Below are 114,284 nucleotides of genomic sequence, written 5' to 3'. Positions count from 1 at the left end.
GTTCAAAAATATAAAGATGCAACATTTTGTAAAAATTTGATGCCTATATTTAGAAGACCTGTGGTCAGAATGTGCAAAAAACATCAATGTAATGTCCGGGGCCACACAGGAACTCGCTCACAAATTTATAATGAAATCGCTGATGGTAAGGTGCAAAACAGCCGATTTTTGTTCGATTTGACGTGGAATGCCCCACCAGGAAGGTGTTGTCCTGCCTGACTAGGCGGCTTACTTTGTCTTTGGATAGCTTCTTCGATGCTCGAAGTGGTCCAAAACCACCTGACGTCGACCCACCACCCTCCGCCATGATGATGTCTGGGGTCCTAGGATCTCCGGAACTGCTTTATGGGCACCCACGGTCCTGCGCCAGAAATGTCGAGATGAAACGCTGCACTGCTCACTGGCCTCCCTCTGCGCCGACTGCCGACGGCATCGATGCCAGCCGCTCGTCCGTCGCTGAACTATCTGTACAGCTATCGGAGTCGGACGGCTGTGCTTTGGCGCGATAAGATAGAACCGAATACCGATAGGCACGACAGAAGCTTTTGGTGGGCTGATAGCTTTACGAAGGTGGTTTTTGGTCACCTTTTGTTACATACGGGCATTTGATATTTGTTTCGCTTGGTATTTACTTAGATAATCTTTATTTTGTAGGTGCTCCCAATTGCGATTGGTGTTTGATGACATTAATTTATTCGATGTTTGTACTTGTCGTTGGTGCCGAGTTATTGACCCGGCCCTACCCTAACGTAGCTATATTTGGCAATGACATGTTTGCATTTGACTGTAAGAGACATTGAAAGACAGCAGATCCATCAAAAATATTTATTAAGATAAACATCGTGATGTATATTGTGTTTCATATTTTTACAGGCATAATGCACATGCGGTAAATATCTTTGTTACAAAAAAAGTCTTGAATGTTAACATGCGACGCACAAATCACAAATAAACAAATAAACCATGCCGCGAACATATTTCAACTGTCACATATCAGGTGTAGGATGTCACGACACAACTGCTGTGGGAAAGGGCATAAGAACAGCGTGGCAACAAGTTACTACGTCCTCAGATCAAAGTGCTTTATCAATTAAGACTCACAGCATCGAAAACCGATACAGAAGCTACACACTCGGACGATCTCTAAACACTGGCGCCAACCAAATCACCCAGTGGACGTCACATGGCGGCCTCATTCCCGCCAATTAATTCAACTGATATTATTTTCGGGTACGTGAGTACTCCCTTGGGTCCTTGAAAGTAGAGTTGTAAAGTTTTCCCAATGGGCTGCTACCGGCACCGCCCCGCCCCACAAAAATTTTCTGGGATACCGGCATGCTACCACGCCCCAAGCAAAAAAAACCGCCAAATTACCGGCATACCAAAAAACCTGAATTCTTGATTATGCCACATTTTGGCAATTTCAGTAACCGCTCCACCCAGCAGCCACCCATTGTCCAACCAAAACTACCAGCAGCCTGATGTTGGCTGAGTTGGCCCCACAAATACCACAATCTTGAAACTCAATTCCAGTCTACAGCTGTTAAAATATCACCTGTAATCAAAAGGTATTGCCTACAACAAGCATTAACACATTCATCAAAAAGCAAGGACAAAAAGAACTTGAATTACTAAAAGGTGTTCACAGTGAGCAGCAATCACATTTACCACAAGCGTTCTTAATACGAATCATGTAAAAATATGTGTTAATAACTCACTTGTCCTGCGAAGTCACCAAATAATATGTATAAAAACGATACAATAGTCCTCCCCCATCTCAAAAGCGGGAACAAACACAAGGTGATAAAGGATTTCGAAACAGATGCGCCATAACACAGTTTTTAACCAGCTGATTAAAACACTGCAAATAAGGTTTTAGGACTGCAAACTTCTGCCTCGTCAATGATTTTATTGATGAAAATCATCCAACACGATATTGAATTCCAATAAAATAAACACTGTGAGTGTTATTCACTACAAGAAAATTGATTTCTCTTGAGTGATTCAACCAAAACGGCATATGAATAAATATTACGTCATCAGCTTACATCCTTTCTTTAGGGGACAGAGGACCTTAAAAGTCAATCCTTGGTTGCCTTTGCGCCACATTGCGCCACATTGTATTCATTTCGTCTGCATGTTGTGGTTTCTTGTAAAGATAAGACAAAATGCCAGTTTAATTCATTTTCATTTCATTTTGGGACCAAAGTTAGGCTCAGGGCTACCGAACACCTGCCTTTTCAGCTGGATTTTCAGTGTCAAATTCTTTGTAGAGTATCTCAGACCACATCTCAGGACTCAAGGCCAGTTTCCAAACAATGTGTTTTGTTTTGTTTTGATTCTGCCTTTTGCCTAGGGAATGTTGCCATGAACATTTATTTATTTTAGTTATTGTGTTATGCCTATTACCTACCATTAGACTTACTAATTGGTTGTGCTTTTGCAACATGAATGAGTATTCTTTGTCTTTCTTTGATAGACCACAGTAGATTCTTGACAATTCTAATTAGAGCCAAACCTGTGAAATGCTGAGGTTCATGTGTTACCCCTACCCTTAGCAATGGAACTTCTACCACAAAATGTATTTTGCAGTGGCTAAGATTGCTGTTATTACAATTAAATAGCCTCTTAGTGTCCAAAGTTTGAATCATATGCTGATAATTTTTTGTGCAAAATCAAAAATACCGGCATGCTACCGGCAAGACATGCCAGATACCACGAGAAAACCTGCGGTAGTGAAAAATTACCGGCATGCCGGTAGTGCGGTAGGGAAATTTTGCAACTCTACTTGAAAGTGATGGAAATGCGGCACCAATGTGTGCCGTGGCTTCACGTCCTTCGTCCCGAGCACTCGGGAGAAGAGAGCGTTTCGGAGCTCCTTTCTGAGATATCGGTATAGCGTCCATGTTTGTTTTTCTCTGCAGTCGCTGCAGCAGTACCGAGCTCTCAGAACACACTTGACCTCATGTGTGGAGGCGAAAGCGATGGCGCACGTAGCGTCCCATGTGACGCTTCTGCTGGAGCTCGGGAATCGTCACACAGTTCCACGGAACACGCTTGGCCTCAGCCTCCACGAGTCCGGCATCACGTTCCTCAGGCGGTTGTGTTCGGTTCGAACCGCAGGATCTTCACAGAACTGACGGAAGAGGTGCATGTAGCACTGGTGCCTTCGCTGTGCCAGCTCACTATCCACGCCTAACTGGGTGTGAAAGCGGTCACTGGTGTTGTAAAACGAGTCCTGGGCGTCTTGTTTCATCGATTCCCGGCAATCTTCGAATGACCACCGGAAGCGATCAGAGGCCGGTACCATTATTTTCTCCCACTCCTCCATTTCCTGGCGATAGTCAGGCACACTTGCTTCGAGAACCGACACCAGCAGAGGGGTGTTGAGCAGCAGGTCACAGAGGTCACGTGGTGTCCTCAGGTCAGCGGGCAGACCGGCCGGCCGCTCTGTCTCGGGCTGGTCCTTGAGCCAGGCCCGAACAGCGGCAGGGTCTTTCAGCAGATGTTTCAGGTCGTCTTCAGTGAGCAGTGCCAGCAGTGGGGCGGCGTCCCACTCGAAGATGCCGCTCTCGCTCTCCGTCAGTCGCACCTGTTCGACTACTTCCTCAGGTGCGATCATCAGCGCATGGAGGAGGAATTTATTCATATGCCATTCGGAGGTCTGCTCGCGAAACATGCGACACACCTCCATTGGCTTTGAAGACACTGCTGTGAACTTCATGTACGCATCAACCCTATGCGCCTTCACAAAGCAGAAGTAAAGTCGTTGGTTCAGGGACATCCCGTAAATGACCATGCAGCGTATGACAGCAATACGAGCTTCTTGCTCTGGAAGTCTAGGCTGGGGCTGCTGCAGCAGGAACACTGACAAAGGCAAGTCGCTCTGGATCAACAGAGTCTTCATATTATTCCGGATGTATTTCACTGTCTTCAGGGAGGCCCTTCTCTCTGCCCTATTCATCAGCTCCATGATGTTGATGTCCTTCCAGTAGAAGCACTTGAGCTCCTTAGTCTGGTAGGCTTTCTCCAGGTAGTCGAGGACTTGAAGGATGCCTTGAGAGACACTGCTCCAGCGCGGATGGCCTGCCTCTGCCTGACATAGCCAAAAGACAGCTGTCTTTATGTGATAAGACTTGAGGAGCTTACCCGGTAGGTTCGCATACTTTTTGCATGCCTTCATGGTCTTGATCACACTCCTGGGTATCTGGTCGAGGTACAGTACAGTGATCACTTCAGCCCGGGAGAAGGACCAGCGCCATTCGAGGTGTTCCGTCGCGCTGCCCGGGGCACCTACTGGTACAAGGTGCAGGCCGAACTCTCTTATGTCACTCAGAGCGGCCTCTGGCAGCCACCCCGACTCACGACATCTCGTGAAGAATTCGTTGGAGGGCCAGCAGATCACGTGCAGGCAGAGTAAACGGTCCACGAACGCTACTCCGTACTTTGAATGTGGGCTTGCCAAATGAGGCTCGTCGAATATCTGTGGCTTGACGTAAGAGATGGCCGGTCCATGAATGCTCAACTTTGCTCGCGGCTGCATAGCCAGCTCAAACTCACTGCAGTACTGCCGGACGTCTTGGGCCGAGAACATCAGAGGCTCTGTGTGCGTACACTCGGGCCGAGGCTGCTGCAGCACCCTGACGAAGCCCAGGTGGCTGGTGGGAGCGAGCATCAGCCGGGGTATGTCCGAGCCGTCGGCAGTTTCTGCCTGACCTCCGGATTCTTTTTTGGTTCCAGCGGCCTCAGAGTCTGCTGAAACCCACTGCACTGGGCCGAGAGTGTGCATCAAATCTTCGTCTGAATAGCTTCCATAAGCTAGATCCGCATCGTCGATGGTGAGCTGCTCGGCCTGGCTTCCAGAGATGGAGCCGCTCTGTATAAAAAGGCGTCCGAACGGCGAGCACCTCTCACAGTTGGCCCTCTCCAGTTGTAGTGCCTGCTGCCAGGGCCGGGCCCAGAGGCTTGTCTCGGTGTACATAAGCTGCTCGTTGCCCTGCTGAATGAGAAAATTTAACGGCGCGTAGAACGGGTCTTTTGCAGTAATCCAACAGTCAATCGCTGGCAGCAGGAAGGTGTTGTACTGCCTGACTAGGCGGCTTACTTTGTCTTTGGATAGCTTCTTCGATGCTCGAAGTGGGCCAAAGCCACCTGACGTCGACCCACCACCCTCCGCCATGATGATGTCTGGATTCCTAGGACCCCCGAAATTGCTTCATTGGCACCCACAGTCCTGCGCCAGAAATGTCTAGATGAAAGGCTGCACTGCTCACTGGCCTCCCTCTGCGCCGACTGCCGACGGCACCGTTGCCAGCCCCACATCCATCGCTGAACTATCTGTAGGAACGGCTATCGGTGTTTGACGCCATTTTGCATTGCTTCGGCGCGATAAGATAGAACCGAATACCGATAGGTTGGTGGGCTGATCGCTTTACAAAGGTGAATTTCGATCACATTCAGGACTCAGTTTGTTGTTACGTTTGGTACTTTGATTGTCTTCATTTTTTAGGTCCCACCGTCTCCCCCATGGCGACAAGGGTTCACTTCATATGAGAATATATGTATTATGTATAATATAACATACATAACACTCACAAGTACATCACATCCCACACAACATATGCCCTCATCTCCAGGCATCCGCCTTCAGTAGTACGATAATTTTTTGCCCTTTTTCGGCTTCCGGTCGATCGCTGGTCATTCGCTAATCTTGGTCTCGCATCAATACCTACAACATGCCTTCTTAAATGAACAGTGAATATGTGAACGATGCTCGCCTGGCCAGCAGAGGGCAAATCAAGCTCCATTAGTCCGTATTCACGCCGAACCGCATGATGAACTCTGACAAACATTCCATTGTGTCTAACGTCACTATCAAGCACGGTTTTGATAATCGTATTTCCGCTCTACGTCAGTCGCCTAAAGAATAAAAGTTATCTACTTGCTAGACAGCTCAATGTCATTAATCCGTTTGATGTACTTGTCGCTTGTAATTGACGCAAAGACTGACCTCGCGCTTGCTCGTAACATTTGTGGTGTATGCGCCTCTCTGTTACCGAGGTCACGACATGGTCAGTGGTCACATTTATCCCAGGCTACAGGCCAGACTGTTGTGCTTAGCGCGGTGAAATTTGCACAACTTTAAGACCAAGGATGCGCGACGTGCCTTTGAGGGTTCTGAGCTCGATCGGGTCGATATTCAGCTGCGTGCCCAAAGACTGCATATTTCCGTCATAAGCATAGCAAGTAAAGAAGATGCAAAATCAGGCGAAGACGGCTAAATTTGGGCGGCACGTGTCAGACCCCTGTGTGATATCTCGGTAACCGGGTGTCCGATCGGCATAGGAAAAACAGCATCGTGTAGACAATTGAACGAATTGTCGAATATTGCGCGATTCAGAAGGTAGCACCCTCTTCGTACACCAGTGATGATACTTTCATGAGATAAAATTGCCATTTTTTTTTAATCAATGTCGTTTTCAGGGTAAGTGTGACGTAACGAGTGAAACAATGCCTTTCGGCAAGATTACCGTCTCACATGGAAAAAGAAGCCATTTGATTGAGATTAACTTGCTGCAAATTGCTAGAGAAGATAGCATTTTTTGTTTGACTATAAAAAGTTTACCGTTTTAAAGCTCATATAATTTTGTGTGTGATCCACATAATATTTTTGGATTACATACCTGCGATCATGTTCTTTAAAGTTTGCATTTTCCAACTATTAGATGATCATTTTTAGCGAAATTCATCGATGGGTTTTAACCATATCTTTCAATAACTTGCCATCAGTTTTTTATATCCCTTCCATAGTCCATAGAGTGCAAGTTAATCCGACACGGGCACCGCGTTGCGATTGATTTTTTTCATGTTAAAATGGCATTTTAACATGCCAATTTAGTTAAAGTAGCATTAACATTAACATGCATTTTAAAAAATGCATGGCCGTCGAAAAGGAATCGAACGAAACCGGTACTAAGCCACTCGACACAGCACCAACCCAACACCTGTGTGTCGAAAATATCCCTTCTTGTCGTTGCAGCCCCAGTACCACACTATTTCTCCAGGGCCTGGTGGTTTGAGTAAATAATCGCCCGCTGCCGGCCATAAACATGGCCCCGGGTACGTGATGTTTACATGAGCCAGCTGGCGTGCCGCGGCGGAGCATTGCACAAAGGCGGCGGTGGTTCTGTCTGCACTGTGCACTGTGCACATGGTCAGTGGCGGATCCAGGGGGGGGGGCAAAATGGGCATTTGCCCCCCCCCCCAAACGGCATGATTTTAACATTACGCCTATGGACGATGCATGGAAAGAATCGATAAATTGTTATGGTTTGCCCCCCTTAAAACTCTGAGCTGGATCCGCCTCTGCACATGGTTGAGTGACGGGTTAGCGGCTGGCAGCGGTGGCCGTCGGCTAGTCGGCGCAGAGGGTGACCAGTGAGCAGTGCGGCGTTTCACTCCGACACTCACGGCGGAGGGACTGTGGGTGCCGATGATCCAGTGCGGGCTCCTAGAACCCAAACGACATGGCTGAAGGCCATGTAACACCGTTACGTGATCTCGGCCCACTTCCAGGGATGAAGCACATATCCAAAGACAAGATAAGCCGCCTAGTCAGGCAGTACAACACCTTCCTGCTGCCAGCGATTGACTGTTGGATCACCGCAAAAGACCCGTTCTACGCGCCGTTCAATTTTCTCATTCAACAGTGCAATGAGCAGAGAGTTCACACCTTTGCACGCCTCTGGACACGGCCCTGGCAGCAGGCCCTACAACTGGAGAGGGCTAACTGTGAGAGGTGCTCGCCGTTCGGACGCCTTTTCATACAGAGCGGCTCCATCTCTGGAAGTCAGGCCGAACAGCTCACCATTGACGATGTGGATCTAGCTTATGGAAGCTATTCAGACGAGGACTTGATGTACACTCTCGGCCCCGTGCAGTGGGTTTCACCCGACACCGAGGCCGTTGGAACTGAGAAGGTACCTGGAGGTCATGCCGAGACTGCCGACGGCTCGGACATACCCCGGCTGATGCTCGCTCCCACCAGCCACCTGGGCTTCGTCAGGGTGCTGCAGCAGCCCCGGCCCGAGTGTACGCACACAGAGCCCCTGCCGTTCTCGGCCCAAGACGTCCGACAGTACTGCAGTGAGCTGGAGCTGGCTGTGCAGCCGCGAGCAGAGTTGAGCATCCACGGACCGGCCATCTCTTACGTCAAGCCACAGATACACGACGAGCCTCATTTGGCAAGCCCACATTCGAAGTGCGGAGTAGCGCTCGTGGACCGTATACTCTGCCTGCACGTGATCTACTGGCCCTCCGATGAATTCTTCACGAGATGTCGTGAGTCGGGGTGGCTGCCAGAGGCCGCTCTGAGTGACATAAGAGAGTTCGGCCTGCACCTTGTGCCAGTAGGTGCCCCGGGCAGCGCGACGGAACACCTCGAATGGCGCTGGTCCTTCTCCCGGGCTGAAGTGATCACTGTGCTGTACCTCGACCAGATACCAAGGAGTGTGATCAAGACCATGAAGGCATGCAAAAAGTGTGCGAACCTGCCGGGTAAGATGCTCAAGTCTTATCACTTAAAGACAGCTGTCTTTTGGCTATGTCAGGCAGAGGCAGGCCATCCGCGCTGGAGCAGTGTCTCTCAAGGCATCCTTCAAGTCCTCGACTACCTGGAGAAAGCCTACCAGACTAAGGAGCTCAAGTGCTTCTACTGGAAGGACATCAACATCATGGAGCTGATGAACAGGGCCGAAAGAAAGGCATCCCTGAAGACGGTCAGACACATCCGGGATCATATGAAGACTCTGTTGATCCAGAGCAACTGGGATTTATCACAGTTGCTGCTGCAGCAGCCCCAGCCTAGACTTCAAGAGCAAGAAGCTCGTATAGTTCTCATGCGCCGCATGATCACTCACGGTGTGTTTCTGAACACAGCTTTTTGCTTCTGTTTTGCGAAGGCTGGTGGGCTTGATGCACAAATCAAGTTCGCTGCAGTGTCATCACTCCCAGCAGAAGTGTGTTGTATGTTCCGAAGGTACACCTTCGGGTGGCACATGAGAAAATTCCTCCTCCATGCGCTGATGATCGCACCGGAAGAGGTAGTCGAACAGGTGCGACTGACAGAGAACGAGAGCGGTATTTTCGAGTGGGACGCCGCGCCACTGCTGGCACTACTCACTGAAGACGACCTGAAACATCTGCTCTGGGACCCTGCCGCAGTGCGGGCCTGGCTCAAGGACCAGCCCGAGACACAGCCCGAGGTCAGCCTGCTGACCTGAGGTCACCACGTGACCGCTGTGACCTGCTGCTCAACACCCCTCTGCTGGTGTCGGTCCTCAAAGCAAGTGTGCCCAACTATCGTCAGCACATGGATGCGTTGGAGGAAATGGGGGTTTCGCATTCGGAGATTTTTCGTCAGTCATTTGAAGATGCGAAGAAGAAGCATCAACAAGACGCCCTGGACTCGTTCTTCAACACCAGCGACCGTTTTCACACCCAGTTAGGTGTGGATAGTGAGCTGGCACAGCGAAGGCACCAGTGCTACATGCACCTCTTCAGTCAGCTCTGTGAAGATCCTGCGGTTCGCACCGAACACAACCGCCTGAGGAACGTGATGCCGGACTCGTGGAGGCTGAGGCCAAGCGTGTTCCGTGGAACTGTGTGACTGGGGAGGTTCCCAGGCGGCGGCCGTCTGCCTGCCATTCAGGCCCGCCCATTGTTAGGCCGGTCTATTCTTAGTGCAGATAGTCAGCTGAGTGTTATTGTTATGGAGTGCTGATTTTGCCGTTCTCTCGTCCGTGCTGCCCCACTTGACCCCCTAGACTGTTTTGAGAGGTCTGGTTTCGACCAATGGGGTTTTGACGCAGCGCAGTGCGATCATAGGCTCTGGATATCTGCTGCTGATAGGCTGGCGCTACTGTGTCAGTGGGGGGGGGGGGGCGAGGGCAATATTGAACAATATTGGACATGTGGCGTGGCTGGGCTACTTTTTTGATTATGTAGAATTTCGACTAGTTCAGTCCGTGTCGGTGTTGTCTTAGTTGGAACATGGTCGGGCCTCGCCATCTATGTACAGTGTACAGTGTACTTATTGATCATGTCATCTCCCATCACATGAGCCATTTATGCAAATGGACGTTGCTGAAATGTTAGCAATAAATACATGAAGTTATGGTTTATCAGAAAGATGAGTACGAGCAGCGGGATAGCTAGTTTTTTTCCCATATGGTAAAAGGTATTTTGATTTGAGCGTGAGGGGGGCCATGGTCTAGCTTTGAATGGCTTACATCAAAAGCCGTTAAACGGTTTATTAGTGGTCTTCTCTCTCTGCTCGCCCCATCTCTTCTAAAGTTATTTCCCGCGCCCTCGTTATGCAACTGGCGACGATCACGGCACGAGCCACGTGCCAAATAAGGGTCGTCTAAGTTGTCCCGCTTACAAATCCGCTTATAAATCCGCAATGGCTGGGCGGCATGGTGATGGGTGAGAGCACTTCTCTTTAGTTCAAATGAGCCCTATATTTGCGACAGGGAGGTCAAACACCGCTAAGCAATTGACATTTGTATTTGCCTATGATAGATTGGTACTTACTGCCTTACTTACAGGGTGGGGCACAAAAATTTACCTGTTTGTTTTCAGGCCATAAATCAAAAAGTTTTGGAAATATTTTAGTAAAATTGTGCATGGGGCTCCCCATCTGGCTCGTGTATAATTGTCATGGATCGCTTTTATTTTCGTCATTGTTGTTGATGAGCTATGGTGGAGATTACAAAAAGAGCCCAAATTGCGGCGCCGATGCAGGCTGGCCACAGCTTCCAAAGCGTTCCCAAACAGCTCGGTGTAGCCATAAAAACTGTTAACAATATAATGAAATGCCTTAAAGAGACAGGTACAGTGTCGAAGAAGTCCATATCAGACAGAACAAGGCATGTCCGCACCAAAAAGCTGGATAACATCGTGCACACTGCACAAGACGGTGTCTTGAAATCCTTGGCGAAGCATGCGCAAACTGGCAAAGGACCTCGATTTTTCGCCCAGAACGATCAGGAGGATCATAAACGGTAGATGGTACATCCAGTTTGATCCTGTTATCCGGACCAGTTTTGGTCGCCACAACCCTGCTGGTTTCATGGTTCGAGCTGCCGTCGCATCCGAGGGCTCAAAAGAACCCTTGATCTTCATCGAGGCGGGTGTGAAAGTCAACTTACACGTTTATGTCCATCTGCTAGAGGAACATGCTCTGCCTTGGATCGCTCAGTCGTTCCGAGACGGATACGTCGTCGTCCAGGACATTGCGTCGTCTCAGACGGCGAACTTCATTCAACAGTGCATGGTGGAAGACCCACATGCCTGGGTTCTGGGACAAGGACATGTGGCCACCGTCAAGTCCGGGCCTGAGCCCGATGGACTTCACCTTCTGGGCCATCCTGGAGAGGGAGATGTGTGCAACACCACACAGCAGCATGGCCGCTCTGAAGCTGGCCCTCGAGACGGCATGGTCGAATTTCGACGAGGACACCGTGCGGCGCCCGCGCCTCTCCGCAGGGAGAGGTTTCGGGACAGGGGTGAAGACCAAAGGTGGCCATATTGGTTCATAGTCCCGTTGCTGAGATGTGACATGCTACTGAATACGTGTACCAAAAATAAATTGAATATCTTTGTTCGGGACCGAAATATTTTTTTTTTTAAATCAAGAGGTAAATCTTTCTGCCACACCCTGTATACATAAGTTGTGAATACTTATGAAAAAATGCATTAGTTTATTGTGTTTTGTTTTAGGTGATAGGTATGTGTTTGCCGGACGCTCCCCCCCCCCCCCCCCCGTCATATATCCCCAATGTCCGGAATGTATGGGGACGTGACTGCCATATCTTTACAGGTGGAATATGTTGCAGACATTCCTCCCCTATCTATTGCCAGGTATGATATATCCCTGATGTGCCTTGTGTATTCCCAGGTCACACATGACCTGACGAGATCACCTGACGAGTCCCTTCATGTATTCCCAGGTGGGAGATAATACCCTCTGACGTGTCTCTCATAATTCGCAGATCGAATCCTGACGTGTTCTGTATGTGTGTATTTCCAGGTCAGACATGTACCTCCACGTGGCGGACGGCCGGCAGCAGATTGTACCCACTGGCGAGGTGCTGCGAGCGTTCGACCTCCACTACGACTACATTCAGAGGGAGCATGGCGCGCTCAACGTACAGAAAGTGCAGGTGAGAAGTGGGAGGAGAGAGGAAGGAGGAATAGAGGGGAAGGCAGGGAGGGGAGGGAGGGAGATAGACACATAAAGAGGTACACACAGATGGGACTCATGAAAGGATTGAGACTTGAAGCGGGTTTTTACGACGGCAGCTGGCATTGAACTTCGTAAGCCAGAGAGGAATATGCGGTAATTGTGGGATGTAGGGTAACTTAACTACGTTTGATGATGTCCAATACATTACTGGTTATCTTATTGTTCTGTCTGAATCTCCGTTGATGTCCGTTTCCCTGGGGTCGATTGCTTTAGCCTGCTTAACCCAGAATTAGGGACAAGTAAAGCCCAGTCGATTACCTTAACCTGCTAAGCCGAGAATAGTGACAAGTAAAGTCCAGTTGAACCCCTCTGACGCGCGCACGTCTCTCTCGTCAGGCGGCTGACGCGGCGCCCACCTCTCACGAGACGAATCAGACGCTGGTGACGCTGGTGGCACTACTGCTGGTGCTGGTGATCGGCCTGGTGACATTCTGCGCCGTCTGCTGCTGTCTAAAAACCGTGCCGGTCGCCGTGCCCTCCTACAAGGAGCAGGTGAGGTGGTGGTGGCGTCTGGTAAATTTGGAGGTCAAATGTCGAGTTTGTTGGTGAGAACAAGATCAAGTTTGTGAAGATTTGGGCCTGTTCTTGTTATGCTGACTAATATTTGAGCAACGTAATGCGATATTTGATTGCAACTGAGCACCAAATTATCGTTTTATTTTAATGATTATCGGGTCCATAGAGGTGATGCGTATTAGATATGCAGATCCGTCAAGACAATATTTATCTTGTTATTCATCGTATTCAGTCTGATATCATCATCCGCGCTCCTCTACCTCTGTTCTACTGTGCCCCTGACCTCGCCTGCCGTCTGTCGCCAGGTGAAGCAGCCGCCGCAGCCGCCCACTCCGCGGGCCTCTGTGGATCAGCCCGAAACACCGCCTGGCACCGAGAACCCTCTCTGGATCGGAAACAAACTCAAAGTAACGGAGCTCAGGACTGTGATTATTTGTACCGTTTGATTTACAGTATGAAGATAGCTAGGCCTCGAAGAGAGTAGGATCAAGACTGTCTGGTGGATGAATAATTATGCTTACAGAAATATATTCAGCGACCGTGATTCACACGAATGAGTGTTATGCAATTTTACAATATTCACGTGTGATAATTACTCAGGTGAATAATTATAAATGGTTAATGTTTGATTGCGGTAGTATTAAATATTATCAGTCACAGGTGAGGCACAACTAGCGTAAGTCATCTGAGCAATTTGTGGCCTTCATGTCACAAATCTGTGCCGACACATGTCTTCTAACCTCTTCCTTTGGCCCGTGTCTCCGTCTCCTTCAGATGTACGAGGAGCAGGAGCTGAGCATGCAAGTGTCCGGTGATCCTGAGGCGGCCGGAGGAGTGGAGGACAGTCCCTCTCCTCAGGAGGAGGGTCAGAATACCTACGCCACCATCCAGCGGCCCGGCGAGCCGGCCGAACATAGTCCCAACGGAGATACAGGTAAGGGAATATTGTCCCAACGGAGATACAGTTAGCGGAATATAGTCCCAACGGAGATACAGGTAACAGCGCATAGTCCCAACGTAGATACAGGTAACAGCGTATAGTCCCAACGGAGATACAGGTAACAGCGCATAGTCCCAAAGGAGATATAGGTAATGGAACATAGTCCGACGGAGATACAGGTAACGGAATATAGTCCCGAACGTAAACATAGTCCCAACGGAGATACAGGTAACAGCGTATAGTCCCAACGGAGATACAGGTAACAGCGCATAGTCCCAACGGAGATACAGGTAACAGCGCATAGTCCCAACGGAGATACAGGTAACGGAACATAGTCCCAACGGAGATACCGGTAACAGCGCATAGTCCCAACGGAGATACAGGTAACAGCGCATAGTCCCAACGGAGATACAGGTAACGGAATATAGTCCCGAACAGATACTGTAAACATAGTCCCAACGGAGATACAGGTAACAGCGTATAGTCCCAACGGAGATACAGGTAACAGCGCATAGTCCCAACGGAGATACAGGTAACGGAACATAGTCCCAACGGAGATACCGGTAACAGCGCATAGTCCCAACGGAGATACAGGTAACAGCCATAGTCCCAACGGAGATACAGGTAACAGCGCATAGTCCCAACGGAGATACAGGTAACAGCGCATAGTCCCAACGGAGACACAGGTAACACGTATATTTATTTATTTATTTATTTATTTATTTCACATTACAGACATGTCCGTGGAAACACGGCTATTCTATGTCCAAGTCGTTGTGCATATACAAATCGAATGGGATATGACAACAGTCACCGCAATCATTCACACATTCACCCTCATCACGTGTGCTAACTAGGACAGCTAAGTGGCTCGCTCGCGGTCAAACAAATGCTCCCTCAGTGCCGGCTTGAATCGAGCCTGACTAAGAGCGCGCAGGTCCGCCGGCAGCTCGTTGTACCCTGACACCGCAGAGTACAGAAAACGGCGACGTCCGGACTCTGACCTGACCGTGGGGGTCACAAGCATGTCATTGTACCAGGTATCCCGCCCGTGTTACAGGTATAGTTACAGGTACACACAGGTACAGCGTATAGTCCCGAACAGATACTGTAAACATAGTCCCAACGAAGATACAGGTAACAGCGCATAGTCCCAACAGACACGGGAAACATAGTCCCAACGGAGAGGCAGGTAAAGGACCATAGTCCCAACGGAGACACAGGTAACGAAGCATGGCCCTAACAGAGTGCAGATAACATATTCCCAACAGACTCTGGAAATATAGTCCCAACGGAGAGGCAGGCAACATAGTCATAACGGAGACACAGGTAACGGGAGGGCTGTTGAACGTATGAACCTGCTTTCAAGAGCTTTAGCGACAATATGGTGAGGTGTTCAAAGTTACATGGAACTCGTTTTTAAAAGAAGCAGGTTATTTGTTTTGTTGCTGTAGCAGTTTGTGAAGTGTTAGAGCAGCAGACTTTTGGTAGCTATGTGCCAGCATGGTTACCGTGGATGATGTCTGCTTACAGAACTTGTGAGACACCAGTCCTAATTGACAAGCCGTACGAAACTCAAACTCAATGCAAATCGCTCCCGCTGTCACTGCTCTCTCTCTCTCTCTCTCTCTCTCTCTCTCTCTCTCTCTCTCTCTCTCTCTCTCTCTCCTCTCTCTCTCTCTCTCTCTCCTCTCTCTCTCTCTCTCTCTCTCTCTCTCTCTCTCTCTCTCCCTCTCCCTCTCCCTCTCCCTCTCCCTCTCCCTCTCCCTCTCCCTCTCCCTCTCCCTCTCCCTCTCCCTCTCCCTCTCCCTCTCCCTCTCCCTCTCCCTCTCCCTCTCCCTCTCCCTCTCCCTCTCCCTCTCCCTCTCCCTCTCCCTCTCCCTCTCCCTCTCCCTCTCCCTCTCCCTCTCCCTCTCCCTCTCCCTCTCTCTCACTCACTCACTCACTCCCGTCTAACTCGGACCTGTCTGCCCGTTTCAGCCGATTACGCGACCCTGGGACGGTACTCCTCTCCGACTCTGCCTCTCGGACCTACAATCCCTGGTGTGGTACCGGCACGAGAGCGACTACCGGGGGTACCTCCGCCGCCGCCGACGGCCGCCCAGCAGTCCGGCGCAGATAGTCGCCATCGACGGCTGAGTGTCGGTAGAGACGGCCGGCCTGAGCTGGTGTCCGAGCTGCAGTGAATACCGGCGGGAGGAGGGTCTGCAGCGAATCCTGGCCAGAGCTGGTGTGTGAGCAGCTGTAGTGAATACCGGCGGGAGGAGGGTCTGCAGTGAATCCTGGCCAGAGGTGGTGTCCGAGCTGCAGTGAATACCGGCAGGAAGCAGGGTCTGCAGTGAATCCGAGCCAGAGGTGGTGTCAGAACTATACTGAATTCCGGTCGGAGGCAAGCTTGCAGAGAATACCGGCGCGGCGGGCGGCCTGCAGTGAATACCGGCATGAGAAGGGATGCAGTGAATCCCGGCTATAGTGACCCCGTTGTGATTGGAGACTGGAAGTGTATCGGCATTGCAATGAATGCCTGCCGTACCAAGTACTTTGGGAGTACTGCCGTTTGGAGGGCATGCAATGAATACCAATCGTTGAGCATGCACTGAATACCCGGTGCGAGCGACTTTAGCGAGTGTCATTTGAGCGAACGTCATTCGAGCGAACCATTTTCAGCGACTGGCAACTTAGCGAATATCAAACTGAGCGATTATCAAATATAGCGATTATCAATTTAAGCGAAAGCTATGTTTCAGCGACATCTTTTTCGTCGACTACAGTTTGAGCGACTGTCATTTCAGCGAAACACTTCATCGTCCCGTAACGGTGTATTTTTTTTTCTTTTGTGAGCGTTCGTACAACGAATGTTTCCGGAACTTTTCATGGTTATTCGGAACTGGATGCCGGATGTCACGTTCAAAGTTCAGACATTAAGCTCCAATTTGATGCCACATTTCTAAAAAATTACAGCGGCTCGATTTCCCCCCCCCCCCCCCCCACACACACACACACACCTGCTGTTTGCCAATAATGATGACCAAACATTTGTTCAGAGATTCATATTGCTTGTGCTGTTTTTCGCGAAATTCCCCCGCTTGAATTTGGATCAGTTCCCCATGTTGTAAAATTTGTTCTTGCCCCAAGCACCGTACGAATTTCCAGATATTTGGGTGAGGGCCCTGAAACAAAGACTGGATCCCCCTGTGCCATCCCTCGAGTTTATTATTGGTCCTTGGCATTCCTTCCATCGTCCTATCTCTCACGTTCCACATTTCCAGATCAAAGTTGCAGAATGAGGCCAGATATTGTTGTGGTTTCCAAGCTTAGAAGAAAAGGCCGCGCGCAGCTTGAAGCATGACGCATACCAAGCGGGTATTCCAAGGGCAAGAATTCCCGCAAAGTAGCAAATGATTGACTTCCGTCGCGTTCGGTTTCGCTGTAACTGTGTTCGCTCAATTGGTCCCCATTGACCTCCATATATTCGCTCAATCTGGTTTCGCTGATTCTGGTCCTCGCTTATCTTGATAATCGCTGTGATTGAATTCGCCGACTTGACAATCGCTGAAAAAGTCAATCGCTTAAATTGATAATCGCTGAAAAGGCTTCGCTCAAATGTCATTCGCTGAAACGACGCTCGCTCAGGTGTCGCAGAACCCTGAATACCACCTATGTAGATTTAAGATTGCGATGAATTCCGGTAAGAGATGCGGCTGCAGTGAATGAAGGGCGACTTATAAATTTAAAGATGTGCAGAAATTAATAGAGAACGAGAGGTGCAGAAAGCAAATGTGTGCGTCTAGCTTTTGATGATGAATTATCTGCATTACATCAATTATTAGCCCAGTAATTACCGCAACAACTTAATAAGCGATGAGGCAGAAGAATGAAGGAGTTATTGCCTTTCGACATATTTTCTGTTCATAATTGTCCTTTCTCTGTCTTGCATCCTGGATTTGCTCGTATGTAATCTATTCGTTTGCTCGCTTTTCGCTGTGATGGCTGTATCAACGAGTTCTTTAAACGCCTCGATGTTTTACGCTCCATTATGCGCTATTTATTTTCTAGAACATTGACTTCTCCAAATGTGAACCATGTACAATGTTCGGTGACTTGCTCGACGAAGCCATATTTGGGCAGTTATTTAGGACCAGAGACTTGTCTAGAACATTAAGAAGCTAGAATATTGCGGTGTTTGTGGATAAAATGTCAGGCTGGTGTACTGAAACCGGCCGTAGTGCTCGTCTTTAGCATTTTGAGACAACGAATGAATTTGAATTGATATCCGTCCTATTATCTTGGTTGGATTAGCGATGAGACTGATGTCGGGTCGACTTTAGAAGCAATGCTCTGTATTGTAATGATCTTATGTATTTTTCCATGTCGCTTAGGTTGGTAGTATGAGGTTGTGGGGCTGTTGTTTTTTTATAGATATTTATCAAAACTGTCCACTGCTCTGTATCATCATTATTTGTATAATTTTGTAAGAAATGAAAAGAAAACTTTATAAGTGCCCTATCATATTGTCCGCTCAGTGTGTATTGTCTCACTTTTTCCGATGTCTCTTCAATCCTTTGCACTGTTGTGTAACCGCTACGTAAGCGTAAGGTCGCTCCCTGCGTGCGGGGCCAGTCTTCCCTGTAGTCGTTTCCTCAATCCGTGGCACCCTCCCCCTCCCTGTCCTGTTCCTCCCCTCCCCTTAGCTTCCCCACCCCTTTCCGGTCTCCACTCGCTCCCAGACGGCCCAGATCGGCGGCTGTCACCGCCCGCGGCCATCAGAGGTCATCGCCGGGGTCAATCGGCTCGGCGGGCCGGTCTAGCTGCCAGGGGCCGACTGCCGCCGGCGCCGCCCCGTCCGCCACCCGGCGGGGCAGCACTGACCTTGTCTGACCTTGCCCGAGGCGCCCCCCCCCCCCCGACTTCGAGAATGTTCAGTCTATGCAGCGACACCCCCTCCCCCTTGCTAGAGAAACCATTTGATATTTGTGTTTGTTGACTACTGTCTCAATAAACGCGTGAAGTTCTAATGCCTCTTTTAGAGATGGATCGGAGGGAGGTGGGCTGCGTGTCGCGTGAGAATTACCTTCGACAAAGAGCAAGGAGAATACGAGACTGATACGAGACGAAAAGCTGCTCAGGGACAGTGATCAGTTTTCAAACGACCAATGAAACGCGACTTTATTCCCGGCGATGCGTCCCTACGTCACCAAAGAAGGCGTGGGGATGGGGAAGAAGTGGGTGGAGCCAAATTGGCCCTAAAACTGAGATCGTTATAATGCGCTCACAGGTACCCCAACGGGTTTGCCCTGGTGGCCGAGTGGTTAGCGTGACGTCAGCATGCATTTTAGACTTTCGGAGGTTTTGGGTTCGAGACCCGGAAACACCCATACTTACGATAAATTTTTCCGTCATAAACGGGTCTCGAACCCCAAACCTTCAAAAGTCTAAAATGCATGCTGACGTCACGCTATCCACTCGGCCACCAGGGTAAACCCGTTGGGGGCCTGGAAGTGCCTTATACCGATCTCAGTTTGAGGGCTATTTAGGCTCCGCCCACTTTCAAGCGCATTACAATTAGACCGTATTATAGCGGCATCGATACATGGTTTGGTGCGGCTTATGGACGAAGCTCTGGGTTTCTGGAGCGTGTTTTCAGCCGTTTAGCCTTCTGTGCTGCCATCTAGTCTGGTCCTGCGAGTCCCAGAGACCTCTATTCTTCGACTAACTGCCATCTTTATATCGCTGTTTTCAGTGTTCCCCGGCATTTCTACCTCGGCGGAAGGCCCAATTCAGCAAACTCCATCGAGACATTTGGCTCATGTGCGTTTTATTGGCCATTATATTCGCTAAAAACTTTCATACCAGCATCCAGGGCACTGTTTCCAACAACAGAGAGCGACAAAATGGCGACAAATGATGAGATGACACCGAGCACGACGGTTTCTATATGACAGCGACAGGTGATGAGATGAGACAGACGACTTCGATGCCTGCGCTACGAGTATCTAGTTGCGGTCAGCGCTCACTGAATCTGTTCTCGGGAACTGACTGGACATATCAGCGCGTGCCCCGAAACCATATTCATGCCACATTCACACAACCAACATAACAACACGCTTAGAGTACGGACTGATAACAAACTCGGCAGATAGCAATATCGAACATGCCCTTATCGCGTAGCACATGATGCATCGCGTCATATGCTCGAAATGCACTGCCAGTGACACAAACTGGGATCAAATAAGCGAACAACTGCGCTGCGCATCCTTCGATGCCTATGAATTCACTTTACAGTATATATGAGGCCCTTGCCTCATGTCATACCCACCATTTCAACTCAATATCCTCTCCCTCGAGCTAAAAGGGAATAGTGAACGACAATACAATATCGCTTGAGATCGGCACAGCATCATCAAGTATCGCCAATCATCTTCACGACATCAGATTTGTGACAAAAACGGCGATCACGTCAAAGCTCCGAGTTCTTATTAATCCTCGGAACTGACAGACAGTAGTACTGGGTACTGAGCTGGTAGAGAAGTGAGTCGGGCAGTATGCTGGTAAGTAGCACGCTCGTGATGCTCACTACACTATATTATATAGTTCACATTTCACAAGGACCGCCACGCCCGTCGAGGTCTTCTAGCGATGGTGCTGCCATCTATGTTACCGGTGGGCTCCGCCGAGGGCACTAATAACTTATGATAGATGGGCGTGAATGTGATAGACAGTGCAGGCCGGGCGGTTCAGCGGCTCGAGAAACACCGACGCCGGTGACCAGTCGACGGTGCTGCCATCTGTGCCAGCGGTGAGCTCCACCGAGGGCGGCGCCAGCTGCTTGAGGTCGCTCGCCAGCCCCGGTGGCGCCATCTGCAGCGGCGAGCGCTCCGCCTCGTTCTGTAGGTTGCTCTATGGGAAAAACAGAGGAAGTGGGAGTCGTCAAGCATTGCTCGTTTCCTGCACAGCAGGCTGCACGCAATGCATTCAGCTGAGGCGGTGACTCTCCATAGATACTGATAGGTGCAAAGTATCCCAATGACCTGTCAACAGACGCGTTTACATAGGGTTTGTTGCAAGCTTATATCTTAGTCCGTGATGTTGCAAAAGATGCCAATGGTGCTAACAATTTACAAAATGATCCCCTCTAAATAGTTGAAGACTGCTACATCGAAATTATTGCCAAATAAACGAGCTAGAGCCCCTCGTCAAAAATGCTATGCAAACGCGACTAACGACACCGACAGTGTAGCGGGCAGTGTTGAAGCCGGAATGAGATGACCCTGGCCTCGTCATCCTAGAATCTGGGGCTGCCAGTGTCGGATTTAATTAAGGGACTTCTGGCCGCCATATGAGAAATTAGAAGGCAATAATGGTAAAACGATAAGATAGCAATTAAAAGGGAATAGTGCGCATAAGCGAATGGTCGTTTTTCCCCTAAGAATAGATCCTAATCTGAAACCGTTTGTACGGCACTATGTACACATAACGAAATTAGTGGCCTTACGAGTTACGGCATGAAACTGAAAGCACGAGCTTCAACATAGCAGAGACAGCCATCAGCTTTAGGAAAGTTTGAATAAGGCTCGACGGATTATACCTAAAGAACAGCAGTTTAAGTGGTTACCTATCTTCTATGTCGGTATACCCACTAGACAGCCAAACCTGTGAGCTGCCGCTCTGCCCATGTAGCCAGCCTTGCTAGCTCAGTTTGACGCAGAAGCCTGCGGAACACCGGATAAACTGTCGGTTTTGCGTTGGTGTCTTCCTCGAGGAACCACAGCGTAGAACCAGCCGGCAGCCGGACCGCGGACGAGGTTGATACGACCGGACCTGAAACACAGCGGAACGCAAATATTTAGCACATTACTTGCTGCATTATGTTTTCGGTTTAGGGAAGGGCCACTGAGCAGCACCGATTCGATCAAGAATATTTCGCGCTAAGCTGAATTATCATCGTTGTATGGTACGTGTAATGTAATTAATGATTTGTGATTATAGGGCGACCGGACTTCAGAGTTCATCGGTGCCCATAAAATGTGTAAGGTAATGTGCATTGTAATTTGTAATGCATAGGTAACAAATGCCACGCTATTCTTCAAAATGATTATTTCGTCTCCGGTAATGTTTTCATAGTGTAACAATGTGATTATATGTTGAAATCGCACGGATATGTCGAGAATAAGGTTCGCCGACATAAACAACCGAAAGCATATTTGTCCGGTTTGCAGATAGAGGGTATCGTAATAATGTATTTTGTGATTCCATAACAATTGCAGGATTAGCATTCCACACAGCACCCAAAAGGCATCAGTATCACCTGTAGAAGAAGTAGATGCTGTTGATTGCGAGATCATTTTGACGCATATGCACCGTTTTAGAGATCTGCAATAGGTACGGGCAGATAAAGCTGGGGCAGTAAACTTCTCTGTCGGTGGGGATAGAGGGTAGCAGGGAGAAGTACCCATTTCGCGTGCATGTATAGTCGACTACAGAATGATGTTCCACTCCTCAGAAGCTATCAGTTGACCGGAGCGCTAAGTTGTGCCGTTTATCACGCAATTGAGCGTGTCGATTGTGAGCATTGGGGCAAAGCTATAATTTGTGAACTCAGCCCGGGTGATGCGATGCGGCACAGCCTATCACTCCAGGCACATAATTGCCTGTGAAAAGTGGAACATCATTCTGTAGTCGACTATACATTTCGCGCGTGCATGTACCTACATTCGCGCGAGCATGAACATGTACATACGCGAGCGCGAGCATTTGCCATATTACAACGATTAATTATTCAGCAATCACCAGAAGCATTGCAGTCCAACATTATTATACCGACTTGTTTCACATCCCGAGTAGGCATCATTTTCGTCTTCTACCGATCAGTTCAATCAAGTCAATCAGAAAAACCAAGTGAATAGTACAAAGATCCCTAATAACGTGGACTTAATTGCGATACATTCATCAGCGCGATTGCTATATTGATTAGCGAGATTGATGCATTTATCAGCGAGACTGATAAATTCAAACATTCACCAGCCTGCATCGTACATTGATAATGTGTAGGATACGGTAGAATCCCTAAACCTACGGTTTTTAGCTTAAGCGAGTTCGGCAGGGCGCGGTTCATTTGAAATTCACGACTGGCGGCAGCTTGAGGGCAGTGCTCGACTCCAAGAAGTGTTTCTAGGCGACTTTCCATCAGGCTTTCCATCAGAGTCCATTTCGGAAGCAGTATCTTCTGTCGGTCTGCTTTCAGAGGACTCTTCTTCCTGTTCCCTCTCTGCCGGCTCTCTTTCCTGGTCAAGCTTTGGTGGATCTTCCGGTTCCCCCGAAGCCTTTTGTTTATCCTTTGTTGTCCACTTTTGGCGATCTTCTTGTGGACTGTTTGTTGTATTATGGTCGTCCGTACGGGCACAGGGTGGAGAGCGGTGGCTTCCTCCATCCCGGTGTGACATACCGTTGCAGTCCATCGTCTCTTCGATTTGAGGATCGGCCGCGGCGCAGAAAAGAAAGGACACCGGCGGTGCTCTTGTGGGCTCCGTGAGATCAGGGACGCACCGCGACTCGCTGCCTCGATGAGACACCCAGCCTTGCTGCCTCAGTGAGACACTCCGCCTCACTGCCTCGGTAAGACAACTCTTCGCACACAATTGCCGAAATCCCGCCCCACCGCACTGTGTGACCGGTGAAGACTGAAATCGTGCACCCGGAGTGACACTAGCTCCCAGACTTACCCATTTAACAAGCCTAGTGGACCCGGTATCTGTAAACCACGATGTGATAACAATTCATGCCCATTTTATCATATCGGATCAAGACGTTATGGGTTATTTCCTGTACTGTGATGCGTCATGTGATCAGCTAGCAAGGGACAAGGGTCAAAGTGCGAGGCAACTCGGGCATTATCTGCCATGGAGTACATACTATGGCACCATGGGTGCAGCGTGCAGGTGACGCACCCAGCCGTAACTTTGCAATACATCACGCACCTGACCGTAACTTTGCGCTTTCAAGATGAGCCCCGTGGTATGCCGGCGTGAATGGGGACGGTAAACTGCCCGTACGGGCCAAGTTTCTCCCTGACGAAAATGTTAAATGTGCGTTGCAGTTATGGAAAAGAAATGCTGTGCCTACTGTGTGGACCTATTACTGAATAATTCATTTATAATTATGGATCACTGTTTGAACCTCGAAAGTATGTGCTATGATGCTGAAGCAACGAACTTCTTTACTATTTAACGGTAGAGAATAGCAGACTTTTCTCAGACCAGCTTCCAATGCCAGTTGCTTCGTACAAAACTAACACAATGGAATGCGTTAACTAACTAGGAAAATATTCCAGCCACTTCATGAACCAATTGTCTTTCCAGACGTATTTGCCCAAATGCCCAGTGAAGCGAAATCGATATTTTGGAATGCAAAGGAGCTTATGCCCAAATTCGCTGTTATATACAGTCGTTTTAGCGTCAAGTAAACAAAGCTACCCTACGCCCCCCCCCCCCCCCCATTGATCACAACTTTGTCAAATCGGACAGTCCCATAGAGAAAATACGATACTCGTAACACATACGTTAGGCGGCACGGGCGGACATCGATAGCAGCGCCTCTATCGGTCACTAGGGAAAGCTGGGCTGTAGGCGACGATATACCGGCTGAGTTGTCACACGTTGAATAGGTTTATACTTTATAGCCATCCGTCTTGTGAAAAAGTTGAACTTTTGCCTTTAACCCTATTCCTGGCGGGGGGGGGGGGGGCCTCAGGAGCCCCCCCCCCCTGAGGTTTTTTGGTTATTTCTCCCAAACGCGTTGAGCTAGGAAGCTCAAATTTTCTGACTTTTCCTATAAGGCTTCTACGCAACATGTCTGAAAATTTTGAGTTGATCTGACCTCAGGTCAGGTTACCAGAGGCGGTTTGGTGACCCTACCTCAGAAAAGTTTGCAATCACGCCAGAGCTAGAGTTTTTGACCGATCAATTTCTTCTCTTCAGGCTTTAGTTAGGGTACCAGTATGTGCAATTTGTATATCTCGGAATTTTGATATCGGTGACCTAAGGTCAGGTCAATTTCGCGACCTCCCCATTATAAGTCAATGGGGGAAAAATCAACTCCCTGTTTTTACCACTAAAACGGGTCGGAATGGCCCCATATACCATACATGACTTCATATACGATCAACCTTCACTACCTTGAGGTCTGTTTTGCTGTTGGGCAGCTGTGAGGTCATGTGACGTCATCAAAGGTCACCAAAGGTTTTTGGCCAATAACTCCGTACAGGAACAAGATACAGACGCGTGGATGGTCTCATTGTGTTCAGCTCGTCAAGACGCATCGAATGATATACATGATGACCTCGAGGTCACGTGACCTGAGGTCAACCTTTGACCTTGACCTTTCGAGGTCAACATATATATCATTCGATGCGGATTGACGAGAGGATCACGATGATGCCCTTAGTCTGTTGCTATCTTGACTAATTCGAAAGTTATTTGAGAAAAACTCTCTCCATATCTAGCGCCGCCATTTTGACTTTTTCGACCCCTGTGACGTCATCTTTGACCTGACCTGAAAATGACCTTAGTAAAAATTGTAGACCTTGTCCATGCGTATCCGATGCCGTTTACCGCTTGTCGCTATCTTGCTTCGTTCTCGAGATCTCAGGGGGGGGGGCCGAATCGGCCCCCCTCCCGCCAGTTTCTTGTCCCGGCGGAGCCCGCCAGGAATAGGGTTAATATTTCTACAGGCAATTTTAGAAGTGTCTTCACATGGATTACGAAACCGTTTAGATTATTGTATTCACTTCAAGCCTTCCTTATTGTTCTTGACGATGCGGGAACTATTTCTAAATAGTGTTTCTAGCTTAGTAAAAGAACATACCTACTGTGCAAACGATGAAAAAAGCATAAATGGAAGATTTTAAATGCAATTTTCTCTAACAATCAATGGTAAATTCTCTACATATCAAGGAAAAGGTGCATGCTATTTGATAATTTAAAGTTCTTGGGGCCAGTTGTTTTCTTCTTTTCTTACGTCGCCCCAATGGCCGCGAATACACTTGTGATAACGCCTATCGATCTGGCAAAGGAGTGAGATCCCATATCCATTCACTCTAATGACATATCCCGCGCCCCGCTGGGGGGGGAAGGTTAGAATCTGCCCCCCCCCCTCCCGTTTTTCGCCATTAACTTCTAAACGCGTTACGCCAGCGACGTCAAACTTTCAGTACCTTACCATACATCAATTTGACACGTTCCCTGAAAAATTGAGCGAAGTCCGTCGGATTTTTTTTTTTTTTAGAAAATGACGTTTTAGTGAGGTCATGTTCGCCATTTTCGCCTCAAAAACGGCAAAATTTCAAACGTCGCTAACATCTTCATTTTTTAAAGGAATCAAGACGTAACAAAAAAAGGTTATACGTGATTCTACTTTGTCTATCAAATCACAAATGGGTATCTCGTTTTTTGAAAATTTTGGATTTTGGCCCATTTTTTCTTTAAAAAAACTAACTTTTTTGGGAAAATAATTATGAAATCCAAAATTTTGAGTGCATCGAAAAACCGGAATATATGTCGGAGAAGTGGTCTACATACCAGTTTTCAGACGAATTGTTTCAAAAATGTGGGAGTTATTCAAAATTTTATGACGTCACAACAATTTTTTTTTTCAATGATTTTATTGAAAGTTCTAGACCTTGTACGGAAATAAAATAGCACTATTCGATTCGCCGTGAAAAACTACACCAGATAGACACCTTTTTAGACCTTAACAACCAACTTCAAAATTTGAACTCACTCGACCTGACCTGACCTGACCTCGACCTGAAATTCATCCAGAGGTGGTCCATATCACTTATTGAGTGTGCCAATTGAATTCTATGAATAAAATGACCCATAGAACATGTGTCGCACATGCCCTTTTCTATATTTTGATTTTAGTGACCTGACCTGACCTGGCCTGACCTTGACCTTGGCCTTTGAATGATATTGTATGCAACGAATATTGTCTTGGTAGCCTAAGAACACGTTTTGGGCAATCAGTCTCAGTCCATGACTCCATTCTTCGGCAACTACGGTGCAAGGCCGATACTGTAGAAACTTGCATTTTGTACCCTTGACCTGACCTTGACCTGACCTCTGACCTACTTAAGCAAAAAGAGTTGGGCCTTGTTGTTGCCGCCTTGTTGAGAGCTTTCGATTGCCGTTTTCCCCGTCTTTCTACGACCATATCGGTTCGGAAGTTAGACAGGTGGGGCAGAATCTGCCCCCCCCCCCCCAGCAGGGCGCGTATGGCTGAATAGCCCAGCGGGGCACTGGATATCTTTCCGCCGAAAGAGTTGAATCAATTTGAAATATATAATTTGACCGTTACCGACACTGGTAGACATGTAAGAAAGCGCACCCAGTCACATACCTTAACAAGAAAACGGACTCCCTGCCTCCCCTCCTCAAATTCAATGGCGCAATCCCCACGCATCCTGGTCGCCTACACGCGCAATTTTTGCCTTATCATGCTCAGTCGGTACTTTCGAGGCGTCACCGCTCACACGGCCGCCTCGTCATCGCGCGCTGGCGCATGACGACGCAGCAGCGGCGGCTGCGGCGGCGGCGGCGGCGGCGGCGGCGGCGGTATGCCAACCGCCCCGGGCACCGCCGCCGCCGCCGCCGCCGAGGGTCGGTCTCCACCGCAGTCGTTCTCTCACATGGGTAGTGTGTGCTCATCTCGCTCGTCAGCTCCGGTCGAAGCCAGGTGAGCTGGGCGGGTGAGAGAGGTGGTGGTGAGAAGGCGGGATGTGGTGAGAGACCGAGAGATAGAGGAGAGGGAGGGGGTTAAAAATATGGGTCGGAAACATGGGAGATTGTTTTTAACGTCGTTAAACAGGTAAAGATGTTCGATAAAATTAGTATGTTGAATGGCGACTTCACTTTTAGTTGAGGCTCATTTTTAACCCACGAGCCGCTGGGGGGGGGCATAAAGTTGCCCCCCCTTTACGTTTTGTGAAATATCTCAGAAACCTGATGAGCTACGAACGTGAAACTTGGAATAGCTTCAAATGAATACCTAGGCAATGTTTGAGGAAAGTTTGGTGGTTGTAGCACCTAAGATGACGTCACAGTGACGTCATAAAGTTTTGTCGTTTTCCGATATGGACCGTTTCTGATGACGCTGAGCATGAAACTCGACTGTAAATGAACTAGACAGCACCTGCTGTCATCCTAAAACATCTTACTACACTTCCATCTAGTTTCTGACCAATAATCGGCCCTTTATATTCGGTCCCATATATGTGATGTATCGTGAGGAATATGAGAGTCGCAAATCTATAATTTCACTTATGACGTCACTGTGACGTCATTTCAAATGGGATCGACACCAAATTTGGACACAACCTCGGCTAGGTATTCAGGAAGATGTGTGCAAAGTTTCGCTTCTCTATCTCTTCGCGTTGCGACGATATCGTCGCAGAAGTAAAGGGGGGGCAACTTTATGCCCCCCCCCCAGCGGCCGGCGGGTGGCGCGGAGGCCCAGCGGCCGCCGGGTTAATCAGAGGCTGTCTTTGCGGGACCCCTACTCAGTAGAAATTAGCTATTAATAAGCCTCAAAATCAATTAAAATTTACTTTACTCATTGTGCGTAAGTATTTTAGAAAGCAACAAGCCCGTCAGCATCTGCATCTCATCTGGTAAATAAATGGATGTACAAATCAGCAATAGTTTCGGGTGACTGAGTTTGTAAACATAAACGAAAACAAAACTGATAAGTTGGCAGAAACACATTCATATAAAACAGTGAAAAGGTTATGTGCAATACTACCTTTTGTACGGTAGCATTGCACCGTATACGGATTCAAATCAGAATCGTGTCACCACTGGAAAAGCTCGTAATCAATGAAGCCGTACGCCAGTGAACGCGCTACACACTCTGACCGAACAAACCAACAACCATTTTCTCATATCTTCTCAGGTGATCGCTCCTTTCAGTCTCATATTTGGTCCCGGCTTGTTGCTAGCGCCTCTGCTACGCCTTGCAAACATGAGCCACTTGAGAAAACTCCGAGTTAATATTCATCGCCGGTGAACTGGGGTCGGGTTGACCTCTCCGCATGGGTTGACTGACCTCGGGGCGGGTTAAAGGGAGAGACGGGCGAATTCCTCTTCATTGTCACACGCGTGATGGATCATTGGGGGGAGGGGGGTCCGACCAGCATCCTCCCTTTCCCCCACGGTGTTTGCCTCTGAGGTATTACGTTAGTCGTTAGCATGAAATCGTCGAAACTGAGCAGGTTTACAGAAAGACAACGTATCTCTGCAGGGAAGAAGGGAAGGCATGTGATTTTTAAATTTCTAGACATTTTTCTAGGTTGCGGAAACGAATGGAATGAATAAAAATGAGGAAATCAACAAAGAATGCGAAAAAAAACAATGAAAAAGAAAGAAAACATTATATCAATCGATATTAATATTAATATAATAAGCTTCACACATTTGTCCCAGCAATGCTGCACTCGACGTCGCTGTAGATTTCCACCTATTGAGCCGTTGCCATGGTAATTAAGTCCTATACTTATCACAGCTGGTGCAGGCGGCCTAATGTGCTAAATATGTTGAAGAACACGCCGTTGCCATGACAACTGCAGAGAAAACCATCGGCAGTATTGAACGTGGAAATGAGAGTCGAGGAAAACGAACACGAACACAGCCTTTCGTCGCTTCTCCATGTTTTAGCCCTTAGCCAGTAGCCACATAACTTCCTTTGCTCTATTCAGACTCATCTCAATGGGGGGGGGGGGGTAAACATACCTGTATACTGGATTTCCTTCTCTTCAGATGCGTAAGATTTTAAAGATTGCGTAGTGCGTACCTTTGAAATAAGAAAACTGACAGTAAAAATAATATTCAGCTCAAAGCCCACATCAATGCCCACATAATGGCTAGTGAATTTACCAACTCATTTAGACACAACGGTAGGTAAGCATTGATCACCATTTTTGTACCGTATCAAAAACAAAATATTTTATTTTTGTTTTCATTTTCAGAAAAAAAAGAGTCTTACCCATGTCTCTAACCATCACTCACCAATCAGAGGCGCTGTCGGTCGGACGGAAACGTACCGGTTTCGTTTCACACTTGTTAGTCCTTTCAGCGACAGTTGTGGGGAGCAGACCGCGACAAAAACCACCAACGGTCTGTCCTGAGTCCTGACCATCTGCAAAAACAGACCGACGCGGACAGATTTCGTCTGGGGCGAGAGTTTTTTGTCATAGAGCGAAGCAGCGCAGAACGTAGTGCCGACTTACTAGTCACTGTTACTTAACCGCTACTGTATACGTTACTTTACTGTTACTTATGTAGTTTGTCCTTTGATGGTTTTAGAAGGAGAATAAACTTTAGTAAAAGACCAAACTTGCCCAAATGTTCACTTGCAGAAGTTGCAGCGCATCGGAATTCATGGTGACTGTCAGCCCTGTGACCCGGAAAAAGTCATCTTTAATCTATCGTCAAAACCAGTACCGAGAAGAATCAAGTTCCTCCTCGCCTTCGGCCTGGAGTTCAAACTACCAGTGTGGAAGTTGAACTTCTATAACTATTTTTTACATTTCGAAAAGCTAGTTCTGTCCGTATCCAAGCTACCGCTTCCACAACGTTTCACCTTCCAAGATGTCAAGACCAAGATACGAAATATTTGTCATAAACACTTTCATGGCTTCAAGTCTTCCAAAGTCTTCTCTTCAATTTTCTCGAAAGAAGATGTCGCCTCACTTCGAGAGTGGGCTACCGATCCGTCTATTGTTGTCACCAAGCCGGACAAAGGTAGGGGTGTCGTGATTCTCGATAGGAGTGAGTACGTTGAAAAGATGTCCACTGTTTTAGCTGATGACTCGAAATTTTGCTTGATAAGCGACTCTGTTGATAAGCCATCGCTTCAGTCAGGTTCCATACACAAAATCATGTTACAAGTTGAAGATAAAGTTAATAGGTTGTTGGGTAAAATGAAGAAATTGGGTATGATCTCGAAGGAACTGTACAGCGACTTATTCGCGTCCGGCTCCGTCCCAGGAGTTCTCTACGGGCTCCCTAAGGTACATAAGATGCTTGTTCCATTGCGACCCATTTTTTCAGCATGTGGGACGCCTACGTTTAAACTTGCCAAATATTTGGTTTCGATTTTGGCTCCCCTCACCGTGAACGCGTATACTGTGCAAAATAGTTACCAATTCGTAAATGACATTCAGCAACTTGAGGTTAAAGAGGGCATGTTTATGGCTAGTTTCGACGTTGAAAGTTTATTCACGAACATACCAGTTACAGAAACCATAGATATCTGCACAGAGTCATTATTTCGGAACTGCTCAACGGTAGCAGGGATAGCTAAGAACTGTTTTAGGTCTTTGCTTGAGATTTCAGTACTAAATTCGTACTTTATCTTTGACCAGAAGTTATACAAACAGGTTGATGGGGTGGGAATGGGTCTACCGTTAGGCCCTACGTTTGCTAACGCATTCTTGTGTCATCATGAGAAGAACTGGCTTGATAACTGTCCTCGAGAATACCGTCCCGTCTACTTTAGAAGATATGTCGATGATTGTTTTATGATTTTCGAGCATCATTCACATGTTGACAAGTTTCTCAACTACTTAAATATTCAGCACCCAAGAATGAAATTTACGAAAGAAACGGAGACTAACAGCATGATCTCTTTTCTTGATGTATATGTAAAACGAACAGCTAGTGGCTTTGAAACCTCAGTTTACAGAAAGAAAACTTTCACTGGCCTTGGAACTAGCTTCTTTAGCTCTATTCCAATGCTCATAAAGAGGGCAATTGTGAAATCAGCCATATTTCGTGCCTTTCGGATCAGTTCAACCTACAGATTGTTCGATTTAGAAGTGAAGTTTTTAACGTCATTCTTTTGCAATAATGGGTTCCCAAAGCGACTTGTAGATTTTTCAGTTCGGAACTTCCTACAGAAGCAGTTCAGTCCAGCCCCAACCGTAGCTACAGTTAAAAGGCTGGAAAAATACTTTGTATTACCTTTCTATGGTGATCAATCGCTTAAGATGCATCGTGAAGTCGTGTCCCTATTAACGAAATATTATCCATATCTGAACCCTAAAGTAGTTTTGCGTAACCAGTTCACGATTGGAACATTGTTCCGTTACAAGGACAAACTGCCCAAGCCGAGTCGCTCTGGTGTCATTTACAAATTTAGTTGCGCCTCATGCCAGGCGTCATACGTTGGTTCCACGTATCAACGTTTATTCACCAGAGTGGCTCAACACCAAGGCAGATCTCCTCGTACCGGACTGATGTCATCAACCCCAGCAGTTTCGTCCATTAGAGATCATGCGTTATCATGTGACGCTCCGTTTACGATTGATAATTTTGAAATTCTGGGTACGAACAGCTCGTTCCCTGATTTAAGAATTTTAGAATCACTATACATCTTTCGGTTGCGACCAAAAATAAACGACATTTCATCGGCATATCCTCTCAATGTCACCGCTTAGCTCTATGATGTGTGTACCCAATGGTGTGCAACTGCTCTCATGTGCACTGTGCATTTGTATCACCGTCGCGCGTCGTCATCATTAAGTAGAACAATTCTCCACCTGGAAGAAGTGTACTTACTGAGTTTTGCATGTGTGCATATGTGTGTGCAAATAATTTCGATATTGTGTCAGGGTAATCATCCCATCAAAACATGTAACTTACATATCTGTTTATATTGTCACTGAAGATGTTCTCACTGTGGAACGAAACCGGTCTGACTTGAATAATGATCACAACCTCATGAACGCGGTTTTATGTCTTTTACTACTGTTACTTAACGTTGCTTTATTGTTTCTTTAGTCAGCTACTGTTACTTGTCACTGTTACTAGTTACTAGTTACTGGGAGAGCAAATGCCGTGCTATGAACTTGGAAATATTAGCGAGCATAATCAAGCTATGTTATAATATAGTTCAAAGGGTAATTACTTGATGTCTCTAAAAAGATATGTTTCTTAAACATTAAGCTCATTCGATGAAAAATCAAATAGCATGTGTGCTTTACATACGTTCCAGTTAGGGTGCCTCGTGTGAAATTGATTGCTTAATTTTAATTTCATTTTGTGTACGCAGTACCATGCTCAACTCGGGGCTATAAAGTGCGAACATAATTATTATTCAGGCCGTTTCCCACAGACGATTAGCTTGCACAAAGCCCCCACGGAGCACGATGTTTGTTTTTGGCCATACCCGCTCAAGTTGGTAAACATTAGTGCACTGTCTGTCTTTACCGTCTTTGCTTCCCTTTAGACTGTCTTTCATTCCAATGGCCACCGTTTCGGCTCTATCACCATGTCAAAGCGTCCAGTTGAGCCCTAGCCTCGTCATGAGCATATGCAAACAACACTCAATCTCCCGTTGGCTGGGGCTTGTTTGCAGAGCTGTCGACCAGTTTCGATCTAGCTCCCTCTCATCCCCATCTGCTACCCCCTCCCCTCCCTGCCCCCTGCCTCCCCACCCCTCCCCACCACTGAGTTATCAGCCAGGTCCGCTGCCGGGCACACATGTGATTTCCCAATCACATGTGTAATGGGTACACTCGAATGGCAGCATGTGTGGCGGCACAAATACAACCGATAAAAGATAAACACTGAGCTCTGACCTGCCTATCGGCACACGCAGTCATTCCGGCGGCTTGATAGCAGTTACAGGTCGTGTTATCACTCCATTTACGGTGTAGTTCAGATAGTGTGCGCGTGCCTGTAAGTACTAACTACCACTGTTGTCTGTTCCTAGTATGTGTGTTGTACCCGCATGTGTGTTACATGGTCTGGTAATCTTGTAAACAAGTCCTGATTTCAGTCGCGCCGATTCAATTTTACCAATGTCAAGTGGCTAACTTAACGAGTTTCATTAATGTAATTTGGAGCAGTGTTTAACCAGAAGTAATAATTACTTTCAGTATAGTGTATCAATATTCAGGAATGAATTCAACACTTCACAAAATATTCCCAGCTTTTTAGATCCAATGATAACTCGCTATCTTGCATCAATCTTCACCCACTTCAACGTAATGAACCGTTCGTTTTCTTTCCTTTCAGGGCTCATGTGTTTCGTCAACCATCTGACTGTTGAAGTATGACATTTTCTTTTTGTTCTCCAGTCCAACCACCAAGATGCCGTCTCTGAAGCTGGTGTATTTTGACGGCAAGGGCCGTGGGGAGCCCATCCGTTGGATCCTGGCTGCCGGAGGACAGGCCTTCGAGCAGGAAAAGTTCGGCTTTGAAGAGTGGCCGGCGAAGAAGCCCAGTGAGTATTTTTATTCTTGAGTTGGGAATGTGTATATTATAACCTGTCATCTGTATGGGGTTCTGTAAAGCCGTGTTATCGGTTAACATCTTATCACCCTTTTTGCACGATTTTTTTTTTTTTAAAGAGCCTTATTACGGGCGAACGTCATTTGCGCTTAATGTTTGATTTATAGATATCGGTAATAAACTGACCTGATTTTAAGCGTCATCATTCAAAACCCTTTGTATGATGTCTTATTACATTTACACCACACAACCGTTTCACATTTCGACACCTCCTTCAAACGTTTCCATCCCTTCCCCCACCTTCAGCATATCATCATCCGTTCAATCGCCCACCCCCCAGAAGGAACCTGTAATTTCATCCCTTGTCAAATCATCGGCTGCTTTGTTCACCATTTAGTGCTAAGTAGCTCCTTTCCCCACTGTCCGCCTGCCAAGCGGGACGAAACTGTCCCGTCCTGTCCTGGCCCGCGGCGGGCGGCGTGCGACCCTGGGACGCGGTCGGGAGCGGGGAGGGGGAGGGAGGGGAAGACAGGAGACCAATGACCTCTTGGCGCAGACCGCCGGCCGGCGGGCGGCGCTGGCATGTGTTTTCTATGCCCCCGGGGAGGGATCATATAGGCCGACATCCGGTGTACAGATGCGGACACCAGCGTTTGGGACCGGCAGTTTGGTTTAATACACCACGCATTTAGGGATGTAAATGTGGAATGTCGGTACCCAGAGGACGGGTATTTGGAGTGGTTTGATCTAAAAATGATCGTGAATGATAGAGGAAATTGGCCGTTTCACTAATACAAGGCCTTGACCTGACTGGCAGCCGCGTTTTATCCAAGAATTAGTGTAAACATCATAAGATCAGGCGCGAATAAAATAACATAAGACTATATAAATAAAATGACAACTTTGGATAAAGATCGACAAGAAAACGTATCAGGAAGCTAAAAGCTCCTAGCAGGTATTTCACGTAACCTTGTGCTCCAACGTTAAAATGTTGCTTCTGGCTCAGCTCATCGATAAAATTAATTAAATCACATGAGCCGTTAATTTTGGGTAGTTAGGTAATTAAGCTGTCTCGATAACTGGCCCTAATTAAACCATCCAGTCATCCAGGCTTTGAACAGGGGATTTTCCAGCTATCTACTCGATCCAACCGCTCATTTACCTAACAGTTAATTGGAACATTGTTAAACAAGCATACTGCCATCCGTAAGAACCTAGCCGCCACTCAATCTAGAGTGACGTCGTCAATGTCCATTCCATTCGTCACTGTCCAATACAGTTGGCTGTGTTTAGCTCAGTCGTCCATGTCCATTTCCCATTCCATCCCATTCCAGTCCGTTCCAGTCCATTCCAGCCCAGTCCACTCCAGTCATCTATGTCCATTGTCCAGTCCATTCCAGCATCCAGCTCCCATCATTTCCACCCCACAGGTGTTTGAGCGCCTCTCCACAATGACTCAGCATTTCCATCCCCCGACCGCCGTGTGACCTCGTCTGACCTTGAGCGCGGAGAGAGCGGGGGAGGGCCAGACAGAGCAGGGGAGGGAGGCCTTGGACGCCGCCGCTCACGCAGTATACCATCCATCACGAAACTCGGTGTTTGTGAGCGTCACGGAATGACGAGGCAGAGATTCGTCACGCTGACATAGCTGCTCGTGTGATGATACATCTTACAGGCTTCATGATGACCCCGCGGTTCTGTAGGGGTCTACCATCGGGAGTTTTATTTGCATCGGTTGCAAGTGAGTGAGTTGGGTAAATAGTTACTCAGAAGAAACGCCACCAGACTTTACGATCACTGATAAGGGACATACCCCTCAATTGTCCACTTCAAGGAGGTCTGGTTGTCCCCCCAGAAAAAAACGATGTTTTGATTACTGAGTGTCACGAACTTTGGCAATTCGTTATTCTTCCTAGTCAACAGCAACTTTCCACCAACTTACCGATTGCCCCCCCCCCTTCAAGAGCGATTTCTAAGAGACATCATAATTATACAGCCGGAAAATAACTTTCAGTCATTGAGCCCCCGCCCCCCCCCCCCCCCTCAATCACGTTTGGATCCGATGGTGCTGTGCGGCACGTATTCAAACATTCAGCGTAAGAATTAGTAATACTTAAAGGTAGTGTGCCACCTTTGAAAGATTTCCCATTTTATTTTTCCTAGGATAAGAAGCTTCTGTTTTTACCTAATATCGCAAAAAAATCAAAAATGGGCCTGGAATAGTGCCTTTTTCGCCTAAAAGTTTTTCGGTTTTCAGATATGTATAACAACTGTAGTGGGCTCACCTGCAAACAGGCGTCGGGCAACAATCGCGAATGCGGCGCACTTGTGACAATAAGCAAAGGTCATTATAGTGTTACGACCATACGACGTACGGGAATGAGTTATCAGCTGTATAATCGTAGACAACACAATGTCGAGCCTTAAACTGTAAGCTGTAAGTATTGTAAACTGTAAGTATTGGTATTGTTTCTTTTATTTGGCTGTCGAACATTATTTATGGTTTGAAATATGATTTTATGTAAAATAATTGATATGAAAAAGCCGTCTTATAAGTTATGACCCCATTTCACCACACGCAAGTGGCAGAAATGACAATGATCAGCTGACGCATTTTTCTTGGCCGAAGTCAGAGCGCGCGGCCCGACGCACCACGCGTATTTGGAAATTCCGACCTCGACGAGCATCAGAAGCCACCTAACAGGCGTGTTCGAAACCGCAGGAGATGATGATGAACGGGTTTATCGAAACTTGATTGGATGAGCATTTCGGTAATAGCGATTTCAGTGTGTGCATTTATTGTTCATAGTGGTGTGAAATGTGGTTGGGGTACGACCGACAACCCGTCGGGGCGAATTTCGCACTGGGGTACTCAAAATTTGAAGAATTTAAGACGTTTCCATGAGTTTTGAAGGTATGGATAAGTTCTAAAAATCCGGTTCTCCTTATCTGGGCCATTAACTCCATACGGTCCAAGAAAGCTGGCACACTACCTTTAATCTCTACACTGTAAAAAATATTGACTAGCCCCTCGTCAAATGATTCTCAACGCTAAATGTCGGGGGTACAGACTAGTTTTGCATCCTACTTTTGACACACGCTGCGAGCCCCTGGCTTGTTTTGTGTTTGTCAGATGACAGTTACCAGGTGTCGGTTAGTTTTTACCACGTCCCAAAAATATCTGGAGCGTTTCTGCCTTGTTTTGGAAGCAGGTCCTCGTTAATGCTGTGTATGATAACAAAGTACCTAGTTACAATAATAACGAAAAACAATGTCAAAACGAGGGCGGCTTGTTTAGTGACGATGGTCAAAAGAAGCATCGTCTTGTTCCTACTTAACGAATGAAGCTCAAACTAGGTCAAAACTAGGGGCCCAACTAGGCCCTAATCAACCCATAGTCAGTTGACCAGCAGATCCTACGCCGCCCAATCCAGTCATCGAATTTGCCAGCAAATTCGTTTGACGACCATCATAATATTAAATATCGGTGGTCTTCAAACGAAATCCCTTACCAGTTTGATGACGAATTCATCCGGCCCATTCCAAAAACGCTCAAGATAAAATGAAAGTGTATTTCTGAAATAATGTGCTTTCTTGCAATGCACCTTTCGTATATCAAGCGAACCTTTCACTTCCAGCGCCCGTTTACAGTTATCAATCGAATCAGAAGCATGCACATACCTATCGATAGATATGAACCTAAGAACACAGAAGACATTTTGTAGAGTACCTGTCTGAGCCTATGCAATGGAGCCCGTGAGCCACCCAACCGCAGCTGCCTCATGAACTTGATGATAGGTCTGAACCTCAGATTGGCCAGAGCTTGGCCGTCAATAACCAGCTTATTTATATCCACAGTTGTAGTGAATTAGGGTTTGGAATTTGCCAAACCTAAGTTTTGATTACCAAGAGAAGTTTTGTACTTCTTGCACTTGCCTTTTCTTCATAACTTAGGCGGAAATCGTCGTAGTGAAACTTCAGTGTTCCGTTAGCTGTCGGTTCTTGAGAGAGTTGGCCAGGCCGGACACCGGGGGCGGCTCCACAACTTTCGAAAAATTAACCCGCGCCCAGCTGGGGGTCCTGGATTTCCACGCCCTGCTGGGGGGGGTGTTTGAACACCCCCCCTTGTAACTCGGCTCCTGGGCCACGTAGCGATACGCGGAAGGCGGCGTTCGAAAGAGCGTAAAAAATAATGACGAAATCACTTCGGTCAATTTTTTGCTCAGGTCAAAGGTCAGGTCACCAGAGGTCATTGAAGGCAAAATTTCGCCGATTTCCAGGTCGAATGTCGAAAATTTCCAAGAAGCCAACGCATAACTCGGGAACCAATAGAGCTACAGCGCCGCGGAAAAGCGCATTCGATAGCCCTATTAACGCCCTTTCTGAGTAATTCTCTCAGATTTGACCTACCGTCAACGGTTTTGCCTGCAGGGGGCAAAAACTGCAAAAATAGCCGATTTTTTCGCAAACAGTTTTTCTGCAATAACTTTTGACCCAAGCATTGTACGAGCTTACTTTTACCAGCATTGTGTTCCTCTCGTCAAGACGCATCGAATGAACTATAACTTGACCTTGAAAGGTCAATTTGAAAATTTGACCTCAGGTCAAGGTCATGACCTGACCGGAAAGGGTCATGTTGCATATCAGTCGATCCGTATCGTCTAGCTGAACACATCTAAGGCGTTTTCATCGCTTTAGCATGCCTCTATCAAAAGTTATTTGCGAAAAACTGTTAGATACCATTCGTGACCTAAGATGACCCCAGGGCATAAACAAGGGTCACGGACACCATTTTCATGTTCAGTGTGTCTAAACCACTTGTAATTCGGTGTTTGGGAGTGTTTATAATGTCTTTCGTCCAAAAGAGGCGCATTTCAATTTTCTCCCATTGACTTATAATGGGGAGGTCGCAAAATTGACCTGACCTTAGGTCATCGATATCAAAATTCTGAGATATACATTTTGTACATGCTATTGCTCTTAGCAATCGCTGAAAGTTTCAAAGCGATCGGTCACTCGGTGTAGCTATGACAGACATTGAAACTTTTTATGAGGTGAGGTCACTTCAAGTGACCTGGTGACCTGACCTTGAATGACCTTGGTCTGAAATTTTCACAACATGTGTAGAATTGATGTATGATAAGGTGTACCAAAAACGGCGGCGCGGAGCGCCGCCGTTTTTGAGATATTCGCGAAAAACCACAAGGGGGGGTGTTCAAACACCCCCCCCCAGCAGGGCGCGGGTTAAACCTAAGTCCTATTGCACTGCATGGAGAGCAATTCATTTAAAATCGCTCTTGTCCCCCCCCCCCCTCGACAACTTTGCAAACGTCTCTGCGCGATTTGGTTGAGAATAATGGCTTATGGCAAGTTATTGAATCAGAACGTCGATCACTGCAGGTCATATATCGGCAAGCAATTCTTCATAACTAGACACTGCACAAATGGAAACGATACAGGTTTGCCCAGTCGGATATATTATAAAAGAGAAGTTGTCGGTCTGTCTGTAACAACCAAAAAGCGTCATCCACATCTGGGTGTCTTGCGCCGGAACGGCGCCATGTAGGAGCGTGCAATTTGGCAGGCACCAAGCGTGGTCAAATCGAACAATCGTATTAAAATCTGGGTGCGATCCGACCAGGGGTGCGTCTCTGGCAGGGTCGCGAGCACGAGGCACGCTCGCCATTGGTTTAACACGGGGCGCGAAAAATGGCGATATTGGCCGAAATCGGTGCGACGCCTGCTCCTTTCCGGGCTTATATCTTGACGACCGGTTGTCACAGCGACACGCGGTTGCCACCGATCGATAGAGGAGAGCTAAAGCTAGCGTATCGTTATGATTTTATAACGTTGGTCGCGTCACGTGCAAATCAGGAACCATTGTTGTGAAAAAAATGACCGATTTCGTGCCTCGTGGAGGAAAAATCGGTGCCGTTTGAAAACGGTTTGACCGAATGAAATCGGTGTGGTACCATTTTTTAGGTAATTACACGTGTGATACAATGAATGAAAAGAAAAAGTGATTGTTGCTACCACTTCCTTAATAATGAGAAATTTATTTGAAAATTTGATGCGCGGAGAGTGCGCTGTCCTTTACAACACGATAACGTATTGAAAACGTTGAAAATTGACCATGAAACACACATATTCGGATAGCGCATTCTTTTCTGATCAATATCCACCCAAAATATTATCAAAAAGTCAATAAACTTCCGTAAAAATGACTCAGGCATACCACCGTGTTTTGTTAACGTTAGACATATTTTCCGATGAAATCCGATCGATGGCTTATAGCCGGCATGTCATTAAACTTTTGCCAATCAGTCAGCACGGCATAGGCTACAAGGCACCGCCGGCTTAAGGATATCGCCAAACCCTTGAAAATTGTACTTGCATATAACTCAGTCGTTTCTGGGCCGATTGCGCTGAAACTTGGACTTTCGGCAGGCAGGGCACTCACCAAGCGATGTAGGGTCATGTGTCACAAGTGGGGTGGACTCATGCATGTGCGCACGTGAGGGGGTCTGCTTCTACATCTGATGAGCCCCTGGGTCTATTTCAATCAAATTTTGTACACTGTTAGGGACAATTTAGACAGGTGGCTGACATAAGTCATCTGGAGTCTCAGTAAGCGCGTGCGTCAATACACTTTTGTGAAAATGACTCGAAACATGCGACCGTGTTTTGTTAACGTTACCGGTATTTTTCGACAAAATCCGATCGATGGCTTCTGGCTGGCAGGTCATACAACTTTTCACAATAGCTATCAAAGAATGGGCTGCAATGCACCACCCGTAAAGGGGAATTCCAAACACTGAAAATAAGCGCCTACCAGTAAACAGCACATTATTGTACTAGGAATAACTCAGCTACTACTGGGCCGATTGCGCTGAAACTTGGACTGTGGGTGGAGGGGGCACTAACCTAGGGATGCATGGTCGTGTGTCACAGGTAGGGTGGATCGATTGCACGTGCGCACGTGAGGGGTCCATTTATACATCTCAAGAACGGCTGGGCCGATTTCGCTCAAATTTTGTACACTGATAGCGACAATTTAGAAAGGTGGCTGGCACAAGTCATCTGGAGTCTCAGCTAGCGCGTGCGCACGTGCAATGGGCCAGTTTTATATCTCAAGAACGGCTGGGCCGATTGCGCTCAAAGTTGGTGCTTGGTACGTTACTTTAATCGAGTATGAGAAGGGTACCTATGTGTAGGTTATTAGTAAGATAGGGTATGGGTAGGTTAGGGTAGGGTAGGGTGGGTTTGAGTTCGATAAAGGCAAACCATGAGAAAGGCTCTAACAACCCGCAACCAGCACCGGCATAAGATGCCGTTCAAAAAAATATCCAACTCTGACAAAATAAGACAAATAAAAATCCTAAGTTCCCACACCCAAACTAATGCCCCATCAAACGCATCTATCAAAAGGCACAGTTACCTATAGCGCAAAACATGCCATCTAGTCGGATATATTATAAAAGAGAAGTTGTCGGTCTGTACGTACGTGTGTCACAAACGAAAAGTGTCATCCACATCTGGGTGTCTTGCGCCGGAACGGCGCCATGTAGGAGCGTGAAATTTGGCAGGCACCAAGCGTGGTCAAATCGAACGATCGTATCAAAATCTGGGTGCGATCCGACCAGGGATGTGTCTCTGGTAGGGTCAAGAGCACGAGGCACGCTCGCCATTGGTTTAACACGGGGCGCGAAAAACGGCGCCGTCGGCCGAAATCGGTCCGACGCGTGCTCCTTTCCGGGCTTATATCTTGACGACCGGTTGTCACAGCGACACGCGGTTGCCACCGATCGATAGAGGAGAGCTAAAGCTAGCGTATTGATGTGGTTTTATAACGTTGGGCGCGTCACGTGCACATCAGGACCAATTGTTGTGAAAAAATGACCGATTTCGTGCCTCGTAGAGGAAAAATCGGTGCCCTTTGAAAACGGTTTGGCCGAATGAAATCGGTGCGGTACCATTTTTTAGGTAATTGCACGTGTGATACAATAGATGAAAAGAAAAAGTGATTGCAACTACCACTTCCTTAATAATGAAAAATTTATTTGAAAGTTTGATGCGCGCCGAGTGCGCTGTCGTTTATAACACGATAACGTATCGAAAACGTTGAAATTTGACCATAAAACACACATATTCGGATAGCGCATTCTTTTGTGACCAATATCCACACAAAACATTATCAAAAAGTCAATAAACTTCCGTGAAAATGACTCAGGCATTCCATCGTGTTTTGTTAACGTTAGACATATTTTCCGATGAAATCCGATCGATGGCTTATAGCCGGCATGTCATTGCACTTTTGCCAATCAGTCAGCACGGCATAGGCTAGAAGGCACCGCCCGCTTAGGGATATTGCAAACCCTTGAAAATTGTATTTGCATATAACTCGGCCGTTTCTGGGCCGATTGCGCTGAAACTTGGACTGTCGGCAGGCAGGGCACTCACCAAGCGATGTAGGTCCATGTGTCACAGGTGGGGTGGACTCACGCACGTGCGCACGTGAGGGGGTCTGCTTCTACATCTGATGAGCCCCTGGGTCTATTTCAATCAAATTTTGTACACTGTTAGGGACAATTTAGACAGGTGGCTCACATAAGTCATCTGGAGTCTCAGTAAGCGCGGGCGCACGTGCGGGGGCTTATTTATACATATCTCAAGAACAGGTAGGACGATAGGATTCACATTTTGTAAAACCCCTCGGTCAAGTATAAGTAGGGCATGAGTATGACGGGTATAGGTAGGGTGCGGTATGAGAAGGGTAGGGTATGGGTAGGGTAGGCTTTGGATAGGGTAGGGTAGGGTAGGGTAGGGTACGTATGGGTAGGGTAGGGTAGGGTATTTTATGGGTAGGGTAGTGTAAAGGATGGAGGTAGTGTTGGGTATGGGTAGGGTAGGGTAAAGTATAGGTATGGTAAGGTATAGGGTAGAGGTGGGTTTGCCGTTTGGGTAGGGTAGGGTAGTTGGGTATGGTAAAGTAAAGTTGGGTATGGTATGGTATAAGGTAAACGTATGGTAGGGTATGGGTAGGGTATGGTTAGGACTAGGGTATGGGTTGGGTATGTATATTGGTAGGGTACGGTAGGGCCTCTTACGTCTTTTCCGATTGGCGGCGGATGGGCGTGCGATGCGGGCGGTTTCCTTTGTTGCGGCGTTTGCGGCGTTTTGCGGTTGGCGGCGGGCAGGCGTTCGATGCGGGCGGTTTTGCGGCGGTGTTTGCGTTTTTGCGGTGTTTGCGTTTATCGGCGGGCGGCCGTTTTTTTGCGGCGTTTTGCGGTTGGCGGCGGGCAGGCGTGCGATGCGGGCGTTTTTTTGCGGCGTTGTTTGCGTTTTTGCGGTGTTTGTTTTCGGCGGTGGGCGGGCGGGTGGTGCGGGCGGTTTTGATTTTTTGTGGCGTTTTTGCGTTTTTTTTGCGGTTTGCGGCGGGCGGGCGATTTTTTATTTGTTTTAATTTATTGCGACGTTTGCGTTGGCGTTTCGGGCGTGCGTTTTGCGCGTTTTGCGTTTGGGGTCGGGCGGGCGCTTTTTGTTTCCTTTTTACGGTGTTTGCGTTCGGGCGAGTGGACGCCTTTTTTGCGGTGTTTGCGTTTGGTGGCGGGCGGGCGATTTTTAGGCGTTTTCGGTTGGCGGTTAGCGTGCGTGCGATGCGAACGGTTTTATTTTTGCGGCGTTTTTGCGTTTTTTTTTTGCGTCGGGCGGGCGATTCCTTATTTTTTTTACGACGTTTGCGTCGGCATTTCGGGCGTGCCTTTGGCGCATTTTGCGGTGTTTGCGTTTTGCGGCGGACGGGCGGCGTTTCACAATTCAAAGTCCCAACATTCGGATCTCCATTGCTCCTCGAAAAGCCATACACACCTACTATACAGTTTAATGAAGAAACTACCAAACTCTACTTATTAAACCTAGAAGTTTTGACAACCAAACTGATAATCCCCTTAATATATCTCGAACCTATACAGTTATCGCGTAAACCTGTATTCTAGTCGGATATATTATAAAAGAGAAGTTGTCGGTCTGTAACAGACGAAAAGTGTCATCGACATCTGGGTGTCTTGCGCCGGAACGGCGCCATGTAGGGGCGTGAAATTTGGCAGGCACCAAGCGTGGTCAAATCGAACGATCGTATCAAAATCTGGGTGCGATCCGACCAGGGGTGCGTCTCTGACAGGGTCGCGAGCACGAGGCACGCTCGCCATTGGTTTAGCACGGGGCGCGAAAAATGGCGATATTGGCCGAAATCGGTCCGACGCGTGTCCCTTTCCGGGCTTCGGATATATTATAAAAGAGAAGTTGTCGGTCTGTAACAGACGAAAAGTGTCATCGACATCTGGGTGTCTTGCGCCGGAACGGCGCCATGTAGGGGCGTGAAATTTGGCAGGCACCAAGCGTGGTCAAATCGAACGATCGTATCAAAATCTGGGTGCGATCCGACCAGGGGTGCGTCTCTGACAGGGTCGCGAGCACGAGGCACGCTCGCCATTGGTTTAGCACGGGGCGCGAAAAATGGCGATATTGGCCGAAATCGGTCCGACGCGTGTCCCTTTCCGGGCTTATATCTTGACGACCGGTTGTCACAGCGACACGCGGTTGCCACCGATCGATAGAGGAGAGATAAAGCTAGCGTATTGATGTGGTTTTATAACGTTGGGCGCGTCACGTGCACATCAGGACCCATTGTTGTGAAAAAATGGCCGATTTCGTGCCTCGTGGAGGAAAAATCGGTGCCGTTTGAAAACGGTTTGGCCGAATGAAATCGGTGTGGTACCATTTTTTAGGTAAATATATGAGAAAATGGATGATGGTAAACAAAAAGTGATTATGTCTACCATTTCCTTAATAATGTAAAATTCATTTGAAAGTTTGATGCGCGCCGAGTGCGCTGTCCTTTACAACATCATAACGTATCGAAAACGTTGAAAATTGACCATGAAACACACATATTCGGATAGCGCATTCTTTTCTGATCAATATCCACCCAAAACATTATCAAAAAGTCAATAAACTTCCGTGAAAATGACTCAGGCATACCACCGTGTTTCGTTAACGTTAGACATATTTTCCGATGAAATCCGATCGATGGCTTATAGCCGGCATGTCGGGCATGTCATTAAACTTTTGCCAATCAGTCAGCACGGCATAGGCTACAAGGCACCGCCCGCTTAGGGATATTGCAAACCCTTGAAAATTGTACTTACATATAACTCAGTCGTTTCTGGGCCGATTGCGCTGAAACTTGGACTTTCGGCAGGCAGGGCACTCACCAAGCGATGTAGGGTCATGTGTCACAGGTGGGGTGGACTCATGCACGTGCGCACGTGAGGGGGTCTGCTTCTACATCTGATGAATCCCTGGGTCGATTTCAATCAAATTTTGTACACTGTTAGGGACAATTTAGACAGGTGGCTTACATAAGTCATCTGGAGTCTCAGTAAGCGCGTGCGCACGTGCAGGGGCCCATTTATATATCTCAAGAACCGGTAGGACGACAGCACTCAAATGTTGTGAAACTCTTTGGTCAAGTATGAGTAGGGCATGAGTATGCCGGGTATAGGTAGGGTACGGTCTGGGAAGGGTAGGGTATGGGTAGGGTAGGGTAGGGTAGGGTAGGGTAGGGTAGGGTAGGGTAGGGTAGGGTATTGTATGGGTAGGGTATTGTATAGGATAGAGGTAGTTTTGGGTATGGGTAGGATAGGGTAGAGGTAGGTTTGCCGTTTGGGTAGGGTAGGGTAAAGTTGGGTATGATAGGGTAAAGTTCGGTATGGTAGGGTATAAGGTAATCGTAGGGTAGGGTATGGGTAGGGTATGGGTAGGACTAGGGTATGGGTAGGGTATGTATATTGGTAGGGTAGGGTAGGGCCTTTTGCGGCTTTTCCTATTGGCGGCGGTTAGGCGTACGATGTGGGCGGTTTCCTTTGTTGCGGCGTTTGCGGCGTTTTGCGGTTGGCGGCGGGGAGGCGTGCGATTCGGGCGGGCGGTTTTTTGCGGCGGCGTTTGCGCTTTTGCGGTGTTTGCGTTTATCGGCACGCGGTCGTTTTTTGCGGCGTTTTGCGGTTGGCGGCGGGCAGGCGTGCGATGCGGGCGGTTTTTTGCGGCGGTGTTTGTTTGGTGGCGGTCGGGCGGGCGATGCGGGCGGTTTTGATTTGTTTTCGGCGTTTTTGCGTTTTTTTTTGCGGTTGACGGCGGGCGGGCGATTTTTTATTTGTTTTTATTTATTGCGACGTTTGCGTTGGCGCTTCGGGCGTGCGTTTTGCGTTTGGGGCGGGCGGGCGCTTTTTTGGTTCCTTTTTTCGGTGTTTGCGTTTGAAGCGAGCGGGCGCTTTTTTGCGGTGTTTGCGTTTGGTGGCGGGCGGGCGATTTTTAGGCGTTTTCGGTTGGCGGTTAGCGTGCGTTCGATGCGAACGGTTTTATTTTTGCGGCGTTTTTGCGTTTTTTTTTGCGTCGGGCGGGCGATTCTTTATTTTTTGCGACGTTTGCGTCGGCATTTCGGGCGTGCCTTTGGCGCATTTTGCGGTGTTTGCGTTTTGCGGCGGACGGGCGGCGTTTCACAATTCAAAGTCCCAACATTAGGATCTCCATTGCTCCTCGAAAAGCCATACACACCTACTATACAGTTTAATGAAGAAACTACCAAACTCTACTTATTAAACCTAGAAGTTTTGACAACCAAACTGATAATCCCCTTAATATATCTCGAACCTATACAGTTATCGCGTAAACCTGTATTCTAGTCTATATTATGATTTATAAGTCGTCCGTCCAATCTCCATCCGTGTGTCATGACTTATGTGTCTTATTGCGCCTGAAAGGCGCCGCGTATCGACGTGAAATTTGGCATGTCGAATCTGTGGGCGTGGGCGGCCTTTGTATTAAAATTTGGGCGTGATCGGACCAGGGGTGCGCCGTCAGCACGCGCTCGCGTGCGCCATAGGGTTAACACGGGAAACGGTCAAATCGACGATCGGGCGAAAACCGGCCTGCGGCGCCCACTTCCCGGGCCCAAAACTCGGCGACAGATTGCCGTAGCGAGGTCGGGTTGCCACCACTGGATAGAGGAGAGATGGAACTAGGGTATTGATATGGTTTCATAGTATAGCACGCGCCACGTGCAAGACAGCACCCCCGGTTGTGAAAAAATGACCGATTTCGTGCATTGTGACGGGAAAATCGATGCCGCTGGAAAACGGCTTGACGGAATGAAATTGGTGTGGTGCCATTTTACAGACAAATGGATGTGTAATCAGGGAATAGCAAACAAAAAGTGATGATCCGTACCATTTCCTTAATAATGAAAAATTAATTTGAAAATTTATTTCGCGCGGAGCGCTATTTCCTTTACAACATCAAAACGTATTGAAAACGATGATCAATCGTTATGAAACCTACATATTCGGAAAGAGCATTCTTTTCTGACCAATATCCACCCAAAATATTATCGAAAAGTCAATAAACTTTTGTGAAAATGACTCAAGCATGCGACCGTGTTTTGATAACGTTACGCGTATTTTCCGACGAAATCGGATCGGCGGCTTTGGCAGGCAGGCCCAGGCAGGCCATTGAACCTTTGACAACAAACGGTAGCGGAAGGCACCTCTCGCCAGGGGAATTCGCCAGTAAATAAAATAAATTTATTCTTGCAATAACTCAGCCGCTACCGGGCCGATTGTGCTGAATTTTGGGACTGTCAACGGGCACATATCGAACGACACATTACCATATGTAGGGTGCTAAATGCTAATGCACGTGCACACCTGGAAAGGAGCAGTTTCCTATCTCAAGAACGGCTGGGCCAATTTCTCTCAAACTTGGTACACACTACAGAAACCGTAAAATCAATTAAATACCATACAGTTATCGCGCAAACATGGCCATCTAGTCTATATTATGATTTATAAGTCGTCCGTCCAATCTCCATCCATCCATCCATCCGTGTGTCAGGACTTATGTGTCTTATTGCGCCGAAACGGCGCCGCGTAGCGACGTGAAATTTGGCATGCCGAATTTGTGGGCGTGGGCGGCCATTGTATTAAAATTTGGGCGTGATCGGACCAGGGGTGCGCCGTCAGCGCGTGAATCTCTCCCGCATGACGGGCCGCGGCTGGCGCCGAGCGGAGAGCACGTGCTCTTGGCTCATTTTCTTCGCTGCCAAAACTGAACGAAAAGCAGCAGAGCCGGCAGGTCATTGAACTTTGACAACGAACACCGGCGCAGGGCACCGCTCGGCAAGGGGATTCGCCAGTAAATAAAGTAAATTTATTCTTGCAACAACTCAGCCACTACTGGGCCGATTGTGCTGAAAATTGAACTGTGGGTGGGCAGGGCACTCACCAGGCGATGCATGGTCATGTGATACAGGTGCGGTGGACCGACTGAACGTGCGCACGTGAGGGGTCGGTCCTATATCTAAGGAACGGCTGGGCCATTGCGCTCAAATTTGGTACACAGCTTCAATCGAGTATGAGTAGGGTAGGGTAGAGTATGTGGAGGGTATGAGCAGTGTATGGGCAGAGTAGGGTATGGGCAGGGTAGGGTATGGGCAGGGTGGGGTATGGGCAGGGTAGGGTATGGGTAGGGACCCAAATAATACAAATAAACGATTTTTAACCCAGCATAATGCATCCGTAAAACCAATTTAATCAAAACGTACAGTTATAGCGCAAAACATGCCGTCTAGTCTATATTATGATTTATAAGTCGTCCGTCCAATCTCCATCCATCCGTGTGTCATGTCTTATGTGTCTTATTGCGCCTGAAAGGCGCCGCGTATCGGCGTGAAATTTGGCATGCCGAATCTGTGGGCGTGGGCGGCCTTTGTATTAAAATTTGGGCGTGATCGGGCCAGGGGTGCGCCGTCGGCACGTGCAAAAGGGTGCTCCCGTAGGCTTAACACGTGGCCGGCGAAAACCGCCAACGGGCGAAAATCGGGCCTGCAGCGCTCCTTTCCCGAGCTTATATCTCGGTAACCGTAAGTCGCAGCGACATGCGGTTTTCACTGATGGATACAGAAGAGATGGGCCCATCGTATGCAACAAGTTTTTTTCTTAGGTATGTACCACGTGCAAAGAAATAGCCTCTAATCTCGAGAAAACCGGCATTTTTTACACATTTCAGGAAAAACGTTGGCATTTGAAAACGATGCATTGGAATGACACGGGATGCATTTCACGGACTACAAGAGGATCTGAACTGTTCAGAAAACATATATTTTTGCCCATTCACTCGCACATTTTTATCATTAAACGCTTACAAATTGCGAGTTTTACGTGAAACAGGCGCGCTCACCTTTACAACATCATAATATATTGATAACGTAGACTTATGGCTATAAGTCCTTAATATATTGAAAAAGCACTCTTTTCTGATCAATATCCACCCAAAATATTTTCAAAAAGTTATCAATGGCTCTAAGAAACAGAGCAATGATTGTACCGTTTTCGACGCATTTTTACCGGTTGAGCGGCGGCCGCAGTGCTGCCGCTATGGTACGATTGTACCAGATCTGGTACATTTTAACATTTTCTGGTACGCTGGTACATTGAGGCCCAAATCTGGTACATTTCACGGTTTCGCGCAGGCGCTTCTTTTTTACGTTAAATTGATCTATTTCTGCCTCCAAACATCAATCGGAAATCGGAATCAACACTAAAACAAATATGCTGTAACAGGAAGACCACTTAATTAAGCATTGAGTTAAATCTGATTTCGGCTCCAACTGTATGGGTAGGGTATGGTAGGGTAGGGTAGGGTAGGGTAGGGGTAGGGGTAGGGCTAGGGTATAGGTAGGGTAGGGTAGGGTAGGGCTTTTTGCAGCGTTTCCGGCGGCATTTGCGGCGTTTCCGATTGGCGGCGGTTGGGCGTGCGATGCGGGCGGTTTTCTTCTTTTGCGGCGTTTGCGGTGCTGTTTGTGGTTTGCAGCACTGTTTTTTTTTCTTATTGCGACGTTTGCGTTGGTGTTTTGAGCGTGCATTTTGTGCGTTTTTGCGTGTTAGCGTTTGGCGGCGGGCGGCCGTTTTGCGCCATAACGTTATCATAGGGTATGATTAGGGTAGGGTATGAGTAGGGGTATGAGTAGGGGTAGGGTATGAGTAGGGGTAGGGTATGAGTAGGGTATGAGTAGGGGTAGGGTTTGAGTAGGGGTAGGGTATGAGTAGGGGTAGGGTATGAGTAGGGTAGAGTGTGTATGGTAGGGTAGAGTGCATAAGGGCCTAACATTGAAATTGCCAACTGAAATTGTTTACCACTATTGTTGCGTGTCCCGTTGCTATGCGACAAATCAAGGTCGTGGCTAAAAAGGGTTTGAGTAGGGGTTTGAGTAGGGGTAGGGTATGAGTAGGGGTAGGGTATGAGTAGGGTAGAGTGTGTATGGTAGGGTAGAGTGCATAAGGGCCTAACATTGAAATTATGGGGTAGGGTATGAGTAGGGGTAGGGTATGAGTAGGGTATGAGTAGGGGTAGGGTTTGAGTAGGGGTAATTATTGAAATTACCCTACCATACACACTCTACCCTACTCATACCCTACCCCTACTCATACCCTACCCCTACTCAAACCCTAAAATTGCCATCGAAACGTACAGTTATCGCGTTCATCCATCCATCCATCCTGGGTAGGGTAGGGTATTGTAGTGTATGTTAAGTTTGAGTGCATAAGGGCCCAACATCCGAAAGACTCAAACAACCCGGTAATCAGCACCAGCATACCATACAGTTCAATTAAAACCAAATGTCAAACTTCACATAGCTCATACAAATAAAAATATAACCTCATACACCCAAACTAATGCCCCCATTAACAATATCTATCGAATCTATACAGTTATCGCGCAAACATGGCCATCTAGTAATATTATTATTATTATTATTATTTCATTTATTTTCACCAACCACAGAAACGTGGGCGTTACGGTGAAAATAGGCACGAGGTAGGTACATACATACAGTTCACCAGGTACACAACACTTTACATGATCCACGTATGAACATACCTATTACCTATGCATGTTACCTACAGGCTGCATGCACGTTACATGAACAGACTCAAACTGCCACCATATCAATATCCTCCTGATACAAAGAAGTAGTCCTCAAACGTATAGTGCAGTGACTGGCGAGTGACATCAAATGAAACACTGGCAATTGCACACGTTAAAACGATACATTGTATAAGTACGAGCATATGACCGATAATCATGGCTTGTCAATGTCTGCCTTAGTTAGAATGTATTTTATTACTTCATTCTTTGAGGCGTTCCTCACTTGAGGGGGCAAGCTGTTCCAAAGCTTAGAGCCTTGGTAAGAAAGAGAATTTTTCATGAATTCCGTTCTTGGGGCAAAAAGATCAAGGTTCTCTGATTGTCTTGTGTTACGTTCAGATTGTCGTGTCATAAAAAGCGTCGAAACGAGAGGCGTTGTACTTTCAGGAAAAAGCAGACATTGGCGGACAATATTAAGAGCAGCAATTTTATATTCCGTGACAAGATCAACACGCCATGCCACACTTTTGCCTTCGCGACCCGCGATTCGCCTGGCAAATTTAACAATCTTAGCTATTCTTTTTGCTTGAGTCATACTGCAATTTCCCCACACTGAAACACAGAAACGCATATGCGGCAAAACTAACGAGTTTATCAGTAGGACAATAGTTTTTAAAGGCATCATGTGGCGCAGCTGACTCAAACGGATTAGCATGCCGATACATTTACCCGTAATTGTGTCAATGTGGTTGCTCCATGTGAGACAGCTGTCAAGTGTCACACCCAAACTGATCACGGACCGTTTGATAGGCACGACGGTATCAAATATTTGTATGCTCTTCAGGTCGATCCGTTTCAAGATAACCTTGGAGCCAAAAACAATAACCTGTGATTTAGCAACATTCAGTGATAGGTGATTTTGTGAGAACCAAGTCCTTAACTTTTTAAGCAAAACCTGAAGACGATCGACCATATCAACCAGGTCGTGAGGTGATCCAGACACTAGCACCTGGGTGTCATCAGCATATTGAATCATGATAGTTAATAAACACTCGCACTTCACAGACGCTCGCACCCCCGACCGAACGCGGCACGGCACAGCGCAACTGGCGCCGGGAAGCCGGGAACGCATTATGTGAAGGATTCACAGGTGCGCAACTTTATTGCGAACAATAAAAACCTACTGCAAACGATTAAAAAAAAAGTTTTAGGGCAATCGGAAATACAAATGTATCGACTTATAGAAATAAAATTGTCATTCACCTTCCAAATAACCCAACAATTTATTTGCCGTAAAAAGTGTCTGGAAATGGAAAGTTGCTAACATGATTCAGCAAGTAGGGAAACGCAGCAGCTACCTGGCGAATAATCTCAGGCTGGTTTAGTGACGAGTGCATTGCTACGGCTTGTTCCTCACCCTTCACAGATTACTATGACAAAACTACCCCTAGTATTTTGATCATCCTGAGGCTGGCTTTCACCTAATAATTTGATGAGGGTCTTCCTCGTTTCGGATTGAGGCGAAAACAAACGTCAAACAACCTTGATAGTTAATTCAGCACTTTAAAACAAAGGTACACCTAGGGTATCATTACAATACCGGATCATAACGATCTGGATAGTTCTGAGCCTGTAAGCTAACTAAGCGGTAACTGGTCAAGTGGTAGGTACCGGAAGCATTGACAACCTGGTGACTGTTTCGAGACCCTTGTTTTGACACATAGCTCGTCAATATTTTTTACAGTGTAGGTCTACTACATTTTAGGTATTGCAGGACCGAGGACGCATAGCTTCTGCTTCTAATACACATCTCAAACGCCAAATATTTTACACTCACTGGCTCTTTATGTAAGGTTAGCTTCACACGACAGTGATCGGTGTCCGTTTCTGAGCGTTCTTTGTTCGTCTTATGTTCCTTCAATCGTTATTCTGTGTGTCTGCTAGGAGTTGGCCTGGTACCCTGACACCTATTCATGCGTTGCTAGGCACCTGACCTCACTGCTATCAACAGCGTAAAGGCGACCCATGCAGGCCCTGCATGATCGCTCATGCGTCCCTGGGTGCTTCAGACCACCTGGTGCCTATGCCCTAATATCGAACAGCCCCCATGTTGTATAACTATCACGAGCTTGGCTCATGGTCACTACTCACTAGCACCTTTTCAAGGAACTTCTTTCACCAATGGTGCACAAAGAGTATTGAAATTGGACGACCATTGCCGGTGATTTATTGGTGCCGACCATTGGTGTTGGTTCATGGCTGTAGTGACAAGATTTATGAAGTTGCAGTCACAATTATAGCAGTGATGAATAGTGGTGGACATGCAAAGACACAAATACTTATGGTGGCAACAAACATTAGCAGATGTTAGCAGGGGACAATACAACAATAGCGGGGGACATTTAGGAATCTGCCCCTCCCACAACGTCCGAAACTGATGTCAAAAGTTCGCTGTTTCCTCGGATGAAAAAAAACAAACACCCCATATTGTGCCGCTTTAACCTCCTTTCTACCTACCCCAACAAGGACCACAAACATCAAATACCATACATTTCTAGCTTAACTCTCCCTCAGTTATTCCATATTGTAACGTTCGAACTTTCTCTCCTTCCCGCCAACCCAGTTATGCCGTTCCAACTTATATCCTCTCACATCCCCATCCACTCAACATCATACCATTCTACCTTTTCCAAACCTTTTCTAAGCTGCACTTTCTCTTTTCCAGCCACGCCATACGGCAGCGTGCCGCTGCTGGAGGTGAACGGAAAGCCGCTGTGTCAGACCCTGGCCATCGCCCGCTACGCCGGAACCATCGGGGGACTGGTGTCGACCGATCCCTTCAAGAACGCCCTGGGTGACGAGGCAGCCGATACCATGGCGGAGCTCTGCTCGACCTTCTTCAGCACAATGTGAGTGGGGTGGGGTGGGGGGTGGGTGGGGGGATGAAATGGAATGGGATGGGATGGGACGAAATGGGAGAGGATTGAACTGCTTCTACATATAGCGATTTGTTCTGCGTCCCCTTAAGGATGGAGGGGACGAGATGCAATATAATCATTCAGCTTATTTGAGCTAGCTAACGCCAGACAATTTGAGGAAATGAAGTTTAATGTCTGTGGAAAGGCTAGAATATATTTCTACCAATTTCAAACGTAGACCCCCAAACGACACGATAACATTCACGTTGCTAGGTCAAGTTTAGGATAAACTTAACGATGCTAAGGGAATGCTAATGCTTCACTCACCAGGTTCGAGAAGGATGCTGAAAAGAAGGCTGCGGACGAGAAGAAGCTCTTTGAGGAGACGATGCCCAAGATCTTCGGCCTCTGGGAGTCGCGTATGTCGACCAAGTTCTTCACCGATGATAAGGTACGCATTCAACACCAACAACGATATATCTAAAAAGCGCTATGAACCTATGACTGTGTCCAAGAAGTCAGCTGTCAGCTAGATTTATTCACTTTATTTTGTGTTTAATTAAATATTGAATAACGCCCAGCTTGGAAGAATCCTTCATTTCTTTTTGCATACAAAAGCTTCTATAGCACTTATCTGTGCTATGTGACCCCTCAATGAATTTGGAAAATGTAGGTGGTAAGGAGTAAACCGTGTGTGTGAGAAGTAGGTTGTTAGATGTAGTTGAGAGGAGTTGTAAGTTGATAGAGAGTCCGGCTTTCCCCTTGGCTGATAACGAATGCCCGAGTAAAGTCCCTCGTTGTGAAAAAGACGCTCGGTTGTGACATAGACGGTCGGTTGTATGGCCCGAAGCATTACTTACCTCTTAACGATCACCAAGAACATTTTCTCTTTCAATCTGCTTAAACTGATTGAAAGCTAGCATTCCCACACCACGGAACAATAGCCCCACGTCCGCCCCTGACCCGCGCCGCAACCCGAATGGCCAGCCGCATTGCCCCGGGGCGGTCAGTCACGTGATCGCGCGACACGATAACCCTGCCACCTATCGGCATAGTGTGGAAACTTTGGATAGTCACGATCCACAGACTCGTCTTTCAGTTTTGTTACCTGCTTTGGCCCAAGATGAATATTTTTCTGACAACGTATCCGTCATTCTAAACTGAAACCGACGATTTTCGTAATGACGGTAATGACATTCTGCCTTAAATTACGAGCGTCGGACGGTCAAAACGGTGGCTAGTTACAACTGACAGAAACAAACGAAAAGTGCACGATTTAGCTACCATTTCGGGACTTTTTCCTGACGCCGCTGTTCCGCCCGCAGCCGATCTGGCAGGACGTCTTCCTCGGACACTGGCTCTCCCGGTTCGCCGAGATCAACCCGCAGCTGATCGCCAAGTACCCCAAGCTGACGGCCCTGAAGGACGCCGTCCTGCAAATCGATGGTGTTAAGAAATACCTGGCCAACCCGCCCACCTACTCGATTCCGCTCTAAGAAGTGAAGAGGTGAACCGATATCGCGTATCGCCTCGCGAAGCGATCGAGGCTAGCGCTTCGCGAGGCGACGGTGCTGTTAAGGAGCAGCATTGTTCTGAACTCGAGCCTCGAGGTTGATTGGTCTTTCTCTTTATCCGAATTGCACCGCATAGCTACATGGTACAGCAACATGGAGTCGAAAAACTATATGTAAGGCTCAAATCGGTTTGAACCAGCAGTCAGGCGAAGCCTCTTTCGATTTTGTGACGTCATAATAGAACACTGACGCATGAAAGAGGTGACCTCGAGCTGCGCGCGGTTTTCCGTCCAGATAACATTCTATGTCGAATAAAACGACAGAGACTTTACAATAACACCCATATGCAGCATGCGCTCTGTAATCATTGACTGCACTTCGTACTTTGTTCCACCTGTATCAATCAGGTTAGCTAGGGTGTGGGCATAGAAGCCAGAAGTCATTTTTGAAACCCTTTTTAAGTTAGCCGACTGTCTGATTTTTTTTTACCGGATGTTCGCTACCACCTTGTTGCTGGAAGTTATTCGTCAGATCTCTATGGACCACGCGTGTTATACGAAATAAAATAAAATCAAAGAAAGTGTTTGGTCGTACAATATTTTACATACGTCCGGTGGTTTTGCATGAACATTCATTTGCAGGGCTAAAAGGCTTACCCAAACAAGAATCACAAAGTAATCGTCAAAAACGCTGAAACATACTTACCACGCGTTCGATGTCTCTCGGACGGCGAAGATTCTACGCCGTCCGGCCAATCACGTTCCATAACCGCAGATGAGCCCCCGCTGACCTTGGGCGGCATTGGCCGGACGACGTAGAATTTTCGTCGTCCGAGAGACATCGAACGCGGGGTAAATTACTAACGAAAACGTGACTTCCCTTCGGACTACATCAGTTTGAATTGGGAGCCTATGATTCCATTTCGCTGACCATATTGATACAATTTACGAACGAGCCCTTCGCAAATATGTTCTCAATCTCACCTACTCCGATAAACCCCACCAGCTGCCAAAGCGAAACTCCATTGTGCGTAGAGAGTCTATCTTTATTTAGCGATGCACTTTGTGAATAAAATAGGTCGATAAAACACCCAACATCAATACCTCAAAAAGGTCCGTAAGAGTCTCAGTGGGCACCATACGACCACCCAAACCTAAATCAACCTCCTGCTCACGTCAATATTCTCCGTAACTCTCTCCACTCCTCCATCCCTCTGTCTCAGCCCGTTCCACGTCGAACGAACAGACATACACTCTCGCTCGTTTTCTCTCCCTCTCTCGAATCGACACATCTCACGCCGCGCCAGAGTTGGCGAAAACGACGCACACGCAACACACGCGGCGCAGACAACCAGACTGAGGGGCGGGGGCGGGGACGGGGGCGGGGGCGGAGCCGCCCACAGCGCGCGGGCGGCCTCACTCACTCACTACCGACTACGATAGTTAAGAACATCACCAACATTTCGGGCCCGAAGAGAACCACATCAGCGGCCAGCATGGCATCTGGCGGCGGCGGTCGGTACTACGACTGCGGTCACCCGCCGCCAGGGCGGCGCCACAGTCGCAGTCGCCACCCAGCTTTACGGACGCAGAGTATTGGGTAATGAATGGCTTATTGCCTGTATGCGGCTGGCCAGAATAGTTCAGTCAATCAGCCTCAAGCTAACTCGCGTCAGAGACCAGATATAATAAAACCCGGACAAAGTTCTCGATAAGACCACAAGCAAAGGGGTGGAGACTGTCCAAACGCGTCCTAGCATCAATACAGCCGACGCCGCTGGCTGGCGCACCCTGTACCATTGCACGCACACACAAATACAGTCCCAAGCGGGTGGGCAGAATGAGAGGGGAACCACCTAAAGACAGGACGCGCGCGCTCCCCGGCGCAAGTACGGACATTGCAGGCACAATAAAAAGCCATCAAATCCGAGCGGCGGCGGCGGCGGCGGCGGCGGCGCGCCTGCCACCTAGCGGCCGACCGTCAAAGTTCGGCGGCGGAGGGGCGCCGCGCGAGGACAGCAGCTGCGTTGGTTTTGATTTCGCCGCCGACTCCTCGACTAGATGTGGCTTTCGGCTCGGCCAATCGGCGATCAGCCGGCCGACCGGCTAGCCAATCAGCACACAGCACGGCCGGCAGCCGACCAATCAGCGGGCAGCGCGCCGGCCCAACAACCAATCAGCGAACACGGAGCCAGTCGCTCCACCAATCAACAGACACCTAACCGACGGCTGCCGGCCAATCCGCGCTCAGCCCGCCCGCGCTCCACCAATCAGCGTTCGAGCTCGCCGCGCGCCCACCAATCACAAAACACCCACACCCCGCCTAGCTCCTTCGCGGCTATTGCGCGAGAACACATAACACCTACATGGAAATCGATCACATGACCTCCCCACTCTCTCTTTCTCTCTTTCTCTGCGGGTCTGCAGCGGTCGAACGTTTCTGGGCGTCGAGCGTCGGGCGTCGGGCGGTGGCGTTTTCGGGCGTTTCTGGGCGTTGGCGGTGGCGGTGGCGGATTACTTGGAGCCGTTCTGCGAGCGGTGGAAATGAATGTGCTGCCACCTTCCGTCGTGTCGGTGCCAGACGCGAGTCTCCTCGGCCTGTTCAGTGTGAGGCACACCCTGCCTGTGGACGGTAGGTAAGATAGGGGTCAACCCTGCCTGTGGACGGTAGGTAAGATAGGGGTCAACCCTGCCTGTGGACGGCAGGTAAGATAGAGGTCAGCTAGACCTGTGGACGGTAGGTAAGATAGAGGTCAGTCCTGCCTGTGGACGGTAGGTAAGATAGGGGTCAACCCTACCTGTGGACGGTAGGAGAGATAGAAGTCAGCAAGACCTGTGGACAGTAGGTAAGATAGGGGTCAGCTAGACCTGTAGAGTGTAGAGTGTAGATGGTGGGTAAGATAGAGGTCAGTTTGGCCTGTGGACGGTAGGTAAGATGGAGGTCAGCTAGGCCTGTGGACGGTACGTAAGATAGAGGTCAGCTAGACTTGTGGACGGTAGGCAAGATAGAGGTCAACCCTGCCTGTGGACGGTAGGTAAGATAGGGGTCAGCTAGACCTGTAGCGACCCACCACCTGTGGACCGTAGGTAAGATAGAGGTCAGTTTGGCCTGTGGACCGTAGGTAAGATAGGGAGTCAGCTTGACCTGTGAACGGTAAGAAAGGTAGTAGTCAGTCCTGCCTGTGGACGGTAGGCAAGATAGAGGTCAGCAAGACCTGTGGACGGTAGGTAAGATAGGGGTCAGCCCTGCCTGTGGACGGTAGGTAAGATAGGGGTCAGCTAGACCTGTGGACGGTAGGCAAGATAGAGGTCAATTTGGCCTGTGGACAGTAGGTAAGATAGGGGTCAGCCCTGCCTGTGGACGGTAGGTAAGATAGAGGTCAGTTTGGCCTGTGGTCGGTGGGTAAGACAGAGGTCAGGTAGGCGCTCAGAAGGTGATGAAGTTTGACACTGGTTGGGGGGGGGGGAGAAAGATAGAAAAGTTAACACATAATCTGCAGAGGAAAGATACGAGTCAGAGAAGGCATCAGAACGAAAGTAAGGAAAGGATAGGAGTCAGTGAAAAAAGGAAAGACAACAGTCCGTTGAGCAGAAGACAAAATATGATGTCTCTTCAAGGCAACATGACAACGTAAGACAATATGGAATTGGAGAAGAGGTTAATGAAAGAGACGTCAACCACGTATGTTTTCGATAAAACAAATATGACAACTCAAGTGTAACTAGAATTAATCAAACTATTTGATTGTTTCAGTGTGGAACTATATTTTACTCCAGAGTGCAGACATTTGAGAAAAGGCAAGATCAATCAAGCCACTTTACATCAAATCAACTCAAACCACCCCAAAGGATCGTCCCACACCACCGCCTGCCATACTAACCCACCACTCACCATACCCCACCATACACCATACCCCTGTTCCCATGTCATACCTGTCAACGTCATGGCAAGTAAGCGAGCCACAGCCACCTCTCGCCCTACCTCAACCCTGTCCCTTATCCCCACCTGTCAATGTACGCCCCCCACCAGCACCCCGTTTCCCCATGCCTTACCTGTCAATATACTGAGATTGGAGCGAGCCGCAGCCCCTACCCCCACCCCATCCCGTCTCCCCCTTCCTTACCTGTCAATGTACTGCGTGAGCCGCACCCCTACCCCCACCCCATCCCGTCTCCCCCTTCCTTACATGTCAATATACTGCGAGAGCCGCACCCCTACCTCCACCCCACCCCCGTCTCCCCTTCCTTACCTGTCAATATAACCCCCCCCCCCCCCCCCCACCCCACCTCACTCCGACCCCTTCCTTACCTGTCAATATACTGCGAGAGCCGTACGTAGGCAATGCAGGCCGCCTCGTCCCCCAGCAGGTGAACGTTAGGGTTCAGGATAGTGGTGTTGATTGCCTTCCGGAACTTGCCCAACACTGCTGGCGGAGCGACCAGAGATGGGTCAGATAAGACGACATAATAGGCATGAAACAAAATGAAATAGTAGCGAGAGAACCAGAAATGCTCTAGATAAAACAAAATAATGGGAATGGAGATAGCAAATAACAGGAAATGTGAGAGGATAATTCCGATTAAATAAGACGAATTCATGGGGAAGACACGAAAAAATGATGGGAGAGACACCACCTGCCAGTTAAAAACAGACTTATGAAGCATGAACAAATGCTATCGACGAAAAGGTGAGAGACGAGTCAACTAGGAATGAACACTTTACGGCTACAAAATAAAAATTTCTACCCATTTAACCCGCGCCCTGCTGGGAGGGGGTGTTTGAACACCCCCCCCTTGTGGTTTTTCGCGAATATCTCAAAAACGGCGGCGCGGAGCGCCGCCGTTTTTGGTACACCTTATCGTACATCAATTCTACACATGTTGTGAAAATTTCAGACCAAGGTCATTCAAGGTCAGGTCACCAGGTCACTTGAAGTGACCTCACCTCATAAAAAGTTTCAATGTCTGTCATAGCTACACAGAGTGACCGATCGCTTTGAAACTTTCAGCGATTGCTAAGAGCAATAGCATGTACAAAATGTATATCTCAGAATTTTGATGTCGATGACCTAAGGTCAGGTCAATTTTGCGACCTCCCCATTATAAGTCAATGGGAGAAAATTGAAATGCGCCTGTTTTGGACAAAAGACATTATAAACACTCCCAAACACCGAATTACAAGTGGTTTAGACACACTGAACATGAAAATGGTGTCCGTGACCCTTGTTTATGCCCTGAGGTCATCTTAGGTCACGAATGGTATCTAACAGTTTTTCGCAAATAACTTTTGATAGAGGCATGCTAGAGCGAAGAAAACGCCTCAGATGTGTTCAGCTCGACGATACGGATCGACTGATATGCAACATGACCCTTTCCGGTAAGGTCATGACCTTGACCTGAGGTCAAATTTTCAAGTTGACCTTTCAAGGTCAACTTATAGTTCATTCGATGCGTCTTGACGAGAGGAACACAATGCCGGTAAAAGTAAGCTCGTACAAGGCTTGGGTCAAAAGTTATTGCAGAAAAACTGTTTCCGAAAAAATCGGCTATTTTTTGCAATTTTTGCCCCCTGCAGGCAAAACCGTTGACGTTAGGTCAAATCTGAGAGAATTACTCAGAAAGGGCTTTAATAGGGCTATCGAATGCGCTTTTCCGCGGCGCTGTAGCTCTATTGGTTCTCAAGTTATGCGTTGGCTTCTTGGAAATTTTCGACATTCGACCTGGAAATCGGCGAAATTTTGCCTTCAATGACCTCTGGTGACCTGACCTTTGACCTGACCAAAAAATTGACCGAAGTGATTTCGTCATTATTTTTGACGCTCTTTCGAACGCTGCCTTCCGCGTATCGCTACGTGGCCCAGGAGCCGAGTTACAAGGGGGGGTGTTCAAACACCCCCCCAGCAGGGCGTGGAAATCCAGGACCCCCAGCCGGGCGCGGGTTAATATGATAGAACAGCTAATGTATAAAACGTTTTTTGACACGGCTTTATCTTTTAATGGAAGCTTTCGTTTATATATGTTGTTAACGTTACGTTCACCTAGTTGTCTCGATGAACATTTGACCTCGTCCTCGCAAATCTTAAAAAGCCTCCTGCACCTGCCACCTACAACCGATCGCAAACCGTGTTTGTCACTTACCGTTGTCGAAGTAGAACTTGTGGAACTCCATGCCTTCCACCAGGTTACTGAGCGCCTCTGGCTCGAACGAGGTCAGGTGAGGGTCACACAGCTTCCTGGAACACCACAGGTCAACGAGAGGTCACCGAGGGGTCATCGAAGGGTCATCGAAGGGTCATGATAGGTCACCATCAATGAACGAAATGAATGAATGAATGAGTGAAATCTGAGAGAGCAGGATAGACCATATGACAGTCTTGTTATCGCGTGTAAATGATGCCCAATGAATGAATGAATGCATGCATGCATGAATGAATGAATGAATGTATGAATGAATGAAAAAAGGATACAGATAAAGTAATGAATAAATTAATGAATAAATGACTTGTGGGCGAGCTAAAATAATGCTTATTTGAGCTTTGCATGAATGAATGAATGAATTAATGAATGAACGAAAAATCATCTGAAGATAAAATGAAAGAGGGAATGAACAAGTAGAAAAGCGATGTCATGAAAGTAATGCTTCCTGCAACCTTGAAGATCCAAGAACACCACCCAAATATTTAAATAGAAACCTGGCCCAACCTGTACTCTACTTGTATTTGCCTGACTTCATTTGTATTCTGCGGAGAGCCACAAGCTTACGACAAACTCCCGATAAACCACAAACTTACGACATAAGACTTATGCCTCCTACTCCCTCTATATTCTATATGTATAGTAGTCCCAATTCTCTACTCACATGTAAACCTATTGTTTAGTTACACCAATGCCCTATATATTGAATTCATACTCTCTTACTCACGTCTAGACCCATAGTGATGATGATGATATTTATTGAACAGAAAGTACTGGAACAAAAGAGTAAATCGGAGATTGTCTACACCTTATCCCTCTACATTAAAGCTATAGTCCTCAACTCACTTGTAGACCTCATAGTGTCCCCCTTCTCCCTCAATATTGAAGTCATAGTCCTCTACTCACGTATAGGCTCTGTAGTCTACCTCCACACCCCTCTCTATATTGAAGTCATAGTCCTTTACTCACGCATAGACCTCAAGGGTCTCCCGTGGCCCCTCTAAATGGTACGCCCCGGCCCCCTACTCACGTATAGGCCTCATAGTCGCCAACTGTGATCGCCTCGACAAGTTGTTCCGTCAGTTTCACGATCTCCTGTTTCCGAGCTGCAAATACACAGTGATGACGTCACTGGTGGACAACACAAGGCGCGGGTAGTGTTAACGTTAGATCGAGATGAAAGCAACAGCGAGAAGTAAAGGAGATAATTCAAGATTAAGTGTTGATAAGCACTTCGTCATGGAAAAGAACATACAAATGCAAATGAAGTTAGCGTTAACTTGATAATTAATCGATAAAATAAACATGTCAAGAGTTAACAATCAACCACAGTAATGAACGACAAATAGCACGTACTACTCGGGGCATTAGGTACGACAAATAATCCAGCTATAATAGCACTGGAATAATGTAAACACCTCGGATATCGATGGCTGATGGCTGATGGCGTTCGATGGCTGACATTTATAAGGTTATAAACAAGTGTCCGGGATGTGATGCCCAAATGTAAGCAGTCTCTGTCAGTTATGTGCCAGGCGTGGGGCTTTGGCTGGATATGAACCACCACTCTAGACAAAATGTGTTACTATTGTCAAACGTCGGCAGTGCTTACGATTTGTGTGCAACAATTCAGCGTTTCTTTAGAGTCACGCGCAAGTTGGTATTCTTTCTGCTAACATGCAAAACAATGTCATGGCTGTGCATCTACTGCAAAATCGGCTACTGTTTGGAGGATGTTTACAAGACATCTGATGAAGGAGAAGGAAAATCGGAAGTGGATGAAGGATAGTGTGGAATATTTGTCAGAGAAGTTGAGGATCGGGATATCTAATTACATCGTCACTGTATATTTATGTTAAAAAACTAATTCAGTTGAACATGGACTTGCTAAAATTGTATCGAATTGTTAACTTTGTTTGCAACTACGGCCATATAATTCGACCTACAGCTAAACCGATCCTTTAAAACCCTGGAGCACGGTCAATCTCACTCAACGACAGAGTCCTAATGGCTTCTTTGCCGTTTGTTTCATTTGACGGTCTCAGTTATAAGCTTACCTGACGTGTTCGGTTGCTTGGCAGTCAGTTAGATCATATGATCAAAGAGAAAAACTTACATACGTATAACCCTTCCACACTTCTTATAACAACCTGACTTCGATTTATCAATTTTTCACAATAAATGATGAATAAATTCTGATGTCCAGTTTAAATCGAGTCATTGCATTCATATTGCTTGCTTCCTGATTCGCTTTCCGAACGTTTACACCCGATTTGCATATCAATGCATCCGGAGTGACCGACTCCAACAATTAACTTCTGGAAACTTTGGTTCCAACTAACCAAATGGTAAGCTTTACTAATACAAATTTCAACACCTACAAGGTCACCACAACTTGGGTTTCGGGCCTAAGCTACTGAAAATAAAATACGCACTTTCGGCCTACATCTACGCATAAGAATGTATGCACGGTCTAAAAAGTAATAAAATATGATTCAGCATAACACAATACTTCCTGTGACGAATTTGTGTGCAAATGGTTGCCAGAAACTACCGACGTGAAGTCCGTCAGCGGTCTCCTAGATAATTTTGTGCGAATACGGCTGAATCAATTTCTACATATAAACGAATGGTTTTATCTATGGTTTATGTATCTACCAAAGGGCCCTACCTACCAAAGCACCGCTTACCTAAGATAGTTGGATAAGTCCATGGAAGTAACTTCGCCAGACACAACTGCCAACCCAACCCTCCCTTGCATGAAACCGATAGGGCGACTATATTTATTACTGTTTCTGACATGACTTTTCAGCGGAGGATTGTATGTATTTCCCAGCATTTATCGATAAATATCAAGTGAAATGGAGGCTCGCTACATACATAGTCGTCACTATCTTTCAACCGTCGTAATAGCTAGGACGGCCTTGACATTTCCTGTTATCTGGCCCTGTCCATCAACATTTATAGTTCAACTACAGTCGCAGCATTGCACTAACTACTTCATTCGACATACCAGAAAATGGACTAGACTAGAAAATGACTAAGAAAATGACTAGAAAATAGACTAGAAAATGTTCTTATAGCCACCATAGCAACGTGACAAAATTACAACGTAGAGCTCTAGTTATCTTCTCTGGACGCATCTATTGGCATTGAGGACAGTATTTAAGGTAGGTGCGACGAACACTGCCGTCCATATTACATCAATCACCAGTGGCGCTGGGCTTGATAGTAGGGATAACGTGTCAATAATAATATCCAACTCTCGACATCATTTCGAATCGTATAACCAATACCTATTGATAAACCAACTGAGCAACATGATTATACAGTGTAAACGAATAGCTCGGTACCAATCGTCCAGAAAACAACTATCCTGTATGGTCACTTAAATAAATTGCTTGCTACTGGCATGGTACAGGCATTAAACCAGAAATCCAGAACTTTTTACACAATTCCACATTTACAACTATGCTGATTTACAACAGCTGTCCCCGTGCCTCGGAGCCTAGTCATTGTTCTGAGAAGCCATTTTCGGACGTCTCACCGCTGCCGTCTAATCGCGAATGATGAGGATCTCAAACTGCTTACCCTCCTCCTCAGAGTCCAGCGAGCTGCTACCGCGTGCACAGCCATCTAGCGGCGAAACACAGAAACACAACATGCGGGGTTAATAGAAAGGTGGCGCTAGCTGCGGCGGCGGCGGGCGGGACGTTCAAAATGGCAAAGCACAGCACACCACACAGTAGAGAAACTAGCACTCCGGGAGAAAAATCCCAGATTGAGAGAGAAAATTGTAAAGCAATGCATAACAACACGCAGAGTAAAGAGAAAAAGGGGAAAAGAAAGCGTGAGCGTGAGAAAAGACACGAATGCTAAATAGCGAATTGCTTATAGTTTATGTGATCACGTCAAACGACAAGCAATGAATCTGAGAGGCGAGGCTGATCACCACAGTTGCATCATTATGGTTAAGATATACTCACAGGATGATCACACATCACACTAGATTGTAATATAAACGGAACAAAACGTATCGGAAAACGATCCAGCAAACAATAGGTAAAAGTAAAGAAAAAAAAAATAATAGCTTGAGATTGGATAAACGGGGCGAAATTGGATATAAATGAGAACAAAATTGGGAAACAGTACGCGAGGGAAAACGTTTCAAATAAGACCACAACACAACTGAAACAAAACATCAATGAAATAAGCGTAAAAATCAAACAAATCATACATAAATATCCAACATCTCTGTCTGAACACCAGGCAGCATGACAAGAAAGAGCTAATGCACAAACACGAAGAAACGAGAGTCATAAGGCATGCCAGTCATCAATTCTAGTCGTGTGACGTAATAAATGACGCACGAACTGCCATATCCTGTCAGAGAAGCTGCCAAATCTGGTCCAACGGCAATAAAGCTCAGGAAACTCTCAAAAAATGATGCGAGCGTATGCTGTAGGATATTTCTAAACCGATGTCCTTCCAAAGCCGTTGCCAAGTCTTTTAATAAAGACAACGTCAAAGGAACGGACACGACAAATGAAGCAAGCCAAAAATATAAAAAAAACATTTAACACAGATAAAACAGATTTGGCAGGACTCTAATACCTGAAGGCAGGACTCCACTCTTGGTGTCATGCCTTCACGCATTCAAGAAACATCTGAGCCAAGACGAGAGGCAATAAGCCAAAACTATAGCTCAAAATACCTTTCGCCTTGGCTCTGTAGCTCAGCACAAGTCAACTTCTAGCTAGAACGCTTCACGCGAAGGCATTCAACATCGTGCTGAGGCAAACGAGACAAACTGCGGAAGGCTAGGCGAGGCAAGGCGAGGCGAAGGCAGGTCGAGGCGGAGGCGGGGGCGGGGGCGGGGTCGGGGTCGGGACGGGGCGGGGGCGGGGGTGCTCACCTTTAACAGCAGCCCGCGAAGGCGGGGGCGCAGTGGCCGAACTGATCCGAGTCACAACACTAACCACCGTTTGAGACATGGCGGAACTCTCACCGATTGCTCACTCGATCTCACCCAGTGTTACTCTCTGTGTGAACACCTCTCACTCAGTGAGATTCTCCCTTCTCTCTCCTGCTCAGAGCCCAGTGTGTGTCTCCGTCCTATCTGAGCGCCCCAGTGTGTGCGAGTGCTCTGTGTTACTGTCGCCGAGTGGGGCGGATTTCAGTCTCCGCGGAGTTCAGCCCGGCGCTGGCAGCTGTTTGGCAGGGTACGAGCTGGGCTGATATTGCCACACCGCTATCAGTCACTGTCACACCTCACCCGGCGACGATAACTCCTCAGAGTCACTCACAAACTCACAAACTGGGCAATGAGTGACGACTAACTCACAACGGGAATTTGATATCGGCACTACTGGGTATCTGAAAATGCACAATTTTGTAGCCGAAGCTTCGCTAAATGTGCAATTCAATTATTGACCTTCAACTACTAATCGAACACTTAAAACAAACCCTGGAGCTAACAGCCTTACAATAAATCAGCGGGTTCCACGAATGCTAGACTCTCCCAGTCCTTAACACTGTACAGTATCCACAAATCTACTCTTGAACTGCCCACAGTCACAACTTGCCACCATCCGCTCAACTGAGCCACCTTCTACCGTCCCCCTCCACAGTAGCACCCTTCCACCGTCCACAATCCACTGTAAACTATCCACAGCAGCACCCTTCCACCGTCCACAATCCACCGTCCACTGTCCACAGTAGCACCCTTCCACCATCCACAATCCACCGTCCACTGTCCACAGTAGCACCCTTCCACCATCCACTGTCCACAGTAGCACCCTTCCACCGTCCACTGTCCACAGTAGCGCCCGTCCACCGTCCACAGCGCTACACCGACCAGCGCCAAGATCTGACTGACGGACCAGCTGTGAGCGGTGCTCCGCCCCCGGCTGGCAGCCGGCGAGCTAAAGTAAACACTGAGACAGACCGACAGAGTGACAGACTGACAGACAGACAGACAGACTGACAGAGCGAACAGACAGACAAAAAGACAGACACACAGACAGACAGACTGGCAGACAGACTATCGAGCATCCGACCACACTAGGTAAGACCTCCTACTCCATTTTTCCGCGATTTTTTTTATCAACGAACCGAAAATATTATTTTACTAGTCCCTTGTGATGTGACGAAAATCGCAGCACGGTTACCACTTGAGTGGCGTTCCACCCTCCACAAACCCATAGCACTCTTAGCACAGTCCTTTAACAAGACTCCAGTGTGTAATAAGTCTACTCTCCATCACGAAAACACCTATTCACAGCTCGGACAGGAAACCTAAACGTCCCACACCAGTCCACAGGTGTCTCACGTCCCAACAATCTCACGACACTGAGCGACTAGGACCAGTCCTAAACCTCCCTCTCCCCCCTCCCCCCCCCCCGACGCTGCTAGGCGTCATCGAAGACAGGCGACAGATAGTACGGGGTCAAGGTCAGACCCCCGAGGGAGGGGGGGGGGGTGCTATCAGAGGCCCTCCAGACCTGAGCTCTGGTAAGCAGACGTCAAGATATCCAATCTGTCACCAAGTTGTGTGCTAGATGTCTGTCGACGACGCGTTCACGGAGCGGTCTAGGTTGGATTTTTCTTCACTTCAATGCACCCTTTCTAATACTTATTATTGTTTTACTATTTAGGCTTTGCAATAACAGTCGCTTATCGGTTATTATATGCACCACACATGCCTGTTAAGTTTTAAATTCCAGCAAAGATACGGCTTAAGGCGTAAAATAAAATGCACCTACCTAGATCATGATCAAACGAGAAGGAAAACTGGCTGTATCAAGTGCTTCTTATTACTCTAGAGTGGGATTATCAAGCAGTCATCGACGGTTTATGACGGCCCACACCATGATTCTGTCCTCTACACCCAGTCTCCCGTCCCTCTATCTCTTATCTCCACTGTCGTCTCCCGTCTCTCCGTCTCAATTTGTCGTCTCCCTCCAAATCTCTCATGGTCGACCTGGTTGACGTCACTGTTTCCGTGGCTATTTCTAGTGTCGACTGCTGCTGAGGCGGGCTGCGTCAGCCAATGGTGACAGGGAGGGGTCGGGTTGGCAGCCACACTGACTGAGGGGGGGGGGGCTACACCCCATGGGCCGGATGACCCCCTCCTGCCCCCTCCCCCCGTCACGACAGGCCAATGTCAGTCATAGGCAGTCAAACCAGATCAAAAGGTGAGCGTCAGCAATGACTGCTGTCAAATTCAGAGCGCGTCGCGGCAGTTTTCGTGCTCTAAAAAATAAAGAAATTGTGTTTGGTTTGGGCTCGAGTCCAGGGTCATAAATAGTTAAATTAATTTGACTTTGAAAAGTTTTGTGGTCACGAATCGCGACTTTGTCGACAGTCTTGGCTCGCCTTATGTTTCACGTCACTCAAATACAGGGTTCGTTTATGTCAGGAGCTGTGCACCATGAAAGATACACGAAGTGCAAAGCACAAACATTAAACGACCAGGTTCTTAAATTAAACGCGGCAGCAACAAGAAAACTGTAATCATGGCTCGTTTTCGGTCAACCACACGGTCCAATGGAGTGAATGTTGGTAGTTTTGACTGGGTGCGTATTATTTAGGTCAGGGTTCATAATGTCCAGGGCACAATGTGTCCAGTGCTCGAATTGGCCAGTGCCTTGAATTGGCCAGTGTTCACATTGTCCAGGGATTACATGGTCCAAAAGTGGCCAACTGGCTGCAGATAGGGTAAATTCAAAGAGGCCAGGGTTCATAATGTCCAGGGCACGATGCGTCCAGTGTTCAAAATGGCCAGGGTTCATAATGTCCAGGGCACGATGTGTCCAGTGTTCGAAATGGCCAGGGTTCATAATGTCCAGGGCACGATGTGTCCAGTGTTCAAAATGGCCAGTGCCTTGAATGGGCCAGAGTTTATAGTGTCCAGGGATTACATAGTCAACCCAACCAAACCTAACCTAACCTAACCTAACCTAACCTAACCTAACCTAACCTAACCTAACCTAACCTAACCTAACCTAACCTAACCTAACCTAACCTAACCTAAGGTAATGATGTTTGCCTACCAGGGATAAGGAAATAGTTTCTCGCATGAATAGATTGCAAGCAATAGTAAATCAAATATTTTTAGGTTAAGTGGTTATGCATCAGGCTTCAGGCCTTCGGCCTGAAGCCAGATACACCTAAAAATATTTGATTTACTATTGCCTGTAATCTCTCCTAAGGCATTGCCTTCGGCACTGCACTGCTTTGCATTGAGCTGATTCCGTGTTTTTTACATAATGACGTCACTTTCAGTGACTATGTAATCCCTGGACATTATGAACTCTGGCCCATTCAAGGCACTGGCCATTTTGAACACTGGACACATCGTGCCCTGGACATTATGAACCCTGGCCATTTCGAATACTGGACACATCGTGCCCTGGACATTATGAACCCTGGCCATTTTGAACACTGGACACATCGTGCCCTGGACATTATGAACCCTGGCCTCTTTGAATATACCCTATCTGCAGCCAGTTGGCCACATTTGGACCATGCAATCCCTGGACATTATGAACTCTGGCCCATTCAAGGCACTGGCCATTTTGACACTGGGCATAGCGTACCCTGGACATTATGAACCCTGGCCAGAATGAATGCTCCCCGTTTTGACTTTAGTTACCTAACGTGGTCTGTTTCATTGAGATTATTGCACTCTGTCACGAATATTTTCGATAAGAGTGCAGTGATATTTAGACAACAGTGCTAGATTCATGACTGAAGCGAATAACTACAGTGATTCTGATTGAAGAGTTACCTCACTTCTTCTTAGCAGTGGAGATGACTTGCTAAAAACGCCGACTTCTAAAGGCTGAAACAGACTCTTTCCGCGTTCAGGAAATCGCATGCGAGAGCCTATTCAAATACATTATAATTCTTCCCGCATCAATCGCATCCGGGAGGTGCGTGCGATTGATGCGAGCGTGCTTACATGTATTTTAATAGGCTCTCGCATGCAATTTCCTGACTGCGGAGACTCTGTTTCAGGCATTAGGAGCTTCTAACGCAAATGAGAGACAATGAGATATGAAGGGACGGAAATCAGCAGACGAGCATTGGGAATATCAAATAAATAAAACGTATGAAACAGGCTGAAATAATAAAGAAGAAGATGTAGGGGACAAAGCTGAGCTGTCAAAGAAGACAAAGTTTCCAATAAGCACGCTTCGCTTAAAATGCAATATCTGTATCTCAACCGTCATTAGGTACACCAAGAAAAAAAACAGGCAGGATTCCACCAGGCTTTCTAATTGTTTTGCCTTTTGATATTTGACTATTTCAGGCTTGTTTCGTCATCATCTATCCCAGCAAAGCTTATCTGACGGTCGAATGAAGATGTCCTCTGCATATTTTTAGATCCTACACCGTCAGAGATGTCGCCACAAGCCCAGTCCAATAGCCATCAACTCAATGAGCTAAATGTCACCACCCCGAGGCTTATCCCGATTTGAGTGATACTCAAACTTCAAAGCCAGCTTGAATAAATGATCAAACTAACGAATGAAAAAGAAACTAAACCGGACACCGAAAGGCTCCCTATGACGTCATACGATGTCCTAATGACATCATACTATGTCCCAATGGCGTCAGCATGGGAGCGATGGCTCAAACAACCACACCTAGAGGTCCCGGTATGCTGATAGGTGTGTCAAAGGCTAGGAGAGTCGTAAGACTAGCGAGTGATTGCGAGTCTGGCGCCCGTTTGCACGCCGTGCAATACACAGCTTAGGTAGATGAAAACATTGCAGCTCTGTAATGGAGCCCGAAGTTGGGAATTAAAGCCAGAACGCCATAAGTTCAGCAAAAGCCTTGCTGAATATGACGGCGAGTGAGAAATGGCAAGTGGTCACGTTTCTGCTAATGACAAGCATGCCTAAAGCCCGCCACCGTACGATGCAATAGTAATGACAATAGCAGCCCACTTTTCATTGCCATCATATGAAGCATCATAGTGCTTCACCACAAATAAGAGACCAGAATCTTCTCCGAAAGAAATACACCTTAACCGCCAATTTTCACCACCTGAGTCCGCCACTGGCACTAGGAAAACGTCTGGCCTCACTATCAACCGCAGCTCGACCGCAAACCTAACCAGAGATTGCAGTTCGCTCATCCGAACAGCAACTCAACACCACCACCATAAAGCCATCACAACATGCACCAATGAGTACCCTGCTATCTTCCTTCTCCTTCACCAGTCATCCAAATCACCATGGAAACAAACAGCACAACAAACTCCCGCTGTAGCCAAAATGTATCCACTCGCCGTGGGGTACCAATGAGGTGTAAATTTGCACCTCGGGCACCCCACGCCGCTGCAGACGGATCATGACATCATCGTGGAGCCGCACAGACGCGGCAGGCATTTCCGCACTGCGATAGCCGCTCATGTATCCCGGCCAGAGTCCGCGCACCGGCTCCTCAGTCGAACGGACTGTGCACGGCGAGTCGTGCACACGAAGGAGTGCATGAACGACAGGCGGGCACCACTGGGTGTGCACACTGCACGAGTTTGGAACAGTATGCACAATTTGCACATTGCACGATGTATTCGGTGGGTTAGCGCCAGTGCAGGTAGATGGAAACGCGACAATTGGATTCGGCTTGGTTCAGAACAAACATCTCGGTTGATAAAGAGCTTATTACAGTGGTTAACTAAATGCAGTGTTACATTTTGAAGCTCACGAAACTACCATCAGAATGTGAACATATCTCAAATCTAGTACCCAAGAGTGATGTTGTGCAGCGAGAGTAATCGCATTCATATTTTTGGCTCAATCCGCTCAATCCGAATGTTATGACCATACAAAGAATTCAAGGGCCTCGCGTGTTGGACTAACTGTATTCGTATGCTACAATAACCATTACGCTTTCGCGAGGAGATTCTCTGGAATAGAATGACGTGAGTGACGCCATTTCCTTACCAAAACGGAGCCAGATCAACTGATGGAGTCATACGAAGTGGCTACAATGGTGCATTGTTAGAACGTCGCAGCAATCCATGAGCTGGTGCGCAGCATGATACTTTTCCTGTCCCAAGATTGAAGCATTGCTACTATATACGAAGACATTTTCTTCAAATACGACTCGGAAGGAAGACCACATTTTTGTTTCCAAAGGATTCTGGGTATTCCGTATTGATCATTGATTTACACAGGAACACTCATCAAGGGATATCCCAAATAAATAATGCATGATGGTCACCAGCGTGCGACATGCATGCCAATGAATTAATGGAAACTTCATGAATCACAATGCTCAGGAAGCAGAAGCATATTTGCTTCCACCTTCGACACAAACGTTGACAAAACATCCACCCACTTTTCTTACCTATCAAATACTAATTTCACCGCATGCCCCTTCACTTCCTCTAACATACCCTAATCCTTAACATCTCTTACATTCCCTAATGCTCAAGTAATCCTCATCCAGGCTAATCCGTTAGAGCCCGGCGATCAAGGTTGTCTACGATACTTGAAAGATCTGTATACTTGTCTACGATCTTCGTACCGAACGATCTTTGTACCGACTCCATCAGCTCGCTCTTCGGGTGGCAAGGAATACATGGACGACAGGCGCATAGCAACCGAGTGTCCACAATAGCCACTGCCGGTCGACGAAGGCGGCGGCGACAGTAACGACGCGACGGTGGCGACAGTGGCGATAGCAGAAGCGACAGTGGCGACGATGGCGATAGAAGCGATTGAAGAAGTGACGAAGGAATGTGAAGTTGGTGATGGTCCTGGTAAGGTTGTATGGGGAAGTGTAGTTTGTATCTAGCAAGGGAAGCGTTGGTAGTTTGTTGATATGGTGATGAGGAATGAAAACTTCACGCGTCGTTCGCGATGGACGGAAAATACCAAGGACCTATCGGCTGTCACACCGCGGTTGTGTCTTTCGGTTGGCTTAGATCTGCGGTTGTGTCTTTCCTTTCTTTGGCTCTGCTGCTTAGTGTTTGGCAGACTCATAACAATAAAACGATCTCTAAACCACACTTTACCATGCCCCACCATCATGTGACCTCGGGAGATCTAAGGTGGGTAAGGCCATTGACAGTCATGGACCACCTGCAGCTATTCTGGGGACTTCTCTAAAGTCCGCGGCCACTGACCCACCCAGATTGGTGAGGACCAGCGCCTTAGTTGGCGTCTTATCCGATCCATCTTTGTGTACCGGCTATTGTTTGGCGACGAGAGGAGCATTTTGGCTCTGACGGAGAAACTTCAGGGAAAGGAAGTTTGAACGCTGGGTGAACTTAGCTCTGCGCGGTAAAAATTTGCTTATTTGCAGCCAGAACAGCCTCTGGAGATGTTGGCATTGTCTTATGACAACATCAGCATCACTTGGTGTTGTTCGACATCAACACCGCCTTCAAACATCGTTGGACAGTTTCTAACGGTTACCTTCAGGGGTCTCCCTCAAGCACATTCATCTACGCTCCAACTGCCATTGTCTGCCAAATAGCGCGCAGCACCTACACCAGCAACTACCCTAGACCGGTTCACTCTCCTCGCCTCAATGGCGGAGGATTAGCAAGGCGAAAGTTTCACAGAAATGGGCACGATTTCGTCCCTATGAGCTGCGATCAAGCCGACGTTTTCAGGCGATGACAGTGGTCGGGTTGGCTACCGACCAACACACGTCAGTGGTAGTCTTTCCCCGTCAAATTTGTTTAATTTCAGCTTCTATTTCTGGAGATCTGTAGTTGATTTACTACTACAAACATCACTAATTTCACTCGCAATCCAAACAAAACACTCCAAACCTCATTCGTCACAGGATGTCATTTTCTTTGCGACGCGCCCAACTTTGACGAAAAGATGACAAATTCGTTGCCAAACCAACACCGAAAAAGATTCGCCGGATTCGCCAACAAAGCGAGCGAGCCAATGCTTGATGCAGACTCCGGTTGGCATCACGTGCCGTCGGCTAGTTGCCATGGTTGCCGTAAACAACTGGCGACTGCCAGCCCGGGGAACAGCCAACCACAACACCACTCCCTGTCGGTGGATCCTGACTGAAGCCCAGCAGCGCTGGCGCTCAGTGAGCTTTCAGTTCCCGTATACCCCGCTTCGGCGGGAAGATTGAAAAATGGTTAAAAGTCCATTTTTCGTTTTAACGTGCCCTAACATCTCATCATATACGCCTAAACATCCTTTTACGTTCCCCGAACAACCAGGACAATTTCTTACGTTCGACGGAATTCCCGAACGTATCTTCGCGTTATCAGGACACCCTTGAACATTTCCTCACATACCCAAGCACCCTGAACACCCCTGGACATCCCTGGCCATCCGGGTAGCTCGGTCGACCATCTATCGACCAATTCAGTCCACTGGGGACGGCCAATAAATCACATTGGCCAGAACAGACCCTGCCGGTCCGAAATAGTCCGCACTAATGCCCCAGAGAGCTCACACGAGCTCGGGGCTTTGACCCCAGGTTCTGGCAGCCAATGGAGGAGTTTCCAATCTTCGCTTCGGGAGTCTCGTACTCAACGACAATTGAGATTCCGAGTCTCTAGGACTCATGATGGTTGATGAGTGTCTTTGCTTTTTTGACACTACGTCCGGCGCTATTGTGAGTCACCGCCAAACAGGTAGACAACCAGCTACAACCATCTGTTTCGTCTATATCGATACCAGCTACAGAACAGACGTGTGCTGACGTCTGATACACAGGTGAGGTGTCGGACAGAGCTTGTATAAACAGACGGACTGAGCCAAATAGCACTGACGGAACGAGGAGGGTGTCCGTGGGGCGGAGAGGCAGAGTTGATGGCCGCTGTGGTTGATGTAGTGAAGCATAGGATGGCATGTGACATGACAGTGTCTATTGTAGCAGTCCGGCAACTGGCTAGGAGCATTAACAGAGAGGTCTATGTTAGAAGCCTACTTGTGAGAGATGCTCGTAATACAATGCTCCTACTTCCCTGTCAAGCGTGGAGAAATCGTTCACAAGAAAAGAGGAGCGTTGAGCGGAAAAGTGTTAAGGCTAGACAGTAGACAACCTAAATATAAAAAAGAATACAAACATCCTTGACCAAAATCTCTTTGTTTTATAAAGCGAAAAACAAGCTGCTAGCAGAAAGGGTTGTAAGATTCCAAAATATATGATTTGATCAAAGACCTTTGCTTTTGTGTAAAACAAATGAAGCACTACCCAGTGCCCATGTTCGTAGGCAAGGAGTCAGAGGACGTTAATATAAAATATACCTACCCACGGGACCTTCCAAGTGAACACACTAATCGATCCCCATCGATTAGACCGCTTCCCTATTCATTCCTACACCAGGATATGCCCGGTACCAATCAATGTGGTGCCTCCCACGACTAAAGACAAACAAAAGCAGCCTTTACCGCCGTGGGTCCGCCAATAAGCATGGGCAGCGGACAGTTTCAGCCTGAACTAGACTCTGACCAGCTCAAATTAATATCGTGCGGCTGCAGCAGCCAAAAGTCTTCATGTTCTGGATTCAATCCAAAACTCCAGAACTTGTACGTAAACTTTTAATCCTTGCAAAACAATGGCCAGAACCGGACGGCTTTGCGGAAGCTTTGCAAGCATGGTAGCGGTTGCATATGACAAATTAAGCGGCATTGTTACGCTGTTTCAGCATTGCTTATTAGTAGCAACAATAGTATTTCAGGATAAGACCGAATACATTTTGGTGCCAGAAATATGTAAGTAAATTCATTAGGCCCACCAGCAAGTAACCAATTTTAGACATTGAATTGGTAAAAACTATCTATCATCGTTGTGCACGATATGATCTTAAGTTTGAAAACATGTTGGTTTTCATTGACTTTGACTTAGACCATTCATTCATTGACTTAGACCTCAATTAATCAGAGGTAGAAATAACCTCCCAAGCCCAGAAAGCTTAGCTGGACTCAGCTGTGGGAATCCTAATCATGCTGCAGCGTCTCCTGAGAAAAGAGAACTGAGAACGTCTTCTGAGAAAAGAGAACAGCAACCACTTCCAGAGCGAACGACCACTTTTGGACAAACCGGTGGTCATTTCTGGCCTAAAATGCGGCGACATTACTATTCCAGAAGAACACTGAAAACGGAAACGACACCAAGCAGCACTCAAACAGCGCTGGAATCGCCTACACTTAGTTCGAAATGTACTTAGTACACACAGTAGTAATGTACACACAGTAGTAATGTACACTGTACTTAGTTCGAAATGACCAATACTTTCCGTGCATACAACGGTACAAAAATGACATCTTAGCCCGCGCACCGACGGGGGGGGGGGCGGATATCCGCCCCCCCTGAGGTTTTTCGCGGATAGCGGGAAAACCGCGGCGCGTAGCGCCGCGAAATTTGGTATGACTATTCTCTCATCAATTTTACACATGGTGTGCAAGTTTGAACCTCTTTACTTTTAAGGTCAGGTCACCAGGTCACTTTGAATGACCCAACCTCAAGTCACTTTTTTTGCAACTTTGTCACCGTGCCAGAGCTACAGTAGATGTCGGAGGCCTTTGAAAGTCGCAGGATGTTATTAGGTCATTAGTAGCTACAATTTGTATATCTCGGAATTTTGATGTCGGTGACCTAAGGTCAGGTCAATTTCGCGACCTCCCCATTATAAGTCAATGGGGGAAAAATCAACTCCCTGTTTTTACCACTAAAACGGGTCGGAATGGCCCCATATACCATACATGACTTCACATACGATCAACCTTCACTACCTTGAGGTCTGTTTTGCTGTTGGGCAGCTGTAAGGTCATGTGACGTCATCAAAGGTCACCAAAGGTTTTTTGCCAATAACTCCTTACAGGAACAAGATACAGCCGCGCGGATGGTCTCATTGTGTTCAGCTCGTCAAGACGCATCGAATGATATACATGATGACCTCGAGGTCACGTGACCTGAGGTCAACCTTTGACCTTGACCTTTCGAGGTCAACATATATATCATTCGATGCGGATTGACGAGAGGATCACGATGATGCCCTTAGTTTGTTCCTATCTTGACTACTTCGAAAGTTATTCGAGAAAAACCCTCTCCATATCTAGCGCCGCCATTTTGACTTTTTCGACCCCTGTGACGTCATCTTTGACCTGACCTGAAAATGACCTTAGTAAAAATTGTAGACCTTGTCCGTGCGTATCCGATGCCGTTTACCGCTTGTCGCTATCTTGCTTCGTTCTCGAGATCTCAGGGGGGGGGGCGGTCATCCGCCCCCCCCCCCCGTCGGTACTAAGTTGGCGCAGACCCTCGAGACAGTGAAGCCAGGTGGCTAGGCATTCCCGGGCAAATCCCGTTGCTGTTTCTATGGGAAAGGCACACGCTACTACCCCCGTCTGGCGCAAGTACGCCAAATCTCGCCGCCAGCGCGGCACTAAATGTCTCACACGAACCACCCAAGGCCGTCAGTGCACCGCTGCAGGTCACTCTGCGTCGTAAAACGTCGCTATTGCGTCACTTCACGCCGGTGCTATGTCAGCAGACACCAAGGACAGTCTGAATGCCTTACAGAGGTGATGTTGCTCGACTAGAACCAGTTACGTCAGCATACACACTAATTCAGCCATAGAGGATCACAGGAACATCAATACGCATCTCGGCAGTCAAGTCATTCCTCTGCCTGGCCCGATTTTGGTAAAATGTGTATATGATGTAGCAGAGTAAAGTGTGGTAGGATGTACAATGTACATAAGATGTGACTTGCCACTAACGCCTTCTGCGACTCGGAAACTGACTCACTACTGAAGTAGCTAGCAGCTACTGACAGCAATTTTCCCTGCGTTTCTCACTTTAGCTCGGTGACTACTGACTAGACCACAAATGATTATTCATAAGGACGTATCATCCTTAGAGCTTCACCTATAGAGTAACGCAGATAAACAAATTTGCGTGACAACTAAATCAATAATCACTACACAATAGTACCGCTAATGTAGCACACGGCAATATCACGTGTGTCACTGGCATTAAATCACACCAGTTTATGTCGGTGTGTGTATCATATGTAAATCGGAGAATGGCGTCACCGTCATTTGGTTCTGGCAGCGAACGGCATGAATGAAACATGGCGAGATTCCACGACTAGTCCAGCCACTAGCGCGATGTGCAATCGATGTGGTCATAAGTGGTTCATGGAACTAGTTTGTTATGTACGCCCTACGTAGAACAACTTAGGGAAAGAGGTTCATTTTTTTTTCTCATAGCTTTAGCTAGTGCAAAAAGGCAGTGTGTAGTATCTGAAAGAAAATGGTAGAGACAGTTTCAGGAGACTGGGGTTTCCCTCATGTTTACCTTTCCTGTGTCATGTTTACTAGTTACAACTGTCTTCCTTCAACGTCTACTTAGACAAAATACTCTGTCACAGGTCCCCCTACTAACCGTTTCCGGTCTGCCTCATCACATGCGTCGTCGCCATGGTAACGCCTGAGGTCAGCGCAGTCTTGGAGCTCGCTGACGGCGCTGAACACATGAACACGTCATCCGATCCGTCCGTGGAAGGCGTGGCGGACCCTCCGGCCACCGCAGCGGTGGGGGCAGGTCGCGAGATGCACCCCCTTCCGCCGGTGACCTGTACCCGAACAGTAACCGCAGGTTTCGGCGGAGCTGGGGGAGCCAGCGCGGGTTGTACGCGCACCTTCACAGCAGGAGGTGGAGGTGGTCGCTCCGATATCCTCGCCGAGAACACGTTGTGAGGGGCGTTCGGAGGATGTCGGTGAGGCAATCCTGACAGAGAGACTAGTCTGTCGGCCACTGAAGTCGCTTCTGCCGGACAGTGCGACGTAACACATCTCCACCGCGAGCTGCCACCCGAGTCACCACCGTTCGACACTGAACGATAACAGTTCCCTTCGAGCACCAACTCCGGACGACCGTCTACCCCCGTCGTCATCTCCGCTGAGAGTTCGGGACGTCCAGTAGCTGCCGATGGGGGCGACGCGTCGACCTCGCGTGGTCGCTTCCGCGTCTGTTTCGCCACAATCGCTGCCTCATGCTCGACACGCGTCCTCTTTGGCACGGGGTCGGTGGAGGGGGATGCCGGTCGCACCCTGGCCACCAGAGGAGCCTCTGGTGCGGGTTGAGTCTCCATGGGGGACACACCCGACCTTCCTCCACCTCCTCCAACTACCACACCCACTCCAGCACTACCTCCTACACCTCCTCCAGCACTGCCTCCCCCACCTCCTCCACCGCCGCGCAGTCCCGACGCGCACACAGACTCCAGGGCTCGCCTCTCTCCATCGGGCAATTCCGAGGCGGGAACCATGTTCTCCGGCAACCTCGTATAGTTCCTCGCGTGTGTGTGCGGCAGCCCCGTTCCCACCCCAGACAGATTCTCCACACCTGATCCTGTCGTCTCTACACACGCCGTGCAACCGGAGTGACGCTCTGAGCAAGTCCAGAGGGTCACGCCATCCGTGGCAGTGGTCTGCTCGAACGTGTACCCATCCACGATCATCATCAGGCGTCCGGTGCTTCTGCTGGCCAGTACAATCATGGCAGCGTTCTCCATGGTGGGTCGACCTGGAGCTGCACTGGGGACGGATGAAGGACAGGGGCAAGACGTGGGAATTGCACCTGTGCCTCCGCCAGGTCCGGGGCCGCAGACGGGTATGGCTGAGCTCGAGGGGACTCCGCAGCCCGGAGGGACACCTCCGGGCGCTCCCGGTCCTCCAGACACCACACCAGTCATGGCAGACACTCCAGCCGACACTCCGAGCACTCCTGCCGGCGCCGGCGACACTCCCATCCCGGGACTGATTGTACCACTCGCGCTGGGTTCCATCAGAGGCGACGCAGCCGGGGAGGGTTCCGTTTTTATATGCTGCAGAGGCTGCCACGGTTCCGCTAACGTGCCAGGCACACCTGGCGTTACCCCCGTCACAGGTGTGACGCTGGCGCCTCCGTGTGACGGAGGCGGCGGATGATCGTGAGGTAAGTGAGACACTGACCGCACGACGTCTCTCTCGCGCACAGCACGCACACTACACTGGCGTCGCGCACAACGCCAGTAACTTCGCGACTCCGAGTCGCGTATCTTCTGGAATGGGTAGCCGTCGATAAGGAGCGAGACGGTGCCGCGTCGCGTGCTGCCGATCTGCACGTGCGGCGGCCGCTGGCTCATACCTCCGCCGCCAACGGACACCCGTCTGACGCGGCTCGCTCGCGTTACCGACGTCGACACATCACTGCGCGAACGTCATCGCGTCACGGCACACTCTGGGTACCAGAAACAACACCCCGCGTCCCGATGAGCCGCCGCCTCCACAGGCACTATCTCAGACACGTGCGACGGCTCTCGGTCCGTGCCGTCACTACACCCGCCTCCGCCGCCGCCGCCGCTGCCGCCGCCGCCGCTGCCAGGCGCAGCCGACCGGCTCACTCGACCTCCTATTGATCACTGGCCAGTACCACGTGACCGTCGGCGGCAGCCGCCAACGGTACCACGTGACCGGCGAGGAGCCGGTGATAGTTCAGCCGCCCGCCGGTAGATGGCAGGATGTGTAGGACTGAGAGGTCTGCGAGGAGGGGTGGGAGGTGGGAACTGGACAGAGGCCGCTACTGAGGAGGGCTGAAATCTCGAGGGACTCAGGGAAGGTAGGTAGGCATCAGTTTGGAAATGGAGAACAGAGAACGACTGAATGAATTAACAGCATGAGCCGAAGTACAAGGTCGAAGACGATTAATTAATTTGCCAGAATAGCAAAGCTGCACCGCTAGTATATCGCTCAACAGTCTTGCAGTTTGAACAGACCCGCAAAGTCATCACCATGCCACCATGGTGTATCGTATCGTAAGTCATCACCAATCACCATGAATCCATGTCACTACTTGGACAATTGGACAACAGATCTAATCCAGAAATCACTACTGGATATATCTGGATGACCGACCTCCCTTTGCTGAGCTAACTGACAGCATTCCAGCGGCGAGCAATGACAGTTGGTAGGGAGCCATTTGGCAGCACAACAGACCAGAGCGTCACACAAGGACGTCTGAGGTCCAGGACTGGCAGGACCCGCCGCGCCAACCGCCCAAACCGTCTGGAAACGACCGATCGCGAGAGGACAGGACTCCGGCGACAAATGATCCTCTTCTATTTTAGAAGAATGATGATGATGATGAATTGGTTTTTGGGCGCTCGGACTACAGTGGTCATCGGCGCCCATTATTTTAGACGAATGCTAGATCGTCAATATGTCCAGAAGGCAGTAACAATCTAAAGAAGCAGAATTGGGCAAAAGAAACCTAACCAGACATACCTGCTTATCGCACGAGCCGTAAGAACCAAATAATGCAGATTCCAGAGCAGGCTAGCAACAAGACTGCGCGGGGCGGCTGGCTTATTTGATAGTTCATACCACACGAAACGCTAACGGTCTTTAGATAACGCGTGATGTGGCGAGCCTCACGACATCCTAATCGCAATGCTCATCTCCGATGTTCCGTGCCACAGCAGTTTGCACCAGCTTGAGGCTTGCGTTACGGGTTTAGCAAGTCACGATGAGACTTGGTGAGCGCCTGTTGGGGGGGGGGGGGGGGGAGATGAATGCAATCGGTGCTCGTTCTATTGCAGATTCAAGGTATTTGCGAGTTGATCATTTTTGAGCCCAAGCCATATCTCAATCTAACAATTATCATTGTTGTGGCCTGTGATGAGCTAGCTATAACTACCCTATAACGGGTCTTATCTCCCACTTTCATGCCGCACATCTAGCGTTAAGGCCTGGCTACACTATGCGTTTTCTGCGTGCGTTTTTTGCGGGTTTGTGTGTTTTGCGTGATATCTTTCTAGAAAAAGACGATATAACGTGTTTGTGATGTTTTTTTTTATATTAACTTTTAGTTTATATTAGAGTTATATTACCTTTTGTACATATATACCTAATGCACTACTAATGTAAAAATAATATTATAACTTTTCTCTAGAACGATATTCCGCAAAAAAGCGCGAACCCGCAAATAACGCACGCAGGAAACGCATAGTGTGGCCAGGCCTTTACGTATGTCCAACGACATCCGACAAACATCTTTGATCTTGAATTAAGTGAAGATTTGAATTTTCCCTACGACCAAATCCAACTTGAGATATTCGTCCCAAACATATCCCTGCTGGTTCCTACCCTTATGTCCATTACCTCTTCTACACCTCATCGTTTAGCTTTCTACCCCTTTTCATCCTACATCGTATACCTAATCCTTCTCCACCCCTGCAATATTGGCCTCATCTCACACCAATATACTATCGCTCAGTAAAACGCCGACGCCGACGACAAACTAAAAGCCGAAACCAGAACCGACAAACGACCCGCCTTTCTGTCCGCTCAGCCGAGCTGATAAGGCTCACAGGACGGTCATGGTGGGCGGCGCTCGTGGAGACACAGGATATCCGCCATCGTCGACCGTACTCAGCAGAGTATACGATACGAATGCTTGAAGAGCTGGATCAGCAATGGGCACGCGGGGCGGTACTGGTCGGTTAGCGCTGGTAAATGGTAGGTGTCGCTGATAACTGGTAATTGTGCTGGTAAATGGTAAGTATAGCTGATAGCTGGTAAGTTGCTGGTAAATGACAACTACTGTTGGTAATTGGTAGGTGGGGCTGGTAAATGCTTAGTGATCTCGCCAGCAATGATCAATCTCAGTGAAAAAAGTAAACAGACAGGATACCCCAAATACAACCACCCATCCCATTTAGATTCCGCCCATATAATTCACATGGCAAGCCACCATTCTCCCGCCCATTTCTCTGGGGGGGGGGGGGGGACAGTGAGACGGCACGACCTCCGTCTTCTGCCAGGAGCATCCGTCAGAACCCCAGCCAAGTGGTCACGGTGGTGCGCCCCCAGACAACACGGCCTGGCCAGGTCGCCACCCAGGGCTGGGGCGGTCAGGGTCGCGGGGAACGGGACGGACGCGCCTCCAGGCGAGAGAGGACACGGTGAGGGAAGAGGGGTCAATTGGGACAAAAACTTGTGGTGGCAGAGTGGGAAGGAGGATTGATAAACTGAGATTAGGCAGCAAGCTATAGTTGATAGGTATTTAATAAATGCTTTCTAAGCATAATTGGTCACAATGCCCATTAGGTGTTTTAGGTTCGAATTAAAGTGACTTTAATAAAAGGATAACGTGATTATTTTTGTGATCCGTTCAAGCAGGTAAACGCTAGCAGTGCTGAGCCATTTCCCGCAAACATGTTTGACCGAAAACCTAAAAAACTCACTTGCGCTATAATAAACTTCTTTCAGGCCTTAGGTACTTCCCCGACCCGAAATCTCACCGTTTCTGGCGGCTTCATCGCGGTTGATTCGGCGATGTTTCTGCGAGACGCCCCTAGGTGGCAGCAGCTCCGCCACTCTCTTCACACCCTTCTCCAGCCACATCGTAACCACCGGAAACACTCTTCACATCACACTCCACTCCACACTCATCACAAACTCTGACCGCCGAGTGCTGGGTTAGACACTTCCCCACTCAAAGTTAGAACAATCTTGCAACCATTCTTGGACCGATCCAAAACGAAGTAAAACCAAACCGCGACCAGACGAAACAAAGCAAAACTGATAGGAGGATTCTCACCACCGCCACTCTCCGCTGTGCCGTCGTCGGCGGGCGTAGTACACAACTGATGGCTGGCCGGGCGGCTGAGGCCCGCTGGGAGCGAACTGTCCCGGGCGGGCGACGAGCCGTCTGACTCACTCGTGCTCACTGACTCAGCAAGAGGTGAGGCGAGTGAGCTGCTGCGGCGCGACCGGCCGCCACGTGTGAGACGACATGTGAGAAGTGAGAGGAAGCGCGACGTGTGGATCCACGTGGTGGATCGCCATTCGCCACATGCGAGCAGAGATGAGTCGCCACGGGTTTGAGTAACACGTGAGCCGCCTGGGATGCGAGATGCCACGTGAAATTGCACGTGTTCCTCTTCCACGTGATCCAGTCGCCACGTGGAGAGGTAACCACGTGAGAGGTCACCACGAGCCTCAATCACCACAAGACAGGAGTCACCACAACTACAATTGTTCACTCCGACCGTAGCATCAACCCAGAAACGGACCCACGCTTCAAAGACTACCAAAAGCACAGCCACCACTACGTCCATTATAAAACTTGATTCAAATCTGTCACTGTCTGTGCATGGGACGCAGCATGGGAGCAGAAATGGTTTCACTAGACGGTGGCTGTAAAGTCAGACTGCTGCAACCGCGCAGAAGTCGGGGGGGGGGGGAAGGGGGTGTGGCCGTCTGGGGAGGGGACGGAGACGCTTCAGTCTTCCTGGGAGAGGGACACTAGCCCCCCCCCCCTCCGCCCCTTAGTGATTGGCCTGGCTCACGGGGCGGTCGGGGAAGTTGCTATCTTATCTAGATCACATACAGACTGGCGCCCCGGGCGTACCCCTAGTAATACAATGCCAGCGGTCTAGACTCCTTGCAGCTGCATTGTCCGTCATTGAATGTGTACGGCCACCATGCAGAGCTAACTCCAGACGGTTTGACCTTGTATACCCACTGCCTGCAAGACTACCTACACAGACGCCGTAGACAAAAGGTCAGGAAAACGCGATCAGTGGACCGTGTGAACTAGACCAGTGGCATATTTACCACACAAAAATAGAAATGACGAAAAATGTCATGCTGTTATAATTAACCCGCGCCCGGCTGGGGGTCCTGGATTTCCACGCCCTGCTGGGGGAGGGGGGGTGTTTGAACACCCCCCCTTCTAACTCGGCTCCTGGGCCACGTAGCGATACGCGGAAGGCGGCGTTCGAAAGAGCGTCAAAAATAATGAGGAAATCACTTCGGTCAATTTTTTGGTCAGGTCAAAGGTCAGGTCACCAGAGGTCATTGAAGGCAAAATTTCGCCGATTTCCAGGTCGAATGTCGACAATTTCCAAGAAGCCAGCGCATAACTCGGGAACCAATAGAGCTACAGCGCCGCGGAAAAGCGCATTCGATAGCCCTATTAACGCCCTTTCTGAGTAATTCTCTCAGATTTGACCTAACGTCAACGGTTTTGCCTGCAGGGGGCAAAAACTGCAAAAATAGCCGATTTTTTCGGAAACAGTTTTTCTGCAATAACTTTTGACCCAGACCTTGTACGAGCTTACTTTTACCGGCATCGTGTTCCTCTCGTCAAGACGCATCGAATGAACCATAACTTGACCTTTAAAGGTGAACTTGAAAATTTGACCTCAGGTCAAGGTCATGACCTGACCGGAAAGGGTCATGTTGCATATCAGTCGATCCGTATCGTCGAGCTGAACACATCTAAGGCGTTTTCATCGCTCTAGCATACCCCTATCAAAAGTTATTTGCGAAAAATTGTTAGATACCATTCGTGACCTAAGATGACCTCAGGGCATAAACAGGGGTCACGGACACCATTTTCATGTTCAGTGTGTCTAAACCACTTGTAATTCAGTGTTTGGGAGTGTTTATAATGTCTTTCGTCCAAAAGAGGCGCATTTCAATTTTCTCCCATTGACTTATAATGGGGAGGTCGCAAAATTGACCTGACCTTAGGTCATCGATATCAAAATTCTGAGATATGCATTTTGTACATGCTATTGCTCTTAGCAATCGCTGAAAGTTTCAAAGCGATCGGTCACTCGGTGTAGCTATGACGGACATTGAAACTTTTTATGAGGTGAGGTCACTTCAAGTGACCTGGTGACCTGACCTTGAATGACCTTCGTCTGAAATTTTCACAACATGTGTAGAATTGATGTATGATAAGGTGTACCAAAAACGGCGGCGATCCGCGCCGCCGTTTTTGAGATATTCGCGAAAAACCACAAGGGGGGGTGTTCAAACACCCCCCCCCCAGCAGGGCGCGGGTTAAGTAGTTTAGAGGACATGGTTTTATACGTCATAGATGCATTAATTTGTTACTGAGGAAGACTGCAGAAATAACGCATAACTATATAACTATGAAAAATATGATTTTGGTATTCTTTCTGTAATGAGTTGACTCCCCTTCCTCCAAAAATAAAACGCTCTGGTTATTTTGAATCATGCTCGTCAACGACCCATTAAATTTTATAGAAAATATTTCTCAAGCATGACTAAGAACATGGAGCACTGTAGATGGTTATAGACAGTAACTCATGTATTTAACTGCCAAGGGTGGTTTCTTAGTAGGGTAGGTGGCGATAGAAAGTCCACAATGCAACCACTGGCCACAATGTGTTTAAATAAAGCACACCGTTGAACACATCACGAACATCATGAATCACAAAACGTACCCAGAAACTTGAGGAAAACTCACACCATTTACAAGATACATATCGCAACTCTGTACCATATACCCTCAGAGTGAGCATGTATGTTTATATGACGAAAACCGTGCACGTTTTTCATTGATAGCTCTGATTTGTTCTTACCATCACGCCAGATAGTGTCTTGGACCATAAAAAACTATTTTTGCCAGAGGTTTCTCAAGCAGACTCATGTGGTATGAAACAAGCCACCAGGAATGGATATCTCGCAACTGCGGTGGCAGTGGCAGGCAGGAATTAAGAGATTCCCAACCCAGTAAACAAACAAAGCAATAATCTTCTACTTATCGTGTACTACATGGAAACAACAGGAACTTGCGAAGCATGCAAACTTGCGCGGCGCAAGTAATGTGATGCTGCTGAGATTTTAAGATAGCGGTAATCCTGGTTAGGACTTAATGAAAACTAAGAAGTTATGCAGTTTTAGTCGCTAGGTGTTTATAAAAACTCGTGGAGCCCGTAAAGGACAAGTGGAGCCTCTTCCAAAGTTCGCTATGCACAGGCTCAGTAGCGTCTCACAGAAAACTAGACAGGCCAGAACATGTAACTAGTCAGAATATCAAGATATTTCGGTAGTTATGGGTATTTTTCGGTGTTCTAAATGTTTTTTTTTTATCCAACAGTAGTAGCATGAGTTGGCGGCTTACGGGTTATGCAATGTTTGACTTCGTGATTACATTTTAACTTTAAACTGTGATGCTAAACCGTAGAAGAAGTTAATTACATTTGATCTTTGTAGTTTCCATCACTACACGGATGAAAATTGTCCCAATGCACACCAGCGAATCGTAGCCTGTCGCGATTCACAAGATGATAGCATGGCAATAGTGCAGAGGCCCTCTGCCCTGCGATCAAAAATTGTCATTATTGCTTCGTTGAGTGGGACAGACCGTGTCTGGTTTTGATGGGTACGCCAAGCCTTGGCACCCATTTTCCCGTTGTCCAGAATTGGCCGATCGGGCGGTAGGGGTCGGGACCTACGCAACAAGCTGTGCTCAGCATGTGAACTCGGCTCTAATCCGCCCATTCAAACACCGGCTAAATTCATTTAAATGAATCTTCTATAAAATGTTTTATAGAGTATTGTATAACATGTTTTTATTCTCCTTTCAGTACTGTCGAGGATCTGTTCCGAATAAGAGATGCAATTCCACTAAGCGCTCCATCCCTTGCATCAGAAATAAACGCTGAATTGTAACACACTGTCTTATAGGTAGATAAATCCCGAGTCTTTGATAATAAAAAACGAAATCTGTGCATACCAAAATCCTGCACGGCTTGACCGTGTAGAAAGACGTTCGACACTGCTGAGAAATACTGTGCACTGGTATTTACACGGGTGTCAACCGGGTCTCGCTGAGTGTCAGAGTGTCGTGGAGTGTCGTGACTGACACCCGAGTGTCAGTGTGCCATCCAGTGCCATTCTGTATCATTCTGTGTCATCCGACTCACCGTTAAACACCTGGTCGTTTCGCTGAATGACGGGCACTAGAGAGACCTGACACTTGCCGGGGCCGTTCTCTGTGGAGAGCCCAGATCAACGCCACGCACACATTGTTAGACCCGGCTGACCCGGCAGCACAGGTCAGGTCAGGTCAGGTCAGGTCACGGCGTGGTCAGATCAGGAGGGGGAGGGTACATATAATAGGGTGTGAGTGACTTTTTTGTGGAAGAATGGAGGGGTCAGGTTCGGCCAAATAATCCACCGACAAAACGGGAATGAGGATGGATAGTGACATGCAATTATTTAGACAAGGGGTAGATCCATTTGCAGTACATCTCATCTGCACAACAAAGAATAGGGTCAGGAGAACTATATACGATAATAACATAGTTTTGTGAGGTCACAAAAAATGGTAGACTACCTGAGAAAAATAGCGATAGCAGATGTTGTGGAATGCGTCGAAAAAAAATAAGGGAAAAAGTTGTTTAGGCTACATAGTCAAAATAAAAAGAGTTCGACCAAGACAAAACCAGATGTTGGAGTCAAATATTTTGTTCCCGAAAAATATGTATAGATAAGTGGCGTTTTGGGACACGTCAAATGAAAGTCAGCGACCACAACTTACGAAGGACAACGGTTATAGCTACCAAGAGTATTCAGGTGAAATAGGCCCCGAGAGTAAGAAAAAAGTAAAAAAGTAAGGGTAACAAATGGGACAACAAATGAAATGACAAGCCGGTCAACAATAAGTCGTCAATCAGCTTCAGCCAGCCTTTGGGTACATTTTGACAGGAATAAACGCACCACTGCGTGGACATGCCAGGCCAGGTCAGGTCATGTGAGGTCAGGTTAGGTCACAGCTCAAAACGGTGCATGTGGCACACCCACACGGGCGCACACACACGCTGACGAAGTTACACAATCACAACACTTGCGATGACACTGATCGTATGCACAGTACTTCACGCATCCCCGTAATGCTGTAACAACGCACCAAAGAGGCCATCTGAACCGTGAGAAACATTAGAAGAGTTTGAGTGAAACCAATAAATGGCGATAGTTACTGGGAGTACGAAATTTCTACGAACTTTTTACAACGCTAAGTTGTAACCCAGATGATCCCGATCCAAAACGAGCTAGTAAAATAAATACGCATGATTAATATGTGATAGATAAGAACTATCTGTCCGTAGCTCAACATGAGGCAAAAAATCCCTTTGCATTACTTACAAGAAACCCAAGAACCCAAGAAGCGAACCCAAGAGCGAACCCAAGAAACATTGAGAAAATGCCATCCTCCATCAAACCATACGTAGTTTTGAGCGTAGTTTTTCTTATCTATCGCGGTAACTGGTACGCTGGCTGACGAGTCAACCTTATCTGATCTTTATAATTTAACCTTTGATCCCTTCATAAATGATATAAGCAACATATCCACGACTCATTCCCAATATGATAAGGTCAGGACCAGCTGCAAATTTCATGAATGTACCAAGGTGAGAAGCCTGAACTGTTTTGAAAATAACATTTCTATCATCCATATAAACGCACGTTCAATGGTAAATAAACTTGATGAAATTGTAACATTTTTGGCACAAATAGACCAGAAGATGGCATTTGTATGCATTTCAGAGACCTGGCTCAATCCAAAAATAGAAAATAAGTTTTGCTTAGGGGATGAATATATGGCTTTCTACAAAAGCAGAGAAACTAAAGTAGGAGGGGGATCAGCAATTTTTGCTTATGACAAATATTTCACTGGCATCCAAAAGATAATACTACATGAATTCAAAACAGCAGAAGTAGTTACCTTACAGGTAACTAATGGAAACAAGCCATCTTTCCTTATTTGTCAAATTTACCGACCCCCTGATAATGAATGGGAATTTCTTCTTGAAATGGAACAGTTTCTTTCCGCCTTAACCGCACTAAACATGCTTGCATTCATTGCAGGTGACTTCAATTTTGATTTATTCTCAATTAATAATAATTCTGCAAATGAATCATTTTTTACATTGATGTGCAGTTTTGGATTTTTGCCAACTATCTCTAAAGCTACCCGCATTACCCCAACCTCAAGTACTCTTATTGATAATATCTTCACAAATGACTTGTCTAAAATAGTAGTACCAGGGGTAATTGTAACAGACCTTTCAGACCACCTTGTAATCTTTACAACTGCAAATGTTGAAAATAAAATATTAGAAAAGAAGGATAAGGAAAGAACAGTATTTGATTACAATAAAATTGAACACCTGAAGGGCCACCTAATAGAGAGTCTTGATGATCTCACCACTCAAACAGATCCTGAACTGGCCTGCATACAGATTATACAAGCATACAAGGACGGCATTGCTATGTGTTCAAAAACCATAACATGCTCAAGAAAAAATAACTTCATAAAACCATGGATGACCCCAGCTATACTCTGTTCCATCAATCACAAAAACAAAATGTTTGTGAACAAACTTAAAAATCCAAATTCATACAATATAGCACAATACAAAAAATATCGAAACTGTCTAAATAGGGCAATTACAAACTCAAAGAAGGCCTACTATGAAGCAGAATTTCAAAAAAACAACAGGAACCCCAAAAAGACATGGGAAACATTAAATGAACTTCTAAAACAAAAAAGTAAATGTGATATTTTGCCAGGTGAAACACTAAACAACACTGAGAATAGCGGTCAAGAAATGATGTCAATGGCTGAAAGTTTCAACAAATTTTTCACAGAAATAGGGGAAAAGTTGAAACAAAATATTCCTTGTAACAACACAAATCCCTTAGAAAATGTTCGAGAGACAGAAGGAGAAATGACTAACTTTTCTAGTGTCACTGATGATGAAGTGGAACAAATAATTAAACAGCTTAAAGATGTTGGTGCTGGAATTGATGGAATCAATTCAAAAATATTGAAACATTCTTACAAACCTATCCTTTCAAAGCTTACTTATTTCTTCAACCTATGCCTCTCAACAGGAACCTTCCCAGATCCCTTAAAAATAGCATCTGTGAAGCCAATATTCAAAAGTGGAGATCATAATAGCTTATCTAACTACAGACCAATAAGCATTTTGCCAATAATTTCAAAAATATTAGAGAAGGTTATCCACTACCAACTGACAGACTTTGCAACAAGCAGACACATTCTCTCAGACAATCAATTTGGATTCAGGAAAAATAACTCTACCTACATGCCAGTCATGCTTATTCAAGACTACATAACTGAAGCACTGGAAACTAATAACATTATAGCAGGTGTCTTTCTTGACCTTTCAAAAGCATTTGACACTGTAGAACACCAAATACTACTAGAAAAGTTAAACAAAATGGGTTTTCGAGGAAATATTCTAAAAACAATCAAATCATACTTAACAAACAGATTTCAAGTGGTACAGATAGAAGGGGTCAAGTCAACTGAACGAGAAATAAAAATAGGAGTGCCGCAGGGGTCAATTCTTGGACCACTCCTCTTCATTCTATACTTAAATGACATTGCAAATCTTCCAATTGAAGGGCAAATTATGTTGTATGCAGATGATACTGCAATATTTTTCAAACATAAAAACAGAGAAACACTTCAAGAAATAACAAATGCAGCCCTGTCAAAAATATCTGAATGGCTAGAAGCAAACTACCTCACAGTGAACCCATCAAAAACATTTCTCCAAGTATATTCAAAACGGAGAACTGCTGAAAAGTTAAACATTTACATTAGAAACACAGCAGTAGTTGAAATGAAAACAGTGAAATATTTAGGAATCCTTATTGACTCTGACCTCAAATTCACATCTCATATCAGTAGCATATGTAAAATTATCAGCAGAAACATTGGAATGATTGCAAGAGCTAGACGCTTTATCCCAAAACAGCAGCTCATTCAATTATATTATTCTTTGATTTTTCCTTATATCAACTACTGCTGTTTCATTTGGGGTTCCAACTATGAAAACCACCTTCAAAGGCTGGTAATTCTGCAAAAAAGGTTCATGAGACTAATTGAAGGTATTTTCCCACCACAAAGTGCTACCCCAATATTTAAAAAATATAGTATTCTTAAAATTAAAGACGTAGCCAAACTTCAAATAATGCTTATCATGCATAAGTACATAATGCAGGAATTACCAGTCTCTGTAAGACGATTACTTCATCTTTCAACTGACCCTATCCATCAGACAAGAAATATCCATCATTTTCAACCTGTTTTTTCAACAAAAAATTACAGGCTCTACTCATTTCCTTGCATCGGACCCAAACTCTGGAATGACTTAATAGCTAAAGATCTTCTATTAGAAGAAGTACCTCAATCGAAAAACACTTTCAAAAAATATGTAAAGAATATCTTACTTAGTGAGTACTAAGCAAAAGTACTTATCAAAAGTTTAAGTGAAGTATTAGCAATAAGTATTAGTTAAGTAATCCTGGGTACTAAGTATCCTCGTAAATATACCTATAAATGAATATGAAAATATGTTAAATCTTACAATAAGAGAAACAACAAGAACATGATAATAAATAGCAATACATACCTAAATAGCGTAATACACACGCTTACCTAGTACTTTTCATACAAAGTGCTTAGCATCTCGACAAGTGGCCCAATAATAAATGGACATATTGGTGCATTTATTATTGGGCTAGGCTGACAATGATGTGTTGATAATGTAACCTACCTTTGTGATTATCAACACAGGAGATACGTCCCCACTCAAATGGAACGCCGGACTTGAAGGGGTCCATCAGCAACAAGCCCTGCTTAGCTGGTGGGCCCTAGAAAGTCTGGCTGTTGACCTGCGCTCGAATTGACCAGAAATGTTTCCCCACTGGATTGCCATTTGCTGATTTTTCTTCTAGGAGTGAAAGGCTGAATGCACTCTACTAACCAATTATGTATGCATGTATGAATGACTTCTTTCTTAGATGTAGTAGAACAGTCATCCGCTGCTTTCAGCAATGACTACTTTGGCTCTCTTTATTTATTAACCGGTTCCCGCACTTCTTTTGCTTACTTTGTTTTTTTTTTCAATTTTCCTAGCTGGGAGTGCCGCGACTTATCCTTTTTTATTTTTGTCTGGTGTTAACGTAAGGTGCTGTGAGTCGCTGGGCTGAGGGTGGGGGCACTCCTGGTCACCTAATAATGGGTGGCGGAGTAGTTCGAAAAAAAAAAAAAAATACGACCACACCCCCTCTGAATCATCACAACACAGGTCCAACACATCACCCTTGGTAAACACGGCACAGAAGAGGGGTTAGTCGGCACCCCAGCCTCGCTGTGACCTCTGACCTGACAAAGGTCACGGCCAGGGTCAGGGACACAAACACATGGTTGGCACCTCACCCACATACATGCCGGGTGCTTGCAATGGAAATAACGTGAAAATTGATGCACCTTGGGACAAGTAAAGACTTTTACCATCGCCGCTTCAAGTTGTGACACTAAAAATAGTAAAAGTAGCTTTTTGGCTTTTTTAGGAGAAAGGCTAATGATAATTTATCACGCAAGATATTTTGTCAAGTCACCAGTCCCAAGTCATTTTCACGAACAATTCCCTGTAGGCGCAGTCTTTTTGCAGAATGCTGGCATGCAGCACTTCATATAGCACAACAAAAATACAGGCAGGATCAAACACAACACAAAATCGACATGCAGAGTGGCAGAATGTTGCGCTCAGAAATTCTGCAAAAACCGCGTCTTCGGTTGCCATTTCAATCTGTTTTTTAACGTGCCAAGTGTAGAGATATGATTTTATATCACGTCGACTAGAAAATGTAAAAATTCAGTCGGAAGAGCATCTCTTTGCAAGTTTTCCGAGCACCTCTATATACAAACAACAAAAAGGAAGCGGGCATATCCAATATATACTACCTACCTGGTGCAGCCAAATGTAGAGGCTATTCTCTGCCAACACTACCAACCATATGCTGTCAGCCTCTCTTAAGCCTGAAACAGACTCTTTCCGCAGTCAGGAAATCGCATCCGAGAGCCTATTCAAATACATGGAAGCACGCTCGCATCAATCGCACGCACCTCCCGCAAGCGATTGATGCGAGAAGAATTACAATGTATTTGAATAGGCTCTCGCATGCGATTTCCTGAACGCGGAAAGAGTCTGTTTCAGCCTTTACGGACCAGCTTTTTCATGCTTTTACCATTCCCTGTCGCCCATTGGCTCGCCAGCAGTCCAGAACCATGCTATTTACTCCCAAGTGCACTGCAGCCCTTTTTGGCCCACTAATATCCGCTCTCATGTTACCGATGACGTCACCGTTCTATGACGTCACCACCACAATCCCGGCGGTGTGTGTATGATGTCATCAGCACAAGGCTGGCAACCCTGAGAAGCCCTCACAACAGTTGCGGCGATTCTAGCGCTCGCACCGCGTTCACTACGCATTAGCTTCTACTCATCACCCAATGGTGGTCTAATCAAAATTGTCCACGCACAAAAATCAGTACCCTTGCGCGATACATAGGGCCTCATTCCAATTATGTACAAAATACGTCGATAGCTTGGCGGGCTTTCCTCATTGACACGGTCCAGGCACGATGCTCGGGTCAGAGGTCAAAGGTAAGGTCTCAGGTCAAGGTCAAGGTCACGGTGACGGCGGAGTTCTGAATGATACCGGGTGCAGACTAACTCCACTAGCTCTGACGTCTTGTGAAGGGTGAAAGTGGGGTGAGTTCAATCCGACAGGAGAATATCACACAGATCAACTCGGCAGCAGAGGTGAAAAGGTCTTTGGAGAAAAATTACAAAAACTGAGAAGCATGACGTTGGAAGAATAAAGTAACGCTAAGTTTGGCAAATCTTCACGAACGCATTCTGCGAGCACCCGTTACCAATTTCAACACATCGACACCGACTAAATATTGAACATTATCCAATCCCGCCTTTTCACCTCTGCATAGATCAAATACGACAGCGGTTTCTAGGAGAGGGTGGGGTCGGCACTCGCCACACCAAGCCGGGTCCAAGGTCAGGTGGCCGGGTCAGGTCAGGTCACATACCTTCGGGCTCTCGGGCGATCACAGTGGCCGATCTGTCGACCTTGCGGTCCTCTGCAGCACGTGGCACGTGGCACGTGCGGACGGACGGCACGGCGGAAAAACGCAGAGAGAAAAAGAGATGGAGAGAGAGAAAGAGAGATAACTAAAAGTCACCTTTCTGTCTCGCACCGTTCGGCAGAGCGACAGTGCAGCGGGCAAAAAGGGCACCTGTCCAGTACAGTTCTGATGCTGTCGGTGCCCTTTCTCCCGCTGCACGTGATTTGATGCGTGATATGGAAATCCCCAATGGGATAGGCGTGCTATGTACAGAAAAAGTTTTTTATCCGAAAGCGGGCCAGAAGAATGTGCAATGAGTGACGATTTGTGACGTAATTATGATGGAAACAAACCGGCCCATGTTCAAAAAACGTTGGCAAAATGAGTTGCGTGTTGTCTCCCACAAGCTAAAAGAGAACGTACAGAGCTAAAATGAAGCATAATTCAATGAATGGATAAATGGATGATCGAAGAGAATTACATAGCCTCCCAAGCTCTTAAAAAGATGTTTTAGAAATCTTGATCACACCATCGGTAAGTTTTACCTCATCAATATAGAAGGTAAAATGAAAATTTTAGAAGCCCCTCTAACAAATTTTGGTAAAAATTTTAACGCCACAAGCACAAAGCACGCCCAACCCGAAAACAAATAAACGCTAACACATCAAGACGGGACACGCATCCGCCACTAGCAACCGAATGTTTTGCAAACATAAGCCAAGCCCCGAACAGAACACGCAACATAGGCCCTGCTGTCGTAAGCAAAGGGTATATGAGCAAAATGAATAATACGTGGCATGAATGAATGAAATGCCAACCAAGTTGCACACACCCCATACCATTACAATGAAGTCGAGCCATTCAAAATGACGATGCAATGTGGTGGCCAAATGGATGAATGGACGAATGAATGAATGAATGAATGAATGAATGAATGAATGAATGTGCACTGATGTTGAGCGATAAAACATCACAATAAGGCAATGTGGACACTAAATGATTAACAACGAAGCTATTGTCTAACGTTCACGTAATATCATAATGACTAACGCCTAACTTTTTCCTCAATAACTTCTACATACACCCTTGGTGAACGACATAAGAGTTAATACACTCTACACAGCCCTCTGCCGTACTACCTACCTACAAGCCCCATCGGTCTTTGTTTTAAACCGGCGCTACCTACTGCTGTAAATACTAAAGTCACTGCATACCACCCGTTTTACGCACTCTCGCTATGTTAGCTGCAGGTCCCGAAAAGCCGATCGAAAAGGGCCGTCTAAAGACACAGGCAGAAGCAAGGCATCCATGCAGAGCTAGCGACAAGCGCCGAAAAGCAGAGCATAACAATATTAAGGCGGAAACATTTGCCCAAAATGATGTTCTACTCCCAAGATACAGCAATAAATTTCGCTATGTGGGTGATATCGACAAGCAACTAGCAAGGAGTTGTACTTAACAATTTTCTTGTTTAATATGAATTGTAGGTACATTAAACGTCGGAAAACCTAGGGAATTTCACGGTCGTTAAATTTACTGAATCCTATCCCTATGCCAGCATCACCACAGGGTCACCTATGGACTATGGTCCAAGGATAAGGGGTCATCCGACACTCAAGGTTACCTCGAGGATCATCCGACGCCCAGGGGTCACGAGGGGTCATTCGCGGCCGAAATATCCCCTTAAAGGTCAAACAGCGCCTAGGGGTCACTCAAAAACCAAACTTAAGGGTAAGAGCGGTCCAAAGACCGTTCAAAGGGGTCACCCAGGTCACCCAAAAGTCACCCAGGAGTCATTCTAGGGTCACACGTGAATACCTTCAGGGTTTATAAACACCCAAGGGGTCACTCATTGCGGGAAACTCTTAGGGATTTATCAAAACCCAGGGGTCACTCTAGGGTCACACATGGCCCTTAGGACCACTTTACGGGTTTATGAACACCCCAAGGGTCACTCGTGGCTCGTGGTGCAGGCGGGTGGGGTGATGGTGAGAGATAATGATAAGTATTAGTGCGGTGTGTCGAATTAGTGTTGGAAACCACCACCAGGGGGCTGACAGCCGGGCCGGGCCGGGGCGCCGCATGATGTCATCAGATCAGAGCACTGTGTGACGTCACTAGAACAAATTTCTGAGAAAATGTGGGTCGCACCTTGAAATGTAGTGTGTCACCGGTAAATTTTACCAAAATGTTTAACAAAATGAACAGTGTTTGACGGTGTAAAAGTGTCATGACTGATACTACTACTAGATCCAGGCGCTGTAAAATGGCGTCTAGCGTAAGCGAAAGCGGCATCGAGACATAACACAAATGAAAAATTCTTACTCGAGCACCGTGCAGCAGAAATCCGAAACGCTCCTCAGATTGTTGCAGGTATATTTTTTATCAGATACAACCAACAAAATTTGGAATGAATTTCAAATCAATCAGAAGTCGTCCCAGAATGCATTTCGTAGTCCGCTTGGATCAGTGAACTATTTTAAACGCTTTTTATACAAACCGGTTTGGCCACTAATCCCAGTCCCTCCGCATGCCTCGCTGCGAGCGACTTTGTTCAGCTATTCTACGCCAGCCAAAGAGCGCAGCGCGGTGGCGCGCAAACTGCCCGCCAAATCTCCAAGCCGCGGCTCTACGGGCGGTTCTCTGGTAGCACGCGGGCCGCCTGCTATCCTGCAGCTACCCCGGCCCAGCCCGGCGCGCGGCGCTGCCGGGGCCCGTCCCGGAAGACCCCGTGCTGGCGGCGCTCCGTTTCGGGGAAGCAGGCTGCGCTATCAGTCGAGTAGTCCTCACCGCGAGCTCCATTGACTAGGGCGGCCAGGGCGGGGACGGCGGCGGCGGGGGCGGGGGCGGGGGCGGGGGCGGCCGCCGCCCCCTGCTGCCCGCCCACCATCTTACGTAGGGCCCCTACGAACCCGCCGCCGGCCGCGGCGGCAGCGGAGGCGCGCGCCGGCACCGCCGGTGGCGCCTCTGGTGGCCACATGGCGAAACACAGCTGCCGTCAGCGCTCCACAGACGGCGCACACAAAACGGCGAGCATGGGAGAGCATAGACCTCTGCATATCGGGATAGAGGTCTATGAACAGAACCCTTGGGGGTGTTTCCTCAAGAGTCCGAGATGAATGAATTTCAATGCCGGATTCTTTGGGTAAATCAAAGACGATTAGGAATAAGACGGTGAATACCTGAGGATGTAGAAATTTTAACGTCAAATGATCATTTACTGAAGGCATAATTTAACTAAACAACCATATCTGGGCATGTAAGACAAAGTCCTAGTTACCTTTAAGCCAAGACACTGCACTACACCACTTAGATCATCATAAGCAGCTCATTAGAAGCCAAACAGCTACTTAGCCAAGCACGGGGTTTAGCCAAGAGCCCAGCCTAAGGAAAATTGTCACAGCCAGCTACGAGCCTAAGCACGACAATAGCCTGACGCTCGAACACACGCAACATCGCAAAAGGAGGCAGACAGTAGGCGCTGAGAAGTAGCAGCGATTCTTACTGCGCTCTAGGACTAGTTAAAACACGTAGTGGCGGTGCTGCTACAAGCACATGCACGAGACGTCTTTTCTCGATTATGGAGAAGACTTGCAAACTGTAGTTGAAAGGCCAACTCCAGTTGGAACGCAACATTGAAAAAGAAAGGCAAAGAAGGTAATAGCCCGATTCGATTCCACAGCAATCTACAACACAAGGTCTATGCGGCACTCATCTACCCAAATCTACATAGACATCTACACTAAAGGCACGACACTACAAAACAAATATGACGTCACACGCACAATGAGGGCACCCACAAACACACACGCACGCACACATACACACTAAAGAAGGATCAACTATTAGGGTATCTTCGTTCAATCTTAGGAGCACAGAGTGAAAGCTAATAAGGCATTTCTACAATGACGACTGACTATGTACGAAAGGGCTAAATACAGGTAATACAGACAAATACAGGTTATATAGCATTCCGACCAAGGGTATACATAAATACCTTTCGGAGGCTATTGTCTTAAATTCAAGCCTGTCGCACTTAGAAAGTGCTAACCAGAATTTAGCGCAGTTTTGTTGAAAACCGAATCCTTTTCATTGTCAATGAGAAATATCAGCGATATTTATCTACAGAGGCACGACAATTTCATATGCGCCTAGTGTTTACATCAACATGATCGACCACTGACGGCGCTTCACTTGCCGCGTATTTTGATGCCAATCAATTTTGCCAACTTTGCCTATCAATTTTGGTTTCAATGTCCAATGGTGTTTCGTGAGGCCCGGCCCGGCTATACTCCCTCCCCGTCCACCATGTTATGTGCCCGGTGAAAAGCTTTTTGTCACAAAGAGACCCAGGAATGATCGGTCACTTCCCATCCCAGGGTTGAGATAGATATAATTTTTGCAAGAAAAGGGCATATAGTTCGGAAGAAGTTCGTCACCGAGCACCCAAGGATGAGGTTACAATACCTGTGATATGGTAAAATTGAACACAATTCACTTTTAGCCAGAGATTTATCATGTTTTACGGAAAGGATTGCATTTCTAAATTACCGCATTTTTATATTTTTCAAACTTTTAAGACCATAGCAACCATCCACTAAATTTAAAAAACAATCGACCGCAGAGTTCCCTAACCCCGTGACGTGATGCCGGCCCTATCTCTTCCCCCCCCCCCCCTCTCCTCCCCGGTCCAGATTCGGCTCCACCCAGCTCCCTGTTGCTATGCAGTGCGGGTCTGATGCCAAATTTAGCCACAGACGCTCCCCCAGCCCCGCGGGGGGTCGGTGAACTGCAGACCGACTGACCACGGCTGCAACAAGAGCCCCAACCCGCTACGGTTGGATGAATTTGGGAATTACGGGTGTCTAAGCTGGGATGCGAGGGAAATGTACATTTGGAGATATCTAGTGCGAAATGCTAAGGACAGATGCTTATTGTACAGTACAGCTATAGTATGTGTTGCTGTATACAAATTGAAATATACTACACAAACTGTTTAATTAGGGATGGGATTCTGAAACAAACGAATCAAAATAACTGTGTCCTGTAGGTCAAGCCTGACAATTTAGCTCTTGGCTTGTTCTATCACGAATTATGCCTATAAGAAATCCGTTGTCGTCCACTTTTACAGAGTTTCCATACGTAGCTTAGCTTAGCCACCATCCAAGCAATCTACAGCCCAGCCACCAGCATAGTCCACCACCGTCTACGGAAAAGTTTTGTCTGCGCTGGGATTTGAACCCGGCCTACCTTTGCAGTCGTCATCCTCGACAGTGGTGTTGCTCTCTGTGCTCTCTTTCACGTGAGAACCGTCACCCTTCTTGGCGACGATGCTGCGACCTGGCGGACACAGGTCAAAGGTCAAAGGTCAGATCAAGGGCCAAAGGTCAAAGGTCAGAGCAACGGCCGACTTACACGAACTAGGAAAAATAATGGGTTGAACAATGAACATTGAACAATGAATGCAAGAAGCAATACCAGTGTTGTAATTGACATGGATGCCTAGCACTAAGCATGCCAAAGGGTTACATATAGATGGTGGATGCCTAGCCTAGCACTAACCAGCAGGACAAATCAGATTACTCTGCTCGGACAAAGGATTTTTCAGGCCTGGTAAGTTTGGTTAGCTGATAGATTAGCGCTATCGCCGAGCCTTTCAGTCAAATGTCTTCCTTGTGACAATTTTCAAGAACTATGAGCTGGCTAATTTTAGTAACATCTCCGGAAGCTCCTAGACTTTGTCAACGACGTTCTTTGAAATCTGAATGTTATTAGCGGATCGTTTTAACGCGATGGGAGGTCCTGCCATTCTTGGCAGGCCAAGTTGTCAAATTTGAGGTTATGAAAACACAATGAATGAGCTCCTATTAAATCCAAATGCATTTGATTTTTTTCAGCGACAATCTGAAATACCGATGGTCGCACCAAGCAGTACTGAAAGCTTAGCAGAGTCAAGCATCGGATTTAAAGCCGACATTTTTCGACAAAGGGATGAATTCTAGACTTACAAAGAATCAATAGCGACCACAACATGTCGTCACCAGAGACTCAAACTGCTAAGCGGCCATTCGCCGGTAAAACCAGCGTTACCATGACAACGATAAAAGCCAGCGCAAACTTTGGTCGTAAAGCCTAAAGACGTCAGTAGAATCGGTGTCGCATTGCCCACAAAATCCCCAGATCCTAGTCTGATGCGGGTGCTAAAAAATGCATGTGGGAATGCTTCCGAAACGACCGTAAATAGCGGTACCTATAGAAATTGAAATGTTTCAAATACGAAGTTACGAATTAAGGACAACTTCCTGAACATATATTACATGGACAAGGTGTGCGTTGGCAAGCTTGGAACTTGTAAAAAATGTCCACAACGAAAGAATATTCAGCAAACTCTAAGCATCTTATCCTGAATGAATTCTGACACATGTAGCTTCAGCGTTATCATATCGAGCAAAACATTGATCGGACCAAACTTCCTTTAGGCTGAATAGTGGGACGTCACTCAGAAGAAGAATATACACACTCCATTGTTTATAGGGAACGGGTAGAATGCAAAGAACATATCTCAACTCAATGATGTGTGATAATACATTACCTACTCTATAAAGCAACGCACAAACAACATGAGAAACTCACTGGAGAAGTTCCGAGTGGCAAGCATCGTAGTGAGAATGGCTCCCTGCGGACACCAAACGGCGTCAGTCGATGGAAAATGGTTCACAACTTTATGTTGGTCAAACATTCATAACAATGCCATTTAGCGATCCATGGAAGACAATGAATATAATCGAAGAGCAGCTGTAAAATATAGACTGCGGTCAAATGAAACAGATGCACTTATATTGGCTCAAATGACGTGGAGAGTACCTTCAGAACTTCAAATACGTAAACTAAGCGAAAACACTATTATAATCTTTAGAAGAACAAAGGTTATTGATAGAAGGTATGCACATTCTGTCAAATATTGCGAATGCTGAAAGTGAAAACACCTTTTTATAACGCGCACTCAACAGACACTTTCGCACCCACTCCCCACATGAGTCAACAAAGCACAAAAAAAAATCCAAACAGCACCTTTCCACCCCTACCTCACCCCTTTATTATTTTAAAGCCACCGTGTACCCGACACAAAACAACACTACAAAACCACGCCTGCAGAAAGTGAGCGGCCAATTCCGATACGTGCGTCATTTTCCAATTACACCTCGGGAAGCGTTGCGTGCGGGTCGGTCGAGTCACTGGCGATACAGCCAGCTAGCGGCCAAAGCCGGTCAGTAAAGTGGTAGGTCGTAACGGTGACCGCCCGATTTGACCACATTGAGCGCTGAATAGAATTTCACGGCACCAGCTCACGCACACGTGGAGGTGGAATTCAGTGTTTCGGCTCGGTTAGTGGACGACATAATTTTGGGCATGAAAGATTCAGTTTTCAAACTGTTTAGTTTAGTAGGTATGCTGACTAGAATTTTAACCATGTCAAGCAAATGCATCTCACAATGCGAGTTTTAAGTGTCCAATTAAAAATATGAATATGTGATAGCATTAAAATTCAGTTCGTGTTAATAAATACGATATTAGAAGACATAACTTATTAGCATCATAATTTGGACAAGGAAGTGCATCAGATATTACTCAATAAAAGTATTAGGGACTTATTACTGAAATCAGTTCACTTCACCTGAAAACCATGTTCAATGGCATTTCCACCACAGTATTTCACTCCATTTCAGCAAACCGTCCCACCGCTGCGCCGACACACATTAATACGAAACCTGACAACATCCTCCCCCTCTGCGACCCCCCCCCCCCTGCGACATCCTCCCCCTCCCCCCTACACTGACCTTGAGCTTGCGTCGAGCGTTGAACTTCTTGAGGCAGTCGACGGTCTGCTGCCTGTGGACCACTGAAGCCACACGCTCCCTTTGCTGCGGAACACAACGGGCAGGGCACACGGGTTAGAAGGGGGGATTTGTGGCGCATAGAACGCGTGTTGTGACGCACATAGGACATAGTTATGACGCACAGGCGCTATGTTCTGTCGCACAGGAGACACATCGTGATGCACAGGCGGTATTTTGTGGCGCTAAGATGGCATAGTTGTGTCGCACAAAAGATAAATTATGACGCACTGAGGACATATTGTGACCCAGAGGCGGTATGGTGGCGCACAGCCCGTACTACTGGACAAACAAACCAATAAAATTTCAATCAAAGACGAAGTATTTCAAATAAGACAGCGCCGAATCTATTATAACCCGGCCGGGCCCGGGGGGTAATCCCAACCACCGCAGCCCGGGGGGGGGGCGTTTTTCGCCCCCCCTGTCTAACTCCGTAAATAAGGGAGCTACGGAAGCAAAAGCGATACCAAACGAAAGGTCCTTACGAGACGATTCTAATGCACCTAAAATTTTTGACCTCAGGTCAATTTTCAAGGTCAGAGGTCAAGGTCAAAGGCCAAAACCGGCACATGTGTAGTGATCTCAAAGTAAGCCTTCTAGAGGACGGCAAGCTGCATCAAACTGGCAAAATTGGGTGTCAAACGAAAGAAGAGAATCTGAGGATTCTGAAAATGTGCTTCAAATCAAAGGTCAAGGTCAAGGTCACGCTCAAAATTGACCTCAAACTTGGCACTTTTTCGCACATCTTGCGTGCTAACTTCCAAGATGTTTTGAAATGTTTTGAGGCTTATCAGTTCCCTATTTGTGGTTCATCTTACGATACAAGGCTGCTCAAAGGTCAAGGTCACAGAAGAGTGTCCCTGCTAGAGGCTACAGGGTGGAAAGTAATTACGCGAACATGTATTTTCTTACAATTTCGCCCGTCAGTGGAGATTTTGTATGAGCGCGGGCTGTTATGGAACATGACTGGTCGTGTTTGTTGTCGCCTCATCTAACAAAAGTGACCTTACTTTGAAAAATGACTTGGAAGGTCTACAACACCTCTCGGCTTCGAGTGGTGCTGACGCCATACGCTGCTCAAGACCGAAATGGGCAAAGAGCTCAATTTGAAGTTGCCAGGGAAAGCGTTTGTGATTATTTTGGCTGGATTGGTGCGGAAGGGACTCGGAACGGTCTCGGCACCAGCATTACTCAATTACACCTTTGGTTGAAGCATAATAAAACTTAAGAGGACTTAAAAAGCAAAGCCGTTGGCGGCAGTAAAACCTCGGCGAATTCAGGCGCCGAATGGGTGGTCACCATTTCCGCGACCAAACGACAACAGTCGACCCGAAAACAGGCGAAATGGTTTACTTTGGCCGGGTACCCGATCTAAGATATCACGATTCATACATAAATCCGTGAAAATTCGAAAATCAAGCCGTACAAACAATCGAGATGGCCAAAATTCATGAATTAACAGCAGGATTGTCAGTTTAAGTTTTCTAAAGACCGCCAAACCTGAACAGAGGAGGACAGGCAGCTGGCTTTGTGGTTGGGTGAGACATCTTCGAAGCTATTTCATCCGTCAAACCTGCAGAACAACGCGTTGGGGGCTGCTGATGCGTCCGACGTCCCGCCCGTCCCAACCTTCAAACATCCGGCAAAAGAACACACATCAGCGTGTTATGAGCGCCCGGATGGTGTCAGAATTGCATGTAGTGACCAACAAGGCCACCAAAAATAAAGTATACAACTAGTGGAACATCCTTCCAGACGAGTCCCTTTATCTAATCCATCAATGCACCAAAAGGGGCAAAATGATTGAGCGCACTTTTGTGCCCGACGCAAAGAAACTCTTCTACATGATTGATAAAGTCCTTCCTCTCACGGCCAAAAACACGCAAGACTGGTGCTTTGAGAACCCGTTCTTCTTCTGGGCATATAATGGTCAATCTGGGAATAGCCCAGACCTCAATTTGATCAAAAATATCCAGGCGACTCTTCAGGAGAGCGTCTAAGAACTGCTAGTAGCCACCAACATCGATTGCCTCACCAGACAGCTCCAGGAGGCGTGGACTAAGCTTTGGCCAACAGTGCTTGACATGCTGATGTCAATTATGCCTGAACGCCTTTGTCAGTGTATCGCACATAAATAGGAATATATGAAAAGATGAAATTTTCATGTTACCGCCGCTTTTTCCATTGCTGTAAGACGAAAAAGTATGTTCGCGTAATTACTTTCCACCCTGTATTTCACTGATTCAAGTTAGTAATAATAAATAAGACAATTTTGCCATCCGGAAGCTCTAAATGAAGGCTTAGAGGAAAATAGATGCCAGATTCATGATCAGCGGGTACAAATCCATCATAAACGACCTTTCATGTGTCAAGGTCAACCAGAGGTCATTCGAGGTCACATGAGGTCAACATGAAACTTGACCTTTTCCGAATAAAATATATATCATTCGACGCGGCTTGACAAGGCGAATGCGATGGTACCACTGTCATAGCTCTAGGACCATTTTTGTCGAAGTTATTTGCGAAAAACTAAAACCACATTTCGGGTTCGTTGACCTGACCTCTGACCTCAGGTCACCAAAACTATTTTTCTATTTTTCTCTAGGTCAAACGCTACACAGCCGTGCTCGAAATTTGTCTGTATCTCTAAAACTCTATTTTTAGCAGCTATTTGAAGTTTGCGTCTGTGACGCCGAAGTTTGCCGTGCAGGGGTCTAGAAAAATGGACCTTGTGACGTCATCAAGGGGGCTAGGTCCAAATTTTTTACTACAGAAGATGTCAAATTGATGGGAGAAAAGGTACTGAAAGTTTCGCCTTCCTATCCCTAAGCGTTCGGGAGTTATCGCAAATATTCGCCAGGGGGGGCGAAAAACGCCCCCCCCCCCGGGCCCGCGAGGGATAACCAAGGAACGCACTATACCAAAACAAGATTAATTACATGTTCAATTACTATTTTAAAAAAAAAACTCTTAAACATCCCACCACCTTCCAAGGCCCAAACAGCAGACGACCAATACCATTAGCGTCTTCCCTGTACCCGGGAGGCCACACTAGCACCGCCTCCTCCCCACTCATGTGTCTCTCTTCACGACAGCGTAGTTATCCCCAGGGTGCCGTTCCCATCGTAACGCATCCCCTTGTTAGTCGCAAACGGGCTGCTGAGAAGACACCAGCGGAGTTATAGGGATGCTTTTTTCGAGACGAGCGAGCTGGGGTAGTGATGATAGCGTTAAATGATAACCGACCGCGTCGCTGTTCGAGCATGCCCGAACATGATATTTTAAGAACTCTTTAACTCTGTAGGTTGGATAGGGAGAGATTCCTAAGCAACGTAACAGCGGCAGCTTTGACTGAATTTGAACATCAGCCATGCCGCGCCATGTTGAAATACTATGAAGTAGCCAAGTTACTACTGAAAAACAATAATTGCTCAATAAGCACACTCAAGCATTCTAGTCGAATATCAATTACATCTAAACCTCATACCTCTTCAAAATCTATTCGGTCAATTATGTTCATTTCGATTCTGCCTGACGATTCAGTTCATTGTCCCGAAGCTCGACTCCAACCATTGACTTCTAACGCCACCTAGGCGCACGAATTCCAACCGGCCTATCTCCGTGCTATGCGGTGCAGCATGAGTTCAGGCGCCTGATGTCAGCGCCATCTAGGAACAACAATTTAAGCAGTGGCGACTGGCTGCTCTTCCGAAGCGAAACAGGTATTGAAGTGGGGTTTGAAATACCGCGCAAAATCCGATGGAGGAATACGAGCAGCTCTAGCCATGATATTTAGGGATAATAAATCGCTAGTTACGCATATTCCATGATAATCGCAACGTCCTACAATTTAGCGTCATTTTAGCATTACTCAAGCATATCCATGATACTACGCCGCAACGTCCAATAATCTAGCGCCATTTTAGCATAACTCAAGCAGATCCAGGGACATCGAATCGCAACATCCTACAATCCAGCGCCATTTTAACATTACTCACGCAGATTCAGTGACATGTAATCGTAACATACCATAATCTAGGGCCATTCTCTTACTAATCGATACTCACGCAGATCCAGGGGTGTTTCAGCGCCTCTGTGGCGTTGATGCGGCGCTGCGGGTTCACCGTCAGCATCGAGTTGATGAGGTTTTTGGCGTCCGGTGTGACGGTGTCCCATTCTGGAGACGGGTACTGGAGGAACGAACAAGAGAGACACCGTGAGTGAGGTACTGTAAGATGCGTGTGATGAGCACACACATGGGTGACTGGGTACTGGAGAAACGAAAAAAGACACGCGATACATGTGAGATATCGTGATATACACGTGATCAACACGCACAAACAGAGCGGCAAAAAGACACCGTGAGGAAATGTAAGATACGCGTGTCAAACACAAGGGAGATGGGAGAGGAGAGACAACGCAAACGATGTCTAATGAACACACACACACTATGATCACCCAATGATGTAGCTTAAATGAAGACCAGCACACTAGTAGTTTCTGTTAGGTACATGCAATAAGCAGCACGGTTGCTCACCGTTATTGTTTCACGACCAGTATATTCCGTAGACAGCACGTTCAGGAGCAGGAACAGGATGCTGGCAGGAGATCACGAGGTACGTATGTACAGTAAGCTGTCCGGTTAGGAAACACACAGTCAGGTCACAGGACACAGAGGTTGGGTTAGGTAAGTGCATACACTGAGAGGATGTAAGAATAGTTACGGCAGGCCTGCAGCTGTTTGATTATGCACTTTTGCTACATGTGAAGGTAAGGATAAGAGCATGAGATAAAAGAGAAAGAAAAAAAAAAACATCACTCCCTGTTGGTAAATTCAACGAATATTTAAGCACTTTACGAGGCTGTTTACTTGTTCAAATTTGTTCAAAGTTCTCGTCCTAGCGCAAGACTAAACGAAGAACAGCACACATTAATTTTGTGAATGAAACGCATGCAACTGACGGCAAAATCAAATTTCAGACACTTCTGATGTTCGTGAGAATTCAATTTCATTTTGAATTGCTTAGAAGCCCATCACTTCGCAATTTGAAAACAGCACGATATTGCTCCAGTTGCGGTGTCAGACGCAATTTAAGTTGCAATGCATTTATTTGATACTAGCCGCGTTTACATAGGGTTTGGTGCGTGTCCCTTGGTCTGCCGGAAATGTTGCAAAATATGCCAACGGCGCTTTGCAAGATACAACATGATTTCATTCAACGCCAGGGATAGCACAACATCGAAATAAATGCAGCATATCCAAGCTAGATACAACAAACCCTAAGCAAACGCGGCTACTGACTCTGTGGCATTAGCATAACTGATGCACACTATGTACAGTTTTTTTTTTTCAACACGCTGTTGAGTGGTGATCATGACAGCTTGCTGTTATTCACAACTTGTAACAAAATAGACAGTGGAAGGGTCCTCTTTTTATGACGTTTGCTTTAAGAAAATGAAAGCAAACGACATAAAAACTCAACTCAAGCTACCAAGGCAATCCGAATTCAACAGGTGAAAGAGCGAATGAATTTCATCATTTTCCGTTGCCGATGACTAGCATTAGCGTTCAACCAAAAATTTAGGACCTCATTCACCCAAAGTAGTCCCACACAAAGACAGCCCATGTCGCCATATTTTCTGGCCGAGTCCAATATATCAGGCTCCAGCGAGCAGCATTAGCCACCGGACCAAGTCGTCGATTCTTCCGCGTTATCGGAGACGAAATTTATTCAGGGCTCCGATTAGTTCTGCCAGAAATAGCCTCGTTAGTTGGACCAAGTCGGCGGGAAAACTGGGAAACTGACTAAAACTGCGACTGACCGACACTGCGAGAGGGAGGGGATAGAGGAAAGAGAGCAGAGGGAAGATGGCAGCGGAAGAACAGAGAGAAGGGAAATGCCGGAGGAGAGCGATATAGATAGCAAGAAAGTGAATCGAAAAGAAAGAGAGGGAGATTGGCCCAATAGCTTCACATTTCTTGTTTATAGGAGTTTAAAAGTGCGCTGACTACAAGGTCATTTTGCGCCCAGAGCTCCACATACAAATTGCCGTTAGTTTTTTTTCCAGTTTCATAACAACATTCATCACCATTAGCCACCGATCATTGTGAATGTTTTCCATGGATTTATCTACTGTCCAGCCTCCCAGAGGCAGTAGCCCTCCCAGTCTTTAGTCTCCAGCAAATTCATACAAATGTACTCATATTCCCGCGGGATTTCCCCAGCTTACGTCGTATGCGCCGGACTTGATCTGCGCATAAAGCCGGTGCTGATCCTCGTCCCAGAAAGGCGGGTAGCCCACCAGCAGAATATACAGGATCACACCTGAAAACAGACAGAAAAAAGAAACGTGAGTGACAGAGTATCACGGAAAACTGTGACATAACGTGAAATTCATAACTATAGTCTGGCAAACCTAAGAAAGAATGGATTTAAAGTGCTGCGGCCGTTGATACATGTGCATTTATACCATGAGGGCATAATTTGTCACAACTTTTCGCACACATTTTCCGAACCATACAGTTCAAGTGGTCAAAACACGTGCAAAGTGATTCAGACGCTTTAACTCCGTTCTTTCTTAGGTTTGCCAGACTATAGAGAGGACGCAAGAACGAGCCACACATTGTTTACAATGTGCGGTTTGGTCAAAGAGGGACATGAGCAAAACAACCAGTAGGCAGCAACGAAGGTTATACCAGACACTCCCTATGTTTCATTTATCCGTACCTTCCTCCTGCCATCGCCACACGACTAGAGCCTTATACCTCCCACCTCTCTCCTTTAACCCTCTCCCTCTCTCCTGAGACAGCCAACCCCGCACCAATTTCCGGGTCATTCCATTCGACACTACCAAACACCACCGCCGCCGAGCAGCATCTCTTCAACGCGACTTCCCTGGACGGAATTTCGCAATCATCTCTTACAGATTCCGTCCGATGGCGGGTGTTTCGGGTCAGGTAGGCCGGCGGGGGTGGTGACCTTTCGCGTCGACCCGGCGAACTTCGATCGAGGGCGGACACGGTTATTCCTTGGGGAATGGAAGGGCAAGGGTTGGGGAAATCTTGGGGGAAGATGCGCACCTGTGAGCGATAAAGTAGGACTATTACGTTCCTCTACATCACTTGATGTTATTTTAATTTTTTCTTTTGTAAGCATTTCAAACTTCATTCTTTGTCTTAAGAAAAAAATGCAGTTGCTCACACAAGCAGCTACAAAAAATAGCACAGTTGAATTAAAATGACGAGCCAGGATTAGCATGCATTTCAGTCTCAGTTCAGGCGGAACTTCTTGATACCCTAACATAAACATCAGAGTCGAGTCAATATTTCTCATGTCCACATTTGATGGCAGATTGAGCTTTAGAAGCGCTGGAGGGCAGCCAACCACTTGTCAGCAGCGGACATTTGTCTTGAACTAAGAAATGCGGGGATGTGACCAATCAAGAGGAACGTGACGCTGTTTTCAGAACAAACAAAAACCCACCTAAAAGCGTTCCGGATTTAAAGCACGCCTAAACTTAGAACTGCACAGTGCACACATGTGAGAATGTGGATATGGGTCGTTCACGCTCAAATGGAGCGTTCGCATCTAATCATAGGTGAAAATTATCGTAAATAAGCCATCATTATCCCCACCACGCCGCCTAAGGAGCCGCGAGGAGTGCACTGGAGCATGCTCGCTCCACGGATCAATCTCGCTGCAACTGACCAGCGCAGACGTTATATAAGGACGGGTCTATAAATAGCCCGGGAGTCGGACCTGGACCAGGATATGAGGCTAGGAATAGATATCGTATCAAAAGGCATCCCGTGGTGCCCTCTATATTTGACCTCATCAAAACCATCGGGACGGATGCCCAAGCAGTGAGCAGTTCGTGACATGACTGCTAGCGCAACACACAGTCAACATGAACCCGTAAAAAGCGACAAGTCAGAGCAAGGTGAATAATTGAACACATAGTTTACAGAAAATCGCACACTGCCGCCTTCTAACCTGGAACACAACCCACCCAGCTTCGCAAATAAAGCCCCCTCACCCCCTCTCTGATAACCGCATGACTAACGCCTGTAAATCCACACCAGAGCTAGACAGGACGTCTGGCAACTGGCAGACCCCGGCAGTTGAGAGTCCCATCAGCACGGCTGGTATTTGGACCGTGTTTATGTAGCTCCAACACACCACCGTCGGCCTTTCGTGATAGCTCCACAGGTTTCGTCACGTGCCTCCGCTATTCTCGTGAAATTTATAAAGCAGATTTCATTATTTGATTTCGCGAGCCTAGAAAATGAAATGTCGTATTTGCATAAGATGAAACAAATTCCGGCAGGAAAAGGCTCGATCTCGAATCCCAAATCTAATAACATGCGACTCTACTTTTAGCTGGCCTCCAGAATGAAGAATTCTCGGTCGAGGTGGGAAGCAATGCTTGTTGAGCGTAGCCTATACCCCAGTTCCACGAACTCATCAGCAATGCAAACAGTACTTCCCACGTTCCTCCGCGCATTGCAAAGCAACTGCTTTGATCTAGTACCTCTAAAAGTTCCTTATTGGGGCATTTTCCACGTAGTGAAGGAATCTATCTCACTGCGACGCAATACCTGTCCAGCGGAGAAAACAAACGACGCAGATAGCGGCCAAAAACATCCGATACAAAATATAAATTCACAAATCCACAACAAATCTTGTACATCATAATTGAACGAGGATGCTTTGAGACGCCAGCATCTCAGTCAAGGAAGTTGAATGTCAGCTGTTATAGTTTCAAGTTCGACAACAACCCGCTGACACTTGGAAGAGGCCAACTGATGAAAGGAAGGAAAGGAGGGAGAGATAGATAAATAGATAGATAGATAGATAGATAGATAGATAGATAGATAGATAGATAGATATATAGATAGATAGAGAGAGAGGAGTGGTTGGAGACCTCTCTCCTCTCTCTCTCTCTCTCTCTCTCTCTCTCTCTCTCTCTCTCTCTCTCCTCTCTCTCTCTCTCTCTCTCTTTCTCTCTCTCTCTCGCCGATTTCCGCCTACGGTAGCGCTGAAAAGTCGCCAAACTAAATCGGTCCGCCAACAGCCCTGCCACCGTTGACATAAACAGCCACTGCCAATCAGCTGACTAGTGACGTCACCGGCGGGCCAATGACGTCATCACACGGCCGATCAGCTGACGCCGGTGGTTCGCGTTGGTGCTATTCGTTAGTCAGTCGATAAAGCCAACAGTTTGGGAACGGCGCAACGCACCCCTGGAGTAGAGCTGCCGGAACGGGCCCGGAGCTCGGAGTAGAGCGGCCAGATTAGGCCCGAGAAGAATAGAAATAAATTTTGCTGATAGCTTTACGGCTTGAAGTTCTCATAGTTGCAGAAGTCAGTATGAACTATTACCATGAAATCATTTATTCTAAGAATTTTTCAAACATATTAACGTCTTCCACGAGAGCATCCGTAAAGACGGCAACCATAAGCTCCATGGCAACACATTAGCAAACATAATCCAGAGGGTTAGCCCTTCGGCTGTAGCTCTGCCGCGTGGTCTCAGTGTATCTCAATGCTCCTGGGCATTAAACGCATGTTGGGCATCAGACACCTGAGGCATGCTAAAAACCAGCCATAAAACGACACATTAGATAATGAAGCTGATCCTGAACAAAAAGCTGCTTACTGCGGACTCAAAGAGAGCCATGCCATGCTTAGCAAAGATTCATTATTCAAAAATATGGTATGGATTTATTTCCGTTTCGACCGGGTACCGAAAGAGAATGGAAATATCAACCACGGAAGCTAAGGAGAATGCCTTGACAGCTAATGTTACAAGACGTTAAATCGTAATAAGAACGCAAAGTACTAAGTGTCAGCTACCAGCGTAAATTCTCATGATCATGTATTTAAATAAAATGAATCTAAACCGACGGCATTCCTCCGTATTTCGTCTCAATATTACTTACAACTTCTGATGTATTAAAACGTCTGCTTAAAGTTCTATGTAAAACACAAGAGAAAAATTCTCAGCACTCTGTATGATATGTCGGCTGGCAGAAGGCAGTAGCTGCGTCTTAGAGCCGCGGGCTGTTCCTTTTTTGGCGCTGCGCCACGGTACACACCATAATTACAACCGGCGTAATGATGTCGGCTGTTGTGCCCATGCCACTCGGGAGAAAGAGTGAGATGGAGAGGGAGAAGGGGAGGGAGAGGGAGAAGGGGAGGGGGAGGGAGAGGGAGAGGGAGTGGGAGTGGGAGAGGGAGAGGGAGAGGGAGAGGGAGAGGGAGTGGGAGAGGGAGAGGGGAGAGGGGAGAGGGATATATAAATGGAGCAGGGGAGTGACGGCTTTTAGCATCTCTAGAACCGATGGGCGGGTTTTTAACCAAACACAGTTCTCGCTCCATGGTGGTTTCTAAGCAGGCAGAACTTTTCTCCGTCCCAGGCATTGATTGCTGAGACCGCATCCATCTTCCGAATCGACACACAACTTTCCTGCCCTTCTTTCTCCCTGCCACACATACCAAAATTAGCCGTGTTCTCGAAAAAAAAAATAGCCGCCTTCAGCATTGGGCGGGTTTTCGAGACAGTACGGCGCACACCTCCAGCCTTGGGGGTTCAAGACCTTCCACAGTGCACACCCCCAACTCCGTCAGGCGGGTTTTCGAGGCTGTTCGGCTCCATCGGGCGGGTTTTCGAGACTGTCCACCCTGAGCTCTGCCGCGTCGGGCGGGTATCCGCTAGCACCGTTCACAGCTCCGACCTGCCCGGGATCGATGCTGGCTGCCGTCGGCGCCGACGATCTGTGTCGACGCACCTGGCCGCCGGTACCGACGGTGGCTGGCCCACATAGGCCGGACACCCCGGTGACGCCATGGGGGGGGGGCGGGGGAGGGGCAGCATTGACTGCAGTGATCGACACGGAAGCAACTGGCGATATATAGGCGGATGCATGTGTGAGCGTGTGAGCATGGAGGGAG

At 47.2% G+C, this 114,284-nt stretch overlaps 3 protein-coding genes and 1 long non-coding RNA gene across 4 annotated transcripts; 2 read left to right on the top strand and 2 right to left on the bottom strand.

Moving 5' to 3' along the window:
* The first annotated feature begins 11,880 nt into the window (after window positions 1-11,880).
* On the top strand, window positions 11,881-18,778 carry LOC122375099 (cadherin-87A-like). Its single transcript, XM_043354282.1, has 5 exons — window positions 11,881-12,224; window positions 12,644-12,799; window positions 13,129-13,230; window positions 13,598-13,757; window positions 15,744-18,778. Exons 1-5 carry the CDS (start codon window positions 12,099-12,101, stop codon window positions 15,947-15,949), a joined length of 750 nt encoding a protein of 249 aa, XP_043210217.1. The 5' UTR covers window positions 11,881-12,098; the 3' UTR covers window positions 15,950-18,778.
* Window positions 18,779-19,679: 901 nt separating this feature from the next.
* On the bottom strand, window positions 19,680-55,139 carry LOC122375098. Its single transcript, XR_006255341.1, has 5 exons — window positions 54,807-55,139; window positions 29,819-29,948; window positions 29,543-29,603; window positions 21,414-21,581; window positions 19,680-20,660 (listed from the first exon to the last, which is right to left on the bottom strand). It is a non-coding gene; the product is annotated as an uncharacterized LOC122375098 (long non-coding RNA).
* Window positions 27,333-56,032, top strand: LOC122375097 (hematopoietic prostaglandin D synthase-like). The gene is made up of 5 exons (XM_043354281.1): window positions 27,333-27,491; window positions 33,895-34,040; window positions 53,754-53,937; window positions 54,277-54,397; window positions 55,272-56,032. The coding sequence occupies exons 1-5, from the start codon at window positions 27,373-27,375 to the stop codon at window positions 55,440-55,442; spliced, it is 741 nt and encodes a 246-aa protein (XP_043210216.1). The 5' UTR covers window positions 27,333-27,372; the 3' UTR covers window positions 55,443-56,032.
* Window positions 56,033-56,484: 452 nt separating this feature from the next.
* On the bottom strand, window positions 56,485-109,659 carry LOC122375096 (calcium/calmodulin-dependent protein kinase type II alpha chain-like). The gene is made up of 12 exons (XM_043354280.1): window positions 109,561-109,659; window positions 107,397-107,519; window positions 103,273-103,356; window positions 102,068-102,110; window positions 100,685-100,774; window positions 95,399-95,449; window positions 88,395-88,463; window positions 65,246-65,290; window positions 62,685-62,760; window positions 61,598-61,692; window positions 59,769-59,883; window positions 56,485-58,082 (listed from the first exon to the last, which is right to left on the bottom strand). The coding sequence occupies exons 2-12, from the start codon at window positions 107,460-107,462 to the stop codon at window positions 57,974-57,976; spliced, it is 843 nt and encodes a 280-aa protein (XP_043210215.1). The 5' UTR covers window positions 107,463-107,519; window positions 109,561-109,659; the 3' UTR covers window positions 56,485-57,973.
* Window positions 109,660-114,284: the final 4,625 nt, after the last annotated feature.

Source organism: Amphibalanus amphitrite, unplaced genomic scaffold (genome assembly GCF_019059575.1).
Source record: "Amphibalanus amphitrite isolate SeventyFive unplaced genomic scaffold, NRLGWU_Aamphi_draft 001774F_arrow, whole genome shotgun sequence".
Classification (NCBI taxonomy): Eukaryota; Metazoa; Arthropoda; class Thecostraca; order Balanomorpha; family Balanidae; genus Amphibalanus; species Amphibalanus amphitrite.
The sequence above is the reverse complement of the archived record's forward strand: the minus strand, read 5'-3'. Positions and strand labels throughout refer to the sequence as shown.

Coding starts and splice junctions, on each gene's coding strand:
- LOC122375097 (XM_043354281.1), top strand. CDS start 27,373: ATGCCAACCGCCCCGGGCACCGCCGCCGCCGCCGCCGCCGAGGGTCGG. Junction 34,041..53,753: donor GTGGCCGGCGAAGAAGCCCA/GTGAGTATTTTT, acceptor TCTCTTTTCCAG/CCACGCCATACGGCAGCGTG. Junction 54,398..55,271: donor AGTTCTTCACCGATGATAAG/GTACGCATTCAA, acceptor TTCCGCCCGCAG/CCGATCTGGCAGGACGTCTT.
- LOC122375099 (XM_043354282.1), top strand. CDS start 12,099: ATGTACCTCCACGTGGCGGACGGCCGGCAGCAGATTGTACCCACTGGC. Junction 12,225..12,643: donor TCAACGTACAGAAAGTGCAG/GTGAGAAGTGGG, acceptor CTCTCTCGTCAG/GCGGCTGACGCGGCGCCCAC. Junction 12,800..13,128: donor TGCCCTCCTACAAGGAGCAG/GTGAGGTGGTGG, acceptor GTCTGTCGCCAG/GTGAAGCAGCCGCCGCAGCC.
- LOC122375096 (XM_043354280.1), bottom strand. CDS start 107,462: ATGCTGACGGTGAACCCGCAGCGCCGCATCAACGCCACAGAGGCGCTG. Junction 61,693..62,684: donor GGCGACTATGAGGCCTATAC/GTGAGTAGGGGG, acceptor GTGGTGTTCCAG/GAAGCTGTGTGACCCTCACC. Junction 59,884..61,597: donor CAAGTTCTACTTCGACAACG/GTAAGTGACAAA, acceptor CTCCGCCAGCAG/TGTTGGGCAAGTTCCGGAAG.